The sequence below is a fragment of the Mustela putorius genome, unplaced genomic scaffold (assembly GCF_011764305.1).
Source record: "Mustela putorius furo isolate JIRA1106 unplaced genomic scaffold, ASM1176430v1.1 tig00000281_pilon_pilon_pilon, whole genome shotgun sequence".
Lineage (NCBI taxonomy): Eukaryota > Metazoa > Chordata > Mammalia > Carnivora > Mustelidae > Mustela > Mustela putorius.
The window spans coordinates 5,568,530-5,712,708 of record NW_025421343.1 but is presented as its reverse complement, the minus strand read 5'-3'; the positions used below and the strand labels follow the sequence as shown (position 1 = coordinate 5,712,708).

Below are 144,179 nucleotides of genomic sequence, written 5' to 3'. Positions count from 1 at the left end.
TGGATATCTGCTATGGGTCTAATGCTAATTAAAAATGCTTATCAGTTTAGCTTTCTAGATTTAGCTGTTTACAAAGAACATCAAATTTTCCAATTGAATATCAGGATACATGATCCCACGGAAAGATGTGGGGGTGGGAATATGTTTGGGGGGGGATGTTTTTAAGTCAATGCCATAAATGGTGTTTATAGGCTAATAAAAAAAATCTTGGAGATAATATTTGCATAAATGTGACAAAGAATTAATACTACCTCAGTATCATTGAGAGCTAATTCTGTGAAAGTATTTGGATAAGATCCCAAGATTCCACTCAAATCTTTTTCTGTCATTTCTTTCCCTTATTCATCTTCCAACAATATTAAGTGGGATATTAGCAAACACGATGAAACAGGGTTTAAATGCACTTGCACAGTTTGGCTTACTCACCTGCTCTCCTTTGGTTGCCATGACAAGATCTCACTCAAGCCCTGCGTCTTGAGTCCTAGTGGTTCCAGAAGGATGAAGACACATGGAGCAGATTTTAATCTGACTGACCAGCTTTCTACAGACCAAAATAGCCCAGCTGAGTCCAGCAGAGTGACAGCTGGTCCGTGATCTGTAAATGAGGAAAATAAATATTTGCTATTTTGAGCATCTGAGATTTTGAGGTTGTTTGCTATACAGCTTTACTGCATCAAGACTAACACATGCTAAAGGCCTCAAAGTTTAAAGTTAAAGAGGCATACACCTGTCTCTTTCAAGTCCCCTCTCATGTGTCAGACTCTAATTTGCACTGTTGCAACAGTATGGGTGAAGAGAAGGAAGCCGCCTCTAGAGACTGGAATCCCTGAGGGGAAACGAACTTTATTTCCATAATTATGATCCAAAAAATTTCCATTAACAGTGATGATGGTTAATACCTATTTAGGGCATACTATTTTTTAGGAGCAATTCTCAGCTACTAGCATAGTATTAAAGAGAATAGATTTGAAAGCCAGGCTTTCTAGGATCAAATTTCAGTTCTGTCTGATTAGTCATATAATGTTGGTTAGGTAGATAACTTCTCTACGCACCAGCTTCCTCTCCTGTGAATTTTGGATGAGAGTTTATAGTTTTTATCTCAGGGGATTGTGGTGAAGATTACATGGGTTAATATACCTGGCACCTAATGTTAATTATTACTGTTATTACTATTACACATATAAATTTGTTTAACTCTTGAACAATCCATTTAGGGAGTTAGCATTATTCTTATTGTATAAACTCGCAAGAACAGAAAAATAGCATAGCAGATAAAAACCAGGGTTTTAGCCTTAGTGTTTTCATCACTTACTTGACTGTGATCTTTTGCAAAACACTTAAACTCTCTATGCCTAAATTTTTTAATCCTTAAAATGGGTATAACAATTATAATACCTCCTTTTGGAGATAGTAAGTGTTTGTGTATTGGCAGATAGCTGGGGAGAAGTTTGGTGGTAGTTATGGGAAAGTCCTTAAAGAAGACCCAGTGGATTCCAAAGCCTTAATGTATATATACCTCCACATAATTTTTTTTTAAGATTTTATTTCTTTATTTAAGAGAGACAGCGAGTGAGAGAGAGAGAGAGAGAGAGCATAGGAGAGGGGAGAGGCAGAAGGAGAGGAAGGGAGCCTGATGCAGGGCTCAATCCCAGGACCCCAGGATCATGACCTGAGCTGAAGGCAGACACTTAACCGACTGAGCCACCCAGGTGCCCCTAAAAATTTTAAGTAATAAGCATACCAATAGAAAAATAGATAAATGTATGACTGTCAATGACAAAATGAGAAAAATCACTTGGCCAGTAAACCTTCAAAAAATTTAAAGCTCAGTATTCAAAAATGCAATTTAAAATGACATGCTATTCAGTGATTATCCAATTGGACCTTAAAAGTAATTCTGTCGGGGTACCAGTAGGTAGAACATGCAACCCTTGATCTCAGGGTCATGAGTTTAAGTGCCATGTTGGATGTGGAGCTGAGCTCCCAATAGGCTGTGGTAGAAACATCTCTTATATTGCTGGCAGGGGAGGAGGATGTTGGGTTTGGGGGAATGTAAATTGAGACAAAACTTTCTGTAGGGAATGTTTGTAATAAACATCAATTGCCTTAGATCATAAGATCCAAAAAAATCTACCAACACAGAATTGGTGCATAAATTTTAGTATAGTCATACAAAGGAATAACATTCAACAACAAAAAGGACTTTACTATTGAATATATGTTATACAACCAGGGTAAAGTTCAGAAACATGTTGAGAGAAGAAGCCAAAGTCCCACATCTTGTATGATTCAATTCATACAAAGTTTGGAGTAGAAAAATAAAAGCTACAGTGACAAAAATGAAAATAGTGCTTTCCTCTGGCAGTTTGGGGGCACTGGGAAAAGGGACATGGGAAAGGGGGAATTGGCTGAAAAAGAAAACAAGAGAACATTCAGTGATGATGAGCTATTCAATTTTTTCTGTATTCTATAAATACTATTAATAGGTACTATAGGTTCTAGAATATAGGTACAATATTCTATAGGTACTATTAATGTCCCCATTTTAGAGATGAGGGAACTAGTGTTGGTTGGTTATGTGGGTATATACATCTGTCGAGTCTCTTTGAATTGTACACTTAAAATTTTATTGCATGTAATTTTATCTCAGTTTTAAAAGAGGAGGGGCAAGGGTCTTAAAAAGACTCATACAGCATTCCCCAACAATTTTAATACAGAGAGTATATCCGAAGTGTTAAATGTTGTATATACTAGATCTTAAAGGACATCTCACCAAAGATACACAGGTGGCAATTAAGTGTATGAAAAGATGCTCCACATCACATGTCACCAGGGAACTGCAAATTACATAAAAAAGCAGACACCATTAGACACGTATTAGAATGGCCAAATCCTGACAAGGACGTGTAGCAACAGGAGCCCTTGTGCATCGCTGGTGGGAATGCAAAATGGTACAGCTACTTTGAAATACACTTTGGCAGTTTCTTATGAAACTGAACATACTCTACCATATGATCCAGCAAGTGTGCTCCTTGGTATTTACCCAAAGGAGTTGAAAACTTATGTCTACACAGAAACGCACACATGGATTTTTATAGCAGTTTTATTCAGAATTGCCAAAACTTGGAAGCAACCAAAATATCCTTCATTAGATGAATGGCATATCCAGATATCCTGTGGCATATCCAGATAATGGAATATTATTTCACGGAAAAGAAATTAGCTATTAAGCCATGAAAAGACATATAGGAATCTTAATGTTTTGAATTGTACAGGTAAGTTAAGCATACACTTCATTGTACATTTTCATATACTCGGTGAAAGAAACCAATTCCAAACATCTACATACTGTATCATTTCACTTATATAGCATTCTGAAAAAGGTAAAACTATAGGACAATAAAAGATTGATGGTTGCCAGTGATAGGAGTAAGGGTAGAAATAATAGGCAGAACACAGAGAACTTTTACAGCAGTGAAAATATTCTGCATGATACTATAATGATGAATACAGATCATTATACATTTGTTTAAACCAAGAGAATGTACAACACCAAGAGTGAACACTAATGAAACTATGGATTTCGGGTGATAATGATGTGTCAGTGGAAGTTCACCAATTATAACAAATGTACTACTTGGATGGTTGATAATGGGGGAAGCTATGCAAGGTTTGTGGCAGAGTGAGCATATATGAGCAATATCTGTACCTGGACTCAATTTTGCTGTGAACCTAAAAGTGCTTTGAAGAATAAAGCCTATTAAGAATTTTTTAATTAAAAAAAAAAAGGTAAAAATGCCCATCTAAACCAAAGAGTAAAATACCTGGAAAGGTCTGGAATTTGAATAGTCATACTAATTAGAATTTGTATCAACAAAGAAGCAAGTCTCTGAAAAGATAAAATAGCAAAAGTTCTTTGACTGAACACTAGGGGAAAAAGATGTCTGTGATTTCCATAAACTGTAATCTCTATACGCTCCCCTTAGGCAAGCTTTGTTTCCTCTCTCCTTTGTCAGTGAGAGTCAACATTGTTTCTGTTTCTACTTCTCATTGGTTATCTTGGGCTCAAAAGACCTTTACGTTTAGGAGGAAAGACATCGTGGTGGTAAATACGTATGAAAATATTCATTTTATCATTGTTTATAGCAATTAAGAATTTTTTAAAAATCTAAACATCACATAGTGTGGCAACTTTTCTTAACAAATCATGATCCATGAAATTAAATATCATGGAAGCAAATACTAGGAAAACAATCCCAATTTTTGTCCTATTAGTAGTGTGACCTTGAACAAATCTCCATCTCAGTGTTCTCAGTGTGAAATGGGGACACTAATAGAGAGTCACTGCAAGGATTGATTCAGTTAATATTTGTAAAGAAATTAGAACAGTGCCCTGAAAAGACAAAATTTGAACTAAGCATTATTTTTTAATATTTTAGAAATTTATTTTATAAGAGATAGTGTATAAATAAAAAGAAAGCATTGCTTTTTGGGTGAAACGTTTAATTATGATTCTTAACTTCCTCTTTATTTTTGTTACTATTTTTAAATGTTCCCACCATGAACATTTATTGAGGGAACATAAAAGGTAAAGTTAAAGAAATCTTTGCACAATCATTTCTTACACTAGTAATATGGCTTCATATGTTCTTTCTGGGAAAGAAAATAAATCTGAAAGCTAGAAGTTAATCATAGATAATGTTAATCTTGAATAGACAGATGAAGAAAATAAGATTACGTCTTATTTGTTTCCAACTATGTCTTAGGTTACTCTGTAGGATTTATTTGACTAAGCTTTTTAAAAACTTTTGCCTTAACTTATTATGTACGCATACATCCATTCAATGAACGTTTGTTGATTACGTGTTTGAAAGACAATGTGAATGTAACATACACGAAGCATGATAACCTGTGATGACAACTTTTCCTTTCTCATAAAGAAGTGATAATTTCACATGTACCAATCAGTATCCACAGGATCCAGGAGAAAGCATACATACACATTTCTCTCAGTTATGGGATATCTATGGTAAGAGTCAATCTTGTATGGAACAAATAAATATTTGGTATTTATCCACTGTGACAGACACTAGAAATACAATGGAATAAAACGGACATGATTCTAGCCCCAGAAAGTTTACAGGGACAGGAGAGAGCCAACATTCACCAAATGAAGAGAAAAAGCATTTTGTAATTACAAATTGTGATATCTGTTATGATGGGAAAGAATGATGTGTTTTATGGAATGAAAATAATTAGAGAGAGTCAGGGTTGAACCAAGTGAGATTGGTGGGGAAATCATCCCAGGAAGACAGAATGGCACGAGCAAAGACCCCAACTGGGAAACAATACAATGTGTTTGGAGAACTAAAAGAAGTATAGCTGAAGTATTTAAATTGGAAACGGGAATCAGGTGACGTGGGGAGAGAGGCCCAAATCTGTTCACACGGGGGCTTTCCTGTCAAAAGACCTGATGACTAATTTAATCCAGAGGAGAAACAAAAACGCTCAGGATGGCAGTTCTATGTCTTGGAGTGATTGGAAAGATGGTGATGTAATTAAATGAGATTAGAAGGAGTTGACCAGGAAGAGTTTAAGGGATGAGATTATGAATTTAATTGACACAACCAAGTTAAACGGACAATTAGAAAAACGTGACTATATCTTTAAGTGAGATCTGAGGGGGCCATATAAATGACATAGGAGATTATAAGAAAAATCCTCCCCTAGGTCCCAGAATTACCAACTGGAATACAAACTGCTTCCTAGAAAACTGACAGTAGTCACCTTGTCTTGAGAACTCAGATGAGCTACCCTTTCTGTTCCCCTGATAAGTCTGTGTGGCTCCCACCCACATGCCAGCAAAGCTGTGGCCACACATGTAGCATGTGGGCCAGTTCTGAAGTTTATAAAAGTATGAACAGATGGTGGGGCAGCTGGATGGCTCAGCCGGTTAAGCATCTGCCTTCAGCTCAGGTCATGATCCCAGGGTCCGAGGTTTGAGCCCGGAATTGGGGTCCCTGCTCCCCAGGGAGGGAGGCAGGGAGAGCCTGCTTCTCCCTCTCCCTCTGCTCCTTCCCCTGCTAATGCTCTCTCAGTTGCTCATTCTCTCAAGCAAACAAGTTTGTTTGTTTGTTTTTCTAAAAAAAAATATGAATAGACAGTTGCCATTTTTCTGAAAACCTTTTTGGACTCATGAAGCCAATTCTGTATTATCCAACACTCTTTTATGAAGGAATGGAACAGACTCGGGAAATGTGAAAAATATAAGATGTTATTGTCCAATTGATTTAGTATATTTTTCACATCAGTCTTCTATTATAATAAAACATGTCCAATTACATCATCATCATTCAGAAGGTGACAAACTTGAAAGACTTTATTGTAGAAAAATAAAATGAAAAGCATCTCATCAACTACCTTCACAAAAATGCATAAGTACAAAGAAATACAAGAATTCTTTTTTTTTTTTTACATTTTTTAAACATTTTTTAGTGATGTTTATCAGAAAAAAAAATGGTTTGGCTTTCAAGCTGTCAGCCTGTTAAACAGGATGACTATCACTTTAAAAATATAATTTGCAGGGCACCTCGGTGGTGCTACTGGTTAAGCATCTCTTAGTTTCTGCTCAGGTCGTAATCTCAGGGTCATGAGATCAAGCCCTGCCCTGGGCTCTGTGCTCAGTGGGAAGTCTACTTGAGGATTCTCTCTGTCTCTCTCTCCCTCTGCCCTTCCCCTGAATCTGTCTCTCCCTCTCTCTAAAATAAATAAATAAATCTTAAAAAAATAAAAATAAAAAATTATATATATGTGTATATATATAGAGAGAGAGAGAAAGAGAGAATGTGCTTAAACAATATTGGGGTTTTTTTTTTTTAATCTCTGTAAGTAGAAATATTAGACCCTGAATCATCTTTATGGTGCTATATTAAGTATTAGTATTAACATACCAATAAGGAATCCCAAACAAATACTATTTAAATTTTCTCCATTATGCTACAAGTTATATTTATAGTCCTCGAATGATTGGCTTACTAATATGTTTTTCTTTGTCAATATAACTTCCCTTTTCTCCAGTGGATGAAAATCTATGCAGAACATTAAACACACAAACACATTCACACATACACACACCCACATATGCAGATATAAAACCTCTGAAGTCAGAGATAAGAATGTCTCTCTCCACTTGCTATCTATCATAGATGGGAGAGTGGGGAGCTTCTCCTGTTTGCTTATGAGACATTTTCACAGCATCTTGGGGCTCTTCAGAAGATGTCTAGAAAACTGCTTTCATAGATGGATACATTTGGTTGGTTTTCATTATTTCTAGAATCAGCAAATAGAAATAGTCAAGATGTATTTAAATTATTCAGGCCATTTGTAGTTGTATATCAAAATATACATCTGATCTTTTACTTTTTAATGATTTTCCTAATTATTAACAGGAATACCTATTTACTTCCGATTTGTATCCAAAGGAAAACACGCGCACACAAAATGAACAATTCAGAACTAATGAACAAAACCTTTATAAAAGCTTTCAGGATATTGGTCTAATTCCTGTGAAATACAGTAGAGAGCATGTTCCCACAGGGACTTTGGTTTGCTGGTCTGTTTTGACTTGCATGGTGCCTATACCATCCCAAAGCTTTGTGTGCTGGTTACATGGCTTAACCAATTTTGTATTTTTGTGTGTGTATCTGGGTAACTGTGAAAAGGAGGTAGTTCTCTCTTTAGCCAACACTCCATTTTACTTCTCGATGCCTACCTCACAGAATCACGTTGAGTGACACTTTACACATCTGCAGCCTCAGTGAAAGTGTTCTGTGAACTAGGAGAATATACACCTTTTCCATGAAGTTGATTTCTTTTGTAATCTTATTTTTGTCAGTTTTCTCAGTATGAACATTTTTCAAAACTGCATACCTTCTGAGTTTACAAGTCTGTGTGTTGGTGTTTTGAAGGGTTTTGTTTGGTTTTGGTTTTGGTTTTGCATTTCCAATATTAAGGAATTCATGAAGCCAGGTGTAGACCAGAGTAATGAGTCAGTCCATTAAAACAACCCCATCACCTACCATAGCCTTCCTCAGGCAGGAGCAAACTGATTAATGGTCAGCACTTGGCCAAAAAAGAGCAAGGAAGCTCAGTTAGCAATGACCACTGACCTATTTCTCTTTCATTATTTAGTAAAATATCTTAATGTTATAAATTTTATCAAGAAATAGTTGTGTATGTATTTTGCCATCAATTAACGTAATTTTTATCCTTTAAAATGACAATTTATGCCATATATTTCCAATGACTGACTCATTCCTAAATTCCTAGAATAAATCCTAGTTAGTGATACTGCATTTAGCTTTTGTTATAGTCCTAGATTAGATTTCTTCAATTCTGTTATTATCATTACTATTATTATTATCAAGACTTTTTCAGTGCAGTTTTAGGCTCACAGAAAAATTGAAAATAAGGTACAGAGATTTTCAAACCTGTTTTTTAGATCATTGATTATGCATGCTCTGTTTCTCAGATTTGACTATCGGGATTATGGTAACTTTATAAAGTTAATTGGGAAGGTTCCTTTCATTTACTGTGTTCTGAAAAACTCTACATAGCAAAGGAATTATTAACACCTTGAAACTCTCATTGAACTCACTTGTAATTATGGCCCAAATGTTTTTTGGATACTATTCATTAACAACTTCACAATTTCTACTCTACATATCAGTCAGTTGGGATTTTTAACTTTTCTTCAGTAAATTTGTATCTGTATCTGTTTCCTCTAGATTTTCTGAAAAAAGAACACAAAGTTACAAACACTAATATATCTGAGTATTTCTTCCTCTTCAGTTCATGGGTGGCTTTTTCTTTTTCTGTTTATGTCTTTACAACTACCTCCTACCTTAATTTAATTTTACATTTTTCTTTTCTGGCCTCTTGAAGTGAATCTTTAGATTGTTCCCATATGTTTCTTATTTATGATTGAGCATTTGAAACTTCAAATTTGCTATGAAGTACAGCTTAATCCACTTCGTTTAAATGTTTTCATCATTATTAATTTTTAATTTATAATCACAATTTTTCTTCTTCAATAATTTAAACATTTAGACTTAGCAAGAGCCCAGTCACTTTTCTATTTATTATTTCATTATAAACATTTTCATTATTTCATATTTTTATATTTATTATTTTATATTTTTATATAAAATTTATATATTATATACAATAATATCTATTTTATATTCATTATTTCATATTTGTTTATATTTCATATAAGCATTTCATTATAAACATTTTCAGTTTTATTACGTTTTTCAGAAATTTAGGGATGAGTGTGGAAAGTCTTTTTTTTCCCCAAGATTTTATCTATTTATTTGACAGAGAGAGAGAGAGAGAGAGCATGAGCAGGGGGAGCAGCAGAGGGAGAAAGATAAGTAGCTCCTTGCTGAGCAGGGAACCCTACCTAGGGCTCTCAGGATCAAGACCTGAGCCAAAGGCAGCCACTTTACCAACTGAGCCAACCAGGAACCCCATGGAAAGTCATTTTAAAAACATAAACATAGACATGAAGTGGGATACCATTAATTAAAATAGTGTAGAGGATGGTAAATGCTAAACAACTTCACTTTTAATAAGATGAATTCATCAGATTCATTGTCATGAAAAACTTGAACACCATAAGTTTCCAAGTATTTGTTCTGTTGCTAATAGGAAAATGGTGACAATGTACTGTATCACTGAATGAAAATAAAAACTCACACAAAAATTGTACCAGAGAACACTTTGTAAAGAACAAATAATGTCAGCTGGTGTGCCGAGAATGTCGATACAAACCCTATTACAAGTCAAAGCATATGATTTTATATTAGCGCTCACCAGCTAGGACTCCACTACCCAGACATTTAAATTTTACCTTCTCCTTCACAGTAGTCATTGTTATACTCAGTAACTAACACTAAAGACTTTAATAGGCATAGTCAAAGTAAATCACTTAGTGCATCTGGAACTTTAGTGTACGGATAATAAGAAGAGACTTGGGCTTTTCAGATTTCGAAAATGCCTAACAATTTGACTGCATAGGGCAATTCTAATTATATTCTAATGAGGTTAAATTTAAGTCTTCAGATTTTGTAATACTACATGATTTTTATGGTGAATTATATGTATATTTTTGCCTCTACCATATCTTAGATTAATTATATTGTCAAAAATGTCAGTTCTAAAACCGTAAAATGAGGGCACCTGGGTGGCTCAGTGGGTTAAAGCATCTGCCTTTGGCTCAGTTCATGGTCCCAGGGTCCTGGGATCAAGTTCTGCATCGGGATCTCTGCTCCGCAGGGAGCCTGCTTCCTCCTCTCTCTGCCTGCGTCCCTGCTTACTTGTGATCTCTGCCTGTCAAGTAAATAAGTAAACTCTTTAAAACCATGAAATGATACTTGTCATTAGATGGCATAGTAATCAATTTTGTCAGATATTTTCTGTTTAAACTTACCTATCAATGTGTACATCTCCAGGCAAATCCATTTCTCTGTTACAATATATTGTAGCCATTGTAACCATGATACAGAAGCTAAAAAGGACTCTGGTTGGCTGATCAAATACTACTTCTCAAGTCAAGGGTTTATAATTTCATTATTAAAATTAACTTCTGGCTGACTTTAGCTAGATGCTCTCAGAATAGAAAGACATCATTTGGGGAGTACCTCTCATTTTAAATGCATTAATTTTACAAAATTTCAAACTGACCAAAATCAGGACAGTCATTCCTATAATAGAATTTACAACCTTGCCCTAATTAATATTATTTCCAGATCACTTGTACAGCTATCCTCCCAGTGTTATGAAATAATCTTGCCCAGCTCTAATAGGAATTAAATATCAAGGCAATGTGGAAGAAATAAGGATGGATTCTGGAGTATTCTAAAAAACAAACTAAAAATTAATTTTGGGATCAGGAAATGGGATAAAAAAGCCAAAAGGGAAAACAGAGCTTCAAGGAAGAAAGTAAGTGTATGCCTGCTGCTTATCCTTATATAGATACCAGTATAATATAAGTAAAAAAAAAACAGTTAAATCACTGAACACTCAGCTACATATCTTGGAGACACACAGTAGAGCTAAGAATGCTAGTGCTGAAGACCTGTCCCCTTCAGCCAGGGATTGGTTTAAGCATGGTCCCATGATAAAACTTTGACCAATGATATGTGAGGTTGTCTGCGAGGGGGATTCTGAGACGGTTTCCCTCATTTAAAAAAAGAGCAGTCAAAAATAAGATCATGAAAAAAATAAAATAAGATCATGTTGCCCGTGAGATTAACACCTGGTGGTGATGTGTGGAAAGGCAGTGACCATGTTGGACTCCCTTCTGAAGGGAATGGGCCTAAGAGCAAACATGCTGAAGACAACAGAAAAGAAAAGAGAAATATTCAGTGAATCTTAATGATATCCCTGAGCCATTGAATTAGTCAGACCTGGAGCTGCCCTTGATATTCATATGTGAACCTAGAATACTGTCTGTTATGTGAGATCATAAATGTCCTTAAGCTAATTAAAATTCTCTTCCAACTTTTTTTTTTTTTTTGGAAGGAGATGGAGATAGGGTAGTGGTGATAGAGAGATGGGGGTAGGGGGGTTGCAAGATGGTCTATTAGTTATCCAATGCTCTAGAACAAATTACCCAAAATACAATGTATAACAACATTTATTGTCACACAAAGCTTCTAAGCCTCAGGACTTTGGAGCTATTGAGTTGAGGGGTTGTCTCATAATGTTGCCATCATGCTGTCTGTCTGGGTTGCAGTCTCTGAAGACTTACCTGGGACTGGCTGTTCAGCTTCCACTCTCACTCAGATAACTTGGGCAGGAGGTTTCAGTTCCTCACCACATGGACATTGTCCATGAGGCTGCCCACAAAACGGCTTCTCTTGAGGAAGTGATCCAAAGGAAAGAGAAAATGCATGCTGGAGAGCACGTTAACAGGGGAGTGCCCTTGGGATGGAAGATACATCATGCCATAACCTTTTCTTGGAAGTGATATACCATCACTTCTGCTGAATTCTCTTAGAAGCAAGCTGTGAAGTCTCCCACACACTCAAAGGGAAGGGAATTAACTTCTGTTCTTAAGGAAAGACTATTAAAAAAAAAAATCATAGACACATTGTAGAATCACCAGGGCTTTATTTTCAAGATGAAGCCATTGGAAATATTTAAATACTGATAGGAAGTATCCAGCAGAGATAAAGTGGTGGACATTTCAGGGTATTAGTGTCTATGTGCTAAGTTGTAAGATCATTTGCTAAAGGTGTTCAACAGGCAGTACATGTAGAGATAGAAGTTAAATGGAAAGAACTGAAGTGATGAAGGAAATAACAGAGAGTGCCAAGTTAGAGACATAGGTAAAAATACGTTAAAAGCTATAAAAGAATTCTATATTACACAGATAATTCTACACAGTATGGATATCTTGATTAAAAAGATATATTTCTATCAAAACAAAGCTTACCATAGATGTCTTCAGAAAAATGAGAAATCCTAGTTTGTTTGTTTGTTTGTTTTTTAAAGATTTTATTTATTTGACACAGAGAGAGATCACAAATAGGCAGAGAGGCAGAGGAAGAGGAGGAAGCAGGCTCCCTGGTGAGCAGAAAGCCTGATGATGCAGGGCTTGATCCCAAGACCCTGAGATCATGACCTAAGGTGAAGGCAGATGCTTAACTCAGTGAGCTACCCAGGCGCCCCAGAAAAACCTTAATTTTAAAGGTTTCTAAGAATGAGTCACACATGTATGTGTGTGTGCATACACACACACACACACACACACACACACACACACACACAGAGAGAAACATGGCATACAAATGGTTTGACTAGAGGCCCCTGAGTGACTCAGTTAGTTGGGCAGCTGACTCTTGGTTTCAGTTCAGGTCATAATCTCAGGGTCCTAGGATTCCCCAGGCATGAGGCTCTGCCCTCAGTAGGAAGTCTGCTTCAGGATTTTCTCTCCCTCTGATCCAAAACGCATGCAAGGCATGGACTCTCTCTCTCCAAAAATCAATCAATCAATCAATCAATCAATCTAAAAAAAATCCAAATAGTTTGATTAAGGAATTCTTTCACATTTATGAAACCATAAAATTCATCTGATATACAAACTCTTACAGAGCTTACACAAATGAAAAAATCTGTATTTTCCTTGTATAAATAAATTAGATCAATCATTTTAAAAAAATGAAAACAGGCATTTAAACTCTGTATTTCTCTGAAACATTAATATGGGACCAAGTTTTGTATATCCCCATCATGTATCTGCCCCAGGATTTCTCAAGTTTATTTGATTACAACAAATTTTGATAATGTAGCACTGATTATTTCTTAGAACACCATGAGAAACATTGCTGTATTAGATGAGCCCTAGCAGATTTAAGAATATTCAAGTACTCCATTAAAACAACACAGCTAAAACAAGTATTTTCCAGGAAAGCAAAAATGGCTTAGTATCAGGAAATATGTTAATATCTTTTAATCTACCAACCGATCAAAGATGGTAGTGGAAGAATGCCGGTTGTCTTGATAGATGTCAGAAAACAATTTGATACACAACATCACTCCTGGCAAGAACTTCCTTAGCGTAACAAAAGCATTCATCTCAAAGCAATAACCTACTTTATAATTAATAGTTAAAAAATAATTAGAAGACACATGAAAGTCAGAAGAAAGACAATTGTAAATGGAGAAGAACTCATCTTCCAATTACTGCTCCCGTTCCCAGAAGAGACCGGCTTTAAAATCTGAACTAGCCCAAATTAAAGAAAATCTGTCATTTCACTCTTTTGGCAGTATTTTGCATTGCTAATAGTAGAGAAACTGGAAGATGGCCCTTCAACGAAATTAACTTCTTAATGAATACACTAAGTTTCTGTACACACAAAATTATTCTAGTAATCCAAACTTCTTGACAAAAAAAGTAACATGCATTTGAAGGCTTCACATGCCTGGGAGGAGCCGATACGTGTAAGAATCCCCACACACACTCAAGTACATGCAACAAGGGTCTGTGAGAGGATCTCTCTACAGAGTATAATAATGCATGTAGCTTCTTGGTTATGGACAACGATCCAGGGAAAGAGAGATGACCTGGGAGATAGTCCAGGTGGGGATTTAAAGAAAATGATACCTAATAGTGAATTTTAAGTTGTTTCCAGATTTGTGTATACTGTAAACCCCCTTCTGCTCTCTGGGTCTAATGCACCTTAGCCTTGTATTGGTATAATTTCAGCATATAGAGGAGGGAAGGTAGTCACAGAGGCAGAGACCACAGAAGAAGATGTACTGAGAATACATCAGTTACTAAAATTCAGAATGAGACAAAATCACCATGAGAATATAAGCCCCCGAATTTTCAGAAGCTGGAAATTCTCGCCAACCCGGGATGAGAGCCTTACTTGTTTAATTTGTAAATTAAATAAAGCAGTAACCAAACTGCTCACAAAGCTACCCAGTATCACCAGTATTATTTAACTCTGCTTTTATGGTTTTTATTTAATGCAATCATACAGGGAAAAGGAACACATCATATGAAGGGACAAGGCAAAAATATCAGTATTTGCCAAAGCAGGGTTTCACACCTGGAAAACCCAGAGAACTGATGAGAGAATTCAATAAGGTAACTTGATTAATATGCAAAAGATCAATGTTTTCTTCTACTAGCAATAACCGGTTTGGAAGTGTAATGATAAAAAGATACTACTTACTAACCAGGATAGTCCGGCTCTATTGAGCAAATAAAAATCTAGGATGCCCAGTTAAATTCCAATTTCAGATAAACAAAGTTTTGTTTTTTGTTTTTGTTTTCTTTTTAGTGTAAGTGTGACCCCATGCAATAGTTGGAACATACTTACACTAAAAAAAAATTCATACTCACACTAAAAAAAATTGTTTATTCGAAATTCAAATTTAATTGGGCATTCTGAATTTTAGTCAGCTACTCTACGCCAGAAGATCACTTGAAAAAGGAAGGTGCAAGTTATGGAGCCAAGTACACTTTTCCTGAGTCGGTTTATTCACTGGCTCTGTTATTCAACAATGGTTTTCACCATGTCTGTACTTTCAACCTTTAGAGTTCTTTTAAAATTGCAGCCAAATTGCAGAATATAACTTTGAGTAATTAAAATAAGTTTTCATTCTGTGTGAATTCCCATATTTCTGGCCCAGAGAGGCCTTTTGGCATCTGGTTAGATTTTCCAAGCCTTGTATTTCAAACGGGCAAAGTTTATCAGTATCCTCCCCCTCTTCAAACAAATACCCATCTGCTTGCTCACATCGCACTGGCTGCTGTGGGCCCACTCTTGGGCAAGCCTGCCTGGTGCTCAGATCAACAGTGTATCCCACTCTCCCATATGGCCTTAGAGGGCCCTCGGGGGATCTCGGGCCACACTTTGGAAAAATCTGCTACAGTGCATTAAACATTGACCATGGCACAGGACAAGGAACCAGCTGTCGAGCTGGAACGTCCCAAAATCTGAGTTTGCAAAGTTTTCACAAAGGGCAGTTTTTACTGGCTGACGAGCCATGCTTCCCCGAAGGGTGCTGTGTTCTTGGGAGGCAGCCATTCCAGTATTTCAAAGATTAAGTTATAACTGAACAATGTATGAGGATGTATAAAAAGTAATTTACCATTTTATAATTACTTTTAATTAACCATTTTATAATTACTTCTTCCATGGTAATGCCTCTGGGCCTGATTGTGGAAACAATTATCGGCTGGGAATTTGCATACCAGTAATAGGCCTTAACATAAACGCCATAAATGTAGCTATTTCTTGGTACTTATTTGGCATATCATGAAATCACGACTCTAACTATATGTTATTCACTCTCAGCTTTCTTCCAAATTGGAAGGAAAAATAAAAAGAAGAATGCGCCTCTTTTTAGAAAACTGTTTGACATAATTACAGATTATTTTATTCTAAAGTCACTTAAATGTTCCACGGCTATCTACTTTTTCAAGCAAAAAAGCAACTATTCTCTCCCTGGCCTTCCAGGTAGTCTCCAGATCCTACCTTCACCCAAGAACACTTAGCTCCCCCCGAAGTTAGTGTGCTATCATCACAAGGAAATGCCTACAGTTAGAAATGACAACATGCTCCTGGCCTTCTTTTGGAAGTGATGATTACTCTCTCAAGATTGTCAATTAAATCAATAATTCTGTTTAAAATAAACACAATAGATTTTTAAAGATCAGAGCAGAGACCAGCAGAATCACAGAATTCACAAGAAAGCCTTTTTTAGAAGGAAGAATAAGGAAGCTGAATGCCCTTAATTGCTGTGAGTCTAGCCTACTCTTTTTCATTAGCTTCCGCGTGGATTACGATCTGGTACTTTCTTTCCCACCTGCATTAGGAAAATTCACTGAAGGGTGTATGACCCTTGTCTGCATGTAGTGGCCATCAACTAGCACGTTCTTTGGAAGAGACTAATGAGAAAATTATTAATAACCAGGGGAAGTTTATTGTCCTCTGTTAGCCAGACACTGATGTAGCAGCCCTGACCTAAAGTCAAAATAAATATAATAGGAAAAGAGCCAGGGCCTTTGGTCAAGCAAGCCTGGCATTCCAACGGTCCCTCATTGCCTAGTCCCCATTACACTTTGTTCTCACCAAGTGTGACTCAAGGGGAGTCACCACCTACAAAATGCCTGTGGTTTTTAATTGTTCTCAAGGCTCTTACTCTCAATGTTAGTCAGTGCTATTACCACAAATTCCTCTAGGGCTGAGGGAAGGGGGAAAGTGTGCTTCTCTTTTCAATAAGAAAAGATACCTCATGATTTGTGCTTTCTCTATTTTTCTTAAATTCTACAAAGCTCAGAAACCAGTTCTTTCATTGGGTAGAAATCTTACCTCTTTTTCCCTTTCAACTTTAGATTTGGTCTTGCAGTGGTGCTAACAGGTGTTTGTCTCTCTCCATATCTGGGCAACTGGGAATCCCTTTGGGGATAAATTGCTAAGATTGCTTATGGCCCAACTTAAATATTTTTATTTCATGTGGTGTTTCCTGTCTTTCCAACTTCACCCATGCTCCAGGAAGCCATTGGGATAACCTGCCGTATACTCACATGCCTTCCAATTTCGCTCATGGAAATCCCTTCATCATTTGTACTCTCAAATCTCTCTGCATTTATCCTTCCCAGATCCTGTGAAGCTCAGCACTTATCTCCTCTCGGCCACTGAGCCTTTACTGACTGTTCCAGTCACTACTGATTTTCTGACCACTAACGCTCTTAGCATAGATGCTACTAGGTTCTTTGATTTTTTCCCCCCTTAAGTCGGTGTTAAGCTCTTTCTCTTTAAAAAAAAAAATAAGGTTTATGAGATCCATATTTAAGTTCTCACATGTACATAAAGTTTTGAGAAATTTTTGTAATGGACAAACCTGAAATATATGGGTTCCCCCTGCTCGAACATTATTAATAACACATTACTGCTAGGCTAACCAAACGAAATGAATTCAGTCACTATACATGTCGTGTTTTTAAACTCTCTTTACCAGTTGTTTGACCAGAGCACCTGGCTCTTTCCTTATTGTATTTATTTTTATTTTAGGTCAGGGCTGCTGCTTATGTCCCTACTAGAAGAAAATATTTTTCTCATATTTATTAATAATCCCCTTATTAGTCTCTTCTAAGGGCCCATAATGTGCTGGCTACTGTACAGAATATGAAAGTAAGGTTCGCATACTCTTCTCTTAATTTCTCTGATAAAGGTGTGAATAACAATTGTCTCCTAAGCCATAGCAAAGCTAACAAGCAAGAAAAAGCTAACCTCAAAGCCATTAAGGGCATTCTGCTTCTTTATTCTTTTCCCCTTTTTAACTTTTCCTATTTTTTTTTTTATTGTGAATCCTTTAAAGACTGGTCTTGAATCTGACACTTTAAAAAAATTCATTGTTTTTATTTCAAATAGCGCAATTGCTCTGGTTGAGAATATTGAGGTATTAATCAACTGCTACAAAAGAAGGCAAAACAATGCATCATAAAAGCAGCATGTTCAATCTATACACATAGTAGGGAGAACATAGATGTTTGTTGATCATTAAATAAAGCTGAATTCATAACAGGATGTAATGTAAGTGGAAGAAATTGTAAAATTCTAAGATTGGGACAACAAATTCATATCAAACAACAGAAATAATTCTATCAAACCTGTAAGTGGACGCTACAGGATAAACAGTTGAGAAAGAGAAGAATAAATGAATTATCAAAAGAAAGAGTGGGGTGGAAGAGGAGGAGAAGGAAGAAAATGAAACCATCATGCAACAAAATGGCCTACTCAATTAGTCTCTTGGAGCGACAAGTAAAAAGGAAGTGAGAATTCAAAAATCAATTTTTGTTCAAAAATAACATGCACTGGAATGACTTGTAGAGTGTTTGGCATACACAGATGAATTTCAAAAGCTATAAATCAGTTAGTTGGGACTTGGAAGGTATTGAATATTCAAAAAAGGTGACAAAGCTAGAGAAGTTGTATCTCTATGCAAACTCAAGGGGTTCCATTCTCAACAGTTTGGGACATGCCAGCCTAAAGGGATTAGGGTGAAGTTTTCCATTATTTGGGGAAATAAAGCCCCTTTGGGAAGCACTTGCATTAGGGAAGCGGCAAAATCTGTCCCAAAATTTAAAAGCAAAGAAATAGTGGATTGTGGGTGGCTCAGTCAGTGAATTATCTGCGTTCAGCTCAGGTCATGATCCCAGGGTCCTGGGATCCAGCCCAGCATCTGGCTCCCTGCTCAGCAGGGAGTCTGCTTCTCCCTCTTGTTCTGTGTGATGCTTCCCTTGTTTATGCTCTTTCTCTGTCAAATAAAAAATAAAATCTTCAAATTAAAAAAAAAGTAAGTATCTGATTCTGTTAAAAGACTAACATCATAAAGGAAAAATTACAAACATATATAGGAATAATGGTTTTGTTTTGCAAAATCACCTATTCTGAAATTTCTATCATAAGTGGTCTCTGGTTTGTGATTATTTACATTTAGATTTTTCCCATTATAAAACTGTCAAGTTCTCATTGCTTAAAAATCTGAGTTTTAAAAAATATAAAGTAAAAACCATGCATAATCCCACACTTCAAAAAGAAATAATTGTAATCTTTTTCATAAATCTTTTGAAAACTACTTTTCTGGTCACAACACAAAAATTTTAAACTGAGCCATGTTGTACATGAAGTTCTATTATTTCGTATTTTCCCAAATGATAGAATATTGTGACTATCTTTAAATACTCTTTGTTGGCAGGAAAGTGCTTCTCCTCCCAAGATGTTCACATCCTAATCTCTTGAAATTTGTCACTATGTTAGGTTACCGGAGAAAGAGGAATTGAGGTTACAGATGGACTTAAGGTTGCTAATCAGTTGACCTTGAGATAGGGAGATTATCCTAGATTACTCAGGTAGACCCACTGCCACCACAGGGTCCTTGTAGGTGAAAGAAAGCAGAAGAATGAATCCAAATGATGATGGCATGAGAAGGATGAGACCTACTCTTGCTAGTTTTGAAGATAGAAAAAAAAAAAAAAAAGAGGGAGAGTGACAAAAGCGAAGGACTGTAGGTGGCCTCTAAAAGCTGGAAAAGGTAAGGAAACAGATTCTTCCCAAGAGCCTCCAGAAGGAACAGTGCCTTGCCAGCACCTTGATTTTAGCTTAGTGAATTCTTTATTGTGCTTCTGACCTTCAAAACTTAAGACAATAAATTCATTTTGTTTCAAGGCACCACATTTGTGGTGATTTTTTTTTTTTATAGTAACAATAGGAAACTAATACAATCATATAAAGAGATGCCCTTCATTTTTCTTACTACACAGTGCTTTATTGTTGGAAGGATCATAATACATGTAACCAATCTGAGAGTTGACAAAATGTTTCTTAAAGGACCAGATAGTAACATTTTAAGTTCTGCTTGCTGTATCATTTCTCTTTTGACTACTCAACTCTGCCACTCAAGTACAGAAGGAACCAGACACAATATGTAAACTAATGGGCTTGCCTGGCTTCTAGATGAAACATGTTTACAAAAACAGGCTGCAATTTGCTGACCCTTGAACCAACCCCTTATTGATGGATGTTTAATTATTTCCAAGCAAATGAGCTGCTTTTATAACTTTCTGATTAATGTATAGCAAAAGTAAAACAGCATGAAGTAATATTTCTCACTCTGACATATTTTATTTAGTATTTGAAGCTTTAAAATGGTTTCAGAATTCAGAACAAATTAAAAGCACCTACGTAACTTGTTCTCAAATGCAAAAGTTTGAACGTGAAATGCTAGAGGCTGGATTTTTCTTAGCCAATTATAGTTCCATTCCTGAATAAAAAGAAATGGACCTTTAAGGCAAAAAAAAAAAAAAAAAAAATGTTAAATGTCTGAAACTTTAGCAGAGGTGGCAAAGTGGCACTGATCCCTACAGCCACTTTAACTTATGCAGGAATTTTAAATTGTGTAATACACCTGGTAAGAGTCTGGTCAGGCAAAAGACCAGAAATAAAGGACATACATTCCAAAGCAAAGTTCACAATGTCTCATCCCATACAGTTCCCTGGTCAGATCAGGTCTTTATAGTAAAAAGCAGTAGCGGAAAATCTATGATTTTGACTTCCCCAGTGCACGGAAGCATAGCTGTGTTTCTGAGGATCTTCATGATTTATGAGGCAAAAAAAAAAAAAAAAAAAGAAAGAAAGAAAGAACTCCACAATAACCACAGATCAAGGATAAATTAAGATTTGGGGGGAAATGTTGGCATACATACAAGAAAACAAACTGCTGTGTGATTAACCTCCTCATAAAGCCTGCAAGAATTGGACAAAGTGCTGATGACTGGGTTTGACCAAAGTCTCTCATCTTCCTTCCAGGGTAGTGTTGGCATCTCAGAGACTCACCGACACTCATCTCCTGACTAATGGACTGACCCAAACTGAAGGGATGATGCAGGTGGCAGAGATCGGAATCAGAGCAACGGATATTATATTATTTGCATCGTGATTTCCCAAAGAAGAATTCAACAGACTTGCTGTGTGCTGTGAAAGCACATATTTCATTTAGCTGCTGTAAATTCATCACCCTGCATTTTCATTGAATGTTTTCTTGTTCTTGGTGCTGATTAAATCAGAATGCATTATGTGCTTTTCACTAGTGACTTCCTATTTTGTGTACAGACACTCTAATTTTGTCTTTTCCCTCTACTTTCCCTTCCAAACATTCTCTAAAACTTTGATAACTGAATTCGCACAAAAAAAATGAGAAGCTATGGAGCATTCTAGACCTTTTGGAGATCTTAGATACAAAAAGTAGGACAAGAGCAGAAGCTATCAGACAAGTGGTAGATATGTGTTCAGTGTATTTTAGTCAACCTCAGACTACAAGATGTCAGAAAGAAAAGAAATTTTGAGCTCTTGGGAAATATGGTTCACTCACCAATATCCTACCCTGTCACCAAATACATAAAAATTCTGGCGAAAATATGTATTTTTATGGCAATAAACAGAAACAAAAGAAAAGAGGCAGCCCATGGAGTAAGAGTAAGACCTAGAATCCTACTCCCGGGCTGAAGCTGAATCCACTGCATATGGCTTTGGCCACGCATCCTCACTCGGAAATAGCCTGGAACTCAGGTGTGGGAAATCCTGCTTGCCTGCAAAATGCAACCCTAAGACTCTCCCCCACCAGTCCTTGTTTCTCAACAAAAGCCTTTCTCCAGGTTGCTGATGGAAGCTGACTCATCATTAAAATCATTAAAAATTAGAATCTGTAGGCAATGTTGTTGATGAATTCATCCTGACCAGCCTGTGAGGAAACCTCAAACCGAGGCACCCAGATACAAACAGGCTCAGAGGTGGGGATTAGGTAGAAAATGAATGGCCACAAACTTACATCCGTCTCTATAATGAGACTTACACAGCCCAGGATATGTGTCCCCAAATCCTAGGAAAGCTAAATCCCATGTAAAGTTAGCATACAGACGAGATGACAGAACATCTGAGGAAAATTCAGTGCCAAGAAAGTCAGTTAACAGAACTCAGAAATGGGAGGATTCGCCTCAAAGGAATTACAACATCTACTGATGAAATATGAAATACATCATAATGTAAAACCACTTAAAATGCTCAAATGAATGAAGGAAATAATGGAATAAAATCAAGAACAAGAGGATCACATACACACATATGTGCGTAGACGCAGGTTAATTTTGTTCACAGACCTCTCGGCACTCTACTTCTTTTCACCGGTTGTCGACGGATGATGTTAAATGTTTAATTTTCCTTCCATTATATTTACCTCACTTATTTTGTTTCATCTTATTATATCATCTAGAAATTCCAGAACATAATTTGACTAATAAGAATATTTATGAAGACCATTGTCTTTTTATCATGTTAATGGAAACGCTTCCAAGGTTGCATGGAGTATAATGTTGGACCCAATTTAGTATTTTTCAGAAAAATGTTCTTCCTTTGAAAAACATTATTCTTTATGTTACAAAAGATACGTCTATTTCCAATTTAATAGCATACTTTTTAATAAAATGAAATGCACTTTTTAACAACAAATAAAATATTTATTTTAATTGAGATTATCTAATTAAGGAATTCTGAGTACTTAAGTGCACTTGTATTTCCGGTGTAATTCCTGACTCATTTTTTATATGTATATGTGTATGTAAGTGTGAGTTTTATGATATTTGATTATGTCTATAGCTCTGAAGACTTCTATTTTATTTATAATTAATAACTGAGCCTATTGTATTTGTTTCGATGCCTTCTTTAAAACTGCCAAATATTTATGTGTAAGTTTGTGTTCTCTTTCTTATATGATCTTTTAGTTTCTAGTAATGTTTATTTCATTGTCTGTCTCCTCTGAATTCTGCGAAACATAATCAAATTTTCCCTAGATATCATGATTCCATGAGCCACAGCATTAACTTTTCTTTTTTTTTTAAGATTTTATTTATTGATTTGACAGAGATCACAAGTAGATGGAGAGGCAGGCAGAGAGAGAGGGGGAAGCAGGCTCCCTGCTGAGCAGAGAGCCCAATGTGGGGCTTGATTTCAGGACCCTGAGATCATGACCTGAGCTGAAGGCAGCGGCTTAACCCACTGAGCCACCCAGGCACTCCTTAACTTTTCATTTTAATCCCCCATATTTGCATTTGAATTGTACTACAGGTTTTTAATTTTTCCTGGAATATTTCTTTAACTCACCATTCTCCATTTTGTCTCCTATTGTCTTCTCTCAGACCTTTGCCTTTTGATCTCTTCTTCTGGCTCCTAGTCCCTACTTTAGAATATGCTCTTTTCTTACACTTTATTGACCTTTTCAAACAATGTCTGGAAAGTCTGCTCTGAATCTGTCACTGGTATTTCTCAGAAGTGTGTTCTTTTTCTGAGTCCGCAACTATTACCCCCCTTTCCATGTTTCATTTTCTTTTTATTTTAATCACTAGTCATCACCAATAAGGCCAGCTAAGTATCTATCAACAGAGAAAAATCGGGACGGTCTTTAACCTTGAGGATTATTTCCTCATGTTAAGGTCAATTTTTTCAGGTTTAATACTAGACACACGGATGCCTTTTCCATTTCTGAGTGTTAGCAAAATTCATCATTCTTAACCCTGATGTACCTCTTCAGCCTCTCCTATCCTCCCTGCCTAATTAAAAAATTCTCTGAACCGGCAAATCACCAAGTAGTAACAACAATACTAATACAATTCCAGGATTGTGCTTCTTTCAAAACACTTCGAGTCATCATTCCAACCCTAGATCTTTCAAGGTGGATACTTTGTCAGAAAAATAAACAAACCTGCACAAGTCAGGCTGGCACATAACCCCGGGGGAACGAAAGCCAGATTCCGATATCGTAGGACACACAGGCAACAGAGAGGACAATGGTGTTATCAAACACTAGAATTTAAGGAAGTGAAGAAAGGAGTTATTTGGAAGCAATGGAAATGGCAGGGGACAGCTAGAATCTTGCAGTACTCCTAAAATAAGACAAATTGTGGTGGCATTACAGTGAAAAAGCCTAGAGATGTCTTCAGATTTTAAGAATTATGAGGAAACAGAGTACAGGAATGAGACTGTGAGAGATAGTAGACAGCAACATTTCCTGTTGTGATTAGGGTGTATCTCCTTTCAAATGAGAGAGAGGCAGGGGCACCTGGCTGGTGAGGTCAGTTAAGTGTCTGCCCTTATCTCAGCTCATGATCTCTGGTCCCAGGATCCAGTTCCCTGCTGAGTGGGAGTCTGCTTCTCTCTGTTTCTCTCTCTCTCTTTCTCCGTCAAATAAATAAACAAAATCTTTTTTAAAAAATGAGAGAGAGAGATCTTTTCTTAGCAGCTCAATTGATTTATCATTAATGGAACTAAGTGAATCACAGATATAAAGAGGTATCAAGGTGTAGGTAGATACATAGATGATAGCTAGCTAGCTAGATAGATAGAGGATAGATAGATATAGAAAAATGATCAATATGAAAGTACGAATAAGGCTTCAAGTTCTCTATCTGGGGACTGGAGATGGAACTCTGATTTGTTTTTTTTTTTTTTTCAGAAGAATGAAGCATTTCACATACCAGATTTCTCTGACAGAAATTTATATGAATACAAAAGGAATATCTGAGACACAAGGTATCATTCCACAGCCTATGCAGCCATGAGACTACTCTCTGCAATCTGACAGAAAACACATTTGTTCTCTGGAGAGAAGGACTGGAAAGAGAGCCTGAGTCAGCTAAAGGCATTGTCCTGAAGAAAAGGAGTTAAGCCAGTGTATACAAATCAAAGACCAAGAACTCATGGTCCCCTCTCTCTGTTCAGCTCAGAAAATGCTGCAAACCAAGGTCATATCCCTCCACATAGTTCTCTGGAGAATTCCTCTGAGAATCTGGCCAGTACAAGAGAAAACACCTATACATACTGATCTTGGGGCTAAGACTTTGCAGCAGCCTGCCTTCTGGATACACAGTAAAGCCTGCCAGTCAGTGATGCACAGAGAGTTCCAATCAGCTTTTTAGTGTCTCAATCATAAGTAGGAAAGGACTGTAAAGAATCATCAGATACCGAAGAAAGTAACTGCAATGAAATCAAATACCCAAACCAACTAGAGAAAGTGATCTCAGAGGAAAAAAAAAAAAATAGTAGAAATGGAAGAAACTGTCTCTGGAACATTCCCAACCCCTACATACAGACTACAGTCTGAACGAAGTTCACATGAGTCTTTACTAGACAGCAAGGCAGCTCAGGTACTAACTTTAGGAGATACAATTTTGTACCTTAAGTCAACCTAAGTGGTTCAATAATTTGAGTCTGAACCAAAGCTCCCTGAAGGGCTTTTAAAAACAGATTTCTTGATGCCATTCTAGTTATTGATTCAGTAGTTCTGGAGTGGATGAAAGATCTTGCATTTCTAAAACGTTCCTAGGTGATGTTGATAACGAGGGTTCAGGAACCACACACTGAGAATGAGTGGTCTAGTTCCAGTCCCAGCATCTCTTTCTATCCAACTACTTACAGAAAATTATCTTAAGGAAATAACTGGACAAATGTGTATGGAAGATTGACCCAAACAATGAATACTAAAACAAAACAAAACAACTTTGCAAATATATTAAATGTGAAACATTTATAAATTATATTTGTAAAGGAAGAACCTGGAAGGTTATACACCCAAATGTTAATAGTGCTGTCTCTGGGTTGTAGGATCAAGGTGATCTATATCTGCATTTTTGTTTCTTTTTGCTTTTTGATTCAGGTTTCAAAAGTTGTTATATTGAACCAGTATTACTTGTGCAACAATTTGAATACATCGTATTTTTTAAAGCCAGGGCCCAACTTTCATGCTCCTCCCAAACACATTTGGAAACCAAGTGTCTCAATTAGGTCCATCATACCCATGTCCCATCTACTCCAATAAGTGAGTGCACATGTTTGTTCAAGCACAATCTCTGCTTCATAGACATGTTAATTAACTATAGATTTGAAAACCAGTTAGAGCTAAAAAAAAAAAGTACTCAGATGTTGGAAACAAAGGGAGAAACCTCTCTGTCCTGGAAAAAGTCTTGAAAATTTTTACATCGATTTTTAATATTATGATCAGTGTGAACTTCCACTTTAATTGAATGATATCAGAAAGCTAAGTTTGGGATCTTTCCTGCTCTGTGCCTCATAACATCACTCCATCCAACCACCTTCCTCTCCAGCAAGCTTTGCAAAATAACTTTCTTTTTACCATCCCCCACTCCAGAAGTAGTTTTCTAATTATAATATATTTAGCTTCCTTGCTATCTTTTTTTTTTTTTAAGATTTTATTTATTTATTTGACAGAGAGAGAGATCACAAGTAGGCAGAGAGGCAGGCAGAGAGAGGGAAGCAGGCTTTCTGGTAAGCAGAGAGCCCCACATGGGGCTCAATCCCAGGACCCTGGGACCATGATCCGAGCCAAAGGTAGAGGCCTTAACCCACTGAGCCACCCAGGCACCCCTATCGTTTTTTTTTTTTTTTTTTAACAGAAGTATCAAATACTTCAACCTTTGCTTCTATTATTTATGAGAGATGTACTGACTAAAAATAAAATTTGACCTAGGGAATTCTGTTTGATTACTCTTGAGGAAAAATAAATAATGACTTAAAAAGAAAGGTGAGGGGACACCTGAGTGGCTCAGGTGGTTGAGCATCAGATTCTTGATTTTGGCTCAGTTCATGGTCTCAGGGTACTGAGAATGAGCCCCATGATGGGCTCTGCACTCAGGACAGAGTCTGCTTGAGATTCTCTCCCTCTCCTTACCCTACTTCTCTCCCCAACCCACACATGTGCGCTCTCACACTCTCTCTAAAATAAATCAATAATTTTTTAAAAATAATTAGATCCCTCCCTCGTTTCCTTACTCCTTTAGTAAAGAAGAATTACCATACACACCCAGTCACCCCTTTCACAAACACTATGAGCCAAGGCAAGGGAATTATTACATATCCAGCGTTTGTAGTGAAACATTATTTCTAACTGAGTCATTAGTTTTCTGTTTTTATAGAGTTACATTCATGTAAACTGAGAAAAGATATACAGAAGAATATTTCCATATTATAGATATGTCATTCCCGACTAGTAGAACTCAGACACCTGGGAAAGTTAAAAAATCCAAATAGATCTCAAGTATTGTCTGTGGAATAAATGTCTTGTGCAGACACACACACACACACACATGCATACAGTTATGCTGCATGTATATATAGATGTCATTATGATTAATAAAATAGAAATTATTCTAAGAGGGAATCTGTCATTATTTTGCCCATACTACCTTTCTTCCCTTACTGAATATGAAAGTTTGACTACTGATAAGCAGTATTTTTGCAATTTTTTTTTTTAGTTGAAAGGTGTTATCTTCTTTCTTTAAAAAGTTAGAATATTATCAATCTAAGTTTTGGACTTATTTTAGTGGGTATACAGCAAAGTGACTAAAAAACTGATGGATAGAAAAATGTAAGAAATATGTTCATATTCTTCTTGTTCGTATCATAAGTTCCTCATTTACAAACGATCTTCCATTAGGCAAATGACTTACATTCTCTGCTCCCCAGAGTGTTCCTTTGTAAAATGGAGAAAAATAATGGATAGCACCTACCACTTGGGTTTGTAGTAAGAGGAAAGTGAGTGCTCATGTGTGAAAATGCTTGGAACAAGGTTTGACACCTAATAAGGGAGACGAGATTATTAATTAGCAAAGACGTCCCCTTCCCATGCCATGTAGGTTGCCTTTGGTCAACCTACAGACCCACGAGCAAGAAAAAAGTGCTTCTTATTGTAGGATGCTGTGTTTGGAAGTAGTCTATTACACAGTAATAACTACCCCGCATACGAAAGACACAAACAACTATGAAAATTAGATGTAACTGCAAAATAAGCAGAGCAACCTATAATCTGTTCACGTAGAGAGATACTCCTTAGGGTGCACACAAATACTTTTGTTTTCTCTGCTTCAGAGTGCATGGTGGGCTCGTCCTTTCCTGCCTAGTAAAACTCAAGCATAGCCAGGGAATCTGCCTTTGGTCAACAGGAGCAAAATTAACATGTGTCACTTCCAGAGAGAAGCTTCAAGAGCCAGTATATACTTTGTATCACCACAGGAGAAGAAAAAGAGAAGAAACAGATCAGAATCTCCTGACAATGTATGATCAAAATAGAGCATGAGTTAGAGATAAATTGTTACAGGCCATAGAGATTCTGGAGTTGTTTGTTATCACAGTATAACACCTATCATGACTGCTAAAAAAAAAAAAAAAGAAAAAAAGAAAAAAGTACAGCTATGGAACTATGCCATAACATTCTTAAAAATAATAGCTTTATTGAGACACAATTCTCAGGACATGAAACTCATCCTTTCAGAGTGTACATTTCAGCGGTTTTTAGCATTTTCACAGAGTTGTGCAACCATCACCACTAATTTTAGAACATTTTTATGATCCCCCAAAGAAATTCTATGCCCATTAGCAGTTACTCCTCATTTTTCCCTCAACCCCTGGCAAGCACTAATCTACTTTCTGTCTCTATTGATTGGCCCATTGTGGACATTTCATATGAAGGAAATCATAAAATATCATGTTTTCACAATATATCAATGTTGTAGCATGTATCAGTATTTCATTCTTTTCTATCACCAAATATAATTTCATCATATTAATAAACCACATTTTGTTTATGCATTCACCAGTTGGTGAACATTTTGGTTGTTTATACTTCATAGTTATTATTCTATGTTAATATCTGTGTACATGTTTTTACATGCACATACATTTTGAATTCTCTTGCAGATATACCTTGGAATGGAATTGCTGGGTTTTATGGTAACTTTATGTTTACATTTTTGCGAATCTGCCAGACTGTTTCCAAAGGGGCTGCACCATTTTTCATTCTGACCATCAGCGTATGAAGGTTTCAATTTCTCCACATCCTTGTTAACACTCGTAATTATATGCTTCTTGATTTTGACCATCCTAGTGAAAGTGAAGTGATACCTCATTGTGCTTTTGATTCATATTTTTCTAATGACTAATGATGGCCACATCTTTTCATGTGCTTACTGGCCTTTTGTGTATGTTCTTTGGAGAACTATCTATTCAAATTATATGCCCATTATAAATTATATTATTTGTCTTTTTATTATGGAGTTTTAAGAGTTCTTTATATATTCTAGATATAATTCCCTTATCAGATATATAATTTACAAATACTTTCTCCCATTCTGTAGATTGTCTTTCACTTTCTTGATGGTGTCATTTGAATCACAAACTTTTAAAAATTTTTGAGGAAGTGCAATTTATTAATTTATTTTGTCACTTACTTTTGGTATCACGTCTAAGAAACTATTTCCTAATTCAAAGTCATAAAGATGCACTCCTATTTTTCATCTAAGAGTTTTATCATTTTCATTCTTATACAGTGATGTCTATGATCCATTTTCAATTAATGTTTGCATATGGTGTTAGGAAGAGGTCAAACTTCATTCTTTTGTGTGTAGAAATGCAGTTGTCCCAGCACCACTAATTAAAAGACTTCCTTATCACTGAAATGTTTTGGCACACTGCCATAAGATTTTTACTAAAATGTGTGATTTTAATGAGGAGCCAGGCAGAGGTAGCCAAGAAGATGATAACAGGGATTGGGTGGATGGCATCGCGTAGCAGTCAAACTTCGCCTAAATGGCCACCTTCATACCTTACAAAGCAGTAATGCACTGAACCAGCTTTTAGCTCTGTGTGGAGAAACTAAACATCAGAATCTTAGTATAATCTGTTGAGCTACAATTAACTTCATTTGATAAGATACTGAAAGAAGGAAATCTAAGAAAAGAATTGACCTAGATGTATGCAGGAATAAAAGGAAACATAGAGTACAACAATTTGAAAACTTCATGGATTGGATCATGTTCCCCCCAAATTCCTATATAGAAGCCTTCATCGTCAGTGTGATGGTATTTGGAGATGGGGTCTTTGGGAGATAATTAGGGTTGGAAGAGACTATGATGGTAGGGCTATTAAAATGGAGTTAGTGTCCATTTAAGAAAAAAAAAAAAAAAAAACACCACAGAGCTTGCTTGCTGTCTCCCTGCCATATGAGGACATGGTGAGGAGGCAGCCATCTGTAATTCAGGAAGAGAGTCCTTATCAAGAACTGAATCTGAATCTGCTGGCACCTTGATCTTAGACTTTCCAGCCTCCAGAACTGTGAGAAATAAATTTCCATTATTTAAGTCACACAGTCTGTGATACTTTGTTGCGGTACTCTGAGCAGATTAAGACAGGGCTTCCATAGTTGGAGAGGTACATCCTTCTCAATGGCAAATAGTATAAAAGAAAATCAGGAAGATTTTTAGTGACAATGAGTGATGAAAACTTCATGAAAGGTATCAAATGAAAGATGTAATCCTCACATTCATTGTTAAAATTTTCTGAATGAATTAACTACGGGTATAGAAATAAGAAAAATCCCTTCATGATGCAAAATACCAGAAATAAGGTCCCCATGAACAAGATCATATGGAAAAGAACTGCAGGTATGGCTTTAGGCACTTGAAGTTTTCTGGAATCTGGCTTAATCTATGACAGTAGTACTGGTCTGAACAGTCCCCCTACCCCCAAATTCATGCCCACCTGAAATGTGCAAATCTGATCTTATTTAGAAATAGGGTCGTTGCAGATGTCATCAAGATGAAGTTATCTTGATTTAGGACACCTAATTCAGTTTCTATAAGAACACCCAATCTAATAACTATCGTCCTTGTAAGAAGAGGGAAATTTAGATATAGACAGAGACACACACAGGACAACACTGTGTGAGGATGGAGGCAGAGACTCGAATGATACAGCTACAAGCCAAGGAATGCCAAAGATTGCCAGCAGCAACCAGCAGCTAGCCATGGAACAGATTTGTCCTCCAAATCTCCAGAAGGCACCACCCCTACCAGGACCTGATTTCAGACTTAGGATCTCCTGAACTGTGAGAGAATATGTTTCTCTTGTTTTAAGCCACTTAATTTGTGGTAATTTATTATGGCAACCCCAAGAAACTAATACAATAGTTAGACTTCCCCAAATCTCTAGGCTGGACTAAAGATACTGCTTTTTCAAACATCAGCATAGCCTTTGGACCTCTAACCCTTATGAACAGGAAGCAAAGTAAGAAATCTCATCAGCTCCCAAGAGTAATTTCCCTCAATGCCTTCTTCAAATGTAGCCAAAAAAGAATACTGGAACATGGAGAAGCGCTCCTAGAGGGTAAAGCCAAAAGCTACTGGGAGCGAAGTTCGAGGCAGCTGCCGTCCCCACCAGAAGAGGAATGAGCACCTCGTCAAAGAACTTTCTGAAGGACAGTGCTTGCTTCATGGTTGTACGACCTGTGCGGTAGTAAAGGGCCCCAAGCTCAAAAGGATCCTGTGCTTGGATTAATGCTCTTGTTACAATTTTTTTGAACAAGGGGCTCTGCATCTTCATTTTTCACTGTTTCCTACGAATATGTAGCCAGTTCTGGGTAGAGTCTCATCCTAATGTCTGCACAGGGAGATTTCAGAATTGGTTCCAAACCAGTGACTATTCTGTGTTTCCCACATGTCACAAGAGTATTTATAGCTGTTGCCCTGTCTCCATTCCTCCACTGAAAATGGAGTCTGTGACAGGGAAGATAACTTGTCTTTTGAAGGCACTTGTCTCCTAAACAAAAGGAGCTACCTCCAGACCAGATGAGAAAGCCAGGCATCACTCAGAGAACCTGGATGTGGAAGCACCTATGGCTAAAGCCATGGAGAAGGGATTCTATTTCTTGTGGGAGGGATAATGTACTTTCCATGTACAAAGAAGAGTGTACAACATTTCTAGGGATAAGGGAGCTGGGCTGGGGTCATTATTTCAGTGTCTTCAATATCCGGTTCTTTCTGGCAGGTTTCTCTCTCTCCAGGAACCGAGGCATGAGCATGTGACCTACTTTGATTAATGGAATTTGAGCTCAAGTTATATGCTGCACATCTGATCAGAAGCTTTAGTGTCTACTTCCCCACATGGCTTCTTCATTCTGCCATAGATCCAGATAGGAGCTGCTCCAGCAGCCAGGTCCAGGATGTGGACAACTGTCATGCAGACCGGAGTCAGCTGGTTCCCAACGAACACATGGTGTTACCAAGAAATAACCTAGATGTTAAAAGCTACTAATTTTAAAGGTGCTAATTACCACCATATCATTTGACTATGTTGCTTGACCAGGGGCAAACTACTCTAGAAATTCAGTCCCCTCCATTGTGAAAACTGATAATCCTGATGGAGAATATTCACCAAACTTGCTTAGATGCCATAACACACAGACACATGTGTGCAAATGCACACACACACACACACACACACACATCTGGAATGTAAATGAAGATATTCATACATAAAACTCTCCATGAAGGACCTAATGCATACTAAAATGATTCACCCGGGTGGCTCAGTAGGTTAAGCCTCAGCCTTCAGCTCAGGTCATGATCTCGGGGTCCTGGGATCGAGCCCCGCATCGGGCTCCCTGCCCAGTGGGAAGCCTGCTTTCCCCCTCTCTCTGCCTGCCTCCCTGCCTAATTGTGATCATTCTCTCTCTGTCAAATAAATAAATAAATAAATAAATAAATAAGATGATTCATTTAGGAGGCTGTAGAACCTTGTATCTGCAGAACTGTAAAAAATGGGATGGGATATTTGTGCTTCAACTCTGTCTGAAATTTTGGGGTATGGTTTTAAAAAGAGAAGTGTTGGGGTCTTTTTATACCTTTATGCTCTTATACTGTGACATACTGGATACACACACACACACACACACACACACACAATGAGGAGAGTTTGGGAAAGGAAGATCTTGAAAACAGGCAGGTTTAACATCAGGAACATTACCACCTTCTATTTGGGAATACTACAACCAAACAACCCTGGTTATATATACAAAGATGAGACAAATAGCTGTTTCTCAACATTAAGCAGCCTATTTACTATACATTTCTAAGATTACCCAAATGGCACTATGGTTATCTTGCCATATTCTAACAGCTGTCAAGGACTGGGCCATGACGGTGTGAAATACAAACCATCTGCTCTCAGCTGGAAAGCTGATTATTAAGGAAGTGTGTGCCTTCACATCACTTATAGGCCCACATGATGTTTAGCTGCATGAGAACATGGACAAATAGGGCATTTTTGAGGGAACAGGTGTCATCCAGAAGGGTTTAAAAGATGCATGAAATTGATCCAAACTTCACACTTCTGGAGCATAAGGATGTGCCATCTTTCTCCCTATAGGAGTTGGTCCATCAGAGGAAATATGCAGAATGAAATATATTTTGAGAAAGGGCTTAACAATGACAGAAAAATTATGATATTCCTAATAAAGGTGTACCAGAATAACAATAATTAAGTTCCATCATCCTATTTTTGGAGTCAAAAATCTAGGTTTAAATTAACATATTTTCTGTAAGGTTTTGGTCAGGTGATTTAATCTTTCTGGTCTTCAGTTTCCTCTTAAGTCTAAATAGATTATGATGTCTCTCCTACCAGTCTCATTGTGTTTTTATAGAATTCAACCGGCATGGTATTAAAACTTTTTCAAGATATGAGACATAAAATGTCAGTTGTAGTTACTATTATGAATCCTGATCAAGTGTTCAAACACTTTCTCTTACCTGGATTGAATTCATTCCTGGTATAAGCATTGAACTCAATGAAATAATGTAAAACATTTGTCCTATAAAGATAAAGAACATGACAGAGACTGCTGGTTCTGGTTCCCTAGATAATATCCCCATAAAAACCATATGCTCCAGCTTCTCCTGCCCTTGGGTCTTGTGGAATGCTCCTTGACACTGAGACAGAATTAGAAGATATTGACTAGTTTGATAGAGACCAACATGGTTGGCCTTTCCCTTCTCGTTTTGTCCTTCGCTACTCCGTCCACCTTCCTACAACATGGACATAGTCTATCTCTTGACAAAAGGATCAAAATAGCAAATGAGGGTGGCAAAGCAGAAAGGTAGGAAGTGCCTGGGTTCATGAGACCTGCAGAGTGGCTGCACCAGCTCTATCCTGACTACCTCTGGACTTCATGCAAGTTAGAGAATAATAATGTCAGCCAAATTCAACCCCCAAGTGATATAAGAATTTTGTGCTTATACCACAGACATCCTATATTTTTTAAATAATATACATATTGCTATACTTTGCTCAGTTGTCATATATATTGATTTTTATATAAAACTCACTAAGAGAGCTTACTGTTAAAGAAATCACACAATATGTTTTGTTGTACAGGAAAGAAAATTTTCATGCTTTGTTTCAGATTATATATATTGAGCTACACTTGGAACTGATTTTGCAAGAAGCATAAATAGACCATGTTTCTTTCCAATCTAATATAAAATTCAGTGGTGCTCTCTATCTTTTGGAACAATACTGGTCCGACTTCTGAATTCAATAAAGAATTTATGTTCTTGGTACAAGAAGTAACTGGAACTATGGCGAGATGATATTCTGAGTTCTTAGAACAAGTTGAGTCCATACTTACAAACTCAGAATTCTTCCTTTGGGTTCCTGTTACCCTGTGGAATGGCTGCCTGGGGTGGGTGAATTTGTGTAACTTTGTTATAAGGTTATTGAGAAAAATTTGGAGTTAAATTAGGAGACTAGCTGCACAGTGCATAACTAAACCTAAAGCTACTCGGATGGCCATTCCCATGCACCTGACCATTTCTAGTACTGCTCTCAACTATTAATTGAAACTGATGAAAAGCTCACTGTACTTGGTAGAATCAGTGTATGGTCTTGGTTGAAAATACCAAAATCATTTATTCAAACTAGATCGATGCAACAGATTAAAGATGTCAATACTGTTTAGCCACATAGCTAAGAACCAGTTTGATGCTATATACTTTATGTAATCAAAAGAAGAAAAGTGCCTAGGTACACCTGGTGAAGTCTCAGAGGTGAAGGAGCTTTAGCATACAAATATTTCTTTAAGACATAGAAGTAACCAAAACTTACTTGGATCAAGGGCATATATTTTCATGTAAGCTCATTAAAATATTTTACTTTATTTATTAATTTTTTTAGAAATATAAACCAGAAGTAATGGAAGTGCCCCCAAATTCAAATACTTCCCTGGAGTACAGAGAAAAGATAAAAACTTTCCCTCTCAACTCATCTCATCCTACTTTTTAAGAGTAACCAAATATTAATATTTAATCACTGTATGTCAATCCCTCCCAAATATCTATAAACACACACTTACAGACATACAAACTTTTTTAAAGAGTATTTTGTTTCTGTCACAAAAGACAGGTTTATGTATGTCTATTGTTCTGGAATTTGAATTGTTTCACTTAATGTTATATTACAGACAGATTTTCATGTCAATATATATACTTCAGTATGTACAGGGTTAACTTAGTCTTTTTCTTTGACCAACTACAGAGGATTGATTGATTGATAGTATCATAATCTATTTAGCCATCTCCCTTTCCACAAAAAAACATTTGAATTATATCCAATATTTTGATATTACAAATAATGTTTGAAACAAGTTTTTCTTTCCAGTAAAGACAATTTGTTTTAGACTAATCTTATACAGAGAAAAATTAGAAAACCCAAAAGTAGATCGATCAATTGATTGATCAATCACTATAGATAAATGATATAGATTGATCGATGATATATATCTAAATATAGAGTTAGATCTAGATAGAAAGATGTTTGAATGCATCAGAAAGATTCCAAGGCACTGAGGACTTCCAGGGACCAAGAACCCTAGGTAAAGAAAGACCAGAAAGATTACCCTGAAATTTTATACTTTCTTTTCCCTTCAGAATAATGATGATTCCAAAGGAAGAGTAATTTAAGAGGCTACAAAGCTGAGCAGAAAACAGTAGCTGAGAAGCTGAGAAGTCAAGCAGAGCTTTTGAGAGTTCATAGAAGAGGTGGAACCAAAATATTGAGTTCCATGCTGCCAAAAAAAAAGAGAATTTGACAGACATGAGAGGATTTCATATTAGGGATTTCTTAAGAGCTACATTTTAAGAGTAATGGTAAACAAGACTGTCTTTAACAAATACACACACACACACACACACACACAATTCAAGAAAAAAGGATGAGAAAGAATGTGGCAGAAATAATACTTGAAGGTAGGAGCCAGCTTTCACTCTCATCTGGGGGATCTGGGAAAGTGTGCTTCCAAGCTCCTTGATACTGATGGTAGAAACCAGTGTTCTGTCACTCCTTTTCTTACTGATGTCCCCTGGGGATCGCTCTCAGATCCTTTCTAGCTGGTCCCCTCTGTCTTCAGAACCACTGATGGACTATCTCTTTTGCTCTGATCTTTCTCATGTTTGGATTCTCTCTGACTTCTCTGCTGCTCACCTGTAAACATTTTGCTTTTAAAAGGATTGTATGATAGGTTAGGCTCACCTTGATACCCACTTGGTTAACTCAAAGTCAACTGATAATTACATGTGCAAAATTTATTTTGTCATATAACATAACATAATTAGGAGCCTGAGATCTCATTATATTCAAGTTTCCACTCTTACTCAGCAAAAGAAGATTGTATGAGAGTGAGAATCAGGTCATCCAAGGTCATCTTAGAATTTGGCCTACCACACTGCTTATGAGACAGAAACTTTAAATACATAAATATATAAGAGTTGGAAATAAAGGGAGGGGGAAAAACACATCACACAAACATTAACAAGACTACACTTGTGTAACTGTACAAATATCAAACAAAAACTGCTTAATTAAAAAGTATTCATTAGCCTCTTTAAATGTCCTTCAATAAAGTTTTATAATTTTCTCCAGAAAGTAAAAAATTAAAAATGTATTCATTAGGGGATTAAGAGGTAGGAATTTCCAGTTTCAAAATGAAATGGGGATGAAAAGTGCAGTATCAGGAGAATATAGTCAATAAAATTTTAATAACATTGTATGGTGACAGATGGTAAGTATATATATGATGGTAAACATTTTGTAATGTATATAATTGTTGAATCACTATATTGTACATCTGAAACTAATTTAATATTGTATGTCAACTATATTTTAAGAAACATATAAAAGTAATTAAATTTAGTTTCATACATGTAAAAAAATATCAATATAAATAAAAAGAGACATTTCATAAGTGCAAAACCTCAATCCACCAAGAAGATATAAAAATGTTAAATGAATGCACACTAGAAATTCAGCTATAAAATAAAAATAAACAGAAATAAGAGGAGAAATAAATAAATGTACAACTATGGTGGAACATTTTAATACACCTTTCTTTTTTCTTACTATTAATATATTCAGTTAGTCTTTCTTAATAATTAATAGCACAAGTATGAGAAGATCCAGTAAATGTGTAGAAAATTTGAACAACATCATTAACAAAACTGACCACTTGATGTATTGAATATTAAATCCACCAAATACATAACATGCTTCTTTTCAAAATAACATTAACCAAAATTGACCATAAGCTGGATCATAAAGCAAATCTCAACAAATTTCAAAGGACTAAAATCACGAAAAAAATGATTTGTAATCACAGTGAAATTAAGCTAGAAATTGATGATGATGATGATATTGAATATATGACTTCTTCACATAAAACTCTAACTCATTATTGAATGCAATTAAAAGATAACTAAGTATGTGGAAAAATAAAAATGTCAGGGATTAGAAGACTCAATATTGTAAAGATATCTGTTTCCATAAACTAATATGTAAATACCATGTGATCTTAACTAAACATTCATAGCACTTTTTGTGGAAATTAACAAGTTGATTTTCAAATTTTATGTGGAAATGCAAAAGACCAGGTACAGCCAAGACAATCCTTGAAAAACAGAGTTAGAAGACTTAAATCATCAGATATCAAGATGTATCATAAAATTATTTATTTTGACAAAAACTCACCTTGTTGGATCTGGATATTATTCACTCCAAATGCCTGGTATCTGTCCTCCTAATGCTACTTGAATCAACCTAGAAGAATTATCCTGTATCTTTTTAGTAAACTATGCCTTACTGTATTCACATTTATTAAATAAATACATATACACAAACACCATACATAATATATAATGTCAGGCTCTACAGAGTAAAGAGTCAAGAACAGATAAACAGATCAAAACTGTAAGTTGTAGATAGTTATGATCACTTGATTTGTAACAAAGGTGGCGCAGTACAACAGTGAAAATAGTGAATAATCTTTTGCTAAACTGAGCTGCACCTATTAGATATTTGACTGTTGGACAGGAAAGGTGAAGAAGAAAAGGCTTGCCCCTATCACAAGCCATATACAAAGAATTCAATTTTAAGCTAATTATAGTAAATTTCAAAAGTAAAGTAATAACTTTCTGGAAGATAGCAGGAAAATATATTCATAAATTTTGGATAAGCAAAGATGTATTCAACAGCACTAAGCACTATGGAAAAGATTGATCAACTGAAACACATTAAAATTAAGAACCCATTAAGAAAGTTTAAAGGCAAAACATCAAGTGGAAGAACATATTTGCAATAAATATAGTTGACAAAGGCCTTACAACAGAATTTATAAAGAACTCTTGCAAATCAACAGGAAGAGAAAAAGCAATCAATGGGGGGGGGATGAACAAGTAGACTTATCCGTTAAGTCACAAGAGAAGAAATTCAAAAGTACTCAGCCGTGTTAGTCATTGTAGAAATGCAATATAAAAATGATCATGAGAGATCACTAACCCACTTAAAAAACTACAATTTAGAAAGATGTAATAGCAAGCTTCTGCAGAGTTTGGAACAGCTGGTGTTCCCATACTGTTACTGGGGATGTTAAACAGTACAAGCACTATGGAAACCTACTTAAGTTGAACATGTATATGACCCACAACCATGCACTATTACACAATGTTTTAAAGAAATGTATATTACACAAATCAAAAGACATGCACGATAATGGCCATAACAGCATTATCTATAACAGCCAAAAGGCAGAAAAAGCCCCGTTGCCTGTCAGTAATATAATGGATAAATACATTTTTCTCCATTCATGCTATGGAATTCTCTACAACTAGAAGTTGAAGGAACTGCTGTATACTGCAGCATCCCACAACATACAACAAAAAAGTTATCACACCAATGTCAAATACAGTGCTGAACGATAAAGATGCCAGATACAAAGGAGTACAGATCGTAGGATTCCCGCATGCCTTTCAAAAGTAGGCAACAGTAATTGATGTTATTTGTTGCATGTTAAGGGTTATATTTGGAAAGGAGTGTAAGGTTGGCGACTGTAAGATTAGTGGCAAGAGAATGTTTTCTAAATACATGTGTTCATTTTGTAATAATTCAACTAGCTAAACACTTATTAATTGTTGCACTGTTATGTATGTGTAGTATACTTCATTAAAATGCTTATTAAACCTACAAAAGGAATTAAAAATGATGCTTAAAGAGTAATATTTTTACATACATATTGAATATCTTTAGGAGTATTTTTGTACGGTTCCTGGATGAGTAATTGCTGGCCCAAGGGCACATTATACTCTCAAAAGCTAGACTATTTTTCCACTGGGTTGAAAACTAATATAATCTACAGAGAAAAGAAGCACATTTTGTTCACCGTCTACTATTACATACTCCATGTAAGCCTCATCCAGCTCGGTGAGGTAGGTAGGTGGTTCGTGTTACATTTTGCTGATGAGAAAACTGAGTTACCGAAAAATTAAACACTTTGCTGAAGATCTCATGTCTAGAATAAGCGAGAGAAGAAGATTAAAATCGGCTCTGTCCACGTCCAAATCCCATTTGCTTCTCCTTGATCAAAGTACACAAGAGGCTATCCTTTCCAAAAAATGGAATTAGCACAAGACGATATCCTTTTATGAGCAGTGGATTTACACACGTAAAATCCCAAGCCCCAGATACAGGATCTGGATCATTTGTATGCATCATCTTTGTAATACCGCTCAAGACTGAACACCCTTATAATACTGTATAAACTGAGACCAACAGAACCATGGGAAAGATGGAAGAATTGATGAACCTGTTCCCCAAACTGACAGAGGATAGGTAAACGTCTCCAAATAGGTTTGTTAAATCTGGCTCCTAAGGATTTTCAGAGTTTATAATTTTCCAATAATAAAATCACTTACTTCACCGGCCCTAAATTTTATTCCCACCTTCAATGCCTGATATTTGTACCTAGTGTTGAAGTAAAATAATTCAGCAGAAATGCTACACTTAGTGCCAGGATGTTCATTTTGCAGCAGCTGGTATGTTTGTATTACTTTCCGCAAATAGTTGAATGCCCACCATGTGCCAGGCACTGGACTGAGCAGCAGCACGAGTCAGATAAAAGAGAGACTCTGCTTTTAGAAAGCATTCTGACAGAGAAGAGATGAAGTCAGTAACCAGGCAATTACAACCCAGAGTGAGAGCCTCAGGAAAGTATAGTGTGGGATGGAAGTACAGTGTCCCGTGCAGGACAGAAATGAGTCAGAGAAGTTTAGAAAAGAAATACAAACATACCAGGAAGGGGTGGGTGAGCCAAGCCAGGCAAAGGCAGTTCAGGAAGGAGCCCAGAAACAATTCCTGATAGAGGAAGCAGCACAGGGATGAAGAGGTAGCAGGTGTTCACAAAACTAAACCTAGTTTATGGAATTTGAATACTGAGTGGAAGGAAGGGTGGTGTGTGTCAAGAAATCATCAGGATAGGTCAGCGAGATATATTAAAAATGTCTTTGGGGGCGCCTGGGTGGCTCAGTGGGTTAAGCCTCTGCCTTTGGCTCAGGTCAGGATCTCAGGGTCCTAGGATCGAGCCCCACATACAGCTCTCTGCTCAGCGGGGAGCCTGCTTCCTCCTCTCTCTCTGCCTGCCTCTCTGTCTACTTGTGATCTCTGTCTGTCAAATAAATAAAATCTTAAAAAAAAAAATGTTAGGTTGCATTTTGTATATGTCGAATTTTAGCTGTAGTGAGGGCAGCCTGGAAGACATTCCAGTGGGAAACTGAATGCGCAGGCCTACAGCTCAGAAGATCAGGCTGGAAACTGGAATACAGGGGTTATCTAGACATAGATGATTATCAAAGCCAATGTGAAGCAAGGTTACAGAGGGGAAGGTTGGCGTTAAGAGACCAATCAGCACCACTGATAATAAGGTTTTTAGAGAGTAAGATACTCTCTCTTCTATCTTTACTTTTTTTCTTTCTTTCACATGCTGACATCTGGTCAGAACAGCCACCAAGCAATTTAAAAAGTGAGTAAAGAAATAGAGAAGACCCACTTTGAGGGGAAAAAAAAAAAAAAAAGCAAGAGCCATTTTCACCAACACCTAAATCCTGCTATCATAATGAATGCTGCCACTAAAGCTTAAGAATCACCTACACTTGCTACCTTAATCTAGCAAAGCCAAGGAATGAATTCCCGTTTGAATTTAGCCTTCTTCTGGCATCAAACAGAGGAAACTAAATTTGTTATGTCAACCAAGATTGCTTTCTCACAGATTTCGCTATTAAAAGATTTGTCTATTTAGCAGTGTTTTATATTTACAGAGTGTTTTACAGTTTTCAAAACACTCTCACACATGTATGATTTGTATCTTACAACCCCATAAGGCCCACCATTACCCCCCATTTCATGGACAAGAAAAACAGAGAAGTTGGTGCTTATAACTCATTATTTCTTGATGTTCATCATTCAGTTTTCTGACCCTGGTTTTATAAAGTGGAAATCAAATAGCCCAGCTGGGCAGATGTATGTAACCTCCTAAAATCTGCCCCTTCCTTCTCCCCCACCCCCAAACAATGAACCATGGAGCATTACATCAAAAACTAATGATGTGCTGTATGGTGGCTAACATAACATAATAAAAAAAAAAAAAATTGCCCCTTCCTACAATTCTTTGTCTACTTCAGCTCCAGTTCTAATTTTGCTAGGAGACGGGAGGCAGCATTTTTATAATCAAACGTACTCCCAAGGGTGGATGGGAAGACCTGCATTCTGGTTTCCCTCCTGTGCAGTCCATTCGGCTTTCTGTGGCCTTCCCATTGATGAAATGAGGATACAGGGGCCTCTATCTGGGCCCGTGTTGCCATGGAGATGAATAAGACGGTGAACAAGGTGAGCACGGTGCCATCTGTACCCCACCGTGCACAGCGGAAGGCAGTGACCTTCACTCTTTCGAGTGCATCAGAATCACCTAGGAGCTTTTAAAAAATACCCAAGCATGCATAAATACCCAAGTCCCACCCCAAATATTTGGGATCATAATTTTGGGGAATGGGTTCAGTATATCTTTCTTTTTAAAAATAAGAGTTGAAAAGCACTGGTTAGGTATCATTCTTTATAATTGCAGTGAGGCAGCAAAGCAAGGCCATTGAGTGTGGGCTCGGGACACAGCTGTCCCCGCAACACCACAGCTCTACCACTCATGGGCCTGCCATCTGAGCAAATTGCTTCCCCTCTGTGATCCGTATATGCCTCCCATTGAAAAGGTAAGTTGCAAGTCATCCTATTGTAGGTTAAAAACTTAGAAGACCTTCACTATAGCACCGTACACAGAAAACCCTTCAAAATGGTAGCTGTTGATTTGTAAATATTAACATAAGTTTTCCTATTTTGGGAGCTGGATGGATCACTGAAGCCCTGCCATGTAGAATTTGCTTTTATTATCACCGTCCTGACTGTCTTCGAGGTCTTAGTGCCAGCCAAGTTGCTCCTTTCTTAAAACGGAGATTGGGAGCCACAAGGCAACTGCTTCCCAGCAGCCCCATGACTTTGGCCAGTCTGGACTCTGAAAATCCCCTTCTTTCTGAAAACCACTCCAGGTTCCCAGAAAGTGCAAAAGGAGTATGATTAGGAGGCTTAGAAACTGCTAGAGACAGATCTGCTGAAGATCATGAGAAAACTTTGAAAAAATGTGCTCTAAAATGCCCTGCAGAGAAAAGGTTTAACTTTTGTTTGTTCTTCCCATCCCCACTTTCTCCCCATCCTTCCCACCCTCCCTGCCCCTTTCTGAGGCACAGACAGACCAGCTTTCCTCCCATCTGAGATCAGTCATAATGGGTAGGAAGCGTTGGGTAGGAAGTGTTCAGCCATAATGCTGCCTCCTGGAGCTTTCTCATGCTGTCTCCGCACTCACATCCCACCTGTGAGGTGAGGAGAAGGGTCCTCACTTAAAGAAGAGGAAATTCAACCCTGGAAAATTACAGACCCTGAGTCAACTGAGCACATTTCAAGGAAACTGCTCACCTCTGTCATTCTGGCCAGATGACCAAATGTCTCCTCCTTCTTTCACATGTGGCCACAAGCTCTGTAGTCTTTCCTCACTTTTCAAAGTGTGCCCAGATACCAGAAGTATCATCATCAGCTAGGAACACCTTAGAAATGTAGAATCTCGGGCCCTATCTTGAGCCAACTAAATAAGAATCATTGTCTTGGTGAGATGTTCCAGGAAGTCAAACATGCACTAAAATTTGAGAACTACTGGTGTGGTGGTTCAAGATACAGAGTTGTTGAGTGAGGATCCAGACTGGCTGTGTTTGCATCCTTGCTATGTCCTTTTCCAGTTGTGGGACCAGGGACAAGGCACATAATCTAACCAGGTCTCGTAAAACAGACGTGAGAATGGTATTGATCTCACAGGCTTGTATGCAAAATGCTTGGTCTATAGCAAGAATCCTGGGAGACATCTCTTTGTATCGGTCTTCCGTTACCACCACGCCATTCAAGAGAGCAAGCCATTTTCTGCAGACCTCTCAGTTCAGAAGTTCTTCATCTAGGCCATTGACTTCTCTATCTGGCCAAGTACTTACAGTACTATCAATTTCACGTTAGTTTTATTCCTTCTTCTATAGAACTACACTCAAGGAAAAGTTCCTGGCAAAGACATCCGTCAATGTTTTAGTCTTCTCAAAGGAAAAGAGAACCCCAATTCAGCCTAGCAAGAGTGTTCACATTAGTGCAGTGATTACGCATACAACACTAGGTAATCAACCTGGGAAGTTTATTGCCCACCCACTTGAGAGTTTAGTGTTATTAGCTAATTAAAGAGAGGATCTGTCCTCTTTTATATATTGCTCTTAATGAATTAGATAATCCCAGCACAGTTACCATGGTATACTATTTATAAAGACCTGCCATTTGGTTGTAATTTTTCAACTGATTAGAGCTTAATTTCTCTTGTAAATTGCCTATAAGTAACAAATACACCATAGCGGGGTGTCCAGGTTTATGGCAAAGTAAAATTTATCTGTTTGGGCTTCTTCGCTTCTGAAGTAAAACACAGCACCCGCTGCCTTCATATCTGGATCCATCCGAGCAAGATAGACGCAGATGAATCGGGTATAACAGAAACGAGAGCACAGAACTTATAATAAAAGATAAATAGTGGTTTTTCCTTTAAATATATTATGTTCTCTTGTTGCCTTATTTGTGTCTTTCTGGAATGACAAGACATTTGTACAAAAATAAAGAGGAGACCTTCTACCTGAGCATATTTGAGTGATTTATTTTTCATCTGAAGTCTTTAAATAAACCAGATCATATTATGTTCTTCTCCTCTCTCCCTCTGCCTCTACCACCCTCTGTCTCAAATGTATGTACCTCATTACAACAAACGTCACTCATTTTTAGACTCCAATTTGCCACCATCCCACACAGACCTGCTGTTCCATCTCTCCATGTTAATTCCCATAAATAACTGATATCAAAATGCAGAGTCTTGGAGATACACTTCAGAAAACTTCATGTGTGGAGAAACGAGACACTGGAAGGCTATTCGAGGCCTTAGAAATTGCTACAGATTTCTTTCCATCCTTCCCTAAGGCTTCAGCAACACATTAATGACAGAGGGTTAGCACTGTCCATCATAAAATTGGAGTAATATACAAAGCATTGCAAACGTAGCTTTAAAGAAATCCAGAGCAATTTCCAAGTAACCCATATGTTCATAGGCTGCTTATATAGATGCAGGATAATTTATGTACCAAACACATATGTGATTCCTAAGACATATTTAGGAGTGTACAATGTCTAATTTTTTTTTATTGAGATCTTCATCTATTTGTATAACTGACTTGATGGTGAGTGTCCACACCAGGCACTCAAGTCATCCTACTATCTAAAAGAAATGCACAACAGTTTAGGATTGCCAAAGTGTTCTGGAAACCTGATACCTAACTTCGAAAACCCATGAAATGTGAATTTGGGAGCAATAAGTATTTCCCCTCCACCTACCCCTAGGAGGGGACTCTCAGAAAGTATTTTAAGATTCAGTACATAGGGAAAAAAACAAGTCTCAGGGGAGTGAAATGATCTCTCCAAGGTTAAGGCAGATGTGGGAGTAGCCAGGTTTAGTTGCCCTGCCTACCAAATCCTTACAGCACTGACAGCTATATCCAACAGGTACTGGATGTTCACAACTATATTTTCAGTGCAACTAAGATTGCAGGATGTTCTTGTTATGACAATTCTCTAGAGTTTTTCTGTAATACAGCTCATGACACCCATGTCTTGGCATCTCCTTTTAGTGGGAGCCTTGGATCTTCTAAATGCAATGAATGGCATTTGAGAGACTTAAACTTATTTTGAATTATTATCTTAGAATTCAATAGTTTCTGAGTTATGCTCCTCGGAATTCTGTAGACTTCACAGGAGTGGATCAGAGACTACTAAGAAGAGGAGAAGAAGGAACTGAGCATTTGGGGCTCCTGCCCCTTGTCCCTTCTACAAACAGATCATTTCCATCTACCTGAGCTTTAAGGAATGAGTTCCTACACAAGACTTCAAGAAAAGGCTTTGCTATAATAATTCTAAAGACTTCTCTTCTAATGTATATTAATCAAAGGTGGTTAAAGAACTGGATAATTCCAAGAAAAGTAGGATATGAAATCTAAGTCTGGTGACAAAATATCTCAGTATATAAATTACTTGAAACAACAACTATGGAGGGGAGAGATATTTAACTGGATTTCTGCCAACTGTCTTTTCCAGGGTCAGCAAATGATCTCAACTTACACCAGTCATGTCAGTGGTCCCCTTCAAAAGAGTCTCAGTTGGAACTATAAATTATACAGTCGCCCTACATAGGAGACATACATAACATTAGTATATGAATGTATTTCCTCTTTAACAGTCCACTTTAACCTAATAGGCTCAATGTTTAAAAGAAGAAAGAACCAGTAGCATAACATAAAATGCAATTTGGTACAAGGACATTCTAGGTCATAGTCCAATGATTGCTCTGAATGAAGAAAAAGGTTTAATTTTCCTTCCAACAAAATTCAGTCAGGGAGCACTTCATGGATGATGATGTGGTCTCCCAAAGAAACTTCAATTTTGCCTGACCAATCAGAAATATGTTCACTTAACACCTTCTTATTATAATCTATTAAATAGATTAGATCACTTCACTTTTTCTGTGAAGTACCAGAGAATAAATATTTTAGAGACTGTGAGCTCTTGATCTTTGCCACAGCTATTCAACTCTTAGAAAAGCAGCAACAGACTACACCTAAATGAATAAGTATGGTAGTCTTCCAACAAAATTTGTTTCACATAAGCAATGGAACAGATTAGATTCACAGACTTGTTGGCCTATGGCTTGTGTGGCCATAGAATATACAGTTAGCCCCTAGAATATACTAGCAGAAATCCAGTTAAACATCTCTCCTACATGCAATGTAAGCTTCAGTAATTTACCAAATAAGTATATGAAAAATAACAATACAAACTTAAAAATTCAACAATAAATGAGAGATTATGAACAGCGGTAACAACAAAAAATCCCTCCACGTTCAGTGTTATCAAGATCTTCCACTGAGTTGTAATTACAATGACTTATTAGCAGTGTATTAAAAAGGACCTATTATCCTAGGCATTCCAAATTCATATTATGGCCATTCAAATGAATTGCCTGCCCACACACATTTTGTCTTGAGCATGGAAAAACCATGACATAGTAAATAGTCCAACCAAGACTCTAATGAACCTAATTAAGCAGTAACAGCATGGAAACATGCGCACTCTTAGTTAAATTAATATTTCTTTCACAAGGAGTCACGGAGACAATATGGGTTTACATAAGCATCTGAACCATGAAAAATATATTTATTTACTTCCCAAGTAGGAGATAGTCACTGGTACCCTGCCAAATGAAATACTTCCTATATAATAACTAGACACAAGACTTACCCACTCACAAGGAAGCATTATGAGTGCTTCCCAGTGACATGTCATAAGCAGGATCACACAGATAAACAGAAACCACAGCTGTAAAAATAGATGGCTTTCTAAGGCCAAAATGTGACAGTACACCTCCAATCTTTGAAAGACAGTTACAAAGTTAGTAGTCATGAGATGACTCATGCCAGTCCTCATTAGTCCCTAATGGAATTCCCTCCGAAAAAGTCACTTAATTCTCTGAGTCTTATTTTTCCTCTATGTAAGGTGAGGGATTGAAATGAGAGAATATGATAAATGTCACCCTCCGTATCAACACACAACAGAAAAAAGGAAAGCCTGGGTTTAATCCTTGCTCCATGGGTTTGGTGACTATCAAGAAATCAGTTGCTGGGGCACCAGGGTGGCTGGGGGCAACAGGGAAGGCACATGAAAGCAGAAAAAAGAGATAAAAGGAGCCTCTTCCCTCAGCGCAATTGAAAAGACTCCTGGGGGCACCTGGGTGGCTCAGTGGGTTAAAGCCTCTGCCTTCAGCTCAGGTCATGATCCCAGGGTTCTGGGATCGAGCCCCACATCGGGCTCTCTGCTCAGCAGGGAGCCTGCTTCCTCCTCTCTCTCTCTGCCTCTCTGCCTGCTTGTGATCTCTGTCTGTCAAATAAATAAATAAAATCTTTAAAAATAAAAAATAAATTAAAAAAAAAAAAAGAAATCAGTTGCCTTCTCAAAATTTACAAAGTAAGCCTGATAATAATAATACCTATTCTGTAGGGATACAATAGGTAGCGATAACTAATGTGTATAAAACCTTTAGCTTTATGTGTCTGGCATATAGTAAATATCATTTGCTTTTGATATTTAGTAGACAAGAGTTCTAGGAAAGAGGTTGAAAGTAGCCTGCCTTTAAACCCTTAAATCCAACAAAGTCTTTAAGCCCTGCAAAACCAAACACTGGATACATAAAACTTGAGCCCAGAATAACAGTTTCTTAAAATATAGATGGGAAAGAGGGAAGGAAGGGGGGAGGGAAGGAGAAGCGGAGAAAAGAAGGGAGGAGTAAAATATGCAATACTCTCCTCATTGTGGATCTATGAATTAAATTTGACAAGTAATATTTAAGTAACACAAAATCTTCCAGACAGTTAGTGAAAAAAGACAAAAATAATTCATCTGCCCTAATAGTGCAGAAACGTAGGACCTTGTTAGATGTATGTCTTCTCATTTATCTTAAAGACGATTAGGTTTTCTGAAGAAGAGATTTTTTAAAAATCAAATAAACACATGAAAAATTGTTAAATAAAGACAAGAGTCTTCAGATCAAAAAGCTTAATGAATTGCAGCAACCAGAGACAAGAGGAGGAGGGACAAGGAAGAGGGACCAAGAGTGAGAAAAGTCAGTCTGAGGATGATCCATCTGGAAGAGGGGCCTGGATCAACCAGAAGGAACCTCCAGAGTCCACATGACAGATGTTGGACTAGAGCAAGGGTTGGCCAGATGGTAAGTAGTTAAGGCTATATGCACCACATGGCCTTTATCACAAATACTCAACTCTTACATTTTTAGTGTCAAAGCAGTCACAGATCATGCATAAACAATGGGTATGGCTGCCTTCCAACAAAATTTGATTTACAAAAACCAACAACAGCGAAATGTAGCCTACTGGCTATCATTTGTCCGTCCCTGCTTTCCACCAGGTCCACCCACATCTGAGTTTTTAAACTTTATTAATTTCTTAGTCTCTCAGTAATATATTCAGGAAGGGCTTGTGAATGCTATTATTTCCTAAGTGTTTGCCTATCCTAGAATATATTTCACACAAAGATCATAGCTTGGCTAAGCATAGCATTATAAGAAGTTGGATTCTGCCACATTGCTCCACTGTTTCTGGTGATATGTAAAAAGAATACAGAGCCTTTTCTGAGTTTCCTTCTTCTGAACTGCCTCAACACCGTATGATTTCCCAGATTGAATTTTAACTAGCAGGCACTATGTTCACAAATGACTTTTGAAAGTTGTGTCAAAGTTACTGATAAAAGGTAGAATAGCAATCAGTAAAAGACTGGAATTTCTTGGGCTGTGCAACCCCAAAGGGCATATGACTTTGAGTTGATGAAAAATCAGTGTTTCCCTGCATTTTCTTTGATCTCTTATATAGAGGGAATGAGAAGGGAGAAGAAGAGAGACTTTAGGTCTTTGTTTCTCTCATATTTTTGCATTAGATTACATTAGCTTTTTGGACCGGTGGGAATTTGAAAGCGAAATCCTCTAGACACACTGTCCAGTTTTTTATATGTCAATTCACGAATCAGCCACCTGTTTCAACTATTGAAACGTTTCATATATCTGGTGCTTTTCCTTTACTGACTGACATGCCAGAGAACATTCTGATGGATGACATGACAGAGATGGATTCTGGCCACCACAATGGAAAAGGGAAGTTCTTCCATTTTCTGGGTTTATTTTGCCAGATTAGAGTCCAGTTATTCATGACTGGTGGGCAACTTAATCAAGATACAGGGATAGACCAAAGAATTTCCTTGCTGTGACAGATTTTTTTTTTTAATTTTGTGACAACTCAATGATAATTGAAACTTTACCTCAGCCTCTATGAAATAAGCCCACTATGAAATATTCCCTCATGATAAACACAGTCTCCCCATCAAACATTACCTGAGATTAAGAACTACAATTACTTATCCTGTATATTAATATTCCACTTCCAAATCTTGGTACTGTTTTTGGAGTGGGTGGAGAGATTCTTAAAACTCTGGATTCAGTTTTCTGTTACATGAAAGAGATGACACAAAGTCAACACTTTCCTCAGTTCATCTTAAATTTAAAAAAAAAGTGTGTGTATGCCCCTTTTCAATGTTAATTTAAAATCTCATTTAATGAACTTATTTTTTACTTAGCTTATTTAATAAGAATGACTCATTTTTATGGATACAAAAAAAAATCAGTTATCCTGGATGATTGGGTCCTATGTCATTTATATTAGATGCCCCTCATCATGGGGAGAATAGGGTGATCCATCCTCATGGGAAATGAATTTGCCTTTCTTGCTGACAATATTTCTGCCCAAACCACCACCTGAGGTCTAAAAGAAGATCAACTTCAGCCTAGTGATTTCTAACGCATTGCCTCCAACCAAGGAACTCATTTTATGTAAAAGCTGTGCTGCAAGGGGCTTACTCCCACAGAATTGACTGGTCTTCTTCACCACTGCATTATCTAGAAGTAATTGGCCTCACAGGTGAGTGGATTGACATAACTAAAGGCTACATCAGTAATCTATTGCCACATAACATATCACCCCGAAATTGTGATTAAAACAGTAGTTTATTATTTCCCACAATTCTGTAGCTCGAATGGACAATTCTTCTACTAGTTCTGCATGGGCTACCTTATTTGGCTTCAGTCAGCTGGATACCCAGTTATGATTAGATGGTCCAACTTGACACCTTGCCAGAGTCCAGATGGGATGGCTAGACCCCTCTCTCGTCCTAACCTGCTTCACACAATGGTGGAAGCATTCCAAGAGAGCAAGGTATGAAGTACAAGCACTTGTCAAAATTCTGCTTGTATTCACTTGTACTGAAATTCCATTACCTTAAGCAGTCACAAAGCTAAACCCATAGCCAGTATGAGAATAGGGTACTATAATTATCACACTGAACTTTTTGAGCAAAGGGCCCAGAAACAAGAGGTGTTTCCATGCCAAATTTTATTAGGCACAAATATCAGGTGGTAGATACCTTTAACTGACTAAGCACATGCTCCCAAAATAGGATAGGGAAATGGGTGCAGGGTGTAGTGCTGGATTTTGGCTTGTTTCCTTGTGAAAACTTATCTTTCACATATGCATACGTATTGTATAATGGATTATTTTTACAGTCTTTTGAGATGGAATTCTGGTTTTATTAATAGATTTAATAGTGAGAGTTTATGATAAAGCTGTGGTTAATAGTTTATTGAAGTTCCTGAAATTTTTAAAAATAAGCTTACGAAAAGAATTACTTTGAATATGCAACTTTCTCCTTTCTGCCCTCATTTTGAAGCCACTTCAAGATGGTCTTATAAGTTACTCACATTCACTATGTAATAGCGATATATAGCAAATATTACCTGAAAAGTGATCATGAGATTTATTATAAATTTTTAAAGTGAATCCTTAGAATAAGGTAAAAATTAATGCTATGTGTACTTTTGATAAAAGAAATCATTTCTCCTAATAATAATTATGGCTATAACTCACCATATATTACCTGCACTGTTGAGCAAATAGCAAAAAAGGAATTAACCTTTGAACAGAATTAAATGAAAATGAAAGAGCTAAGTGTTATAGGAGTGAAAATATTTATACAAATGCTAATTAAGTATTTGGCATTTAAGTTAAATGGCATAAAATAATATTTTTAAGGCAAGGAGGGAAAAGTACCATGAAAGCCACACTTACAACCTTTATACAGGCTAAGCATTTAAGGGTCTGATTTTCTAAAAGATTTTTTAAGGCTGTGCTATGAATGTAGTTCATGTCTCGGTACCTGCATTTCTATGTGACTATAGACACAAACTAATTTCACAGTATTGACAGTCAAAGCTACTCAGTAATATGGGCAACCAAAATATTCAAATTATTACTTCTAAGGTATGTTTGAATAATACTAAAACAAGTATCATTCATTTTCTTAAATTGCCAATATGGTCCTTTTAAGTAAACAACCTGGTTTAAAGATCTTTTTGTCAATTATTTCGACTGGCATTCTATAGAAACAAGTAAACTCAAAATGGTATTCAAATTACTGATTGAAAATACAAACAAAACTTTAAAATCCATTTGTAAACAACATAATATAAGTTCAGCTTCCTAAGCCCTCTTGGTGTAAGTAATTAGTTTCCATGTAAATACATGTGTCCCATGAATTGTAAGCTTTTGGAATAAAGGCTGGGAGTGGGTATCATTTGGAGTTAGGCTCAGCTTTGAGTAATAGAGATCCAAAAATATGGGCTTAAATAAAAAAGGATCCTTTCTCTGCCATGACATAGTCCAGGAATAGCCAGTCCAGGACAAATAAGGTGCTTTCTGCATGTCTTTGAACAACCTGCTTCCAGCCTTTGATCTTCAATTACCCAGAGCATGGCCTTCATCGTCATGGTACATGATGGGGACCTAGACATCACTCTACAATCTAAACTGCTGTTTGGAGAACTAAGAGAGGGAGAAAAGGGCAAAGAGAATCCTCAAGCTTTCTTATGAAGAAGTTTCTGGAAATGTGTCACCCATCATTTTAATATGCTTCACGTTAAGCAGAACATTGTCAAATAACCACTTAGCTGCAAAAAAGACTAGGAAATGTAATCTTTATTTACATGTGCTCTGCTCAAAATTTTTCTTCCACAGAAAAATGGACAGCAGGTATTTGGGGACAACTCACTATCTCAGCCAGGTCCTTGTCTTACTCTTCCTGTTCCCTGCACCCTTTTCAGTGCCTAACAAAACAGACTTTCACTAAATTCTTGTTGAACAAATCAATAAGTGGGAGAATGAGCAAATGAAGTGAGAGAATACATATGAATTCACTTTAAAAGGCTTTAAGAAAATGAATTTCAATTGGAGTGCTAATTAATATAATCCAAACTTCCGAAAGAGCATCATTCTAATCAACTTTTCAGATCCTCCTGAAAAATATGTTGAAATAAAAGTCAACTCTGAAAATTTTAAATGTTAACCCTAAATATTCAGTGTCTACCTATAATTATACAAAGAGAATATAGATATTAAACTCCATGATGAACAGTAAATGAATTAAATGCCATACCCCAGTTACTAAAAACAGCAATCTGAACAATGAATAGTCCTATTTTTAGACCTAAACATGTACCTGGAACTCTGTGGGATGCTCTAAATACATCAACTCCTTTAATATTTGAAACTATCTCAGACAATGAACAAAAGCACCTTAAATATGAGGAACTACAATTTATAGAAGTTAGGCAACTTTCTCATGGTCATAGGAAGAAAGAAGCAGGTTCCATACTCGGAGCTGGCTGCCTCCCAAGCCTTTCTTCACTATGAGAATGTCATATACAGGACTATAAAATGAGACTGGATTGGCAGCCTGGATCCAGATTATGGATAGCCTTGAATTCAGGCCAGAGAAATTCAGTTTCATTCTGACATAAATTGAAAATCGTCACAGATGTTGGAGAATGTGATACATATGCGGTCTTGGAAATGTTACCCTGAAAATATTGTACAGGATGCACCTGAAGGAGACGGAGGAGCAAAAACGCTGACATGACACTCAGAGTTTGCCAGTAAAGCGATGTCTAGACTAGAATTGTAGCTCCAGAATTCAAAACATGGTTACACACATAAATGTATTTCAAAGGAAAAAAATGAACCAAGAGAAATTTGGTGAACAAAGAGTGTATCATAGTTCTGTCTGACTTTCAGGTGAGGGATAAGAGGCTCTCAAACTGGAGCCAGAGTCCTGTGCTCCCTCCTTGGATTCCCACACACCCCAACGGCCAATGGGCTCAGTCTCCTCCTCGTTGTTGATCATTTCTACAGGAGAGCAAGAGATGTGCACACGTTTCAGAACAACTTCCAGACCAAGAACACCCCAGTTCCTGGAGCCTACACTACCTCCCTCTTCATGCTATGTCATTAATTAACAAAATTTTCAAAGACCAATTATCAGAACATAGCCCTGATCTTGACAGAAGGAGAAAGGCACTACAGCTGAAATACTGGTTTCAAATACCGTACCAACAGAACACTAACTCCTATTACTAGCACTTCCTTGCTAATTACCCTCATTGCTATAGTTCTTTGACCTCAGCTTCTAAAGTGTCTGTTTCCATCCTTAATGGATGTCTGGCTTCACTTCATGTGTTCTTGATAACATAGGAAGACTACAGTCCTCACCTTCCCATTCTTGCCTCTACATCCACCTCCCCTTTCATCTGTAGTACAGTGGAGAAAGTGTTACTCCTAACACAGAAAGAACTTCTACCTGGGCTCTGCTTCCCATTTCCTCTTGTCTTCCAAAATTCTGAAGTAGCAATCATTCCTTTCTCACTCACATTTCTATTTTATTCATCTTCAGTTAAGCATCTAACTCTTGGTTTCAGCTCAGGTCATAATCTCAGGGTCCTGACATTTGAGCCCCGAGTCAGGCTCTTCACACAGCAGGGAGTTTGCTTGAGATTCTCTCCATCTCCCTCTCTCTCTGCCCCTCCCTGCCCCCCATCTCTCCCTTCCATTCAAAACAAACAATAAACACATCCTCCCTTGCTATCACTTCCTCCTCCAGCTACCAGTCCAGGTTCCCAGTCTCTTTCACCATCAAATGCCTAGGGAGTTGCTGCATACAACATTTCCATTTCCTTATCTCTACTCGAGTATGGCCTCTGTATTCATTACACAAACAGAACTCCAGGTGCTACGGATCACCCTGTTGAAAAGCCAATAGACACATTTCTCTCTTTATCTTATGTGATATAAAATAAGCATTCAAAACAATTTTCTCTTTCTTGAAATGCTCTTTTCTCTTAGTTCCTGGAAGAAGACTCACCCAAGTGTTTCTTTTACCTCACCTGCTCCTCCTTTCAAGTCTCCTTCCCTCTTGCATCTCCTCTACGGTAACTCCAAATATTGGCATTTTTCAAGACTCACTTCTTGTCCCTCTTTTCTCTAGACATGCTCTTCTTGAGTAATCTGGTTTATGGCGACAGATTTACATTCCAAGAGAGTGCTAATGTTGCTCAGTATATACATAACGCTCTCAACCATGTCATCCTCCAAGAAGCAGTACAGTGTACTGAATAAGTGCCTTGTTTTGAAACGTAGTGCCCTTATTTCTAGCTGGGGGGTTTGTTCACATTGATTAACTTCTCAGTGCCCTACTTTCCCAGTGATAAAATGGTAATAATAAACATACCTTTTTCTTAAGAGAATTGTGAAAATTAAATGGGTTATAACATGTTAAGTTATTAGAACCATGACCGGCCCATCATAAGCTGTCAAAAGAGTCTTGCTATTGTAAGTGAGTAATGAGTTAAAACAGAGCGAGGCACACTTTCAGGGCAGAAATGTCAGACTCTGCAAGAGGAAATGCCAGACACGGAAGTTGAGGCGGTCAAAGGCAGAGCAATGGTGTGGCCTTCTGAAAGTCAGACCAGGAAGACTGTTACTGGCCCACCTAGAGGTTCTGCTGAGAATGGTCATGAAACTCTCCAGGCTTCCCAGCTGCTGAGAAGAGGGTCTTCTGGGCTTCCACATCCTTATCATGGGCTTCATCTCCTTATGTAACCTGAATGTGTCTCTTTCTTGCAATCTGAAAAAGCCTAACATTGTCTACAGTGTTGCCATCTGTTAAATTATTTAGTTAGCATACATTCTCAGGAGTGTAATTACTGGGTCAATGAGAATAAACACTTTTATGTTTCTTGACAGAATATTTATGTATGTTTTCTATAAGTACTAAACCAATTCACATTGCTTCCAGCAAAGTGTGTGCCTCTGCAATCTTACCCACAATGGATATTAGCAAAGATAAAATATTTAGTGTATGTTTATTGTGCCTTAATACAGTCACTCTTGCAGTGACTGAACAAAGGGAAGGACTCTGGCTCAGGCCCTAGGCTTGTTTGGCCAGAACAATCTATAGAACTTGCAAACCCCTTCAAAGGAAGGATTTAGAAAATCAATTTAACTCAAAGACCCTGAGTTTTAACAGAGTGGATAAACCCACATGAAATAATTTAAGAGGTTTTATTTTAGGTATAGTTTTGTTAATACAACTAATTCACTAATACTTTAATAAAAAGAACATGGTCTTGATTTCAGACAGACTCCAACTGAAGACTCATCATTTTCTAGTATTTTGATTTTAAACAGTTTGTTAATACAACTAATTCACTAATACTTTAATAAAAAGAACATGGTCTTGATTTCAGACAGACTCCAACTGAAGACTCATTTTCTAGTATTTTGATTTTAAACAGTTTTCTAACCTTAAGAGACGAATAATAATGCTTATCCCTACAGTGTAATGTGATAGTTAAATAAAATAATATGTATGCAAGATACATATTGATACATTCTCTCTCGCCGATGATTTCAGGGATTTTCTGCCTTGGTGCACTCTCTCTTCTCCAACCCACTGCTAGTCATTTGTTCCTATGTATATCCTGCCTTTGTCTCTGGGCAAGGGAGAAAATAAGGATCATAAAGTTTTTCTTATTTCATTTGGCAAAGCAAAACACTGTCCTAATATTTGCATACTGTGGGTTGTCAGCTATGCAGTTTGTCAGCAAACTTCCTGTGATCCAGTATCTTAGGTTAAATGTATTTATTCAACTGAAACAGATTTATAGACCATGAAATATCCATCAATGGAAAATTTTTTTCACACAGAGGAAAATGCAACCATACATGACTTAGGAGTAATACCTCCAAAACAATCTTAGGCAAAAATAAGAAAAGGAGCTAGAAAATAATTATGTCTTCTTTCCTCACTCCATTCAATAAAACCCAATCTATCTCAGACCACACCGTATTCATAAAGTGTTTCTCCTTCCTTTCCAATGACTAAATGACCTCCTTCCCCTTTGACTATTCTTACTTTTTTATATCTACTGTTCATGAAGTTCTGATGAAAACCTAGCCTATATTGTTTTTCTAATGTATGCTTTATGTCTCCAAATACATTACCTGGATGACAGAGATATCTTTATATATTTTGTATCCTCTGCAAGAGGGAACACAGTTACCCATGTTCATAGTAGATATGCGTGTTTTATTGATCATCATGACTACAATTTAAAGTTAACATGTCATGGAGACTTCTTACAATTAGAGAAATTTTTCCTCTAATTACTTTTAGTAGTTAAATTTTGGAATCTAAACAAAAAGCTCAATATTGAAGAAATAGTTAATTCGTGGCCTACCCAAAAAATAGAATACGATTCAGGTATTAAAAATTATGCTTATTTGTAACAAGGCAATAAAGGTTTATGAAATATCAAAATATTGAAATATATTTATATTTTTATAAAATAATAAATATATTTATATTATATTAAATATTAAATATATTTAATTTATATTTAAATATGTGATTTCTATAAATCACATTATTTATATAAATCATTATTATATATAATAAATTTATTGTATTATAATTTATATAAGTATATTTATAAATTTGTATAATTTATATAATTAATTATATAAAATATTATAAATATTATATATAATAAGTTATACTATATATAACCCAAGATGCTCATCTCTCTCTTCTCCCTCATCAAGCTCATGAAGGCTGGGAGTCAGGAGAATGCTGCAGGCCGCTTCCCCCAACCCCTTCTCCCACTATCCCTACCTTTGACCCTAGATAATAAAGTTATTCACTAAAAAAAAAAAAAAACCCTAGTAGCCCAGATGCTAGAGAAGAAAGAGGTAGAACGGACACGTCGGCTGAACAAGAAAGTCCAGGAATTTCGGGGGCAAAAGCAGCAGCTCAAGAATCAGCGAGAATTTGACCTCTGGGATCCTGGCTGACTCTGGATGGAGTTTCCAGCCCATCTTGGCCCCAGCGATCCCCTCTGTGGCCCAGCCAGCTTGCAGTGCTTTGCTGGGGAGGACCTGGAGAGGGTCACGTGCCTGCAGGAGCAGTTCAGACAAAGCCTGGAGAGGCAGCTGCAGAAGCAACAGCAAGTCTAGGACGATGAGAAGTGCGCGGATATGCTTAATGACCAACTGCGCCTTGCCACGGACATGCGGGCCGCCCAGCTGGCCAAGCTAGAGGAGTCCTGTCGCGTGGCCATGATGTCTCTGCTATGGCCAATGCCAACAAAGCCCAGGCAGCCGAACTGGCTGAGCGGCAGCGTCATGAGCATCAGCACGAACAGGAGGTCAACCTCCTGAAGATCCAGAACCAGATCACCAGTGACCTACTAACGAAGAACCCCCAGGTTGCCCAAAACACTATAGGGTCCTGCTCTATTGTTGGAAGGGCATGACTCCAGAGCAGAGAGCTGCCACCAGGAAAGTCCAGGAGGTGCAATGCCATGAAAAGGAGGCATAGCATCAAGCCGACCAAACACTGGATGCCAAATGGGAGAGCCAGGCCTTGCACCTGGCCCAGGCAGCAATGGCGCTAGGGAACTTTGTGCTGAATTTCAAAGGGGCCTGGGCTTCTTCAGTCAGCTCCTTCAATTCATTTATATATATATATACACACACATATATGTATATATATTATAATATTTTATATGAATATATAATTTATATAAACATATTTTCTATAAATTATAATAATAAATATTATAATTTGTAAATTATTAAAAATCACATGTGATTTGTATAAATTAATATGTAAGATATTAAAATATATTTATTTTGTAAAAATAATAAATATAATATTTATATTATATTAAATATATTTTTAAAAATATTTAAATAATTTAAATATTTAAATTTATTTTAAAATATTAAATATTAAAAACGGACAGCATATCAAAATTTATTTTCAATGTACACCTCAATCGTTTCTGGAAAAATATATACAAAAACACTGAGGACTTCCGATTCTGGCTATGTCAGACTAGTTTGTAGCCAACCTTCCCACCAGAAACAATTAAAAATCTGTTGGGAAAAATCAGCTATGTGAGGTACTGGAGATCCACCAAAGTAGCCAGAATTTGAGGATCCAAAATTCTGGAAAGAATAATACATTAATATGAACCTAACCTTGTGTATTTCCTTTTTCCTCAAAATATTTATTATTCTTAAGAATAACAGAACCAAGTGTCCAAAAAGATGAGCAAAAGAGGACAGCTAAGACTTAGAGAAATAAGTCAGAACTCAGCAACTGTGCTGAACTGGGAAGGAAGGAGGGAAGGAGAGATGGAACGGAAGAAGGCAGGAAGACAGGAAGGTAAGGAAGGAAAGCTTGGAGCCACCATAATAGCCACCAGACCTTAAAGGGCCAAGATCCCAGAAAGAAGAAAGTAAAAAGCAATAATAAAATCCTCTACCAAGGAATTTGGCTGTGAAAGAGTAGGGATTTGAAATGGCAGCCAGATAAAACAGCATCAAAAAAGGTCACATTGTTGGGGCGCCTGGGTGGCTCAGTGGGTTAATTCTCTGCCTTCAGCTTGGGTCATGATCTCAGGGTCCTGGGATCGAGTCCCATATCGGGATCTCTGCTCAGCAGGGAGCCTGCTTCCCCCCTCTCTCTGCCTGCCTCTCTGCCTACTTGTGATCTTTCTCTCTCTGTCAAATAAATAAATGAAATCTTTAAAAAAAAAAAAAGGTCACATTATAAGTATGGAAATAGACTAAATTAGACTGCTACAATCTTAAGAAAAATAAAGATACTAGATGAAAAGACTTATGAAGCTACAATAGTTAAAAGTATGGAAAATACTTAAAGATAGTTAAGGAAAAATCCAATGTAATGGAATAGAGAAACTTTCTTATGGAAAGAAATGGAATTTTGACCTTTATGTCATAGCATACACAAAATTCATTTCCATGTAGATTTAAGATCTAAACTTAAAGGAAAAACAATAAAGTTTCTAGCAGACAACATAGAAGAAAGCCATTTTTATCCTAAGGTGGATGAAAATATCTTACAAAAGACACTACACATAAAGGAAAGAAAATGATGAATTGAACTCTTCTTAAAGTCAAGAGCTTCTATTTATCAATAGGTACCACTAGGAGATTAAAAGAACAAGAATGGAGAAGGTATTTGCCATATATACAACAAAGCATTTTAATCCAGAATACATAAAGAATTCAGAAAAATCAATGACAGGATGATAGCTAGCATAGTAGAAAAGGGAGCAAAACCTTGAGAAGGCACTCTACAAAAACAGGATACACAATGGACAAGAAATATATCAAAAGTGCTAATAGTGGTAGACATACAAACTAAATGCATAATAAAATACCATCATATATTCTCCAGAACAGCAAAGATGTAAAACACTGATACATACCACATGTTGCCAGGGATAAGGAGCAACTGAAAGTCTTCTACCCTCCCCTACATGACTTTAAAAACCTGGCTGGAAGCATCGACTGTGCGAGTAAACATACGCATACTCTCTGACCCAGAAATTCTACCCTTGGATGGAACTCCAGGATCCCCATAAAGCACACATGCATACAAGTATTAGAGAAAACGTACAAAATGATTTACAACAATGTTCTTCACAATAACTAAAAAATAAAATTTTAAAGCTTTTCAGCAATAGAAAGAATAAATTTTGTTATGTTACTGCCATGGAATACTATGCAGCAATGAAAACTACCAAATCACTGCTCTGAGCAGCCATGTTGATGAGTGTCACAAATAGAGTGTTGAGTGAAAGATGTTGGACAACAAAGGGTACATTTATATAAAGATGGCATTTACAATAACATTGAAAAATAGGAAATTGATCTATATCTTCAGAAATCAGGTTCCTGGATGGAGCTGGAGCTAGAGAGTATAATGTTGAGTGAAATAAGTCATAGAAAGACAAACACCATATGATCTCACTCATATATGGAATTTAAGAAACAAAATAAATGAGCAAAAGAAAAAAAAAAGAATGACAAATCAAGAAACAGACTTTTAACTACAGAGAACAAACTGATGGTTACCAGAGGGGAGGTGTGGGGGGGGGGGCTGGAGATTGGGGATGTGGATTAAACAGCACACTTTCATGAAGAAAATAAAATGATTAAAAAATATCTCCAAGAAGTAAAAATTTAAAAAGATTAAAAAAAAAAAAAGTCAGGCTAATGATTACTTGAGAGACAGAATAATGTCCCCCTAAAGATGTTCACATTCTTATCCTTATAAAGAGGAATGTTACCTTACATATGAAAGGGACTTGCAGACATGATTAAATTAAAGGTTTGGGGCTATGAAGATTATCCTGGATTATCTGGGTGGGTCTATTATAATCACAAAGGTCCTTATAAGAGGGAAACAGGAGGAGTCAAAATGAGAAGGAGACAAATTTGAAGATAGAGAAAGAGATCAAAATCCATGAAATGCAGATGAACTCCAGAAAGCAGAAAAAGTAAGGAAACTATTTTCCCCCTGAAGCCTCCGGAAGGAATGTAGTTCTGCCAAATTATTGATTTTAGACTTCTAAGCTGTAGAAGTGTAAAACACACACACACACACACACAAAACCATCATTTGAGGACCTATGAGAAGAAGGTAATAGAGGTTGAGACAAGGACCAGAGTGATTCCTCAATTGTTCAATAATGTAAAATGTACGCATAAGGTGTGACCTTTTGATTGATTCACTTCTCTTCCATAAAAGGAATTTTTTAAAGATTTTATTAAAGTGGTCACACTAAAATGATAACTCTGGTTGACTATCTCTGGTTTATACTTTCCTACTTCCTCCAAATCATGTGCGATGATCTGTTTTCTTGACAAGCTAGTAAAAAGTAAAAAGCTTTAAAATAAACTCCAATGTGAGTTACTTGCTCTCACAGGTGGGGTGGAAGATTTAGACAGATGAAAAACACTTATCTCATAGCCTCAAAACTGGGAGAGTAGGTATAGGTGTAAACGATTTTGATATTTAAAAATTAAATGTGAGCGATGCAGAATGGCAAAGGAACAGGGAAATGGTAAAGTTTTAAGATGAGATATTAGGAGATATTTCTTGAGAAGTGACATTGACAAAGATGAAAGGATAAATGCTTACATACAATCTGTTGTGTATTTTATACATGCTTACCATTTAATCTTCGTCAGACCTATGAACTAGGTACTGTTATTAGCCCACATTTGTAAATGAATAAACTGAGCGTTAAAGACAAAGCCCAGTTTAACTCAAAGTCAGGGAGAAGAAGCCATGTGTAACTAACTCCAGGATCTGAGCTCAGTGTGATTCTGTGTTAACATTCATGCCTGAGGCTACACGAGTTAATAAGTGGGAAAGTAAAGGAAGTGTTTTCAAGAGAAAACAGATAGCTACAAATATCAGTATAACAAACTAATGTTTTGAGATATTAATTTTTTTCCTTAATTTCCTTTTGCTTCCTTGTACATAATCCTTCCCATGATCAAAGAGCGAAATCCATAGGGACTCAAGAATTGATTTTATAGGGGTACCTGTGTGCCTCAGTGGGTAAAGCCTCTGCCTTCAGCCTAGGTCATGATCTTAGGGTCCTGGGATCAAGCCCCACATTGGGCTCTCTGCTCAGCAGGGAGCCTGCTTCCCCCCACCCCTTTGCCTGACTCTCTGTCTACTTGTGATCTCTCTCTCTGTCAAATAAATAAATAAAATCTTTAAAAACAAAGAGTTGATTTTATAAATAGCAGGAAAGCAAAGAGAAAAAAGGAATCCTCAATATTTGATATGCTTATTTTCATTTAAATGATTTTCTTTGACATCCAAATTAGGCTCACGGTGCCCACAGAGAATAAAAATTGTTTTGAAATTCTGAACTTTTTTATTTCAAAAAGATGTTTTTGTGGTGGGGTTTGTTTATTTTAAGAAAAGGAAAGGTTTTATTATATATATTATATATAATTATATAAAATATAGTTTTATATAATATATATGTAAATATATAAAATATATAATATATTATATATATAATATAATATAAATAAAATATATATAACATGTATTATATATAAATAAATAATAGTTGGAGACCAGAAGTCTGTATAGTCACCTGGCCTATGTGTAAATAAGGAAACCAAGTGGAGTATGATCTTAAGAGAGGTTGAAGGAACAAGTGAGCCTGCCCTTCGGGTGAACACAGCAGAAGGGATGGGGGTATTAAAAAAATAACTGGTGTCATGATGTAGAGTTAGCCAAGCATTGCAATGATTGTTGCTAGCCAATGAGCTTCTTCAATCCAGTGCCAAGAAGAACTTGTCATTGTTCTCCTTTAAGTAAAAGTTCCTTTGGGCTAAAGAGCCATATGGGCAGTCCCCATTTCTACTGGAGAGGGGTATCCACCTACAATTTCCTAGAGACCATCAATGAATCTTCTAGCAAAATGAATACTCATCCACATCCTGAGATTAATTGAACCCCATTAGAACTTTCCTTCAAGGGAATCCCTCCTAAGTCTTTTCAAAGACTTGAGACTCCCCCAAATAAGGAAAAAACTCTTGACCTAGAGGAAGTTAGTGGTAGTAAAGAAATCCTGGAGAGGCTCCTGCGTGGGCGTGGACCTCTACAGTTATATTAAAACAGCATCATTTTAGAAATATTGCTCTGTACAGATGTTGAGACTATTAAAAGAAAAAGAAACAATTGATTAATTGATTAATTTGATTAATTCACTAATCAAAAGACTAGATTTTTTTAAAAAGCCAACAAATAAACTTCTAGCAAGGTTAATAAAAACTAAAGAGAAAATGCATGAATCTGTAATAAGAATGAGGATGAAAATGTAACCCCAGACACTAACAAGATTTTCAAATTATTAGAATTTACAATGTCAACTCTTATTTAAAGAATACTAAAGTATCAACAGAATAGATCATTTTCTAGAAAAAATATACCAACACTGAAATGTTAGAAAAAAGTAGAAAGCTGTAATAATAATAACCTAACCTTAAATATAAAGCCAAAATACTTTCATAAAACAAGAGTTCTATAGGGTTCCTGGGTGGCTCAGTGGGTTAGGCCTCTACCTTCAGCTCAGGTCATGATCTCTGGGTCCTGGGATAGAGCCTCACATCAGGCTCTCTGCTTGGCAGGGAGCCTGCTTCTCCCTCTCTCTCTGCCTACTTCTGATCTCTCTCTCTGTGTCAAATAAATAAAATCTTAAAAAAAAAAAAAAAAAGAGTTCTTTACAACTGTACATAGATAATCCTTGTGATCCTCAGCTTGTTTGAAGACATAGAGATAAATAATCACCTCAAAAATTTTAATTATGAATTATGTTTTTTAAAACAAGCAAGTACAGAAATGTTTAAAGAAACATTCTACTGACATTCACACTCAGAGGAGCAAATACCAACATTCAACCTTTTTTTTGCCAATACTTGGTATTCTTAGACTTTCATAACATTTCCAGTTTATTTAGTGTGAAATAATATTTACTCTGACTTCAAATTGCATGTCTCTGATTTTCACTAAATTTGAGAACTTCTTAATGGTTACTAGCTTCCAGTTTCCTTGTCTGTATTTAGCTCCTAGAATTCATTTGCTGATATTTCCTTTTTTTTTTTTTTTTTTCCCTATTGATCAGTAGGACACACATTCTGGATACTATCCTTTGACAGAGATATATGTAGTAATCATCTTCCCTCTGGTTTGTCTTTAGATATTACTCATGATGTCTTTCAAATTTTTTTTAATATTTATTTATTTATTTATTTTTATTTTAGAGACAGCACAGTGGCAAGGAGCAGAGGGAGAGGGAGACAGTCTTAATTGAGCCAAAGCCCCGGCTCAATCTCACAACCCTGAGATCACAGAGCTGAAACCAAGAGTCAGACACTTTGACTGAGCCACGCAGGTACCCCGTGATGTCTTTCTTTAAACAAAATATCTCAATTGTTTATACTCAAACCTCTTGATCTTTTCCTGTATAAATGTACTTTTTAGTTTGCCTATTAGAGGAAATAATTCCTAACTCAAGGTTAAAATTTTTTTCTTCTCGTATATTAAAGTTTTGCTTCTTTATCTTTAGATTTTAAGCTGCCTGAAATTTATCCTTATGTACGACATGAAGTAGAAATCTGATTTTATTTTCTCTCTATAAATAACAAATTATCTCTGAAATAGTTATCCAAGAGTTTCAAGGTTCCCCACTGATTTCTGGAATTACCTTTCTCATTTATCAACTTTCCCTATATGTCTGGATCTTTTTCTGAGATCCCTTTTTTGCCATAATAATTATGCTGTCCTAACAATTATAACTTTATAACTTAATAGTCAACAACTATGGGGCAAATGTTGTTACTTGCTTGCACCATCTAAATCTCCAAACTCAGGTCCTTCCAATCCTAGGGAATCCCTTTCCCTATGTCCCTTCCTGGAATTCTTTTAGTTTGTTCTGTGAAAAACTTAGGAATTGATCTTCTAATTCTTTAATCTCATTTGTTATATTTTTAACCTCTTCTTTAATTCTCCATACTGGTGGAATTTCTCAATGTTATATTAGAAACCCTCTATTACATTTTTTATTTCTAGTATGGTAATTTTTAACAGTTAAGAGTGTTTATTTGCTGTGGGAATGTTCCTTTTGTAGCATCCTGCTCTTGTTTAGGATCCTGGGATCATTCTTATCCCTGATGCCTGATCAACTAATTTTTTTTTCTTTGATGATTTCTTTGGCTTCCAGTTTGCCTTTGTTTTCTTTTATTCCTTTTTTTTTTTTTAAGATTTTTTTCATTTATTTGACAGAGAGAGAGATCACAAGTAGACAGAGAGTCAGGCAGAGAGAGAGGAGGAAGCAGACTCCTTGCCAAGCAGAGATCCTGATTCAGGACTCTATCCCAAGACCCTGAGATCATGACCTGAGCTGAAGGCAGAGGCTTAACCCACTGAGCCACCCAGGCACCCTTGCCTTTGTTTTCTATGACCTCTTTTGTCTTCTATATATTTGTTCCCTTTCGTCCTTCATATAGGAGGTTTTCCTCAAGTATCTAGACCCACAAAGTCAATGAGAGCTCTGAATGCATGGACAGGATGTACTGACTAGTGGACAACAAGTCTAGAGCGACACATGGTAAACTGGATTTTGAATGAAAAAAACTGCAGTAACACTATGTCTGGACATCCTCATTTTTGCTGCCATAAATTCTAAGTTTCCAGTTTAAGGCTATTCCTTCAATATCTTCTGGCATCCACTGTTAACACTGAATTTCTCCTGACACATTTCTTATTGTAGGTGATCTGGGTTTGGGGGGGAGACGAGGTAGATTTAATATTTTCTTTTTATTTCTTATATTAACACTTTTCACTTCGGGGTGTTTAGTTGTAGATTTACCCCTATTTGTCTTGTGTTTCACTCGCAAGGCCCTTCCAATAATAGATTACATGTCTTTCTTCAGTTAGAATCTACGTGTTTCTGGGTTCAAATTTCCTAGAAGGAAAAAAATGGGACAGGTTGCTAGCTAACTAGTGAATTGACTTTCTTGTATCATGTGCCCACCCCATTCTACTCAGTTGGAAAAGAAGAGAAAGGACTAAGTATACTTACTAGACTTCCTCCTTCTGAAAAGGCCCTGAGTGGAAAAACTTCCCAGAAATAGAGGCTCAGGAGGATCCGAAGCCACAGAAAATATCTAATATATTCAAGTAAAGTAAAAATAATGAGTTGGGTCAAGGGTCCTTATTCTGAAAACTACGTAGCCCCTCATGCTTTAGAGCATTCATAAACTATCAAAAATTACATGCATGATTGTCTATGATTGGACATACATTCATTTTAAAAGTGGCCTTTGACCCCTTGAAATGTGAAGAACCACCATTTTGAAAATATATAATCAAGAACTAATTATATACTACATAGTGGGTAACTGAACATAATAAAATTTTTTAATAAAATTGTTTATTAAGCAACATTAGCAAAAACAAATAAATATATAGAACATGAACTATTTCTGTGTATATATAAAATATTTAGTGCTCATTTTTAGATACTGCTAGAAATAGTGGGAACTTTTTAATAAATTCTTTTTACCAATAACTACTTATAGTAACCTTATATATCAGTTGTGTGTCAAAAAGAAAGGAGTAAAAAAGTAATATGAAGACTACTACTACTAATAATAATATGCCCTTGCAAGATATTGAGCACAGAACCTTGAGGTCAAGAGCCCACTGTATGTTGGCTTCATAAACTAACTCCGTAAATCAGACCAATAAAATTCTTGATAAAAAGATATTGCATCGAATGGAATAATGCATTCTGACTACTATCGTTCTCCCTTAGCTCTAAAACAAGTAATGTATAGCAAACATACATCTACTGAGGTGATAAATTATATCATCTTTTTAAAAGGGTCCTTTTAGGCTAGCAGAGCATTGTTAAGATAAAGAAGCCTCCCAGGACTCATTCTATGAGCATAAAAGGGGCATCAGGTGCAAACATCCCCATCCCTTATGGCTCTGCTCTGGGCAAGCCACAAACAAGCTGTCTCCTCAATGAAATTTATCAATATTTACCACGCACATGCCTAAGTGAGTAAGAGAGAGAGAAAGAAATTGCCATTATGAAGCTATTCTCATTTCTTTAGTGGGCTGGTCAGGGGGCTCACTGAATGGAACATAATCTTTCAGATGTACTTTGCTTTCCTTCCGATTGATTTTTCACTAGTACTAACCTCTCTCTTTTTATGATGAAGACATGAAAAATGGGCTGCTACCAAGAACTCTTAATAGCACAAATTAACCTTGTCTTTCTTAATTTACTTGATGAAACTTCTCTTCATTAAGGTGGTTCTTACACCTGAGCTTTGAGATTTATCTCACTGTAATGGCATACTAAACTTGCCAACTTTGACCTTTCCTAACCACTAGTGTGCCATTCCACTCTCTACCTAAAACACTTTGTTCTTTCAGATGTAGGAAAATACAGCCTCTTTGTATATTGTCTCCACTTCTTCAAAATATTACTTCTTCCCATGGCCTCCCATATTTTAGTGTGTATTATATGTCATTTGTAGGTTAGTTTCTAATATATATATATATATATATATATATATATACATACATCTTTAATATGCAACCCCATGAACTACACCTCAAAATGCTAACCCCATATCTCAATTCTCTTTGTTTTTTTAAGGTAGGGTATCTATAATGAATTTAACTAGCAGTCATAGTCTAGGAGGCATTCTCCCTAACGCAGTAAGAATTCGTTCACCCCATTGGGCAATACTCCTGAGGAACTACAAGGTGAAGAGATGGCACCCACCTTCTCCCTTAGGGACATCCATTCTGTACCTACCCAGTGGTGAAGGGGACAAATGTCCTTATCCCAATCCTTTATTAAATTTCTTTTCACTTTACTCATTTCATTTATTTTCTATGTATTTGCTTTGACTTTTCTTTACTTTATTCTCATTCTTTTCTCTCTCTCTCTCTCTCTCATAACCTTACTCTCTCTCTCTCTCATAACCTTACTTCTGAGGAAGAAAAGAATGCTTTTTAATGTGGGTAGGAAGAGTCAGGTTCTGAAGCACATAACTTACATTTCTTTTCCTCATAATCCCATAAACCTTCTTCAAAATTTTTATAAATTTCACCTTCAAAGTGTCATTCAGAAATAGGAAGGAAGGGGCGCCTGGGTGGCTCAGTGGGTTAAGCTGCTGCCTTCAGCTCAGGTCATGATCTCAGGGTCCTGGGATTGAGTCCTGCATTGGACTCTTTGCTCAGCAGAGAGCCTGCTTCTCTCTCTTTCTCTGCCTGCCTCTCTGTCTACTTGTGATCTTTCTCTGTCAAATAAATAAATAAAATCTTAAAAAAAAAAAAAAGAAATAGGAAGAAAACTGCTGAAGACAAGAAGAACATGTAGTTTGGCTTCAAATTTGTCTCTTGCAAAAAAGTGGGGAAAATGATCATTTTATATTTATTAGGAGAAAAAGAAGCACACAAGTTCAGTGATATGGTTTTTTAAAGATTTTCCTTTTCTAGTGATAAATTATCAACTTCATTTCTCCTGTAGACATTATAAGGAAAATACTAGTCTTTATAATGCTTGAGGCTCACCTCTTCTCAAGCATTCACCTTCCAAATCAGGGAGGGGATTTTGCTGTGAGCTAAACAGAATTCTGGGATGGCCCCAAAGGTTGCTTCCCACTAGTGTATGTACCTTGCAAAACTCCCTTGCTTTGAATGTAAGCATGACCTGTGACTATGAAGGAATAACATTGCCATGATTAGGTTATAATATATGACAAGGATAATGGGAAAAGTCACTCCCATGAATAAAATACATTATGTAAGATTCCATCTTTTGGAAATAAAGATAGACACCCTCACTAGTTTTGACTAAATGAGTTGCCCTGCTTTGAAAGAAGCATGTGCCTAGAGCCTGAGGACATTTTCTCAAGCTGAGACTAAGCCCTGGTTGCCAGCCAGCAAGAGACAGGGACTTCAACTCTTTCTAGCACAGCATTCCATAGCTAAGTAAGTTTGAGATATGCTGCCTTAAACAAAGTTAAATCCTTCAAAGTTTTCAGAACCTTTGTTATGCTAATTTGCATTAGATTATTTATAAAAGGCGATAGAGTATATAGCATTTCTCAAACATACATGTCCATGAACATGAGCTGAAACTAAAATTATTAACAGTTTCCAAGACAAAGAGTAGAAAAGTGGTTGCCAGAGGCTGTGGGTGGGAGAATAAAGAGAAGTTAGTGACAGGGTATAAACTCTCAGTTATAAGGTCTGAGATCTAATGTGTAACATGGTGATTATATAATTGAAATTTGCTTGATAACACCGTATTATATAATTGAAATTTGTAAGAAAGGAGATGTAAATGGTTTCACCAAAAGAAAAAAAAAGTACATATGTGAGGTAATGGATTTGTTAATTAATTCGACAGTGGATTACTTTCATAATATACACATATATCAAATCATCCTGCTGTACACTTTAAGTATCTTGTAATTTTGTCAATTACACCTCAATGAAACTGAAAAAATACCAGTTTCCCCAAAAAGGTGAAAAACCATTTTAAATCACACGCCAACTACTATCCGTAAGAGTCACATGCTAACCATATAATATTTGTAGAATTTTTGTGGTTTGTTTTTTTCCTGTGTGTAGCTTCTAACATCAACCAAGTGGCGTTTAACCTAAGGTATATCTGAGCCCATGTAATGAGGTCTATTGAGTAAAATCTGAGAGCCTTTTCTTAATTAATTCCAAATATCACACCCTCTAGTCCTAAAGGTCATTAATAAATGATTCAGAACTATAATAGGCATTTCTATGAAACTGTTTTCTAGGTTTTCTTGGAGGTCTTAGAAGTCTCTTCCAATCACCCTGTCTAAATTCATTTCCTTATCTCGGTTTTGCTTTATTTCTTCCCCAAGATGACTTTATTCATAACATCATTGTTTAATATCAATTTCTTCTACGATGTTTTATATTCATGAGGGCATGGAAGGGGTATGTTTTGTTAGCTATAGAAGGGGTATGTTTTGTTAGCTATAGAATCCTCATGCTCTAACATGCCTCCAGGAATAAAATATTCAATAAACGCTTGCTAAGAGGTGTTGGGTGTCTCAGTCAGTTAAGATTCTGCCTTCAGCTCAGGACATGCTCCTGGGGTCCTGGGATCGAGTCCTACATCAGGCTCCCTGCTCAGTGAGGCATCTGCTTCTCCCTCACCCTCTGGCCCACCCACATGCTCATGCTCTTGTTTGCACTCTCTCTCAAATGAATAAATTAAAAATCTTAAAAAAATTTTGTTGAGGATTTTAATTGATTAAATAATGGTTAGAAAAAATTGATAATGAATTGTAAATTTCATCCTAATCTAATCAAAGACATCTAAGAACATGAATGAGAATTATTATGGAACCTAAAGCAGAGTACATTCAGTTGTCACCAAAGGACCACTCTCCTGCTACAAACTATGGCTAGAAACTCTGGATTAAAAATACCCAAAAGTACACACACATACACACACACATGCACACCAAAATACACAGCCTAGCTGGAAACAAAGAGAGGTGGATTTCTGGGCTCCTGAAATGAAATTAAAAGTTAAGGATAAACTGAAGGTGTGTCATCTCACGGTGATTTAGTTACAGACTTGGACCTTGAAAGTGAAGGACCAAAGCTCTGACATTCTTGTAGGCTGGAGACTTGACAGAGACCTACAGAAAGCAGAAGAACACACACTCTTAATGAAGGGCTCCACTCAAGTTCCCACTCACTCACTTTTTTTTTTTTTAAGATTTTATTTATTTATTTGACAGATAGAGACCACAAGCAGGCAGAGGCAGGCAGAGAGAGAGGAGGAAGCAGGCTCCCTGCCAAGCAGAGAGCCCGATGTGGGGCTCGATCCCAAGACCCTGGGACCATGACCTGAGCCAAAAGCAGAGGCTTTAACCCACTGAGCCACCCAGGTGCCCCCCACTCACTCACTTTAAACAGGAAAACTTCTTTCTTTATCCCTAGAAAGCAGCAGAAATCCCTAGAAAGCAGTAGCCATCTCACTAGGGCTCCTTGGATGGGAGAAGAAGTCCCCTCCAATAAATGAAAACCCCAGGCCCTCACCCTCTGTAGATATGGGTCCAAATCTATAATGTCAGCATGGTTTAAAAACTGCAAGCTAAGAATCTAACATAAAAACAATTCCAGATTACTGACATTTATAGGACCCCACTTAATGCAAATGTGGAGCTGCTCTGTAGGGTTACTTTTGCAAGAGACAGTGCCTTGACTGCAGAGGACTCTGTAGCCTCTTGGAAGAAGTGGAGGAACTTTGTTGAGAGTAGACTCTTGGAGGGCAAGAGTGGAAGTGGTAGAGTTAGGGGGCTATGGCAATAATTAGAAGAAATATGGTATTGTAATAGCTACATAATAGGGGTATATATTGGCAATGGTCAGAAATGGTGGAATTTAGTACATGTTACAAAGTTTGATCAAACAAGATTTGCTGATAAATAAGATGTGATATATGAGAGAAGAGAGGAGCCTGTGATATTAAAAAAAAAAAAATTATTCCTGGGAAGAAACAACTACCTTAAAACTGACTGGACCCAAAACAAAGTATCCAACTGTGTAAAACAAAACTTTGAGAGAACTACTAGGAGAAATGAACAAACCTACAAATATTAACTTCAATACATCTTTCTTAGAAACTGATAGAATTAGCAGGACCAAGTTATTAAAGCCAATGAAAATACAGTAAATAAGTCTGACTTAATAGGCCTATGTCAAATGCCTCATCTAATAGGTATACAAAGCATTTTTTTCACACAATCATGGAACATGAACAAAAATGACTTACCTTAAGGAAAGTCTCAATAACCCCAAATTTCTGATTGTGGTACAATTAATTTTGAAATAATTCACAAAGAGATGGTTAAAATGGAAGTGTCTCTATATATTTGCTTTGTTTACCTAATCTGTAGAATTCTTTAAAATGCTAATTTCATTGTTGCCATCTGATGCTTCATTAGGCATCAAATTTTGTATATCACTTTTATTGTCATCCCTCTAAGAGACCTCAAATAAAAGATTGGTGCTAGTGCCATTTCTATAAAAAAGTTAAATTAATTAAATTATTTAAAAATATCAATGATACTTTCTAGGTGAAACAAACTTGTGGTATATTTTAGAATTTCAGATACAAGTACTTGACCCTCTTCTTTGCTGTTCTTTAAACTCTGTTGTCTCCAACAAATTCTAAATTTATCCATCACCACACATCCTTTTGGCCTCAGAAATTTTCATGTAGTTCCTAATACAACATAAAATGGAGCCATTTCCTGCTCTGAGAAATTCTAGACAGAGTGGATTGTTTACACCCAGGACTTGGGGAAGGAGAGACCTTTTTGACATTACTTTGAAAAAATGCACGATTGCTTTTTTGGAATTTATTTTGATGGTTAGGACTTCATTCTTCAAAGCTCCATAAAGAAACATCGAAGACACAAGAATCTTAGGTGTGGAGATGTTAGGAGCCTATCATGGGGACAGTGGCTCTATGCTATTGAACCTTCTGTCAGTTGATGCCCCATAGGCACCACAACTGACCTCTGTTATCCTCACTGTAACTTTTGCCTATTTAAAAAAATCTTACAGATAAAATTGTTTGTATCTTCTCCATGCCTAAAGAATTTCTCCTTCTTTTCACTGTACTTGTTTTTTGTCTGGAACAGTCCACAAGAGACCAGTTAAGAGTAACCTTTTAACAGCAAATAGACATTCTTCATAGAATGGGAAAAATAATTCTCACAGGTAATAACCCCTTACCCAGAAACAAAAGATAAGAGGAGGAGATTGAAAACACATCTTTTTAAGACTTTAAGTCTTGATCTTGAAGTTTCAAAACATTTCTAATCATAATCATAATTATGATTATAGTCATAATTAGGAGGTTTAGGGTAAATGGGGGGAAACATACTAAATTTACAGTAGTTTTTAACAATAATACAATTATCTATGCTGAGTAACTTCTAAACTACTAAAGCTGTTTAAAACATTCTTCAGAAAATGACACATTTATAGAAACTAAATGACTAAGACATTTCTATTTTAGAAAATCATTACATGAAGTCACAACAACCCCAGTTCAAATTTTAACGATCATGGAAATGGCAATAGATCTGAAATGGAAGGCTTCTAGGGTAGTACTTCTTTGTCGTTGTTTTGTCTCATTTACATTTTCAGAGGGGCTGTATGGATGAAATGGGTTGAAGGCTGACGCTTAACAACTGAGCCACCCTGGTGCCCCAGGATGAAATGGGTTGATACCCAATATTTTCTCTGATTTGAATTTGGAAAGTTATCTGTATTATGATGGAAACAACAGATTTAGATGACATAAAATTGTAAAATAATTTTTAAAAAGTTAAAATTCAATAATTCCAGTTATCTACAATCTTTAATATTTAACTTGAGTAATTTCTTTACCCACTCTATCTTTAAGGTCCAGGAGGAAAAAAAAAAAAATGGTACACTTAACAGCACTAATGAAAGATAATATAATGAAAGGGAACTTCTGGAAGTGTAGGTGCGTCATCCATTAAGGGACTCCTAGAGCATGGTGAGGCACCATCCAGGGTGTAGCAGCAGAATAAGGGTTACTGTCACCTTACCAGGCCTGAAGAGGAGTGAATGGTGTTATCAGAAATGAGTGACAGCCATGGCTATGATGGAAAGCTGGCCCTGGGGACCTGCTATCTAAGAGCACTCGGTGTCAAATAGATGTTTCCGGATCATCATCACCATTTCCTGAGACTTTATTAGAAATGCAAATGCTTGTACTCCATTACATATCTACTAAATCAGAAGTTCTTGAGGTAGGACCCAGAAATCCACGTCTAAACAAACTCTCTAATGATTCTAATGCATGCTCAAGTTTGAAAAATACAATCTAAGAAGAGTAACACAGCCACAGCTGGAACCACAGTGAAGCAAGAAGAAAAGAGAATAATAATGCCCTGAATTTTTTCTCTTCTGGGCATCCAATCATTTGCTACTGTCTCTCATTGACTAAACTAACTAAAAGCCATAAGCAAGAGTGCCCAGATGATGTACTTTCTAGATGTCAGCCTTCTAAGGCACAAAGTAGGGCAAAGAAAGGCAGAGAATGGAAGGGAATGAGGAGATGCAACTAGAAAATAATCTGTAGACCCATCACTCAATAAAACTTGCTTTTAAAAAAATTTATTTGAGAGAGAGAGAGAAAAAGAGAGGGAACATGCACATGCACACTCACGAGTGGAGGTGTGCGGGGGGAGACACTCTTCAGACTCTTCACAGAGCAAAGAGCCCCACAACGACTAATCATCGACCCATGACATCACAACATGGACCAAATCCAAGAGTCCAACCCTTAACCGACTGAGCCACCCAGGTGCCCCATTAGGAGGTTGCTTTTGAAATTGCATTTTTTCTTTACATGCCAAGATTAAAGTTTACGTTAGAAGCCTAAGCTAGTTAGATTTTGAGTAGGTGGATAAAATTATCAAAAGTATATTCACTATGATTTTACACATATATACATCATTACAACAAATCTCAATTGCTGAGACTCTAGTACATTACTATACCAAAAGCTTTATTTATCATTACTACAACTCAGTTAATAATTTCATAACTACTTAAAGGTTTCTCATTTTAAAGATAAAGAAACTAAGACTTAAAGAGATTAAATAACCAGCTTAAGTCTCTTAACTATCAAGTGACATATTTGAGACTCAAATCTAGATCTTTTTTTATGCCAAAAAAAGATCTATGGATTGGGCACTATATAGCTTGACTATTTTTGCATAAGTAGTACAAACAGTACTATTTATGCAAAAATAGTCAAGCTGTGTAGTGTCCAATCCATGGACGGATTGTGCTCAAGGATGAAACTGGCTTTTTTCCATACAGAGGGAGGATGACTCCTCATTGTTCCCTGTAGAGTCCCAATTTATGTATGTTGTGCTGGAACAGGTAGTAAGATCCAGGTTTTGATAATAACGTAGAAGTTCACTCTCTGCATATGGTAGATAGATATGGTCCTCTTAAAAATGGAATCCTGGGGTGCCTGGGTGGCTCATTCAGTTAAGCTCGTAATTTCGGTTCAGGTCATGGGTCCTGAGATGGAGCCCTGCCCAGGACTCTGTGCTCAGCCGAGAATCTGCTTGAGATTCTCTCCCTCTGCCCCTCCCCCTGCTCATGCATGCACAGTCACTCTCTCTCTCTTAATCTCTAAAATAAATAAATAATTTTTTTAGAAAAGTAGAATCCTGAATGTATAAGGAAATATCAGTTGTCTCTCTAGGCGTCAAGGCACTCCTCAAGGCCCAGGTCAATTCTAACAGGAAACGCAAATGAGACTCGAATCTCAGAAGGCATTGACTTCTGAGGGAGGAATTCTCCACGTTCCAGACCCGAGAACACATCTTACCAAGGCTGTAGGATTTAGGATGGCATTCACTAAAAAAATTTAAAAATAAAAACCTCTGTTGTCATCATTACTTAGGAGAGAACACTTATAACCATCCCCTGGTGCAGGCAATCCATGTGGATGGTATGCAGCATATATAATTAAAAGTCACTCTGCTCAGAGGTTCTTCTTGATTAATGCCTCAGGTAGGCATTTTGATTCTTGTACTAATAGAAACTGACTGGCTCTGAAATGCTGGTGTTGTTCGGGTACCTCAGGAGTAATAAAAGGTTGCTCTTGGCTTATTGCACAATTCCTTGAGTCATTAATTACAGCTGCCCAAAGTGGAAAGTTTATAATTAAACATATAATTTACTCTTCCACTTTTGGAAGAAGTAAATTAAGGCAATTAGATTTCTTTTGATTAAGCATATGGAGCCATTTACAAAATGCACAGGTGTGTACAAGCAGAAGGTGGGCTACAAAAACATCTATGTTTCAAGTGTGTTTTGTCACTTTGTTGTCACTCCTTGGCTTAAGTAATTATGTTAATCCATTTGAAGTGGATTTCTTTAGTTTTCCTGATTTGCTGCTGCTTTGTTTATTCCTTTGCATCCTTAGGTGCTTAAATAGCAGTAAGTAATGATCAGGTGTGAGTGCCAGCTAATCACAAAGATCATTTGGGGAAGGAATAGCCACACTATCTTATTCTGGTGGCACTTCCATGCCATCCAACCCCTACATACGTCCCACAATGCATGTGACATTTTAAAAACTTTACTTGGAAAACAATTATGCATTTTTCTCAATTTAGGGCATCAGTATTCTGATTTGCAATCTTTCAAGAAAATTATATCTGTCTTCCCTACTGTTTGTGTTATGTAATATATTATAATTGAAAGTCACAAGTACTTCCTTTTTTTTCTTTAGCATTTCTTTCTGGGAAGGAATGTCTCCTTTTCTCAATAGGGAATTGGTTTTCATGTTGACGACAGTCATCTCCTGAGACCAAAACAGAATTATGAAAAAGATTCTCCAGGGCACCAGGGTGGGTTAAAGCCTCTGCCTTCAGCTCAGGTCATGATCTCAGGGTCCTGGGATCGAGTCCTGCATCAGGCTCTCTGCTCAGCAGGGACCCTGTTTCCTTCTTTCTCTCTCTGCCTGCCTCTCTGCCTACTGGTGCTCTCTCTTTCTGTCAAACAAATAAATAACAACTTAAAAAAAAAAATTCTCCAGAAATCCGTAAATAGTCCAACCATGGTTTGTATAATTAGCAACATTACCTTCTACATGACTTTGCCACTATTTTCCAAACATACGTATGTTCTGTTATCAATTATATAATTTATATATTTATCATGTAATTACATAAATTATATATATTTATCTCTTTTAAGTTATAAAAATCCCTTTTTTTAATGTTTATTTATTTATTTGACAGAGAGATCACAAGGAGGCAGAGAGAGAGGAGGAAGCGGGCTCCCTGCTGAGCAGAGAGCCCAATGCGGGGCTCGATCCCAGAACCGAGATTATGACCTGAGCTGAAGGCAGAGGCTTAACCCACTGAGCCACCCAGGCGCCCCTAAAAATCCCTTTTTTAAAAAACCGACTTTACAGCGACATTTTTCCTTACTATTTATATATAGTCTGCATATTTTTTAATATTTCAATTGTCAAAGTGAGTGTAGGAAACATCTCATTTCTTGATGAGGCACACCTTTAGCAATTTTTCTCTCATCATGTGGCTCAAGCAGATCTAGCCCATCACTATAAGCATTACATAAAAGGATAATTCCTTGTGGGCAGACTGAGATGATCCCCCACATCTCCGTCTTGGAATTCATGCCATTACTTGAGTGTGAGCAAGACCTATGACCCATTTTTAACCAATGGATTATGGCAAAAGTGATAGGCTGTCACTCGTGATTACATTACATAGGTGTGTTGCAATATCCTTTAAGATTATGTCCCTTGATGTCTTTGAAGAAGCAAGTGACCATGTCAGAAATAAAATAAAATAAAATAAAATTTGTGACCATATAGCAAAAAAACTAAGAGTAGCCTCCAAGTGATAGCAGGACTTAGTCCTACCACTACAGGGAACTAAAATATGCCAGAACCACCTGAGCTTGAAGGTAGATCCTTCCCTAGATGAACCCTGAGATGAGACCCCAGTAGTGGTCAATCCTCCACTTGCAGGCCTGTGAAACCCTAAGCAGAGAACCAAGTTAAGTTACACTCAGATTCCTAACCCTCATAAATAGTGAGATAATGTATATTGTTTAAAGTCACCACATTTGTGGTAATGGTGCACTGCCACAGAAAACTGACACCTGATGTACTAGGTAGCAGTGAGCCAACAAAAGAAAGCAATCACTGTTGGGGATGCAGTAACCTTCCCACCAACCAATCCAGCCAAATCAGAGAACAGCGGATTACGTGCTTTAGTTCAGAGTGATAGGTATCAGTAAAGATAAATTCCAGTGGGAGTTCGCAGTTGGGTCTTCATCCTACGCCACTCAAATTCTTCTTGATGTTGATTCAAAGGCACCCATTTGATAAAAGCATCTTGAGCAACTGGAATTACTTCTCCAAAAGACTCTGGGACAGCGTCAAACAGATCCAGACTCAAAAGGCAGGGCAGAGATTGCAGAAAGTTCTACTAAGTCCCCCTTCTTGTGGAACTGGAACAATAGAAGCTCATCAGTGTTGTTCCAGTGAGGACTTCTGCAGAGGCAGAATGAGCTGTTCCAGAAGACGAATCTCCGCTGTGGCTCCTGGGATACATGACCTGACCATATTCTTAGCTTGGAATCTCCTTTGGGAACGCACAAATGAAAGAAGCCTTGACAAATCACAAGAGTAAGAATGTGTAGTGAAGACTGTGTACTAACCCATATGGTATGTACCACACTTACGAAAGAAACAGTCATATGAATAAGATCTCAGATGGGTATATTTTGTCACTGACAAAACATAAATTCCTGACTTCTGGTTTCAGCTCTGACACATGAAGAGCCTGAAGATTATCACTCTTATCTTTGTAAAAAAAATAAAATAAAGATGAAGAAATGACAACTCAAAGACTTCTCTCACACCCATGAGAGAGCTGAGGTTGTGGGGTAAGTCGCCACCCGGAAATCTGTAGCAACACATACATACAGAGTCACAGCAAAGATCTGCTTATCTGAAGTGGATGGTACTGGAGCCCTAAACTGGGAGCAACACTTAAATGGTAACTTTGACAAATTGCTTAGAGGCCAAGTTTGAAGCAGCATAGTCAATACATTCCTGAGGGCCAAAATTACGTACATTTTACCTCAAGGATTCCTTCCGGGTTGTCACACTGAAGAACTAAGGAAGCTTCCTTCCAGGCTTACACAGAAAACAGGCAAAAGTTACCACTGAGAAATACTATGCCAAGAGGGTTCTTCCTAAGAGCACCTACCTCCAAAGGAAAAAGACTTTACCAGAGAGTTAAATCACCCAGGGGAAGAGTACTTACCTTACTCCCACTTCCCGTAGCTTTTCTGTCTCACCAAAAAGAAGGAGAAACAAGCTAAGAAACACGTGAAATTCATGGCCCCAAAACGTAAGTCCACTAAAAATAAAGCTCACAGTTCAGGGAAATAGGCCCATTGAAAGTCTGAGAATTAATCATAAGATTATAGAATGTTTCCACCAACCTCTAATGCCACAACAACAGCCTCCAGCATGATAACAGTGGATTATAACTGAAAAAGATGCAAATAAAAACTCTATCTACAGCGATGTTCTAAGGGAAGCCGGATGCAGCACAGAGGACGAAGACAAGGGCACTGGAGTATTGAAGTCTCTGACAGCTACAACCATAGGCAATATAGCCTAATTTCTAGCCAGACTGATGTAAAACCTCACACTAACAGTCCTTTACCTCAGTTCCTATTAGACAGGAATATATAAGTGCAGCTTTCAAAAAAAATTAAAAGGCAAGCAAAACAAAAAACCAAAAACCATCTTAAAGCACAAAGCAAGCACTACAATCAGAATCACTCAGATACAGCCCATACTTGGGAATTTTCAGACACGGAATTTAAAATGAGTATGATGACTATGTTACTAGTTCTAGTGAGAAAATGTAGGCAACACACAAGAACAGAGGAGTAATGTAAGCCCAGAGAGGGAAATACTAAGGGAAAATGAAAAGGAACACTAAACCTCAAAAACACTGTTGCAGAAATGAAGAATGACTTTGATGGGTCCTTGTCCTCGGACATGCCAAGGAACAAACTCCTGAACTTAAAAAATTCATGTCTATGGAAACTCCCAAAATTGAAATACCAAGAGATAAAAAGAAAGAGAAAACCAGAAAAGTGTAACTTAGGGAACAAGAGGATATTAGAAGAAGAAGGAAGAAAGAACGGAAAAGATGAAATATTTGAAATAATGGCAGAGAATTCAACTAAATTAATGACAGACGGCAAACAACAGATCCAGAATGCTCAGAGAACATTAGGCCTGCAAAATGCCAAGGGGAAAAAAAAGAAAAGATCTACCCCTAGGCAGATTATATTCAAACTGTAGAAGACTAGAGAAAAAGGGACTAAAAGGGGAAATCTTGAAAGAAGCGAGAGAGGAAAAAGACCTTGTCTGCAGAAGAAGAAAGAAAAGAATGACATCCCACTTCTTGTCAGAAACATGCAAGCAAGAAAAAAATACGAAATATCTAGAGGGTTGAAAGAATAAAATTACCAATCTAGAATTATCCATTCAGTGAAGAAAATCACTCAAAAGTGAAAAGGAAATGAAGACTTCACAGATAAAATAACAGGTAAGAAATTTGTTTTCTGCACTGCCAAAAAAGAAAAGTCTCTTACTTTTGTCTAGCCTTATTGAGATTTAATTGCCATAGAACATTAAGTAAGTTTAGGGTGTACAGTGTGATGATTGGATACACTTATGTATTGTAAAATGATTACCACAGTAAGTTTAGTTAGCACCTTCCATCAAGTCATATAATTACCATTTATTTTTTATGGTGAGAATATTTAAGATCTATTCTCTTAGCAAAGTGTATTTTCAAGAATATAACAGTATTATCAGCATGCTGTATAAGAAATGCCCAGAATTCATCTTTTTATTGAAAGATTATGCCTTTCGACTAATATCTCCCATTCCTTCCCCTCCCTACCCCCTCACCCCCACCTCCTGCTCCCCGGCAACCACTTTTCTACTTCCTGTTTCTAAGAGTTCAGCTTTTGCAGATTCAATATGTAAGTGATATCATTTAACATTTGTCTTTCTCTGTGTGGCTTATTTCACTTATCGCAATGCCCTGCAGATTCATCCATGTTGTGCAAATGAAGTATATCCTTCTTTCTCACGGCTAAGAAATATTGCGTCATGGGGCACCTGGGTGGCTCAGTGGGTTAAAGCCTCTGCCTTTGGCTCAGGTCATGATCCCAGGGTCCTGGGATTGAGCCCCACGTCAGGCTCTCTGCTTAGTGGGAAGCCTGCTTCCTCCTCTCTCTCTGCCTGCCTCTCTGCCTACTTGTGATCTCTGTCTGTCAAATAAATAAATAAAAATCTTAAAAAAAAATTGCATCATATTTATACTTGAATGATTTTATATATTATATATAACTAATTATGTATACACATTATATATACACTTAAATAGCAGAAACAAGTAATAATCAGATATACAATATATACCATGCTCTTTATCCATTCATCCATTGATGGACACCTACATGGATTCCATAACTTGGCTATTCTGAATAATGCTGCAGCGAACATGGGAGTACCTACAACTCTTTGAGATAACGGTTTCATTTCTTTTAGATATATAACCAAATGGGATATTGATGGATCATAGGATAGTTCTATTCTTAATTTCTTGAGAAGCATCCACACTGTTTCCATAGTGGTTGTATCCATTTACATTTATCCCACCAGTACACAAGGGTTCCTTTTCTTCACATCCTCATCAACACTACATATCTCTTTTCTTCTTGATAACAGACATCTTACCAGGTGTGAGGTGATATCTCATTGTGATTTTGATTTGCCTTTCCCTGACAATTAATGATGCCAAGTATCTTTTCATGTACCTGCTGTTAATTTGTATCTTTGGGGAAAAAAAAAATGCCTGTTCAGTTCCTCTGCCAATTTTTTCCTAAGTTTGTTTCTTTGCTACTGAGTTTTTCCTTATAAATTTTTGATATTAACCCTTGATCAGATAGATAACCTGCAAATATTTTCTCACACTCTGTAGGTTGCCTTTTTATTTTGTTGATTGTTTCTTTTGCTATGCAGAAACTTTCTAGTTTGATTTAACCCTACTATTTGTATTTGTTTTTGTTGTTTATGTTTTTGATGTCACATCTAAAAAAAATTGAAGTTAATTTTGTGAATGGTATAACATAGGTGCCAAATCTTCTGCGTGTAGTTTTTCAGCTTTCCCAACACCATTTATTAAACAGACTATCATTTCCCCATTGAGTATTTTTGGCTCCTTTGTCAAATTTTAGTTGGCCATGTATGAGAAGTTTTATTTCTGGTTTCTTTATTGAGCTCTATCAGTCTATGTGTCTATTTTTATACCAGTATTACTCTTTTGACTACTGAATGATTATGAACCTGATTACTACAGGTTCATAATATAGTTTGAAATCAGAAAGTCTGATACCTCCAGCTTTGTTCTGTCCCAGGATTGCTTTGGTTATCTGGGTTATCCTTTGATTATGCTTTGCAATTCCATATACATTTTAGGATTGATTTTTTTCTATTTCTGTGAAAAATATTAAAGGAATTTTGATAGGGATTACATTGAATTATATATAGATGGCTTTGGGTGGTAAGGACATTTTGACAATATTAATTCTCTTCTAATTCATGAACATGGAATATATTTCCATATGATCATGTCTTCATCAATTTCTTCATCAAACTGAACAACAAAACTACAAAATTTCTGGAAGAAAACATAGAAGAAAATCTAATTTTGAGTCAAAATCTATTTTGAGTCTGGTGATGAGTTTTTAGATACAACACCAAAAGCACAATCCTTAAAAGAAAAATTGACAGACTTTTTTTTTTTTAAATTAAAATATCTGTTCTGGAAATGGTACTGCTAAGAGAATCAAAAGATAAACTGTAGACTTGGAGAAAATATTTATAAAACACATATATGTTATAGGACTTATATCCCATATATGCAAAGAACTCCTGAAATGTACCTATAAGGAAACATAACATCTCAATTTTAAAATGGGCAAAAGTTCCAAACGTGTATCTCATGAAAACATATACAGATGGAAAATAAGAATACAAAATGATACTCAACATCATGTATCTTTAGAAAACGGAAAATGGGGAGAAGGGGGATGGGGTTACGGACATTGGGGAGGGTATGTGCTATGGTGAGTGCTGTGAAGTGTGTAAACCTGGCTATTCACAGACCTGTACCCCTGGGGATAAAAATATATTATATGTTTATAAAAAATAAAAAATTATTAAAAAAAAAAAGAAGAAGAAAGAAAAGAAAACGGAAAATGGGGGAGCTTGGGTGGCTCAGTGGGTTAAAGCGTCTGCCTTCCGGTCAGGTCATGATCCCAGGATCCTGGGATTGAAGCCTGCATCGGGCTCTCTGCTCAGTGGGGAGTCTGCTTCCCCCCGTCCCCCGCCTGCCTCTCTGCCTACTTGTGATTCTGTCAAATAAAAAGAAAAAAAAAAGCAGAAAATTGAAACTGTTAGGTATAAGATTGGTAAAATCTAAAACACTGACAATACCAATTTCTGGTAATGTGGAGCATAAGAGCTCTCATTCATTGTTGATATGAATACAGAACAGTATGCCACTTTGGATGAAAGTATGGTAGGTGTTTTTTCGGTTTTTTTCTTGTTTTGTTTTTTTAATAAAGTAAACAATGTCTTTCCATATGACCCATCAATGGCACTTACTGTTACCCAAAATTATTTGAAAACTACTTTCCGCACAAAATGTGCATGCAAATATTTAGCAACTTTATTCATTAGTGCCCCAAACTACAAGAAACCAATATGTCATTCAATCAGTGAATGGGATAAATTAACTATGCTTCATCCATACAGTGAAATATTATTCATTGGTAAAAAGGCACAACCCATCAAGCTACAAAAAAACACATGGATAAACCTTGAATGCCTATTTCTAAGTGCAAGAAGCCAGTCTGAAAGGCTATGATATAATAGATATATAATTATATATATATAATTATACTCCTTATAACTCTATTCATATAATTGTATTATATTTATATAATAATTATGTGTTATATTTATTATATAATTGTATTTATACAATTATAATTATATATAATTGTATATATAATATATCATCACATATCAAGTTATGTGATATTCATGAAAAGTGATAGGGTTAGGATTAGGGTTCGCTATAGATACTCTTGCAAAGTGAAAATATTAGCAGTTACCGGGAGTTCAAGGGGCGGAAGAGTAGAGTTGAACATGTGACATTAAGGAGAATTTTTAGCACTGTGAAACTATTCTCTATGATACTATAATCATGGATACAAGACACTATGCTTTTGCCAAAACCCACAAATACTTACAGCACAAATACTTACAGCACAAAAATAAATAAATAAATAAATCTTAATGTAGGTAAATTTAATAAAAATTGATTTAGGTGATCAGGGAAATCCCAGGATGGAAAGGGAAATGTGACAAAGCAGCCCAACTATCATAAATGTATGAAACAACCCCACTGAAAGGGGGTCAGGAAAAATGTGCTGACTTAAATAATATTGTCAATGAATAGAGTCTGTAAAACCAACGGCAAAATAAACTCATCATAAGCCACTATGTTCTAGCTGACAAAGTTGTTTCCATGGGGATATAAGTTAATTATGATATTGCTGTGCATGTGTACTAGAATTGAATAATTAAGTAAGTCAATGACAAATGGTAGCCTGGTTTCTCACTGTTGAGCGGAAGTTTACAAACAGGTAAGACAAGGAGGCTACAATGGTACACATGTTGGTGGGTTAGAATTGGACACATCAGTATGAATTTATGTTTAGTTTAATATAGATACAGATGGCTAGGTATTAGTGACATTTTTATATATGGGTATATACAAAAAGTGGTGCACACTCATATTCCTTGCTCTTTTGGCTGAGGGAGCTTAGAATTATCACACTTCTGTAGCAATGAGCACACCTGGAGTCCAGATCCTGTTTCTAATATCATTCTGCAATTAAAAGGGAACCAGATCTCCTTGGAGAAATGGCTGGCTCTAGGACAGGGACAAGAAATAGACAAGATAAGCCTGGAGAGGAAGGGGGGACAAGATGGCGGGGAAGTAGGAGGAGGCGCCTTTTCAACCTGTACCCCAAAGTACCCCAAAGAACTCCCATGAAATCAGCTTGAGATCAGAATTATACATGTCTGGATCTCTACAGGGGCAGAAGACGCCAGTGGGCAGGTAAAGTGGAGTGGAAATGGCGGACTGATATCAGAAGATAAACAAAAGGGGGAGGGAGACACCAGAGGCGACAAGTTGGAAAGTAATACCCCAATACGAGTGAGCGTGCCCTGCGTCTGGGGACCAGCATTAACTTGGAGACTGGTTGAAAGCACTCCAGAAGAGCAAAGGATTGCGGAGGGAAATTGTGGGAATCGGGGCAGCTAGGGACAGGGACTTAAGTCCCCGGTCCCAGGACAGCCTCCCCTGGTGCTGAGGCAGAAAGAGTGTGTGGAGAAACCAGGTCTTGATCCTTAAGCTGCCAGCGCGCCCGAGATTGCGTGGGTTCTAGCTCCTGTGAGGGGATGGGAGCCACACGGGTTGGCAGAACGCGCAAGCCCTGCTACAAAGCCTGAGATACAAGCACACGTCTCTCATACTCCCCTGAGAGAGTTACAAATGCCTGGCTGGCGCTCTTTGACCCGTACCATTGTTTCAGAGCCTAAGACATGTGTCCCAATCGCTCCCCTGACAGAGGTGTGCAAAAGCCCAGTCCGGTGCTCTCGGACCTGCGCCCCGTTCTCAGTGCCTGAGACGTGCGGGCGACCCATAGCTGCCCCTGAAAGAGGTGCGCGCAAGCTGGGCACTCTTAGATCCAGAAAGACCAGGCACTCCCAGCCCGGGCCAGCGGGGAAAATCTCAGTGTGAGATCGCTGCTTGGAACCTCTCTGGCAGTCGGGAGCTCCCTGACAGCTGCCACTGCCTTGGCTTTGGGTACAAGCAAAAGATCCTGCGCCCCCAGGGTCTGCAACTTGGAACCTGCTCTGCCAGCGGCCAAGGGGGAACTTATTTAGGCTCTGCACCCAGACTGAGGCTTCTCTCTGAGAGGGAGATCAGGGTGCGGTTTGTTTTCCTCTAAAACTACAAAAACCATCAAAAGCGGTCAAAATGAGAGAAAAAAAAAAGTGAACAAACATAAAAACCGCCAGAGAACAAACGCCTGAAAAAAAACAGTTTCCTCAGAGCCCAACCCCTTGAGGGGGGCGGGAGGACTTAACTCAGGAAACATCATTGACTGACAACCCACGTGGCAGGCCCCACCCCCAGAAAACCAAGCAAGAAAGGGAAAAAAAAAAAAGGACTACAAGAGAACAACCACTACTTCATAGGAAAACTTTTATTTTTCACTCGTTCCCACTATTCTGGTTCTTTTTTTTTTTTTTTACACATAGGTAATTTTTTTAACCTATCTACTATCACAGCAAGCTGTACAGTACATCAAATCCCATAATACCCTTCTAACCTGAACTTTTTGATACATACACCTATGTTTTTCTTTTGCATTTCTATTTTTTAAATTCCTTTTTTAAAATTTTTAGTTTAGCTTAGTCTAGTTTATTCCTTTTTATTTTTATCTTCTAATATTCATATAGAGTTAAACTTCAAAGTAATCCCCTTTCCCCAATCAATACTACCCCTTTAGGTAAACCAATTTTTAATCCCCTTTATCTTAGGAAAGTTGAGTCCTTTAACAAAGATATCAAGATACATCCAGGAATAATCAAAACAACCTTCCTCGCACACACTGAGAATTTATAACCACTCTCCCATCTTCTTCTTCCACCAGTGTTTCTGTTTGTCCTGATAGCATATAAATCTTACACTTGGGGTTCTTTTTGATGAGGTTCTTCCTTTATTTGCATATATATATTTTTTTCTCTTGTCATATATTTGTATCAGTCTTCTTGTTTGTCTGTTTTTGTTTGTCTACTTCATAAATCTTACCTTGGGGCCCATCTGGGCTGAACCTTCTTTTTCATCTTCCCTTTCTTTCCTGTCTCTCTCTCTCTCTTTTTTCTTTCTTTTCTTTTTATTCTTTTTCTTTTTCTTTTCTTTTGTCTCTCATTTGGGTGGGGAATCCTGATTGCTCAGAAGTGTTCCAGGGTGCACCTTGATTGCACCACGGTTGATACATCCAACTACATCTGTTCAGCCATCTCCCACCAAAATGACTAGGAGGAGGAATGCCCAACAGAAGAAAAATACAGAGGATGGACCTTCTGCAACAGAGCTAATGGCTATCAACATAGACAATATGTCAGAAAGAGAATTCAGGCTAACAATTATCCAGGCAATAGCTAGGTTGGAGAAAGTCATGGATGACCAAATAGAATTGATTAGGGCTGAGCTGAAAGCGACGAGAGATGATGTTCACAATGTTAGGGCAGAACTTAAAGCTACCAGGGAGGAGGTTCACAATGCTCTCAATGAGTTCCAATCTAATCTAAACTCTGTCAAAGCTAGGATAACTGAGACAGAAGATAGAATTAGTGATCTGGAGGACAAACAGATAAAGAGAAAGGATCAGGAGGAAGCCTGGAACAAACAGCTTAGAAACCACGAAAACAGAATCAGGGAAATGATGATGCCATGAAGCGTTCCAACGTCAGAATTATTGGAATCCTTGAAGGGGAGGAGAAAGAAAGAACTCTAGAAGATATAGTGGAACAAGTCCTTCATGAAAATTTCCCCAATCTCACGAATGGAACCAGCGTTCATGTACTAGAGGCTGAACGGTCTCCACTCAAGATTATACATTCCAAAAAAACATCACGACACCTGATAGTCAAATTGAGGAATTATAATTGTAGGTATAATCTCTTGAAAGCCGCTAGGGCACAGTGGCTCCTTACTTACAGAGGGAAGCCCATCAGAATAACATCAGACCTGTCCACAGAGACCTGGCAAGCCAGAAAAGGCTGGCAAGATATATCCAGGGCACTAAATGAGAAGAACATGCAGCAAAGAATACTTTATCCAGCAAGACTGACATTCAAAATGGATGGAGAGATAAAGAGTTTCCAAGACCGGCAAGGCTTAAAAGACTATGCAACCACCAGCCAACACTGCAGGAAATATTAAGGGGGGTTCTATAAAAGAGGAAAAATCCTAAGAATAGCATTGAACAGAAATATAGAGACAATCTACAGAAGGACTTCAAAGGTAATTCGATGTCAATAAAAACATATCTATCAATAATCACTCTCAATGTGAATGGCCTAAATGCGCCCATAAAATGGCACCGGGTTGCAGATTGGATAAAACGACAGCTCCCATCCATATGTTGTCTACAAGAGACCCATTTTGAACCTAAAGATACACCCAGACTGAAAGTGAAGGGATGGAGAAGCATTTTTCATGCCAATGGGCCTCAAAAGAAGGCTGGGGTAGTGATTCTCATATCAGATAAATTAGACTTTAAACTAAAGACTGTAGTCAGAGATACAGAAGGACGCTACTTAAAGGGACTATCCACCAAGATGATCTAACAACTGTAAATATCTATGCTCCCAATATGGGAGCAGCCAATTACTTAAGAAAACTGTTAATCAAGATAAAGAGTCATATTGATATGAATACACTAATCGTAGGAGATCTTAACAAGCCTCTCTCAGAAATAAACAGATCATCGAAGCAGAAAATCAATAAAGAAACAAGAGCATTGAATGACACATTGGACCAGATGGACCTCATAGATATATACAGAACATTCCACCCTAAAACAACAGAATACTCATTCTTCTCAAGTGCACATGGAACCTTCTCAAGAATAGACCACATACTGGGTCACAAATCAGGACTCAACCAATACCAAAAGACTGGGATTATTCCCTGCATATTCTCAGATCACAATGCTTTGAAACTGGAGCTTAATCACAAGGAAAAGTTCAGAAGGGACTCAAACACCTGGAAGCTAAAGGCCACCTTGCTTAAGAATGCTTGGATCAACCAGGAGATCAAAGAAGAACTGAAACAATTCATGGAAACCAATGAGAATGAAGACACTTCGGTCCAAAACCTGTAGGATACAGCAAAGGCTGTCCTAAGGGGGAAATACATAGCCATCCAAGCCTCCCTCAAAAACAATTGAAAAATCCAGAATACACCAGCTGTCTCTACACCTTAAAGAACTGGAGAATCAACAACAAATCAAACCAACCCCACACATAAGAAGGGAAATCATCAAGATTAGAGCTGAGATCAATGAGGTAGAAACCAGAGATACAGTAGAACGTATCAATGAAACTAGAAGCTGGTTTTTTGAAAGAATCAATAAGATCAATAAACCATTGGCCACACTAATCCAAAAGAAAAGAGAAAAAGCCCAAATTCATAAAATTATGAATGAAAAGGGAGAGATCACAACTAACACCAAGGAAGTAGAAACAATCATCAGAAGTTATTATCAACAGTTATATGCCAATAAGCTTAGCAACCTGGATGAAATGGATGCATTCCTGGGAAACTATAAACTCCCAAAATTGAACCAGGAAGAAATCGACAACCTGAATAGACCAATATCTAGTAACGAGATTGAAGCAGTGATCAAAAACCTCCCCAAAAACAAGAGCCCAGGACCTGACAGATTCCTTGGGGAATTCTACTAAACCTTCAAAGAAGAAATAACACCTATTCTCCTGAAGCTGTTTCAAAAAATTGAAGCAGAAGGAAAATTTCAAGACTCTTTCTATGAAGCCAGCATTACTGGATCCCCAAACCAGGCAAAGACCCTACCAAAAAGGAGAATTTCAGACCAATATCACTGATGAATATGGATGCTAAGATTCTCAACAAGATCCTAACAAACAGGATCCAACAGTACATTAAAAAGATTATCCACCATGACCAGGTGGGATTCATCCCTGGGCTACAAGGATGATTCAACATTCGCAAATCAATCAATGTGATATAACAAATTAATATGAGAAGAGAGAAGAACCACATGGTCCTCTCAATTGATGCAGAAAACGCATTTGACAAAATTCAGCATCCGTTCCTGATTAAAACGCTTCAAAGTATAGGGATAGAGGGAACATTCCTGAACCTCATCAAATCTATCTATGAAAGACCCACAACAAATATCATCCTCAATGGGAAAAAGCTTGCGTCCTTCCCGTTGAGATCAGGAACAAGACAAGGATGCCCACTCTCACCACTCTTGTTCAACATAGTATTAGAAGTCCTAGCAACAGCAATCAGACAACAAAGAGAAATAAAAGGTATCCAAACTGGCAATGAAGAAGTCAAACTCTATCTATTCACAGATGACATGATTCTTTATATGGAAAACCCAAAAGACTCCACCCCCAAACTACTAGAACTCATACAGCAATTCTGCAATGTGGCAGGATACAAAGTCAATGTGCAGAAATCAGTGGCTTTCTTATACACTAACAATGAAAATACTGAAAGGGAAATTAGAGAATCGATTCCATTTACTATAGCACCAAGAACCATAAGATACCTGGGAATAAACCTAACCAAAGAGGTAAAGGATCTGTACTTGAAGAACTACAGAACACTCATGAAAAAAATTAAGAAGACACAAAAAGATGGAAGACCATTCCATGCTCTTGGATCGGAAGAATAAACATTGTTAAAATGTCTATACTGCCTAGAGCAATCTATACTTTTAATACCACCCCTATCAAAATTCCACCGGTATTCTTCAAAGAGCTGGAGCAAATAATCCAGAAATTTGTATGGAATCAGAAGAGACCCCGAATCACTAAGGAAATGTTAAAAAATAAAAATAAAACTGGGGGCATCATGTTACCTGATTTCAAGCTTTATTACAAAGCTGTGATCACCAAGACAGCATGGTACTGGCATAAAAACAGACACATAGACCAGTGGAATAGAGTAGAGAGCCCAGATATGGACCCTCAACTCTATGGTCAATTAATATTAGACAAAACAGGAAAAGATATACAGTGGAAAAAAGACAGTCTCTTCAATAAATGGTGCTGGGGAAAACTGGGCAGCTCTATGTAGAAGAATGAAACTCGACCATTCTCTTACACCGTACACAAGATAAACTCAAAATGGATAAAAGACCTCAACATGAGACAGGAATCCATCAGAATCCTAGAGAACATAGGCAGTAATCTCTTTGATATCAGCCACAGCAACTTCTTTCAAGACATGTCTCCAAAGGCAAAGGAAACAAAAATGAAAATCAAAAGCTTCTGCACAGCAAAGGAAATAGTCAAAAAAACAAAGAGGCAACCCACGGAATGGGAGAAGATATTTGCAAATGACAGTACAGACAAAAGGTTGATATCCAGGATCTATAATGAACTCCTCAAACTCAACACACACAAAACAGGCAATCATATCAAAAAATGGGCAGAAGATATGAACAGACACTTCTCCAATCAAGACATACAAATGGCTATCAGACACATGAAAAAATGTTCATCATCACTGGCCCTCAAGGAGATTCAAATTAAAATCACATGGAGATATCACCTTAAACGAGTTAGAATAGCCAAAATTAACAAGACAGGAAACAACATGTGTTAGATGGGATGTGGAGAAAGGGGAACCCTCTTACACTGTTGGTGGGAATACAAGTTGGTACAGCCTCTTTGGAGAGCAGTGTGGAGATTCCTCAATAAATTAAAAATAGAACTTCCCTATGACCCTGCAATTGCACTCCTGGGTATTTACCCCAAAGATACAGATGACGTGAAAAGAAGGGCCATCTGTACCCCAATGTTTTTAGCAGCAGTGGCCACGGTCGCCAAACTATGGAAAGAACCAAGATGTCCTTCAATGGACGAATGGATAAGGAAGATGTGGTCCATATACACTATGGAGTATTATGCCTCCATCAGGAAGGATGAATAACCAACTTCTGTAGCAACATGGAGGGGCTGGAAGAGATTATGCTGAGTGAAATAAGTCAAGCAGAGAGAGTCAATTATCATATGGTTTCACTTATTTGTGGAGCATAACAAATATCGTGGAGGACAAGGGTGTTAGAGAGGAGAAGGGAGTTGGGGTAAATTGGAAGGGGAGGTGAATCATGAGAGACTATGGACTCTGAAAAAGAATCTGAGGGGTTTGAAGTGGCGGGGGGATGAGAGATTGGGGTACCAGGTGGTGGGTATTACAGAGGGCACAGATTGCATGGAGCACTGGGTGTGGTGAAAAAATAATGAATACTGTTATGCTGAAAATAAATAAATTAATAATAATAATTTAAAAAAAGATGAGCCTGAAGAAAGAGGAAAGTAGGGAAGTGCTTATAAAATAAACCTGACAGCAAAGGAGTACATTAGAAGGGCACAGGAGTCAAATGAAAGAGCTCACAATGGCCACAGCCATAACAATTTGACAACTATATAAGTAGTACTGGATCATAACTGAAAATCTAAGATAAATATTCATGAGGCCACACTGCTATAAATAAATTGGGGAGAATAGACAAATCTCCATGTAGGAGAGTTCCAAAGTATTTATATAAACATTTTTTCTTCAAGAAGACAGAGCATAACTGCCTACCCCTAAAATGTGGGTTGAGCACAGGGCCTTTCTTATAAAGAGCACAGAATGGAAAGGATGGAAAAAAGAGTAACTTTTCAATGAAGATACATGACAAGCACTATTCTGACTTATTGATCAAGATCAACATCAACAGCTGACATTATCTTATCAAAATAAACCATGTTGATAGTATACATTTGATATGGTGTGATAAAAAATGGCACTTTACCTTAGTGGTCATTCCTCTCCAATCCCATTATCTTTAGGATGAGCAAAAAATCAAATAAACCCCAAAAGGAAGCATTCTATAAAGTATCTGATCAGTACTCCATGAAATTGTGGAGATCAACAAAAATAAGGCAAGTCTAAGAAACCACTAAAGCCAAGAGAAACCAATTAATGGTACATTAATAGCAACGAATAGACCACAGTAATGTAAGATTTAATAGTAGGGGAAAGTGGAGTATATGGGAATTCCTGTATATCTCTGTAATTTTTACAGAAGTCTAAAAGTGCTCTAAGAAATACAATTTATTTTAAAAATTTAAGCATAATTTCTCTATTCTGATAGAAGTAGTGACTTCATTTAACTCCAGAATTCTTGGCAATGCCTGAAATTAGAAGTATATTATAGTACAGACTTGCCTTAATCTGAACAAAGGGCTTAGGACTCCCTGGAATGTATCATATTTGAGATGGGAACAGATATGTAATCCACTTCCCCCTCTTTGCAGTTTTGACCTCAGATCCTTCTTATGTGGAAAGGTGAAAGGAATGAGTCAAGGGAAAGAATGACTCTAGCAGGGGTTCCTGGGGGGCTCAGATGGTTAAGCATCATCTGCCTTTGACTCAGTCATGCTCTCTGGGTCCTGGGATGGAGTCCCCCACCAGTCAAGCCCCCACCCCCAGCAGCAGGAGCCTGCTTCTCCATCTCCCTCTGCCCCTCCCCCACACTGTGTGCATGCTCTCTGCCTCTCTCTTTCTCAAATGAATAAATAAAATCTTTTAAAAAACCACAAACAGAAGAGTGAATCTAGCATTAGTTAAGCAAGAGAGATTTAAACATCCTTTCTCTCTTTTTCATCCTATCTTTTCCCCTCCATCTCAGAATTTTTTTTATTGCCTTTTTATATGGATCCTACAAGGGGGAGTAGGGGAGAAAGCCCTGTCTGTGAATTTATTACATGCCAGGTTCTTTACCTCCGGATTCTGTCTCTAAATATAAAACCCAGATCTGAACAGCATCTGAAAAAAGCAGTGATATCTTCAAAGGGTATTTGGAAATATGAAATGTGCACCTTTGACAGGTTTAGCTACCACCCAACACCCAGTCTCTCCTCTTCCTTTCTATAGAATCCTTATTTCATTCAGGTGGCCTTGTGAGCAGTCTAAAACAACTTCTCAGCATTCCCCGGCAGTTCATGGTCATCCTACGGTATGATCCCGGTTCTACCCAATGAAATGTAAACAATGGGAAAGTGTTTTCAAAACGGGGTCAAACCGAGTTGGTCTGGGCCATTTCTCCCACACCACTTTGCTTCTCTCTTGCCTGGAACACACTGACAGGAGAGCCAGGTAGGGGCAGGGGGTGGGGGGGGAGGGTAGCAGGAGTGGAGAAGAGGGTCACTCTTGTGCCGGTGTGGTGGGAGCTGCAGGCTACGATGGCTGTAGAGAAGCAGAGATCTGTGTCCCTGAAGATACTGTGGATCCACATCCCAGGCCAGAACTGATAACTCAGACTCCTCCCTACATTGGAAAATCAAAGTCTAATTTGTTTAAAGCACTACGTCTAGTCCCATTTATTCGTAGCTGAATACAGTTCCTCACAGACCAAGCAGTATCTTTCTTGCTTTTGTTTTTGTTCTTGTTTTTCCCATGGCTGGTGGAGGGGCTTTGAACTCCATGATGTCTAAAGAGGACAGATGCCACCTCTGCTCTCTTTCTCTGCAAGTAAGGACAACAATGTTCCTAGTGATTTTCAGCAAAACCACATTGGCCTAGTCACAGCATTTAGTTATATTTTAGAGCTGCTGTGTTATTTTCTGTTAATCCATTTTCTTTCTGAATGGCTGTAAGATTTGGGATAAATATTGATTACCTAGGACAGCGCTAATGGCGCTAATGGCATTGTTTCTTCTTGGAATCAACCTTGGCAGATAAATAATAAAGCTTCTTCTCCTAATGAGCTTTCTAAGCTATGTCAATTTTTTCAATTTTTTTTTCTCCCTTCTCCATAACTTCATCTCTAGTTTTGTAACATTAAAAAACAAAATACAAGGGACGCCTAAGCGTCTGACTCGTGATTTCAGCTCAGGTCGTGATCTCCAGGTCATGAGATCAAGTCCCATGTTGCACCCTGCTGAACGTGGAGCTTGCTTAAGATTTCCTCCTTCTCCCTCTGCCCCTCCCTGCCCCACTTGTGCTCACTCTCTCACTCTCTCTCACTTAAAAATAATAATAATAAAAAGAAAGAAAGAAAGAAAATGCCAGTGACCAAAGGCTTATGGTGAGAGCATCATAAAGGCACGTGTATTGGCCTTCAAGGCCATGTTGATTAATGACAACCATGCAGACAGAAAGAGTTTGTGTCTGCTCGTCCTTCTCCTCAAAAAGCTCATTCTGGTTTTTGTTTTGTTTTGTTTTGTTTATCTTAAAGGATCTTGAGTATTATAACCAATGACAAGGTAACTAAAAAGCATTGAACGTAGGTCCTCTACTTTGGCTTGAACTTCCCCACTCTCTGATATTAAGTAATTAATCAAATTACTATTACTTGGGACACTTGGGTGGCTCAGTGGGTTAAGCCACTGCCTTCAGCTCAGGTCATGATCTCAGGGCCCTGTTACTTGAGAGGAAAAAAACTATGGACCAAAGTGGGGGAGTACAGGTGTGGTTATTGCTTGCACCATTGCCCAGCCAAGAAGGATGAGGGTTGCCAGAAGGAATGGATGTTGATTCAGTCCACTGTGATTTTACCAGTTTTGAGTTAAAGACAATGTAAACAGCTCATTTATGTGCTCCTTAAAATATTAGAAAGATAATCGAGGGGAGCCTGGGTAACTCAGCAGTTCGGTGCAGGTCATGATCCTGGGGGCCTGGGATCAAGCCCCGCATCTGGCTCCCTGCTCAGTGGGGAGTTGGTTTCTCCCTTTCTCCCTCTGCCTCTCCCCCTGCTTGTGCTCACGTGTGCTCTAGCCTCAAATAAATAAATAAATAAATCTTTTTTTTTTTAAAGGTAACCTATAGTTATTTATCATATATTAAGACCAGCTATCTTAGCAAGATAACTAAATTAAAGTCTGATGAAATCCAACAACTGTAAGCCCTTTGAATAACTCACGCCTTTTCTCCCACAGAAATGGTGTAGAATCTCATTCTTCTTCTTTTTTTTAAAGATTTTATTTACTTATTTGACAGACAGAGATCACAAGTAGGCAGAGAGGTAGGCAGAGAGAGAGAGGAAGGGAAGCAGGCTCCCTGCTGAGCAGAGAGCCCGATGCAGGCAGGGCTCAATCCCAGGACCCTGGGATCATGACCCAAGCTGAAGGCAGAGGCTTTAACCCACTGAGCCACCCAGGCACCCCTAGAATCTTATTCTTAATGCTGGGATCAAGATACAGTTACCGTTGTACATTATACAGCTCACTGCGTTCACGAAAGGCATAATTTGACCCGTAGCATTACAATATCTGAGGCATAGCAAGTCGTCCTGGATAATACTCATAATCCCTAGAATTTGCCTTCAGTACCTATTTTTCAAAGCTGTGAAAGTGTTTCAAATCCTTTATTCCATTTTCTTGAAACAGTTCATAAGGGTTGACTATTTTATTTTCATATTCAATTGACAGAGGATCAAGGGCAACTAGACGAAATAGATGGCAGGCTGGAGGTTGTCCAGGGTATAAGCAGGCACTTGGTTTTTGTGTTACTCTGTTCAGTGCCTGAATCTCAGCAATTGCCCTTGCACCTGCTTGTTTTCTTTCATCATTAAATACACGGAGTGTTCTTGTCAGTTACAGGAACACGACTCTATCTTTTATTGACAACTTCTGAATCTAAATCTTCTGTCACCACCTTGCATTCAAGTTAAGATCCAATACTTCCGGCATCTCATTAGGCGATTTTTGGAGCTCACTGTCGCCTCAAAAATCAATATGTAAAAGCTTGAGCTCCCCTAAACTGGCTCTTCTCTCTGTCACCCTGTGTCTTCCAATGACACCACAATTTTCAGAGTCACCCAGGCTTGAAAACCTCAAGTTGCCTGTGAAGTAAATAAAGTGTAACTATCTAATTTCCTTCAAACTCTTTATCCTATAAATCGCAAAGCAGAATTTTGTTTGGAGGTTTTTTTGGGCAATGGTTTCCTCGTGATTCGTTTCATGTGGATTGCTTTCCCCTTAACCCCCACTGATGCCATTTTACCCCAGAGCAGAAGTAAGGAAACCTTTTCCTTACAGGGCCATAGAGTGAATATTTTCATCTTTGCAGGCAAAGATGTTGCAACACTCAACTATGTACAATAACAAAAAAAAGTCAGAAAAATATGTAAACAAATGAGCATGTCAGTGCCCAATAAAACTTTATTTACAAAAACTGGTGGCCATCAGAATTTGGCCCACAGGTTGTAGTTGGCCAATTCCTGTGCTATCCTTGCCAACACAGAATTGTGTCCATCCCACTCTCTGTGCCCTAGGGTTATGCCAACCCTTTTCTGAGGACCACTTGAAAAAATTTTAGTAAAGGCACAATATAATAGAAACAAATAACTTTTAATGTCTGAGGATCCAGTAATGTATCAAATTAAAATGTTTTCAATTCAGCCTCAGACAAAGTTTGGCATAACCCTAGGGCACAGAGAGTGGGGGAGACACAGTAATGTGCCCAAGAGAACATAGTGCATAGCCCTGGAATGATATTTTTGTTCAAGGATTTGGGAAAAAGCAATATTCTTGCAACCAAAGTAACACAGATAAATTCTGATGCAGAATGTAAACGTCCCATACATTTTTTAAGATAAAACAGAAGACCATGGAAATTTGGGGCTTACCATCATTCCTTGGAGTTTTGTCGTGGGACTGCGGAGGCTGGCTGCTTCCCTCTGTCATCAGGAACTCAGCACGGAAAAAGCTGACCCACTGTTAATATGTCAAATGTAAAATCTTGGTTTTTCAGGCCTTCCATGTCCTACAACCTCTTATCGCCCCAGCCCTACTATTAATTCTTCTTAGATCTGAGAAGCACTAATATTTCATTGTCCTGTGAAGGCACCATCTCTTTTTCACCCCCTCGCATTCTACACCTTCTCTTCCCCGCCCCCCAGTTCCACTCTGTGTAGTGCCCAGTTCAATACCCATTTTTTCCATGAACATTTCTCTACCAAGTTCATTTATTCTTTAATTCAATAATTAATTGTTCATTAATGTTGTGCTAAGCTCTGTACGTAGTTACAAAGAAAATACAAAAACTAAAACAGAACAGGGGTGCCTGGGTGGCTTAGTCCGTTAAGTGTCTGCCTTCGGTTCAGGTCATGATCCCAGGCTCCTGGGATTCGGCCCCACATTGGGTTCCTTGCTCAGAGAGGAGCCTGTTTCTCCCTCTCCCTCTGCCTGCCACTCCAACCTGCTTGTGCTCTCTCACTCTGTCAAACAAATAAATAAAATCTTAAAACAAAACAAATCAAAACAAACAGAAAAACCAGAAGTCCTTGCCCTTAAGTTCAGTGACTTGCCCAAGGAGAAACATCACCTCAATGGTAAGTTAAGATCAAGTTAAGGCTGCTTCCTCTCTTTCAATTGTTTTCCAACTACAACACATTGCCTCACCCACTTTTCCTTCAAATCTTCAAGCTATGTGCTCTGTGTTACAGAATAGCACATATAAATGTATTTAATAGATGTAAATGTATATTAATAGATATAAATACAGACAACGCACATCTATTTTCCTATGTCTCCACAAGCACAGATATCATTTGCTAGTATTTCATGTATATTTGTAGTCTCCTTAAGTATACTCTTTATTATTCGTAGGGTATAAGGAACTAAGGAACCAAGAGTAGAGGCCACCTGTGCTAAGATAACTTTTACATTTGTTCCAAGAAATTCTAGCCTGAGAAAATAAGACTTTAAACTAATGAATAACTTCACTGTTTGTTTCAGAAAACATGTGTGCCCAAGTAAACAGTTTCCTCCTCAAGGCAAACAGCCACCTTCTTAAAATTACAGATCACTCTCCTGGGCAAACAGTTGGCTCACCAAGCAACAGTTTACTTATTAAAATATGTTTCAAGATCCTCTTCTCTCCTTTGTCCCCCAATATTAAACTATTATGTGATGAACTCTGCCCAAAACCAATCAATCCCTGCCATGAAAACCTACCACATGACCCCGGATCCCAAAAGAAGATAAATTTCTTTCCCTGACATTCTTCCATAATATAGTTTTGATTTGGTTTGATTTATTTAAACACTGTCTTGACCCATTTTTGAATCCATGGCTAGAATCCAGACAGCCTCCCTTCTCTGATTAAGTTCACACTCCAACCACTTCCTTATCACGTCACTCCTGGCCACCGTGCACCTGCCCTAATCACCCCAAGGTCAGAGACAAGATAACCAGAGATAATCTCTATGCCTTGGATCCCAGGAAATTATCCAAATTAGGCAGTCCACAGGGAGCCCACAAAACCTAGCCATCCCCTTCCTGCTTGGAACATCTAAACCGTACCCTATAGCTCCAGCCTGATGTAACCTGTTCTTAAGTGTACGTGTGGCCCTGCCTGGCAGGCTTCTCTCATTTGCAGTTGTGACAAAAAGTCCCGCGTTTCATCTATTACAGTCACTGTGTTCTGTCCTGCCATCAAAAGAATCTTTAAATCTTATAAAACACCCCCAATCAGATACAACTAAAACTCTATCGAAGAGGGGCTCCCTTACGACAATGGGTTCAATAAACGTAGTTTTGCTGAGCAACAGGTTATTCCAAATGACTTTTTCCGGAGTTGGTCAACCAACACCCCTGTCCTCCAGATGACATTGCCCAAGGCCAGAAACTCTATTAATTGATTAATGGTGGATTATACTTGTCTCACATTCTTGATCTTTCTGTTCTGCAGAGGCGATCGCTTCCCCCAAAGAAAAGGCAAAACCTCAACTTCTGAGCCACTTGATTCCTAATTTAACTTACCCCAGAATGTAAACCATTAATTACAACCCAGTTCTTTAGAAAATATTGTTTTAATACATTAAGGTACTGTTTTGTAAATTTCTAAATTTAAAACACAAGCACCAAAGCACTAAGAAAACCTTTATTTCCCAAATCTCTAAGTAAGGAGGATGAAGGGGGAAAGAGCTTCATTTAGTGCCTGTAATGAACCAGGCTCTGCGTGAGGCATTTTCATATGCTCTCTTGATTTAATCCTCACCGTAAGGCAGAGAATAGGGTCATTATACCTGACTTACAAATGATGAAAATGAATCTCAGGGAAGAGTCTGTGGCTTCTTACTTGTCTGAGCAGGTTTTAACTTCTCTCATTAACATTCAAAATCCTATCCTTTTATTGAGTTCTTGGTCTGTATCAGCACTGTGATCAACACTTTACACAACCACAGTGCAAGATAGATATTTTTATCTCTTGTTTACATTTGAGGAAATAACTTTCCAGGTGAGTAATGTGAGAGGTCTTAAGAGCACCCTAATGGATTCTAAAGCTTTTCCTCGATCTGCTCCCCCTGCCACGTTTGCAATAACATTTAAAAGCATCATCTTCTCCCAACACCCTGCTACCCCTGTGGAAAAGGAAACCATCTCCAGTCCAAGTGCTCAGCAAATTCTGCTTCTCCAGCAAGAGTTCTTTTTGTTTTGTGGGCAGCCGCTACCGCTTTCCCCTTTCCATTAAAGAGCTAAATCTGTTTCCCTTCCCTAAGATTTAACTTCGAACCCTGGTTCTATTTCCTCCTCATGCACCAAACGGGAAATAATCTGGATGCATTAATTTAGTCACTTAGAGAAATGACCTTACGTTTTCAAAGCTTAGCAGATTCTGAAAGAATACATCTTGCTTATTAGGGGCAGCAACAATTAAGAGCAAAAAAGATACAAAAGGAAAGCAAACCATATCAGTTGCTTCAATGCCTTTAGTCACTGGCCATCTAAAACTCACCTTCATCTGTGATCATAATAGAAGAAGAACACTGAATTAGCAGCACCATTGGTAATTGAAATTCACCCATGTGTGATGATAATGCTTTGAGAAGATTCGGGAGTTCTTGTACAAACGTTGAATTGTGTCCCCATTAAAATGTGACTAATCTTTACAAACGAATGAGGTCATTTTTCAGTACTGAGCAAGAAACATTGTTCAGTCAAGGGGCACATTTCCACACTTAACGAACAAAAAATACAAAACTATAAATCAATAAAGCATAGTGACGTCTTCACATTAAAGGAAGGATAACGTTTTCAGAAACTTTCATATTAGAGAATATCTCATTTTTAAACAAAGCATTATTGATACGTCACCTCTGTCTCTATCACCACCACATCTTGCAAATTTTAAAGATCTTTTTAACCCAATTCATGAGAATGAGGCTGGCGATCATTAATACATTTTAATTCAGCTTTACCAGAACAATTCAGACACAGTGGACTGTCTCTCAGCCAACCCCACGGTTTTACCGTCTGCATGATTTATTCGGCTATCAACTATCATTGGGACACCTCGTGCATCATTATCTTGCTCTTTTTTATATACATTTTCAAGGTGTTTATTCTCTCATCTATGAAAATGAATTTTTTTGTATGTTCCAAATAACTTTAATGCACAGGAGGGGGGAAAAAAGATTCGGGCTGCTTGATTTTTCTAATATTGAGATTCAATAATATAAAGTTATAAATTTAAAAAACATAATTTTTCCTTACACATTAAAATACACCTTAAAAATTTTATTCCTTTCAGAAATCTACTAAATTTTAAAAATCACCTTTTAGGGGGCTTTCAACTTAGCTAACTATGTTCCTTTAAACCCTTTACATTAAATTTATAGTTAAACAATCAAACTTTTTTTTTAGGTATTTCAATTGTCTATCTAACAATTTGTGAAAGAAAAACTTTTGTGAAAGAAAAGCTTTCACAAATACTTAAGTAATTTTTAGAAATCTTACCAATTAAGCTTATAAATATAATGACTTCATTCCTCTTAACAGTTCAACATTATTTGTGTTAGTAAAAGTGCTCTACACCATTCAATGTAAAACCACTAGTCCAAGTCAACTACTCAAATATCTATTTTAGATTGGTGTCAAAAGTTTTGTAGGCAGTCTACTATACCAAAATACTCTTAATCATTATATTTTAAGCACCGAACACATGCCTAAGGTGAAGAGAAAATATTAATACAAGGTTTTTTAAATTACCTTCATTATTTCTATTCTTAATTATAATGATCTCAAGGTTAAAAAGCATTTACCCACTTATTCATCATACCCAGTAATCTGAGGTGACCTTCTCAATGCTCAAAGCCTGAGGACCTCAAGAGCAATTTTTCCTGATCCCTAGAGAGGAGGTCCCAGCACTTTATGTAGTTGTTTTGGCCATAAAAACCCCATGTAGCCCCATGGACTTACCAATTCTTCCATTTATTCACAGATGTTTGAAATCCCTACTAAAATTATAGCTAACTCATTTTAGTACCTATAGGCTTTTTATTACCTGTAGAAATCATACAGAACAAAAAGAGAAAGGAAGCAAAGCATATCAGTACAAAAGATCAACAAAATACAAAAGAAAACAGCAAGAAAAGACAGACAAATGAACTACAAAACTAACAAAACAGCTACCCAAATAACAATAGTAAATCCTTCTCTATCAATAATTGCTTCCAATGTAAATGGATTAAACTCCTCAGTCAGAAGTCATCAGGGAAATGCTAATCAAAATCACAATGAGATATCACTCAGATATGTTAGGATAGTTATTTTTAAAAAGACAATAAAAATTACAAAAAAATAAAAGAAAAATAAAAAAACAAACAATTGTTTTGCCTTAAAAAAGGCAACAAGTGTTGGTGAGATATGGAGAAATTGGAACCCTTTACATTGTTTGTGGGAATGCAAAATGGTAGAGTCACTGTGAAAAACAGTATAGAATTTACTCAAAATATTAAAAAAAAAAAAAAAAGAATCCCTATATGATCCAGTAATCCCACTTCTGGTGTATATAGCCAAAGGAATTAAAATCAGGATCTGAAAGAGATATTAGCATTCCCATGTTCATTGCAACATTATTCAAATTAACCAAGATGTGGAAATAACCTAAATATCCATCGACAGATGAATGAATAAAGAAAATTTGATAAATACATGCAATGGAATACTATTTGGCCCTAAAAAAAGAAGGAAATTCTATAGTAAGCAACAACATGGTTAAAGCTTGTGGTCATAATGCTAAGTGAAATAAACCAGTCACACACAGACAAATACTACATGATTCCACCTGTATGAGCTATTTAAAATAGTCAAGTTCATAAAATTAGAGAGTGGAATGGTGGTTGCCAAAGACTGGGAGGAGGGAGAAATGAAGAATTACTAAACAATGGGCATAGAATTTTAGTTAAATAAGGTAAATAAGTTCTAGCGATCTACCATAAAAAATTGTACCTAAAGTCAATAATGTCTTACACACTTAAAAATTTGTTTAAAAAAATGTAGATCTCATATTAAGTGTTTTATCTCAAAAATATTTTTTTAAAATTGTACTGAGTGACAGCTATATGGCTTTTTGTGTCCTTTTATGGGCTTTTTGCTTGTTGGTCAGGCATTATAGATCGGACCTAGAACAATATTCCACATCGCTCAATGTTAACTTTGTAGAATTTTAGAAGTTATCATTATTTTTTTAATTTATAGATTTTTAAAATATTCACCTTTGGAGAAGTGACCTTCATGAATTTTACATGGTAGCATATTTCAAAATTATTCAGTATTAATGTTTATTTTTCAGAATTTTATTCTCTATTTTATTTTTAACCAAATGGGCCCACTCTGCTTGTTTAACCACATTTGTGATCACATAATAAATACAAAAATCTCTCTAACTTGATATTTTTTTCTGAAGCCAAGTTGGACAAAATAAATATTCAAAGCATTAGCTTACTTTCTGATAACTTCTTGGCACCTGAGATTGATTTTACAACTTATTAAAAGCATCTTAAAGTAATTTTGCCAAACAAATTATTCTCCTTAGGAAAATCACTAAACTTACTGTATTTCAGTGTACTTATCTCTACTTTAAAAAGATAGAAATGAGGAGCGGCTGGACGGCTCAGTCAGTTAAGCCTCTGCCTTAGGCTCAGGTCATGTTCTCAGGGTCCTAGACTCTAGCCCTGAGTTGGGCTCCCTGCTCAGCAGGGGAGCTGCTTCTGCCTCTCCCTCTGCCCCCTCCCCTGCTCATGTGCCCTCTCTCTCTCTCTCTTTCTCTCTCAAATAAACAAGTAAATAACATAGAAATTAAATTTCTGGAGTTAATGCAAAAACCAATCTTTCTAGAATGTCAGCAGAACATCAAAGCATATCATATCTTTCCCACATCTTCAACATTTTTATAAAAACATGAACAGGTCCCACTGTCGAACTGGAATAGCAACCGAAATTTATAGTCTGTCCTAGCATTAGAAATGAATCCCAATCTTTACCTCTCCCAATTCCTAGGCACTTCACAAGAGATGTTTTCAACTTGATTTGCAGCCTCATTTACAATTTGATGTTCTGGTTAAAACTCTGCTGCTCTCATAATAAACCTAAACCCCCATGAATACCAGACCAGCCAGGGCCTGGGCTACAAAACCCTATGTATCGCACTACCAAGGATGGCATATATAAAATTAGGGATACATATTTGCGGCTCACACCCACTATTGGGCAGCTCAGTCAAAAGGCAGCTTTATGCTGGGAACAAAGAAATCATACATGTGATACTGGGGCAAATAACACACGACATCTAGGATGGTTATCATTAGAAACATTTTCCCAAATAACAGTACTCCAGACTACTGACTGGTTTGCTACAGATTGGGTGAGGCGACCTGGCATCAGATGGCCAGCTCCAAATGGAATCCATTGGATCTGTGGAACTAACCTGTGGCTCTGACTTCCTTCAGGGTGGAAAGGTTACTGCACCTTAGGATTTGCCTGGATTCATGACGCATTACTAAAACCATCACTATTCCAGCTAATCTGCCCAATTTAAAGCAAAGTTGGACACAATCTGTTTTTAAATGGTATGATCACTTAACATCTATTTTTGCTCCATCTGTAGGATTAAAGATGTCATTTGGCATGTAGAAGCCCTTAATAAATACATTGCACAGGCACTCAGTGATTCACTAAATAGCATCTCCTTACGTAATATCAAAGTCACACAGATGCACAAGGCAGTCCTACAAAACAGAATGGCCTCAGATGTCCTAACTGCAGCACAGGGTGGCACATGTGCAATTATCAGAAAAGAATGTTGTGTGTACATCCCAGATTATCACAAAAATGTCACAGGACTAATAAAAGACATGATACCCAAATTGGCCCTCTACAAAAATCCTCTCTCTCAGTGATTGGTTAAGTTCCCAATTTAAAGCAGAATTATGGTCAATGATTAAAGATCTCTTTATTAGACGTCTCATTCTTCTAGCCTTACTAATCTTCAGCGTTTCTCTACTTGGTGTGGAGACTCTGTGGCTACAATGACTTCACATCAACAGATGATTCTGACCACTCACAGAGACACTTCTTCACTGTCAGCATTGGATTCAGCTGCCTCCATCTTTCATTAACTTCCCTACACATCCCCCAAATGACCAATGTTGACCCAAGTAGGCAGGGACAACTCTATGCCCCTATTCAGTAGGAAGAAATTACAGAAGATGAGACCTTCCACCTTCAACAAACTTAAAGATTGAAGGGACAAAATTGTACAGGGGGGAATGATGAGGGAACAGAAGGCTGGCTGAGGACAAAGCAAAAGGCTAACACCCTGCAACCCTGCAACCTTCCCCCACCCCCACTTCCACTCCTGGGTGGAACATAGATTCTTTAGGAATCTACTATTAATGTTAATTCTTTAGGAATCAACTTTCTTAATGTTAATACCTTGCTAAGAAGGGACAATGGCAAGGCCTCTGGTATCTTATAGGTCCTCTTTAGCATATGAAAGTTCTACTGAAAGCTCCCTTCTTTTCCATCCTACACAACATAACCTGCCACCCCTCACAAGCACTTTCTGCCCAGGGGTCCTGTCCTATCCTTAAATAAACCACCATTTTGCACCAAAGATGTCTCAAGAATTCTTTCTTGGTCATCAGCTCTAGACTCCACCCCGCTGAACCTTACCTATATTCTAAAACTTCATCATTTGGCACCCCAACTCCATCTGCCATAGCCAAAACCACATTCTGAGAGCTTTGCCACCTTGCAGGATTTGGGAGAACATAAGCCAGATGCTCCCACAGATGAAGCTGCTGAATGAACTGGCTCTGTCTATAGAAACTTTTCCCCATAAATACCACATCTTACTGGCTAAACAGGATCCAGTTTAGCTGTCCTATGGCTGCATTGATAGTTGGAATATAACTACTAGAGGCTTGTCCCATCACGTAAGTCCTACCTTCCCAATCCCTTTCCATTCCCTAGTCTATATCTCCAAGCCTTGGTATGCCAAACATCCAAAGTTAGTTCTTTCTCAAGTGGAAAGAGAATGACAGATGGCTTGATCCCAAGATCTCTAAAATTCAAACTCCATTCTACCACACCCATCCTCTGGGAGATTCTCAAGTTCATCCTAGGGAGTTATGTGCAAGAAAGAAGACAGGGCAGGATGAATAAATTCTTTCTTATTGCTCCCAATTTTAATGTAATGTGCCGTTCCATGTGACCATATATGCAAGTTTGTCTGAGACTGCCCTTATCCTTGGGAATTAATAGATCTATAGATCTTTAGCTTTTGGAAGTGTTGAGATCCTGATGCTCTGTTACATGTTCTCCCTACTTATCATAGGTTACGTTGGTCCCCATTCAAGTATAATATCAACCTTGTCTGGGTATGGAAGACCATGTGTCAGAGATACTCTAAGCTTTCCCTTCCACCACTTTTTTCTGACCACACCCAAATCACTCCAGAGGTGAGCAAAGGTGTGCCCAAGGAAAGTGCTTCGACTTTAATAGTTCAGTGATGGACTGGGAAATAAAGAGGCCTTTCCAGGACAAAAGAACAATGAGTATTACAAATGTATCACAATAACCTTCTCACTTAACTTTTACCCAGCACATTAGCCAGGTGACTCACCAGATTTGTCAGGATAATAGCAAATAAATAAATAAATAAATAAATAACGAAAGAAAGAAAGCAAGAAAAGAAAGAAAGAAAGAAAGAAAGGTAAGAAAATGAATAAACCATTTACATATATATTTCCCTTCTAAACTTCTCCCTGGTCTGTGACAACTTTGTCTTTCCCCTGAATGGATCACAATATGACTATCTATGCAATAAATAGCACATGCACTAGAAATGAAGGCATGCTGTTCTGCAAGCTTGTATATATCAGAAGATATCCTCATGTATATATCCTCATGTATAACCCATAAGATATATCCATACTTTTCTTATTACTAAAAGTCATAGCTTGCTTAGTCAGAGGTAGTGCTTTGCCATTGCCCCTTTCTGGCAAGTAAGAGGGCATGCTTAATGGATGAGTGGCTGGCCCTGGACCGAGAACTCTATCGCCATTCCACTCTAGACCTCGAGTGGAATGGCGCCCAAAGTTCTGTAAATGCAAATGCAGATAAATCAAAATGAAATTCCAGACTAATTCTTTGGTAATACCATACCACAGATGCCAGGACTCAATTAGCCACAAAACTAAGCAGCCAATCCCCCACCATCTAGCAAACTGTTTGTATTTTTCTATAATAAGACCTCCATGTGATTATTATATTTTACCTTGATTTAAGATGACAACTTTTGCATTCCCTAAACGTTAATTATGGCTGGATTTCCCCCCTCTGTGCAACAGCAAATAGGTAATTAGATGATCAATTCCAGCATCCTGCCACTTATCTCATTGGAGACATTTAAAACAATTAGCTCATCTATTTGTTCCCTTTAAAGAATACCATGCATGGCTCCCTGCGTCTGTTTGGAGGAATTATCACTAAAAGTGCCAAATGTGGGAAATAAAGTGCACTGTAGCACATAATGGGGTACAAATCACAGCCAACAAAATGTTAGATTTGAGGAAATCCCCAAATGGCTCCAAACACTTTGTCCAAAATCTCCCTCACAGGTGCAGGGTTCAGGGAGACTGAAGAGATAAAGGATGATGAAAATACTTTTCTTCAGTAACTCGTCCTTGGTACTCTTTGTTTCGCATTTAAGCCTCCAGTTTTTTATTACAGAGTCTTGGCAAGATAGTGAAACATGAACATGTATGAACTTTTATAACTGAATCAAAACATAAAAGCTAAATTAAAAAAAAAAATTCCAGAATCTGTCTCCATTCCATCCATACTTATTCCAAACAAACATTTGTAGACAATATAGTCATTCAGAAAGGAGAAGGTACTCATAATGAGAACTAATATTTTAGGTGAAGGCTTAAACAGTTTTGAATTTTGTTTTTGTTAACACCTTTATATAAACTGGACTGCTTGCAAGGAGTTTTAAGGTATGGAGTTTCATAGGATACAAATGGAGAACAAGTAACTTGTGTTTTAAAATTGGCTTTCTTTCACCATCCTTTAATTGTTAAGGGACCTCTATAGAAATTGTCTTGCTTGAAAAACCTTTCGTTTTCTTAGTTTAATTGATGTAGAAGATAAAAGCTTCCACCTCCTCTCCTGGGTCAGTTCATCAACTGAAGATACCTTCAAAGTGAACATTGCCACATTTTTTAAGTTATAGAGAGTATGCTCTCTGGGGAAAACACACACACTCACAAGGTTTGAAGGGTTTTCAAGAGTGGAAAAAAGATGTTTTATGTACTAAGAACTGAGTCAGTGTTGTATTTACCCAACTGATGACCTCCGTGGTGGGGTTTAAGGAGTTCTGGGAAAATTCCTCTGCCTCAAAGTACTCCTTCTCCAAGGTCAGGACCTTTCCCCCTGAGTTTCCCCTTTGGAGTTTTGAATGATCTATGAGTTCAGAAATTTTGTAAAGGAAAATACATTGCATTCACAGCATAACATCCAAACTCCTGGTCACTTTCCAGCTGGAGAGAGCAAGCACTTGGGGACAACTGAGACCTAGGAATGGAGGGAGGAAATCAAACCCTAAGAAGAAAAGTAAGGACCGAAACTTGCTTCACTATCTTACCTCAGGTCTCTTCAAGGACAAGACAGTTAAAACTCTTGGAAGTAGAAATGTGGGTTGTTTCTGCTCTTTCCCATGCATTCATCTCCCTAATCAACCTTAAGTAGAAGATGGGGGAGGACCCCCCACATCTGCCATCAATCCTTTACACAGCTTGGGCATGAAAACACAGCAAGTCAAGGTGGGCAAAACAGGTGCTTCAGGATCAAGCTGACTGAATTTGAACCTCTACTTTGAATTTTCTGTGTAACTCAAAGAAGTCATCTAGCCTCTCCACTGTTTAATTATTTAATTTGTAAATAACTGTAGGATTCGACAGCTGTATGCAAAGTGCTTAGCGCAGACAAAGTGTTCAGGAAATGATAATTAATAGTCAGGAGTACCAGACTTGGTTGAATGGAAGAAATTTTAGAAATGTTCCTGTCCCTTAAATATTTGAGAGTAAAACTAATCCTGGTATTCCTATCAGTCAAAGGAAGTAGTCTCAGTCCCATGTTTAGAGTTACTGCCAAAGAAACTAAGAGTTGGATGAATTTCTTGAAATAAAGGTATGTCTAGATCATTATTTTACCCAGATCATTATTTTACTCAAAGCTTGCAGTTTAACAGAGAATGGGGAAAATGTGGTTTCGAGTCATCAAATGAATAGCATAATTGGAGATTTAAATGTGTTCTCCTATTAAATCTAGGATGTTTCCTCGTAACTGTGTCCTTCAGGCAGTCCGTTTTGCCGATTTCAATTTGTAGACTCTATTGGCCTATTCTGGATTCAAATGTTAATTCATCTTTCAGTGTTTTAGGATTTCCCCCCTCAGTCACTATCTTCTATCTTTTCATTGTGAATTGTCCAGGAATAGATTTCACTAGCTTTTCCTTCTTCTGATCTTTAAAAAATATATCATTTGAGGAAAGTTCTTAACATTGCTCTATTATCAGCATCTGGTTTACCCCTTTCTGGAAAGATGTGTCACTTCTCTGCGAGAGATAACTTCCAGCAAAACCCTCTTCTGTGATATGCACACCTCTTTTCATCTCTCAGTAACATCACCAACATCTCCTGGAGAAGTAATCATTTTTTGACCACCCCGATTCAATCCAACTTATAAATCAATGACATTCTCTGTCATACTGAAGTATGTAATAAGAACAGAATTTCCTTCCTTACCATGTCATTGAGTGTACTTTCTCCAGCTTTCAATGACCCCTTTTTGTATAAATCCAATGCCCAATGATGCCATCTCTTATTTTTAATACCAATAAACACACATAAGTTTAATTTTCTTTCCAATGGTAATTTTATTTTCTAGTATTTCTCATAGTTATTTCTCCATTCTCCTATCTTTCCTTCATGCAGGGATTCATGGGACAGTTTAATTTGTCATTAACTGCTAATATTTAAACAAGATGAAATGAATATTTTACCTACTATATATTGTGTTGTTTTTATTTATCAACCCATGGAGTTTCTTTAGGCAATTCAATCAGTTTTCTAGTAACCACTTAAGTCCTTAAAATGATAAAATACCTGTCTTGAATTTCTTTAGAATCATAGACTGCATGTTTGGAAGCTCATCTAAAAATAGTTCCCAAGAACAAGGTAGAAACATCTGGTTTTCAACTCAATTCTTCCAAGAAAACCCAAATTAGTTTCTCATCTTGTGCTCTCCTAATGTGACTGTGCTTATGCTTTTGGCTTGGGATTAAATAAATAATGTAGTCTTTCAATACATTCTAGATAATCCAGACTGGTTTCTCACCAACAGCAATGCCAGATTAGTCATTTAGTGGTAGTATGGTTTCTGGCAGGGAACTCAAAATTGAATTGGAGAGAGCTGAATGATTAATCAGAGTTTAGGACTTGAAGCCCACACAGGTCTTCACCCATGACTAAACTCAAAGTATGACTAAAAGAAGGTCATTCTTTCATTATAATTCAGAAAAGAGGTTCTCTAACCTAACCTCCCAACTCACTTTATTTTACCAAACTACACATTAAATTTGAAAATGTCTTTAAGAAATGGGCTTGTGGATACCATATCATCGCAACTTCAATTTCTGTCGGATGAACTCCTTCTAGACAACTTCAACTTGAAGTAACTAATTCAAACATGTACTTTGTTTTACAGAATTTTAACATTGGGAAGCACTTTGAATTTCATCTGTCTAGTTCCATTTTTTTTTAAACAAAGGGACACTATCTCATAGAACATAAGCAATATTTTTTCAAGGTTATAAATCCTCCTAATGACAGATGTATGACAAGAAACCAGACTTTCTGACAACAGAGACTCTATACTTTCTTCCTGATCAAAATGAAATTTCCTGCCATTCCTCTATTGTTACTATACTGCTAAGTGACCCTGTTGGTCTCTGTTGATGTTGAATAGACCACCAACTAGTTATTCAGGAGTATTTCCAAAAGTTGTAGATTTCAATTCTTACTTACAGTTTTATTTTAAATTCTGACAACTCATATCTTTAAACTCTTTTTTCTACATATAATTTGGGCAGATGATTGGAGAGTGGGATAATAGAATTTTTTTTTTCTACAGTACTATGTATATTTTTGCCACTGGTTGTGGCAACCAGTGATTGGAACATACAGAAGATCAGGAAATCATACCATTCTTTTTATTTAGTCAATTACAACTCCACTCTCCCTTCTCTTATCATCACCATATACATAATGAGGCACCACTTACTCTGTTTCAGCGTAATATACTAACCCCAGTCAAACTGCTTGGAAACATGCTGGGTTACTGTTCCCTCATCCCCCATTAGAGTTCATCTTTCCAGAACTCCTCTGAAGCACAAGTATTTTCATAGTCATAAAAAAAATGGTCTTAATAAGAGTGTAACATTTCAACAAGTGCTGTCCTCTAAGTCCCAACTCATAGATTAAATTGCTTAACCATCTTCCATTTCACCAACTTATTTTTAGAATTATACTTTTTCAATGTGTTATTGGCCACGAGTCTGAGAACAGCAGGGTTAATACAGCACATGGTAGAGTTAGCCCATCTGTTCAGGTTTCCATCCAACCATGTCATTTTATGAGCTCTCTCTAGGAGATTTTTGGTTATCCAATTTGTAGTACTCTCTAATATAAACAGCCTGGTATCATTTGAGAAGCTCAGTGAGCCAAGCCAAATGATATGAAATTGCTAGCAGCAAGTAAAGTTAAATTAGAAATGCTTTAAAATATATGTATTATATGTAATTTTCTCTTCTGCTTACACTTGGAACACAGGTAACACATGTTTATATAGAAAAAAATTTGGAAATAGAGATAAATAAAAAGAAGAAAGGCATTAAAATCACCCAAAAGAAAGCACTGTTGATATGTTGCTATATATTCTCTCAGATTTTATCAATTAACATGTAAGAATGTATAAAAATGGTTTTACAAATATCCTCTACATGAATTTTTTAAATAATTTTATTTTTACCTCACAACTAGGTGAATATTTTCCCCTGTAAAATATTTTTCCTAAAAATTGAATATATTGATAATTTTTAAATTATCAAATAAATTTAAATTACTGGATGCTTTTATTAACATGCACAGGTTACTACCATCCATTTCAAATGAACATTTTTCTAAAAAGTTTTGAATATAAATAACTTTAAAAACTTAAATGTAAATAGCTCCTGGATAGTCTTGAACACTCAAGACTAAAGTAGTTTGGGATTTGTGATTCTCGCTGAATTGAAAGATGAGTGAATAGGCTGACATGTGGATTGCTTAGCATGATTGGCTAGACCAGTGACTCTACACCTTTCTTAACTCAAAGTGTCTGACTTGGCTCACAATGGGGAATGCAAACACCTAACCATAGGAGTAGTAGTTTTCGAGTGTGGGAATGCTAAAGGAAGCCAATATTGGATAAAACAGATTGTGTGGGGGAAGTAAAAAGAGACAAGTCATATTGGATTTAAATACATAAGGCAAATTCTGTCCTTTAAATGAAGGTTTATTAAAGGTCTCTTTACTTACAGTCACAAGATCTGAACTAAAAGTGCAACAAGACCCCACAGGACTGTCTTTGCCATTTCATCTCAAGCAAACCTCATATGCCCAGGCCATACAGTTATGAAATTAGTTCTAAAAAAAGCAATAAAAGCTTCTCCTTCTGACAAGAAACATTTAATTAGAGCAGCACGGATATAATGCCTCTAGCAATCCTATCTCTAATCTCAACAGAGGTTCATTTTTGATGGAAATTTTGTGCTGATTTCATGGTGACTTCCTGGAAAAATCTGACATATTTCATGGTCATTTCATGGATTGTAAAAAATGCACACAACAGTGACTTAATTATTATTTCATAGTAAAATCCCAGTGTCCAAAAATCTCTATGTGTCAAGGGTTAAGGTGGTCTCATCTGTCACATACTGTAATTTCCATTTTCAGGAAACAGTTCCCAATACAAATTGCTTAGGAGCTTATCATTCACCCTTCAGAGCCACAACATCACCAACTCAAAAATATCAAAGAGATAGCTCCAGGAACAACATGGTACAGGAATTAGTATATGCCACCTTCCATGACCCTGCTAACTCTCCTCACACCCCCATAAAGACAAAAAAGTAGAGCATGAGGGTAGAGCATCCTGAAACTTGAAACTAGGGCCCAAACTCACCCTATACATTTTATGGAATTCTGTCATCCATAGTGTACGTGAAGCAGAACTGAAGGAAATAACTACACACCATATCATACTCCACTGCTTTTTGGAGAAAGCAGTACATTGTCCTAGAAAACAATTAAAGGAAGCCATTTTGGACCAAGCAATACCTCTGACTGAGCCTGACTCTAAGAATAAGCAGTGGGAGAGATAAGACCAGTCAACCAGAGTCCTTTCCCTTGGGTCAATAGTCTTTGTGGCTATTTCTCTATGGTCTCTGCCAAGACTGGGAGTCCAGGTGCATAAACACCCAAATAAAAGTCAGTCGGTAAGCAGCAGGAATATTTTTTGACCTAGTTTCTCCCTAGCATATTGGCCTGAAACGCTGGCCTGAAACACGTTGTGATGAATTGGATGAAGGGTCATTCCTCTAATGAGGCAAGAACATTTTTCTACTCAGCCAACAGTGACAGCAAGAAAAAAACTGGAGTTGGCTATCAAATCCTAGAGCAAAGTCTAGCTTTGCTAAGTCAAACCAGAAACCAGATATGTTTTCACCCCTGCTGTATAATTTTTACCAGGCACTAAAACAAAGTTGCAAAGAGACAGCTTCCTTGGTAGAATCTGACATTGCTTAGCTTCCTGCTCTTAAAATTCAGTCTTCTGGAAACCTAGAGGTATAAACCTGAATTATCCATGCATCCAGCCTAAGGAGAAGGATTCTAAATCTTTCCCACCCCACAGCTAACAGAAAAAAATGTTCTCATATGCCAAGTAAGAGTAGACCAGGATAGACCTGCCCCAATTTGTGAAAGAGTAAATGGGGGAAAGAACTCAATAATTTAAGTTTAAAAATTTTGCAACAACACTATATACAAGAAATAAAAGGATATATTTTTGAGGTAAATTATCATAGGAAATATGAGTACATTTAGACAGCATCTACCTCTGTACTCCAGTTATTAAAGGAAACATACACTCCATGAAGATCACAAGGCTACAAACCGGGATGAAAATGGTCCGGTAAGGATTAACAACAGCAACAAAATGGCAAAGAAAGTGATTGAAACAGAAATTTGTATATGTTTCAAAAAGTATTCTTTTCTTTAAAGGTCAATGAAATGGGCAAAATCCAAAAAGATAGCAACCAAAGAGAAGAGGGGTTTTGTTGCAGAAGATAATATATCTGATTTACAAATAACTGACTAAAAGCAACAATATATAAAGATGATATAAAAGGTAACTTCTTAGAACTTCTTAGGGATAGAGGAAGATCTTAATGTATGGGTCAAAATTTTGTGCCATATACAAGGAGGACTATGTGAAATTGCTACTATTTATAGGTCATTTTATGACCTATAAAATGACAGTTGCTAACACTGTGTTCAACTATACATCAATTTTTTTAAAAATTGGACACCAAAATTAAAGATATCAATTTCATTGAGTTTAACCTTAAAAACTGGCCAATATTTAAGATGAAATCTTAAAATAAAAACTTTAAATCTTAAGATAAAAATCTTAAGACAAAAACATCTATATGTATCAATCTAAAAATTCACTCATAAAGGAAGAAAATCAGGATACCCTCACAATTCTCATTGTACATTAGTTAACAGAAAACAAATGAAGAAATGTCAAGAGAAGTATGATTGGGAGAAAATTGCACCTTAAGAATTTTTTATGCTGAAAAATTGACATTCACATATAAAGCAATAGATATGCACTGATGGGGGTGGGGGCACCTCGGTGGCTCAGTGGGTTAAAGCCTCTGCCTTCAGCTCAGGTCATGATCTCAGGGTCCTGGGATTGAGCCCCATATCTGTCTCTCTGCTTGGTGGGGAGCTTGCTTCCCTTTCTCTCTCTCTCTCTCTGCCTGCCCCTCTGCCTACTTGTGACTTCTGTCTGTCAAATAAATAAATAAATAAATCTTAAAAAAAAAAAAAAAAAAGATATGCACTGATGGGTATTTAAATATCCTGAAAATGTATTTGTCAAAGGATTTCTGTTACTTGAATTATTCACCAATAATCCGAGAAAGGGACCAAAGAAAAGAATTACTGGGTTCAGAAAGTATAGTATAAAAGAATTAACCAGGCTTATATTAACTGTTCAAATTTACAAGTAAATAAAAAGAGTTATGGTATATAAGGATACAAAAAAGAGTATGAATGTTAGAAATGATTTTTAATAAAAAGATATATAATGTTCTTCATTAATAATAAATTGTAACAAAAATCCCAGATTGTATTTGCAAAATGAGAAATGAATGGAGAGAAATGGTGAATGAGGATGTACACTTCACTGCACCTTTTTTTTTTTTTAAGATTTTAGGTATTTATTTGACAGAGAGAGAGATCACAAGTAGCCAGAGAGAGAGGAGGATGCAGGATCCCCACAGAGCAGAGAGCCTGATGCGGGACTCAATCCCAGGACCCCGAGATCAAGACCTGAGCCGACGGCAGAGGCTTAACCCACTGAGCCACCCAGGTGCCCCTCACTGCACCTTTTTTAGGAACCTTCGGGAACTGCAGTTTATTTCTTCTTCTGTATTATTAGAAAAATATAAATAAAATCATTTATTTTATAAGAAGAAAATCATCATTAGAATTTAAAGCAGACAATGCACAAATTACAGGAAAAAAATTAAATAATCAGTCCATATACATAAAGCTAATAACAAAAGCATTAGGTAATCAAAAGAGCCATGACTGTGTCTGTTTGGCAACAAATGTGAAAGATACAGTCTTCCTTATTTTTTTTTTTTTTTCAGAAGAAGACATCGATTTATGAGAATCAATGAAAACTGTTCTTTTATAATGTGACTCAGGAAAGTTAAAATGAAAGAATAAGCAAAGATGTGCCAACCAACAAGAAAGCATTATTTACTCATAAGATACTAGCCATTCTGACAATTGTCGAATCATTATGTTATATATCTAAAACTCACATTTGTATGTCAGCTACTTCAATAACAAAATATGCTTTACTAATAAAGAGAAAACTTGATACTATTTTGATTAGAATAAAAAAATACAGAAACATCTAAACTAAAATGCATTCTATGAGAAAAACCAAATTCTCATAGTGATGCCATACCAGATGACACAGAATAAAAATATCTAAAGTAAAAACTCGGACACCTGGGTGCCTCAGTTGGTTAAACATTTGCCTTCGGCTCAGGTCATGGTCCTGGGGCCCTGCAGTTGAGTGCTGCATTGGGTTCCCCGCTTAGCGGGAAGCCTGCTTCTCCCTCTGTCTACCGTTCCCCTTGCTTGTGTGCGCACTCACTCTCTCTCTCTCTTGCTATCTCTTTCTGTCTAATAAATAAATCAAATCTTAAAATAAATAAATAAAGCAAAAACTATTAAGAACATAATGAGAAATTGATAGGAAAGCAATGTTAATGGGAGATTTAAAAACACTGGTATTGTCAGATGAGCAGCAGTTAAGAGGGCAACTGGTAAGTACAAAGTGTTTTTTTTTTTTAATTCCTTCTAATGAATTTATTTTTCAGCTTTATTGAGATATAATTGGCATAACAGTGCATAAATTTAAGGTGTACAACATCATTATTTTTTATATGTATATATTGTAAAATGATTGCCACAATAAGCTTAGTTAAGACATCCATCACTTCACATAGTTACTATTTTTATTTTTTTTTTTTTAATATTTACTCTCTTAGCAACTTTCAAGTATAAAATGTAGTATGCCATGCTGTTCATTAGCTCCTGGAACTTGTTCAGCAACTTGTAACTGGGAGTCTGTACCCTTTATTAACTTCACCCATTTCCCTGACCCTATAGCCTCTGCTAACTACCAATCTACTCTCTGTTTCTATGAGTTCAGGTGTTTTTTTAGACTCCACTTATAAGGGAGATCATACAATACTTGTCTTTCTCTGTCTATTTCACTTGACTCAGTATAATATCCTCAAATTTCAAATTTCATGTCCATCAAATTTCATTAGTGTTGTCCTAAATAGCAGGATTTCCTTCTTTTTATGGCTGAATAATATTCCACAATGTATATATACCACATCTTTTTTTACCCATTCTTCTATTGATGGATATATAAATTGTTTCCATGTCTTGACTATTGCAAATAATGCTCCAATTAACATGAAGGTACAGATATCTTTTGAGGATCCTGATTTCATTTCCCTCAGATATATATCAAGAAGTGGAATTGAAGAATCATAAGGTAGTTATATTTTTAATTTTTTGAAAAACCTCCATAATTTTTTTCATAGTGGCTGTACCAGTTTACATGCCCACCAACAAAGTCTCCTTAATACAGGTGTGGCATGCAAGGAACCTGTGTGTGTCAAGGTAGAAACTCTACAGAGTGAATGAAATAATGGCAAACCCCATGAACATCCATCTCCAGTTACGTTCCCCAGGACAAATACCTCCTACATGTCCTCAAAGATGCTCATTGCCACACTTGTGCTGTGTTTCCAGTGATAAAACTTATTAACAGCCTAAATGCCTATCATTAAAGTAATATATATATATATATATAGTATATACATATAGCTGTCTATTATACTGTATAATATACTATATTACATTATATTATATTATATTATATATTATATATAATTTTGGATATTCATAGGAGGGGCACTTTACAACAGATAAAATGGATGAATTCATCCTATATACATCTGCCTGGAAAGATCCTTTTTTAAAATAAAGCTTTTTATTTATTTGTTTATTTATTTGAGAGAGCAAGCCCAAGCAGGGGGAAGGAACAGAGAGAGAGGGAGAAGCAGAATCCCCACTGAGCAGGGAGGATCCCAGGACACTGAGATGGTGACCTAAGCCAAAGGCAGACCCTTAACTAACTGAGCTACCCAGGTGCCCCAACTGGATAAATCCTAAATGCATGATTCTGATTTAAAAAAAAAGAAAGAAAGAAAGAAAAGGGTATATTTGTATATAATGTACAAATGCTGATTTATGAGAACTTTAAAATAAAAAACCAGTAATATATATGTTTTATGGGTATTTATATAAATGTTAAAATATAAAAATAAATAGACAAGAGAAATATACACAAAACTCATGATAATGCTCATCTTGAGAAAAGGAAATTAGACTGTAAAGCTGGTTAGAGGGGACTTTAGTATGGTTTTATTTCTTTAAAGACATAGTATTTGTGTGTATGTCCAGATGTAGGAGTGTGTGTACATTCAAAGGATGCATATGTGACAAAAAGCATTTAAAATGCCTACATTACCCAAAGCAATTTACACATTCAGTGCAATCCCTCTCAAAATACCACCAGCATTCTTCATAGAACTGGAACAATCCTAAAATTTGTATGGAACCAGAAAGACCCCAAATAGCCAAAGTAATGGTGAAAAAGAAAACAAAAGCTGGAAGCACCACAATTCCAGACTTCAAGCTGTATCACAAAGCTGTTATCATCAAGACAGTAGGGTACTGGCACAAACACAGACACACAGATCAGTGGAACAGAAGGGAGAACCCAGAAATAGACCCTCAACTCTATGGTCAACTAATTCTCAACAAAGCAGGAAAGAATATCCAATGAGGGGGAAAAAAAGTCTCTTCAATAAGTGGTGTTGGGAAAATTGGACAGCCACATACAGAAGAATGAAACTGGACCACATTCTCACACCATACACAAAAATAGACTCGATGTGAGTCCAAATGTAAGACAGGAATCCATCAAAATCCTAGAAGAGAACGCAGGCTGTAATATCTGTGACCTCCACTGCAGCAACTTCTTGCTAGACATGTGTCCAGAGGCAAGGAAAACAAAAGCAAAAATGAACTACTGGACTTTATCAGGATAAAGAGCTTTTGCATAGCAAAGGAAACAATCAGCAAAATGAAAAAGTGACCTATAGAATGGGAGAAGATATTCATAAATGACATATCAGATAAAGGGCTAGTATTCAAAAATCTATAAAGAACTTATCAAACAGAGCACCCCCCCCAAAAAAAAAATCCAGTCAAGAGATGGGCAGAAGATATGAACAGACATTTCTGGAAAGAAAGACATACAAATGGCCCACAGACACATGAAAAAATGCTCCACATCACTTGGCATCAGGGAAATTCCAATGCAAACCACAATGAGATACCACCTCACACCAGTCAGAATGGCTAAAATTAACAACTTAGGAAACAACAGATGTTGGCAAGGATGCTGAGAAAGGGGAACCTTCTTACACTGTTGGTGTGAATGCAAACTGGTATGGACATTCTGGAAAACAGTATGTTCTGCAAAAAGTTAAAAAAAGAGCTACCCTAAAACCCAGCAATTGCACTACTATGTATTTGCCCCAAAGATACAAATGTAGTGAAATGAAGGGACACCTGCACCCCAATGTTCAGAACAGCAATGTCCACAATAGCCAAACTATGGAGGGAGCTGAGATGTCCTTTGACAGGTGAGTGGGTAAAAAGATGTGGTATATATGCACAATGGAATATTACTCAGCTATCAAAAAGAATGAAATCGTGCCATTTGCAATGATGTGGACAATACTAGACTGTATTGTGCTTATTATTAAGCAAAATAAGTCAGGGAAAGACAAATAACACATGATTTCACTCATATGTGGAATTTAAGAAACAAAATAGATGAACATAGGGGAAGGGAAGAAAAAATAAAATAAGATAAAAACAGAGAGGGAGGCAAACCATAAGAGACTCTTAACTCTAGGAAACACAGCATTGCTGGAGGGGAGGGGGATGGGGAGATAGGGTAACTGAGTGACAGGCATTAAGTAGAGCACTTGATGGAATGGAGTACTGGGTGTTATATGCAACTGATGAATCACTAAATTCTATCCCTGAAACTAATAATAATATACTATATGTTAACTGAATTGAATTTAAATAAATTTTTTAAAAAGCAGCTATTAGTATGAAAAAAAATATGGGTCCCTATTTTATTTTTATTCCTTATTTTCCATATTTTTAATTAAAAATAAAACTTCCTGACTTTCAGAAATTTCAAAAACATATCATCTCAAGTATTCATAAAATCCATGGGAGGCAAGATGTGTAATGGTTAAAAGTAAGTTCTTTATTGCACAAAGGTTCCATTAGATTCCCCTTCTGGTACATCCTAATGCAGCATGCAGGTATTTGATGAGGAAAAAATCACAGATTGGACAGCAGTAAACTAGATTACAGCCCACACTAGAGCCTACTCGAATCTAAAAGAGGGCCATATAGGGAGAGAGAGAGATTACAAAAATGCAAATAGGTGATATGAAAAATATCTTAAAAGTGGTATTTATCTTTCTCTTTGTTTAGCAAGCTATTTAGCTTCCACTTATATAGTTTTTTTAATCAGAGATATTTTTTGTTTTCTTTCCATTTATTTCATCTTAATCTTGAACAAAATCCTAGGTTTTATGAAAGAGTTATAATATTTTACTAACTGCCTTATTAAGCAATCTCCCAAATGAATATTATTAAAACCCCCTAAATCTTCCAAGCAACAGAACTTTTTCATGCACTGCAATTAGGTTTAAAGGTAAAAGCTTTTGTTAAACTAATTCTTAAGAAATAGCCTAGGAAAACAGCTAATATTATTTCAGTAAGTCCAAAATGGGCATATTTTTTTCCAGCAATGAGAACATTCTTATTTCTCCAGTTGAGTAAGATTTCTGAGGCCTGTCATCAAGCATGTGTTTGTTGGGTGAACAGAATCACCTATTTAAATTCATTCTCTCATTTTGTTTGGTGTTAATTCATTTCCTGAAACAATTATAACTGAATATGTGTAACTCAAATGTAGTTCAATTTCACATCACTTTAGCATATTATAGAAGTACCTGTGCATTTATTTTGAAATCAACAAAATTAAGACTGAGTTTTGGCTAAGCATGAAAGATTGAATATTGGTGTTTATCTGTGGGGGGAAAAAAACCTCAATGACATACTAAGAACAAACAGACAAAAAATTTAGTTGTGCAAGGATAAGGAAAATGAGATACCAAGTGACAGTAGATGAGGGAACCAACAAAATCAGAAAGCAGATGTTAAAGTGGGTAACTCAGTAGGTAACTGAAAGCAGAAATTTAACCTTGTAGAGGATGGGTGCTGGTGAGACAACCAGAAACCATGCGAAAAATACCCAATGAATTCATGTCACTTGGTATGAGGGATTTGGCAGAAGACTGAAAATAAGATGATTTAAAAGCTTTATAAGGAGTAGTGAGAACTTAAGTCCCCTGTCCCTGCAAACCAGGGACAGTAGCCTCCCAGTCCCACCACGAAGAGTGGTGAGTGGTAGGTGTCCTTTTCTTAGCACTTTTTCATGGGAAGGAGGCACTCATGTAAACACACCACTGACAAGCCCACTCGTGTACACAACTTCCCATTGGCTTTTGAGTTGCCTCAGTCCTCCATGTGAGTTCATAGTCAATAATCACCAGACATTTAAGAAATCTTCTACCACGAAAGACAGAGATTTAAACAAACAACATAGCAAGGAGCTCATAGAAAACAGACATAAAGCTGAAGCAAGAAGAAAAGCTATAAATAATAAGCATAATAAGTTTCTTTTGTCATAGATCCTACCATTAATAGTTTCAGTGGAATGATAGGAAATAATTAAATAAAAACATGTTATTTGAAAAAGGAAATCATAGTAGAAAAGTGAGAAACATTAATGAAAACATTGAAAGATAAAGAAGAAATCACAAAACGTAGAAATCAGAACAGAGAGATGGAAAATAATAAAACTAGGACATCTATCCAGGATCCAACATCAAAATGACATTTACAGAAAGTAAGAACAGAAAAATATCTAGAAAATAATTTTCTTAAAGTTAAAGTTTTCCACAGTTAATAGTTAGGAGTCTCCAAAGTCAAAACCCCACTGAATGTCCAGCAAAATTATTATTTTTTAAAGATTTTATTTATTCACTTATTTGAGAGAGAGAAAGAGACACACACACACACCCCTCCCCCGGGGGTGGGTGGGGCCAGAAGGAGAGGGAAAGGGAAAAGCGGACTCTTCATTGAGCTCTGAGCCTGAGGCAGGGCTCAATCTCACAACACTGCGATCATTACCTTAGCCAAAATCAAGCATCAGACACAAACGACTGAGCCACACAGGCACCCCCAGCAAAATTATTTTTTTAAGCGTTCATCACCATGCAATCTGAGAGCTCCTGGGAAAAACAATAAGTCCTAAAAGGAATATGAATCTTCAACATAAGACCCCTCAAGAGTAAAAAGAGATGCCAGACATCTCAAAAGTAATTTGAGATCCTTGAGAATAATGGAACAGTGACTTCAAAATTATAAGTAAATATTACATTCAACCTAAAATTCTATGTAAAGTCAAATTATCATTCATTTGTAGTGACACAATAAAGTCCTTTGCAGAAAAGCAAATTCCCAAAAACCCATTTCTTACACATCCACTCTCAGGAATCTCCTAGACTATGTGGTCCAACAAATCAGAAGAGTAAATGAAGGATGGGATTCAGGAATGGACCAAATGCAATGGAAGGGTGCAAGTTATGTAAAAATGACTGCGATGGAGATCCCAGGAGAGGGCCTAAGGAGAAATAAACCCAGAGCGGAGCACAAGTTAGGCAGTACAAAACAGTTGTCTTCAGGGGAAAAATGGAATCTATTAATACTATATGACAGGCTGACAACATAGAAAATTACATATATAAAATATATATACACATATACACTGATACATATATACTTACCCATGTATATCTATATATACACACACATGCATATATTTACTTATTATATATTTTCACACAGCCTTAGTTTAGCTGAAGACTCAAAATAAATAAGTAAAAAATAACATCACTATTAGGTAATCAAAAAAGCCTAAGGTTTTATTTTAGACAAATAGATAAGGAAGAGGTGATACACCCACACACACACACACACAAATATTTCACAGCCATAAAAAAGGCTGACGTTGTGCCATTTGCGACAACATGGATGAACGTAGAGAGGAACGAGAGTATTATTCTAAATAAGATAAAGCTGCTGAGAAAGACAAATAACATAGGATTTCACTCAAAAGTGGAATCTAAAACAAAAACAAAAACAAGAAAACAGCAACAACAATGAATAAACAAACAAGAAGCAGAACCAGACTTATAAATACAAAGAACAATCTGATAGCAGCCACAAGAGGGGTGTGAGGATATGGAAAAGATGGGCTAAAGGGAGTAGAAGTTACAGACTTCTAGTTACAGAACGAGTAAGTCGGGGAATATAAGGCACAGCAGAGGGAATATAGTCAAAGGTGTGGTAACAATGTTACATGGTGACAGACGGTTGCTACGCTTGTGGTCGCTGGTTGCATCAAGTATAGAGAAGTGAATCACTATGCTGTATGCCTGAAACTAATGTAACATTGTGTGTCAATTATACTCAAATAAAATTTTTAAAAAACAAATTATAGGGGTGCCTGGGTGGCTCAGTGGGTTAAGGCCTTTGCTTTCAGCTCAGGTCATGATCCCAGGGTCCTGGGATCGAGCCCCACCTCGGGCTCTCTGCTCAGCAGGGAGCCTGCTTCCCCCTCTCTCTCTGCCTGCCTCTCTGCCTACTTGTGATCTCTCTCTGTCAAATAAATAAATAAAATCTTTAAAAAAAAAAAAACAAAAAAATGAATTATATAAAAAGCAAATGATGATTATAACAACATGCTAAATAACAATATTAGGTTCAGCCATAAATAATATTTACTTATTAATAACAATCTACACATTGAATATGAATTTAACCAAAAACTGTGAAGTAATGAAATTGGGAGGTAGAGTAAGGTAAGAGACAAAACTTTATCTTCCAAAGTAAGAAGTATAGGTAATGCTTAAAATAGAAGAGTTAAGAAACAGGAATCTATAAACAGACAAATAGTAAAATGGACTTAATATGGACTTAATATTAGTTCTAAATAGTAATATGGACTTAGTATGAGAAGAGAAAGAGCTGAAAAGTGAAATGTGCTTATGTCTGAGGTGATGAACTCAGAGATAAGGAGGCTAGGCAGGTGAATGATATTTGTTGCTCTGATTTTTTCCCTTTTGTTTTTATAATACGTTTATGTGTTATCATTAAAAGAAATGAAAATTAGAAGGTAAGGATGATGTGATTTCTTAGGTGTAAACTTAAATTGTTCCATTTGCTCCCGTACAGTTTCCATGTAAGTGGGGATTTCACCATTTAGCCGTGAGGCTCTCAGAATCGAGCTCCTACAGAAGGGAGCTCAGTTAAATGAACGGAGCCCAATCCCTTCATTCAGTGATCCTGGGGCAGCCAAGGCAAACCCATGGAGTCAACTAACAAATTCCAAACAAACAGGGGCAAGAGTCAACCATGTTTTACCCTCTTCTCTTTAGCCTCTACTTTCCCATGTGTAGTTCATCTTTCTGTGTCACCCTGACCCGGCTGTCATCTTCATGCCATTCTTACATTTTTGTCTGAAATGTACCATATCCTTTTTTTCTGTCTACATTTTGAGACAATCCTTATTCTGGACTCAAGTTCAGTACGATTCCTATTGGTAGCTCTACATTCTTTGATGTCCCTGTCCTGCACCAGTTGATTGAAAATATTATCATTTCCTGCTGTTTTCTATAATCAAAAGGGCTTCTCTATTGTCAATTTTTTTGTCTCTCCATATTCCTTTTCTTTAGTTGCCTACATCTATTCACCTATCATAATCATTCTTGAGTTGCAAGATATTCTGTCTCCTAAGAAAGATGGATATTGTGATCTGGCTAGAATTCACTATTTAGGGTGAAAGGCATTATCCTCAGAAATATGTATATAATCTCTGCTTAAACCATGGAAACATAACTTAGGGTGTAAACTTGAACCACTCACAGAGTCACCATGAGATAAGCATGAACAAGCAAGACCAAAAAAAGTGACAAAATGATTCTTGGCATGTAACTTAGACTCTCACTAAGTTGCTATTAACAAAGCACTTTGTTTAGTTTTATTTTACAATTAAAGGCCTTGAGGTTTTTAACATTCTAAAAAACTACAAAATGGCATACAGTTTATAACCAGGGCTGATATTCTGCTTGTATTGACTCCTTGTTTTGATTTTTTTATCTGAACAACCAACATCCATTCTCATTAGTCACTCTCCCTGCTATACTGATTGTTGAATAATTTGAATTTCACCCCTGCATATTTCTATAAATGTCTCAATGCTAAATACATACAGATTGAATTAGCCAAACTAAAGACTTTAATAACCAAGATCAACCTACAGATGTCTTCTACAACTGTTCTGGGTGAACTTTCTGTCTTTCAAAGAGCATTCAATCTGAAGCAGGGTTACTCAACCTTAGCTGTCCAGTACATTAAAGGGACAGCATTCTGTCCTGTATCCACTAGATACCAGTATTACCCCCCAGCTACAACAACCAATAATGTCTCTGAACATTGCCAGATATCCTGGGCAGGGCAAAATCACTCTTGGTTAGGAAGCACCTATCTGCAAGTTGGTCTCAAATTTTTCTGTTACATAACATCCTATCACTCTTGTGGTCTTTTCCTTTGGAAGCCGATCTTCTGAAGTCTCCCATTCAATTACTTCATATATATTTACTGAGTATCTACTAAGTTACAGAAATTTCGGGGACCCTGAGATCTAATAATAAACAGACACATCTTCTCATCCCATAAAGCTTATGGCCTCATAGTACAGATAGAAAGGCACCAAATCATCACACAAATACGTAAATCCAAACTGCAGTAGGTGCTACAGGAAAAAAGGTGGGGTGTTTTGAAAGAACACATGGGAAGTGTTTGATATAGTCTGGGAATCAAGGAAACTTTTAAATGATATTTGGGATGATAGCTAAGGGATGTAAGGAACAGACTATGAGGCAAACAGGGAAGAAAGGTATATTGGGAAAAGGAAACTGCATGTGCAAATACCCTGACAAAGAAGTAAATATGGAGGGCGCCTCGGTGGCTCAGTGGGTTAAAGCCTCTGCCTTCGGCTCAGGTCATGATCCCAGGGTCCTGGGATCGAGCCTCACATCGGGCTCTCTGCTCTGCTGGGAGCCTGCTTCCTCCTCTCTCTCTCTCTCTCTCTCTCTGCCTGCCTCTCTGCCTACTTGTGATCTCTGTCTGTCAAATAAATAAATAAAATTTAAAAAAAAAGAAGAAGTAAATATGGCAGATTTGGGATATCAAACTTTCTATGTGACTGAAATGCAGAGAGGAAGGATGGAGAGAGAACCAGATGAGGCTGCAGAAATACTTGGATATCGGATCCCATGCAGTTGTAAAGGTAGTGTTAAGATTCTTTTCTTTAAAGAATAATGAGATGCCATGGAAGGTTTTCGTTAAGCAAATGGTTGACACAATCAGATTTACATTTTTTTAAATATCACCCTAGCTTCAGGACTGAAAACAAATCTGAAAGGAAAAAATACATTCAGAATGAGTTATAAAACCGACCTTAGCGGTGCAGTTAAGAGGTGGTAACCTAAATGCATGCCACAGGGACAATGGAGAGAGAGATCCAAAAAATGTTTAGGCAATAAAACTGACAAAATTGTTAATAATGATACCTCATGCTCTGTGTTGCTGAGCTATGCACATTCAGTTCCAATGTGATATGCTCAATGAAGCAAGGCCAGTACTCTCTTATCCCAGACACAGCTCTATTCAAGAGGAGATCCTACCTTGGCTCAAGATTCTGTTGAGAGTGCCAGTGAGACTTTTTTTATGATTTAACAGGAACTTACAACAATGAAAACCAGGATAATTTAAATTCATGTCAATTGGTTGTTAAGGCTTGTCATATTTTCAGAATTACTAGTGATCTACCAGTAGATGTTCATAAAATTCATGCTCTAGAAAATGAAACCCTTCAGAGTGCCTCTAAAAATGTTGCCAAGAGCATTACTGGTGAATGAGAAAACTGGTATACACTTCCTGGAGGGCAATTTGACTGTGTATCAAAACATTAAAATTTTCATTTCTTTGACCCAATAGACCCAATAAATATCATGTAGATATTTAAAGCAGGGAAATGTCAGCAAGCACATTCTTGAGAAGATTATCAATAAGAGCAAGGTTTTGGAAGCAATCATTTTCTAAGCCGGGTTCTTAAGCTGTAGTAATCCTACTCAGATCCTGGAAAACTGAGGACTTTCTCCCTTGAACCTGGAGTGAGTCGGATCTGCAGTTTGTGGAATATCAGTCTATCCTTCAGATCTTCATTTTTAATCTAAATGGTTAATATGCTCCTGGGGAGTGATTTTCCCCAAACCTATCAAACTTATAATTCACAAACAAATAAATGGCAAAGTGAGACATGGAAGACCTTCCTAAAGTCACAAATACTATTTCAATTTTTTTTTTTTTTGTACTTTTGTGAAGGAAACCCCAACCGGCTTTTCCAATTTCTCACTCCATTGGCAATCTTTCCAATCTTGGGCAAAATTTCACAGCCTTTCAAATTTGTACACAGTAGCTGCCAGAAGCTTATAACCATTGTTGTTCAAAAATAAGAGAGTAGATAGGATTTATCTTTGATTTCCAGTACCCTCATTCTTTAACTCTTTCCTTCTCATTGGAGACCAATGCTTCATTTTCTTTCTTTCTACTGTATCAACTGAAATCAGTAAAACATCTCAAACTTTTTTTTCACACCATAGTACATTAATTCTCCCAAGGAACAAAAGATCAAAGTCATAGGTTTAAGAGCTTAAAATAAAATTTTGAATCTCACTGGAGTTACAGTTGGGAAAAGCACTCTCTATTAGAAAGAGCAACACATTTTTTTCCAATGACTATTTCAGAGAGCCTTATGCATCAATTCCTTTTTTCCAATGGTCTTTCACAATTCTTCTGAGATGAAATTTAAAGTTAATTTGGGGTGAAATTAACATTTTATAGGGTATCTGGAAATATTCAAAATTGAAGCTGTACCCAGTCAGGATGAAACAGCCTATAGAAACATTCTCCTATTTGTTTCCTCATAGAACTTTTTCCTGTGCCCACTTATATCCAAATACTATCTAAATTTATTTATTTATTTACCTTGTTTCCACATAAATTAGCTTCACAAAAGCTGAAATTTAGGGGATAATTTTAGACATACCATGATTTTAGATGAATAGATATTCCATTTTAGTCCTTCCTTGGGAATTAATATTAACATAGACAGTAATTAAAGATACTTAGGAAATGTTATTTCTTAGATAATTATCTAGGTAACAGTACTGATGATTCATAAGATGATCCAATGCTTGACTTTGATGGGTATTGATATGGATAGCTAACATCTGAAATTCCAGAAAAGGTCTGGGTCTATAGAATTAAATAAAGGAAGATATATCCCATGTATCATGGCAACACAGCCCTTAAAAAACATTGTTTTTTCTTATGATCAAGAAAAAGCAAACTTTTCAAACAGCAAAAACGGATGACATAAATTCTATATCCTATAATATATGTTAGAAATCTTTTGATGTAAAAGTGGAAGAAAGCCTAATTCAAACTGATCATTAATAATCAAGGAAATGAGTAAACTATACAGGCAGGTTTTAGCTCAGGTTCTATTTCCTGGAAGTTCCCCAGGACCTGCCATATTCAGCCATACCTCATCAAGTTTCCATGTTCACCAGCTACCAAATGACATTTGAAAAAAAGAGACTCTCTTCTCCTTTGAGCTTCTTTTAAAAGGGAGGAAACGTCTTTCCCAGGAAACGTCTTTCCCAAAATGTCTCAACAACCCTTGCTTTGCATATCACTGACCTCAAATGAAACAGAATAAGAGTAACAATAGAAGAAAGAAATCAATTTGGGGGGTAGGGGAAGAAATAAAGAGTACTGGCACCTGAAATAACCATGAAGACCTTTACATCATCAAAATATTTTATTTTAACAAAGAGTTACAGCCATGAGGAAAGTATTAAATTCAAAAAAAAAAAATGTACTCTGTTGAAGAGGACAGGTTAGGATGCATTAAACTTCAGAAATAGTTGCCAAAAAATAACAAAAAGTAACTTGAAGCTGAAAGAAAAGGCTTTGAGTATTTGGAAATATGTGTTTGTGGCTATATGGAATATTTCAATTTCTGGTTATGACAGATAAATAATGTACAAGAAAATTAAGTATGGGGGCGCCTGGGTGGCTCAGTGGATTGGGCCGCTGCCTTCGGCTCGGGTCATGATCTCAGGGTCCTGGGATCGAGTCCCGCATCGGGCTCTCTGCTCGGCGGGGAGCCTGCTTCCCTCTCTCTCTCTCTCTCTCTCTGGCTGCCTGTCTGTCTACTTGGGATTTCTCTCTGTCAAATAAATAGATAAATCTTTAAAAAAAAAAAAAAAAAGAAAAGAAAATTAAGTATGAAATTTATATACCCCCTTCAAAATCAATTGCCATACACAATGTCAAGTTACTGTTGGTTTTAATCACATTAACAAAATGGATAATTAAGAAAATTCACAAATGAGATCAAGATGGGGGCTTTTTAATTAAGAAATTGCAGAGAGAGCTAAGAAAAGTTTAAGTCAAAAGTGTCTTTTTTTGGAAAAAAAAAATGAAAATCAAGGAACATTTAATAAGAACAAGGAACATTTAACAGCACAGGAAGTCTGCTCCAGGCTGAGAGAAAATATTGATGTGTTCCCGTTATTTCTGCTTTGCTTTTTATACAGGGAAAACCCAGACCTTCCTTCCATGTGTTCCCTTCACTCTCACACAACTACCACACTTACAACCTTCTGACACCAACTGGGTGGGGTTTCCCCATCAAGCAATCTGCCGTGACACCAGCTGTGTGCCTACAATTTAACTTAATTCTGACACTATCCACCCAGAGATAGCATCAGATCCCACAGGGTAAATGCTCAGTCCCTCAAGACTGCCAGTCACAAATAGTAGGTCCCCAGGTGACTCACAACTTCTGCCCAACGTGGATACAAATCAAAAGTTCCCATGATCCCCATTTTAGATTCAATTATTTTCTAGAACAGCTCACTGGATTCTAAAAACACTTACTTAGGTCTGCCAGTTTATTAATGGACATGATAAAGGATACAGAAGAACAGTCAGCTGAAGTGATACATAGGGCAAGGTCTGGGAGAGTCCCAAACACAAGAGCTTCATTCCAGGTGGATTTGGGGTGTGACGTTCTCCTGGGATATGGATGTACAACCCATCTGGAAGCTCTCTGAACTCTTGGATTTTTAGGGAGGCTTCCTCATGTAGGCATTTTCAATCATTAATTCCATTTCCAGGCCCTCTTCCGTCTCTGGAGAATGAGGGGTGAAGTTACAGACTCAAAGCTTCTAACAATGGCTCGGCCTTTCTGGTGATCCATCCCATCTAGGAGCCATTCAGGTGCCCACCCAGAGGTGCTCTTAGTTCTCTTATCTCTCAGGAATTCACAAAGGTTTTTAAGAGTTCTGTGTCAGGAACTGGCATCAAAAACCAAAAGTTAAAATAAGACATGCTCCTAGGGCTCTTCTCCCTTAGAAATTTACAAGGGTTTTAGAAGCCCTCTGTCAGGAACTGGGGGCAGAGACCAATATGTATTTCTTATTATTTCACAGCTTGCTTTAGTTTTGTATACCCCTAAAACTGGCAAAAATGAGGTTTGTCTAAAAGAGAGAGAGAGAACCTGTGTGATAGAGAACTACCTAAATGTGGCCAAATTATGTATTTGCAGGAGAAAGACTGTTAATGAATCCACGATGAGGTAAAAGAAAGGTTGTACCCTAGAGGGACATATCTGGAGGCAGGAGACAGTGAAACATACACCAACTGCTTCTGTGAGGTAAGACAATATGGCTGCTATTGATCAAACCCTAAATATGTACCTGGAACGGTACTAAATTATTTAAAATGCATTATCTCTTTTAGCCTCATGCTAACTGTTATTTCCACTTTGGAAATGATAAATCTAAAGCCCAGAAAAGTTAAAAAAAACTTCAACAATTTTGGAAAACTGGCAAACAATGAAACCTGGCTTCAAAGTCAAAGTCTACCTCCCTCAGCCTGATTCCATCAATCCTGCTACACTGCAAATGCATTGGCAAGAAGCAGACTTAGGACAAGCACTTTCTTTCTTGATATTTTCCATGGAGGCTGAAGTGAGTCACCTGCAACGTGGAAGAATTTCAAATACCATCAGAAGCACCCTTCAAGTTGCAATCTTATAAAAAATTGAGTTATATTGACAGAGAAGTGCCACAGGTAAAAAATTCTAAACAATGTCTAGTCTTTGGAAACACTTCTTCCCTGGGAAAAAATATGTCATCCAAAAGACAGAAACCTAAAGAATCTACCAGGCTGAGGCCTCTTGGATCTCCAGAAAGAAATCTCTTGAAATAATCTTTTTTCTTGCCTATGACACAGCCCTACATACGCCTACCTGCAGAGACTGTACCTGGAGAACACAGTCCTCTAAATCCCACATTTTCCTGTCTGAGTCGACTCAGGCCACCATAACAAATGCCATAGACTATCTGGCTTAAACAACAGAAATTCTTTCTCATGGTTCTGGAGGCTGGGAAGTCTAAGATCAAGGTACCAGCAAAGTAGGTTTTATTCTGAGGCCTCTTTTGTTGTCTTGTAGGCAGTCATCTTTTCACTGTGTGCACACATAGCCTCTTCTTTTTACACACAGAGAGATTTCTTCTTTTTGTAAGACCAACAAACCTACCAGATTAGAGCCCCACTCTTCTAACCTCATTTAACCTTCATTACCTCCTAATGGTCCTATCTACAAATACAGTGACATTGGGGGTTAGTGTTTCAACATATAAAACTTGGGGGTGTGGGACAAAATTCCATCCATAGAAGTTCCAGAATTTACTTATACATGAATTTCTGTGACTATGATCCTATGAGAAGCAGAACTGCTGACCTTATAAAGGAATGTTTTACATAAAACTGATACCATTAATGAAAATAAATATTTATTTCTAGAATAAAAGGGGCTTCTAAGTAAGACGGTTCCTTGAGTCGAGACGTCTAAAGCCCCCATTTGATTGTTACAATTGATAGGATCAAAAAAAGGAGGAGAGAAGAAATAACAAGGGCCATTCCTGCCTGCAAACAAAGAAGAATTCTAGTATAGTGCAAATCAGTACAAAATGTACAAAGTATAGTACAAAATGAAGAAAAATCACAAGGCAAATTCTAAACTTCACATTTAAAAAGAAAAAATGTGTCAAAGAAAATGAAGAAAAGAGAAATTGGCAAAAGTCTTTACCACCTTATTTAGAGGGAAGTCTGAGGAATGAGACTGCCCACTGGACAGATGAGATCACACAAGATAATGGGTAGATTTTCTCTGCTGTGCGATAACACTGTTCTTAAAGGAACTGTGTTGGAGGATCAGGTCATTCCTGTAATTGTGGCAAACCAAATGATGAGATGGCTTTCTGCCTTGCTGGGGAAGAGCTCCTCTCCCACTTGGAAGAAGTCTGGACACAGCCACAAAGAATACCTGGAGTAAAGGCGAGTTGGTATACCCATCTACCTTAAATTCAGTGATTAAGAACAGCACAAATGTATCATCTCCGACTTCTGTATGTTAAGGGTGTGATACAGGTCTCCTTAGGCTAAAACCATGGTGTTGGCAAAGTTACGTTCCTTGAATGGGCACAAGAGGAGAATCTGTTTCCTTGACTTTCCTAGCTTCTAGAAGTCACCTGCACTTTTGAGTTCATGGTCCTGTTTCTCTATCTTCGAAGCCTGCAATGGGCTTACCTGAGATAATCCCAGATCATCTCCCTATTTGAAGGTAGTCGGGAAGAGAACCATAAATCCACCTGCAATCTTAATTCTCCTTTGCCAAGTAGCCTAACATATTCATAGGTTCCAGGGATTAGGATGTGAACATCTTTGGGGGAGATGTAGACCATTAGTCTACCTACCCTAGGGGTTAAATCCAAACACAGAATTTACAAATATTTACACACTCATATTGTGACTTCCCTCAGCCACAGGTCCATTCACACTCCTCTGAATGGACAATGCAAGTTAAATGTATTATGACCTTGCTTACAACCAAAGAGAAGAAATCTAGCTGCACCCAGTTGAAAAATGAAAGGATTCCAGGAAAATTATCCACATTCTATGGAACAAAAACCAGACCTTGAAGCAGATAAAAATCAACATGTAGTCTCTGGAAATAATTGGGAAGAAATAAGGCATTATTACTATGGTGCCCAAAGAGATGAGGAAGAGTTAGAAGGAGCAAACTTTACTATAGAAAACAAAAGTACATTTTAAACAAGATCCACTTTTGCCTTTGTTCTCAATAAAATTTAAAATATAAAATAAGAGATGACAGATGAGATAAGAAAGCCAACAGAGATGAAAGGGAGCTTGAAGTAATGTAGGCAGGAATAAAAAAAGCAGGATGGTTGAGATAGAAAATGTTTTAAATAAGTTTAAAATGCCACTACAATATCATAAAAAGTCCTAGCAACAGTGCTGGAAAATGTTTCTGCTATTCAGAAGAGTTAAAATTTTACCCATGATGCAATGAATAAGACAAAGTACCCATTTTAGAATCTAATGAAAAGTATAAACCTCTTCCCTGGGAAGTCCACAGCACTTACAATTTTGCATCGTTTCAAAGTACCTGGATTTTAAAAACAAAACAATTTAACTTATAGACCTCAGGTGACAAATCCCTGTTCCATTGGCAGAAAATGAGCTGTAATTCAGGCCCAGAATTAAGTTCTTTTTACACTAAAAAGAACTTATGGAAATAACAATAGAAACACCTAGATATATCTACACAAAACTCCTGAACTTTGTCATTAAAGAAGGAATCTCTTAGCATCTGGAGGAGCTTGAACTCATCAAAACGTCAGCAACATTTTTTTTAAAAGCTGTAGAAGTAGAAACCAAATACAATGCTTAATTAACACCAGTTTCAAAAAAAAAAAGGCATAAAAATATTCTAGCAACAGGCATAGGTATTTGAATATGAACAAGAAATTAAATGGCATTAGGAGAAACTAGTACAAATCAGAATTTATCCTAAGTGTAGAGAGCACGAGGTCACTGACTGCTGGGACATGAGGAAAGCCTGATTGTGAAAGGGAACATTTGGCCTTAATCTTAAATATTGAGCAGAATTTCCGATAATTTTTTTTTTAAGATTTTATTTATTTATTTGACAGAGATCACAAGTAGGCAGAGAGAGAGGAAGGGAAGCAGGCTTTCTGCTGAGGAGAGAGCCGGATGCGGGGCTCAATCCCAGGACCCTGAGATCATGACCTGAGCCCAAGGCAGAGGCTTTAACCCACAGAGCCACCCAGGCACCCCAATATTAATTATATATTACATATTATATTATAATAATATAATTATTTTTTTAATGTACGACTTATTTCCTATTGAAGAAACTGAGCAAAGATTGAGAGGAAGAAAGACCAATGTGCATTCTGAGGTCTAGTCTATTGAGTATCAAGTTTGATAAAAAGTTTTCAAGCCTAAAATAGGTTCATAGAACCATTATTGGAGGTGGAAGTAATGACAGAGAACATTTAGTCCATACATTCATTTTGTTGTTATTAAAACTGAAGTGCTCAGCAAAATTCACCACAGCCAGAAGGTGGAAAGAACCCAAGGTCCATCCACTGAAGAATGGATAAACAAAGTACAGTACATACATACAATTAAATGGTATTTGGTCATATTCAGTATAAAGTTCTGATATGTACGACAACACGGGTGAACCTTGCAAGCATTCAGCCAAATGAAAGAAGTCAGACACAAAGGATCACATCTTGTGTAATTCCACTTACATGAAATACTCAGAATAAGTACATTCATGGAAACAGAGAGCAAACTGGTGGTGCTCAGGGGCAGGGGACAGAAAGGAATGGGAAGCAACTGCTTGATGGGTCTGGAATATTATTTTGGGGTGATCCAAATATTTGAGAACCGGACAGATGTGGCAGTTACATGAGATTGTGAATATAGTAAATGTCACCGAATTGTTCACTTTTAAAATGGTTAATTTTAGGTTATGTGAATTTTACAATTCACAACAACAACAACAAAACAACTAAGGTTCAAGGACAGGGCAAGTCACTAACAGCTCCAAGAACAGAACCTTGACCATCTGGAAGTAGAGAAGCCTAACACCAGCAGCAGTGCCTTGATTCCCTGGCTAAGCAGTTTAGACTTGATCTGGTAGGAAATGTGATGTCAGATGATATTTTTTAAGCAAGTGAGAGACATTTATGATTGACTGTTTACATGGTCTTGCTTTATTACTTACTATTTGTTAACCTCCTGGACACTCGACGGTCCTCATCCATAAACAAGAAACACCCTACACTTTTCAGTTACTGAGAGGAGCGAACAAATAAGTCACACACATTCCTAGAGCAATGCTGACACTTGGCAGGGGCTCTCTTCTTTCCGGATTGCGAAAACACACAGAATTGTCACCATAACATTCCATGCTGTTTTCTAGTTATCTCATGTAAATAAGCCTTCTCTTCTTAACAAAGTTGTAATGCCTTCTCTTCTTAACAAAGTTGTAATGCCTTAAGAACAAGGACTATGGGGGCACCTGGGTGGCTCAGTGGGTAAAGCCTCTGCCTTCGGCTCAGGTCATGATCCCAGGGTTCTGGGATCGAGCCCCACGTCGGGCTCTCTGCTCAGCAGGGAGCCAGCTTCTCCCTCTCCCTCTACCTGCCTCTCCGCCTGCTTGTGATCTCTTTCTCTGTCAAATAAATAAATAAAATCTTTAAAAAAAAAAGAAGAAGAAGAAGAAGAAGAACAAGGACCATGGCTTGTATTTCTTAAATCTTTTGCAAACTTAAAATCAGCAGTAAACATGAAATAAGTAATTCATGACGATCTATTGCCTAACTTCAAGCCTTAGTGTTTTTTAATAGTGAATTTTAGTCTAATTGCAGTTCTTCCTATTTTATAAGACGACTCAGCCTGATTTTTCTATCTTATCTGTGGGCTTCCTCCATATCCATCAATTCAAGAAAAGCAAGGGGGAAAAAAAAAGGCAGGGCACATGAAAATGTGAGTCATTAAGTAAAAACTTTGTGTTCATCTAACTACATCTCAACAACTTTTCTGCCTATTTCTTTTCTTTTTCTTTTCTTGTAGCCTTGTTAATCACAAGTCATTCAACAGTGTTTCCCGATTCTTTGCATTCTCTCAGCCTCTGACTGGATAATTTTAGGTGAGCTTATGGCACACACACTTCTTGATTCCCTTCCAGTTCCCCCTTCCTTCCAACCCACCCTCTCCTCAGATCTAAGCAAAGAGTGGGCGTATCCGGAGAGCCAAGTCCCTGTACTCTGAGTTATTAAAGATTGCAAGCTATGTCCCCAAAAGAAAGTCTTCTTTCACTATTTTGCTGCAGAAAAATATTTCTTACCCACCAACGATTTTCTTAGGAAAATCATTCAATTCCATTTAACAAATACATACTATAAATTTAAATATAACCCTAACTTCCAGAAGTCCAGAGATAAAGACAGTCTATTCCCTCAAGAAGAAGACAGTCTAAGAGAAGATCCTATGACATAAAAAATTCTAAAGCACTATGACAAGGATGAAAATAGAGGCACGTATGAGTTAACCCAAAGGAGAGAATAATTATCTTCACTCACGATGATGAGGTGATGAATGTGACAAAGGTAACAAGGCACTGGAACACGCTTAAGAAAATAGGACGTTTGAAAATAGATTCCAAGGCTGTGTGGACCCTTCAAGCAAATGGTGAGGCAGGAACACAAAGAGAGAATGCAGGAAGGAGCCATGGGCGAAACTAAAAGGAATGAGTGGGCATGGGGAAGTGAAATGGCTGAAGGGTAAAAGGTAATGGGATTGTGATTTCTGAGTAATTCCTGCCCCTTAGGGTGATTGTGAGGATCAGCGGGAAAACGTTGTTACTTCATGGTCTAATACTGGTTCAGCAAGCAATAATGTTCGCTAGCTCCCAATATACTCATAGGAATTTAATTACCAGTCCTGATATTCACTTTTAAAACCAGGAGCAGTTGGGACACCTGGGTGGCTCAGTGGGGTAAGCCTCTGTTTTTGGCTCAGGTCATGATCCCAGGGTCCTGGGATCGAGCCCCACATCGGGCTCTCTGCTCAGCGGGGAGCCCACTTCCTCCTTTCTCCCTGCCTGCCTCTCTGCCTACTTGTGATCTCTCGTTCTCTCTGTCAAATAAATAAATAAAATCTTAAAAAAAAAAAAACCTAAAGCAGTCAAATACTGTTATTCTATTACATAGTTAGCTAGTACTGTTAACATGAATTTTCCTTTAGTGATACTGATATTCCTATAAGCAAGACATATATTTCTTCATGTTTACCTATCTATGTGTGTCCCTTAAGCAATATACAGTACTCCATTTCTCACATTTTAAACTATAAATATATATGCCATATACTATATAGGGATATATATTATATATTTGGATGAAATATAGACATGTAATATATAAAATACATAATGTGATATATGATGTATGATATCACTTATGTGATCTAGTTTATGTGATAAGCTATATGATAATATAAACTATATTATAATCTATCACATACGCTATATATTCCAGTAGGGTACTATACATATATGATATTCTACTGTAGTATTACTTCTGCAACTTCATTTTTTTTTAATATAATTTTTTATTTTTTATAAACATATATTTTTATCCCCAGGGGTACAGGTCTGTGAATCACCAGGTTTAATGAAAGAAGATGGGATTGGGAGGGAGACAAACAATAAGTGACTCTTAATGCAACTTCATTTTTTTATTTCAACAGTATGTTTTTAAATTTCTTTCCTGTTGACATATGTGCTATGATTCTTTTATTGTTACTGCTGCTGACTATTCCATTATGTGACTATACCACAGAAGGAATTCAATTGTATCATTAATGTTTTACTTCTCAAACTGGGTTGTGTGCACAGGTGTTAACTGTATTATTCATTATACCTTTTTGTAAGTGGTATATGTTTCCATACTACACATTTTAAACTTAGATAGTGTTGTATCTCAAGCATATCTCAATAAAACTGGGGGGAAAGATTTGAAAATCTTAAAGAAAAAAATAAGCTTGTTTTTTTTCTAGCTATCCAGTGTCCACTAGCTATCCAGTGTCTGATATCATCCAGTATTCTCTACAGACGAAATCATATACTGTGCAACCCTGTAGAGTCACCTCAGATTTCTCTGATTTATCTTGGGAGATCTTGGTTAAAACCAAGCCCTACACTCCTGATATCCATGGAAGTGAGATGATGTGAAGATCAATCTCAGGTAGCAGGGGCAGGAAAGAGAGCCCCAGAGGCCAAGTAATCAAAACTGAAAATAAAGCAAATATCTTCAAAAGCCTACACTGGATCATGCATAAAACTGAATATTTTTTTTAAACTGGTTAGGTTCTACTTTTCTTTCTTTTTCAATTTAGGTAAGATTAAATTTCATAGACATTTGTCCATTTGAAAAAAATACTTAATTTTGTTAAATTGACATTTATTAGGGAAGTCTTTAAAATTATATAAAGAAAAAAAGAAAATGCAGTAATAAAATGCTAAAATTTAAATGATAGTCATCAGATTATATAATGCCATAAGATAGTCATAGTCATAAGATTATATAAAGATTATATAATGTTCTTTATATGATTCAATTTACCAGATACAGCAAATATATTTTTAATCTTTCAAGCCAAATAACATTAATAACAAGAGGAAAGGATATATATAAATAGGCCAAGAATGATAAAGATGATAGAGAGAAGGGACACCTGGGTGGCTCGTTCAGTTAAGCTTCCAACTCATTATTTTGGCTCAGGTCCTAATCTCAGGGTTCTGAGATGGAGTCTCCCGTTGGGCTCTGCTCTAGGCATGGAGACCCCTGCTTAAGATTCTCTCTCTACCTCTCCCATTGCCCCTCCCCTCTTCTCTCTCTCCCTTTCTAAAACAAAACAAAACAAAACAAAAAACAAAAAAAAAAGAGTGAGGATTTACCTATTTATCTTTTGCTGAGGCTATAATATGGTGCATGTGATTTCAGTCATTGTTTGTCTGATTATTGTTTTATTTTGCTTTGCTGTCTCAGTTTACTCCAAAACTAAGGGTTTTAATTTAATTACATGGTGATCTGTATTTTTCTTGATGACTCTTGATTCTAACACATGCTTTCACCTGTCTTTACACTATTGGTATACCAAAAGTCTCCACCCTCCAAGAGGGACAGTTCTCTCTCTTTCCCTTGGAGCCTAGCCGAAGTTAATTTCAAAGAACAGAACAGGGATAATTCTTCTCTTTGGATTTCATCTTAATAGAATTTCATATCAGAGTCACATCTTGGTGTGATGTAATTTTCTATAAAGCCTTACCACATTTTCAAAATGCTCCCCTGGGAATGTTTTATGGGCATTGAATTGCACCTACAAATTTAATGGCTCTGTATGTGTGTCTGTGTATGTGTCTGTATTGTGGGGGGAAGGGGCAGATAAAGGCTAAATGTTTCTGTTTACTCTTTTAAAACAAATGTCAGTATATCATAGACTAAACTCCTAACATTTACAAGAAATTTATTTTAGTGGTTATAAAAAACAATCTCTTCCTTTCTTACGGTGGTGATTGAGTGTGTTCTGTGGTGCACTAACAATTCCCCAGCTTATCTGCAGCCTTGTTTATGTTCCAAGCTAATGTACATGGCAACGCAGATGTCTTTTCTTTGTAGGATTTAATAATTTACTCATAATGTTTAATCAAAACTAGACTACCTCAATGGGATTTCATCACAAACTGTGCTGGTCTTCCCATTAACTCTGACAAGAATTTTTTTTAATGGCAGGGGGAAATAGATGCAATAGACAAAATTTGAGAAGCACCATCCTAAATCATGGGATTTTGCCCAAAATTACAAGTCAAGAAATGATAAATGCACAAAGATCGGAAGCCTGATTTTTTGGCAATTCCCATCAAAAGGCTTAAAATGATGCATATCCTTTCATCGAGCAATTCCACTCCTAGAAATATGTTCAAAGAATATAAGCCCAGATATACAGAAATACAGCTATGGGGATATTCATCACAGCCCTCTTCATAGAAGTGAAGAATCTGAAACAACTAATGTCTAACACAGGGACTTGGTTAAATGATAGTGTCCATATAACTAGATAATATACAGCCAAAAAAATGTGTGGTTATAGAAAAATATTCAAAGGTAAATGGAAATAGCATAGACTAATTGTCAGTATCCATAATCCATTGCTCCCCTGTAATAAAACCTTGATTTTAACTGGACAGGAAAAAAGACCAGCTACAAACTAAAAGGACTGACCAATTATATGTAAGTGAATGTTGTTTGAAGACCTTCCAGGAGAGCTTTTTAAAAACTGATATAGGGTGCCTGGGTGGCTCAGTGGGTTAAAGCCTCTGCCTTCGGCTCAGGTCATCATCTCAGGGTCCTGGGATCGAGCCCCGCATTGGGCTCTCGGCTCAGCAGGGAGCCTGCTTCCCCCTCTCTCTCTGCCTGCCTCTCTGCCTACTTGTGATCTCTGTCTGTCAAATAAATAAATAAATCTTTAAAAAAAAATAAATAAAGACTAATATATCTTCCATCTGAAGCTCCTTTTGCCTCCTCACTTTTCCTCTAATTCTAGCTTGTAAGACAAACTTTATTACTGAGTTTCAGCAGCTCTTTTGTGATGTAGAGAGTAGAGAGAGAAACAAAAAGATAGAGGAATCCTAGATTCCTAAGAGTCTGTAGCACCATCAATCATTCCAGACATGAACAATCCATCTCTAATTATTTATGTGAAAGAAAACATCTCCTGGTCTTTTTAAGCAATTATTATTATGTCTCTGTTAATATCAATTAAATAAAATTTTGAACTGACATAACTGACTATCCCCAAATATAATACTTTAATTTTATTTTTAAAATAATGCATATATTTGTATATATGCATAAAAATATACATTCATAGATTAAAAATATGATAAGATCTGTATAGAAAGATTGACAGTGATTAAAAAGATATAGGTAATTTTTTATTTTATTATTTTGTATATTGGAAAACATACTAAAATTGAAAGTTTATGTGGTGTGTGTGAGTGTGTGTGTATTTAATTTTAAATTTATCAATAAAAAGTGAAGCTGCAAAGTCCTAGACACCCACCCTTAACCTCAAGGAATGCAGAACTCAGGTCTGTGCTACCTCATTATCTCTACATGCAAATTGTGTGGCTCCAGGCATGCCACATACCCTTCAGGACCTGTGAACAATAAATATTGTTTTTTCAAAGTTCCCAACAGTTGTTGCTGAGGTGTATCTTGCGGTCATAATAAGAACCACAAGGGCACTCCAGGTACAACATTGCCTCCAGTGGGGGAAATGTCTATGGGGCTTGCCACAAGTAGTACAGGCCCATATAAGTGATCCAGGTGTTCCTAGATATTTCTATCAATAGGCTGAGACCAACACAAAACCGAATTACAAAAGAACCCAAAATTAATTAAAATGGCAGTAGTCAGTCCATAGTTAACAATAACTGCTTTAAATGTAAATGGACTAAATTCTTCAATCAAAGGACATAGAATGGCTAAATGCATTTTAAAAAGACCCACCTTATAAGACATTCAATTCAACTTTAATACACACAGACTAAAAGTGAAGGGATAGAAAAAGATATCCCATGTAAATGGGAGCCAAAGAAAACAGGGATTGCTATATAAACTTTAAGCCAAAGAGCCTAACAAGAGACAAAAAAAAAAAAGTCATCATTATATAATGATAAAGGGGTCAATCCATCAAGAAGATATAACATTTTTAAATATTTATGCACCTAACACCAGAGCACCTAAATGTCTAAAGGAAATATGAACAGATCTGAAAGTAGAAATATACAGAAATACAACACTAGCAGGGCACTTCAATATTCCACTCTCAACAATATCAACCAGACAGAAAGTCAGTAAGGAAACATTGAACATAAAGAACATGTTGGACAAGATTGACCAAACAGGTATATACAAGAACATTCCTTTCAATAGCAGCAGTATATACATTCTTTCAAGCATATAGAGAACATTCTCTAGAATATCTCATTATGTTAGGTCACAAAACAAGTCTTTGCAAATTCAAGAAGATTAAAGTACCATGCAAATGTCATTATTTAGGGCACATTTTATATAACATAAAATCTATCCAAAAAATAAACTGACTTATTATTAAATTGTATTTGAGAAAAGCCAAGTTCAATGTCTACCTTTTCCTTACATGTGAATAAATTTCAGATCAATTAAAAGTTTAAATAAAAATGATACTGTCAACAATTTAAAAATAAGGGTTAACATTTTCCTTTGGAATGGAGGAAGTCATTCTTTGCATGATACCAACAGTAATCATAAATGAAAAGATCAACATATTTCTACATGAAAATTGTATAAACAATATCCATTTGTATATAAACAAAATTAAAATACAATGAGTGGGAAAAAAGACTGCAGTACATACGAAGCTTTAAAAACTTAAACTCAATACATAAAAGAAATTAAAATTGAGAAATGGCATCAGTGAAATGGCAAAAAGGGAAGTCTCAGACCCTCCTTCCCCATGAAAGTACCAATTCAAATACAATTCAGACTAATTCCCTTTCTGAGAAATCCAGAATCTAGTTAAGAGGCTACTAGACCCAGTATGAACATGAAACCAGTCACATTGGAGCAAGTACAATCACTTTTGATACTCTCACAACTCAACAACAAAAACAAAAACAATCTATCCAAAAAATGAGCATAGTCCATTAACAGATATTTCTCTAAAGAAGAAATAAATGGCAAACAGGTACTTGAAAAGGTGCTGAACATCATTAGTCATCAGGAAATGCAAATCAAAACCACAATGAGAGATCACCTCACATTGTTATAATAGGACAGCCATTATTTTAAAAATTTAAAAATAAATAACCAGTGTTGACAAGGATGTAGAGAAACTGGAATTCCTATGCACTATGGATGGAAAAATTAAATGGTACAGCCACTATGAAAAACAACATTGAGGTTCCTCAAAAACTTAAAAACAGAATTACTATATGATCCAGTAATCTCCTTTCTGGATATTTATTGAAAGAATTATAACCAGAATCTCAAAGAGATATTTGCACCCCCATATTCCTTGAAACATTATTCACAATAGTCAAGAGGTGTAAACACTTAACTATCCATTGATAGATGAATGACTAAAGAAAATATGGTATATCCATGAAACAGAATATTATTAAGCCTTTAAAAAGGAAATCCAGTCATATGTGACAACCTAGACACCCCTTGGGACATTATGGTGAGTGAAATAAGCCAGTCATAGAAAGACCATTCCTGCTATGATTCCACTTAGATGAAATATCTAAAGTAGTCAAATGCATAGAAGCAGAAAGCTGAATGGTGGTTGCCAAGGGCTGGAGGAGGGTGAAATAGAAAGTTGCTCTTCAATGGGTATAAAGTTTTGTGTCATGGAAGGTGAGATGTTCCAGAGATCAGTGGTACAACATTGTGCAAATAAGTAATACTATACTGTAAATTTAAAACTTGTAATTTAATATGATATATAAAAAAC

General features: G+C 37.0%; 1 pseudogene; it reads left to right on the top strand.

Annotated features, from left to right (window-relative positions):
- The first annotated feature begins 55,357 nt into the window (after window positions 1-55,357).
- LOC101693984 lies at window positions 55,358-127,498 on the top strand (annotated as a pseudogene).
- Window positions 127,499-144,179: the final 16,681 nt, after the last annotated feature.